The following is a 144,179-nucleotide window of genomic DNA, read 5'->3' as shown; positions in this document are numbered from 1 at the left end:
CAAACACTATAAGTAAGCAGGTTTGAAACTTGCGTCACTGCAAACAAGTGCTTTTGATTATTAGTGAAGCTTCCCTTATCCCGCAAAGCCATGGTTCACCAAATACACACTGTCATGCATTGTCAGTTTTGTTTCATTATGTTCTGGCTGGATAAAATGGCTTATAATCAATATCACAATGTAGTGCAGCATGCTATAATTCTATTTTTAAAAACGTAATACAAAAAATTGACAGCCCTGACTTCGGTATTTAAAATTACTTAACGCCAGGATGTTCATAGCACAATCCCACTGGTTCAATCAATCTGACTAGCTCTTTGAAATACAAAACAGGGCTTGTGTGCTTTCAACACTGAATGATGTTGGCCTACATACACTACACACAGTCTATACAACTTCAACCCATAACTCAAAATAACCAACAAACAAAATACATTCAACCACAACAGCCCATACTTTTTGTGACAGCAGGTGAAAGCCACCCAGTAAGGGTAGACTAAAAAGAGCAAAGAGTGCAGCATTGAGGCAGAGGTCCAGAGAGTCTCCTGTGTTTATTGGTTAACCCTAACCCTGTGTAGTTATGTAGTGGGTGGCATCTCCTATGGTGTAAGTAAAAAAGTATTGATACCTTTTGTTTGTGCTAGTATTCCTGCACATTTTAGATAGTCTTTGTTGTTTAACATTTTCCTTGCAATATTGCTGTGGCAAAACAGTGGCTATAATTTGGAACAAACGAGTCACTAGTTACTTTTACTTTATGTCCTATGAGAAACTTTGAGTTTGTAATTATTTGATCCAATATTTAAAGTAAATGCATTTGGTTCAAAATTGGCATGGCACAGTATCAGATTTTGATGTATGATAACTGTGAGCAAAAATATTGCAATTTCATGGTAAGGCGTTATTGAAATTATAGCTCTAAAATGTATTAATTTGAAATATCTGGATAAATAACTTTTGTAATTCTATGCATGTATTGAAATGTATGCAGTTTAAAGTGACTAGTAGTCCAGTACGATAATCTGGGACAATGTTGATTGTGCAAATATTGCAGATACAGATACAGTACCAAACGTACTTTGCAAGATTACTTTATTAACTGCAAGTCTTGCAGAGAATGGCTGTCACCCCAATTCCACCCCCACACTCAAACCTCTGTGTGCCTTTTGACCCCAGCCCCCCCAGCCCACCTTCTTCCAGCCCCAAAACCCCTGGGACATCCACTGTGCCCATTTTCATATCCAAGCAAGCCTCTTCCATCCCAAGCGTGACGTTCCCCTCCTTCCACATACGCTCCAAAACCCTACTCGAGCACCCACCCCCCTCACTACCACTATAACACCAGATAAGCTCAACCCCTCCTATACCCCTTATGCGCTCCCCTTATCATTGGTGCCTCCCCCTTTGCTAGACCTGCCTGTCCTGTCCAAGACCCTGGCCTGAAATTTGAGGGGACACGACAAGAGGCTTTTAGAGATCATGGGTGCACCACTCAAACACGCATGCACGCACGCACACACACATGTACTATTGCCCATTAGTATGAAAGTTTGATGGGCCTGTCTACCAATGTTAGGGGGAGCGAAGTCTTGCCAGACAATGACTGAGTGTGTGTGTGTGTTCATGTGTGCGTCCTCCATCAATATGGCTTTATATGCCCTTATGTTGGACCAGAACGCTCTTTTTGATTCTGAACACACACATGCCTGGTCCAAACAAGTTCCCACTAAACCCAAAATGCCAGGGTACACTCAGGAAGAAAATACAACAACTCTGCTGACAGAAGATGAATACACGCAGTGCCTTCCAGCACAGCTTAGAAACACTGTGAACTGCACTGGGGGTGATAATAGAGCACATTCTGCAGTGTGAGGACCACAAACACGCTCCCTTGTTGCTTTTTGCTCTGTCCACATTCAGTTGAGAGCAAACAGGCAGGAAAGATATCCTGAAGCATGAGAACAGAAACACTGTGACATGTTCTGCTTGGCTACTGTATGTCCACACTTGCATACATGGACTAACTGCGGCAGGCAGCTGCCGAGACCTTGCTGTCAATGCTATGATCCAAATTAGAGTGAAGGCTGAGACACACCTTAGAAAAAGAACAAGGACCAAGTTTATCAGTCTAAAATTGTGGCTGTGTAGCACGCAGAGCAAATATGGTCATTTGCTTGGACAGAATCATTAATATTTGCAGGCATTCTTCCACAAATACCTATCCCGCCCCCACTTATTCTTTCTATTAACAAGATTTGAAAGCTCAATTTGTTTCATCTGCAACTGTTCCTCTCTTCCTTCCTATCTCTCACTCCAAGCAAGCCCCACAGCTGGAAGTGGAATCATTAGCAAAACCCCCTCCCTGCTTTTGGCCTTGTGCGACCAACCTCCCCTGCCCTCCCCTGCAAGCTCTTTCCTACATCTTCCTCAGCATCCTACCTCCCCCTTCTTTTCTCCACTACTTTGCAACTAATCTGCTTGCTTTTAATACACGTTTGACTATATATATGTAGATGTAGATTTATTAATGCTACGGATATCCCTTGAAATGTAAAATAAGTTGACCTTTTGCTTACAGAGCAACACGAGTACAAGGGAGAAACAGGCATCCAAGGTGTGACTTATGAAGCATAGAATGAGGGTAGATTTACAACAACCTAGTAAAATGTGAATGCTTTTTTTCTTTGCCTTTGTAAAGGTTTCACGTATAAGTGTCTATGCTGTCAAAATGATCCGTGGCGATTCCAGACAGAGAATACTGTAATATGCCTCCCAGGCCAGTAGTGTGTGTCGGCTCTTTGTATAAAAACAGTAAAGGACTTCTTTTCCTCCGAATACCCTTTAGTGGGGTGTATGTCCAATGTGAATGAAGACTGCAGATACAGTAGCGACACAGTAAATATACACTTTACTGAGGAAACATTAGAAGCAGAAACACTATAACTGTGACAGACGAGCGGACTGAACATTTAAATTGTCTGTTTTTAGATATTGCAGTACCATTGTCAGCATTTACATGACAATGGGAATTCTATGCTTTTCAAAAAAACCTTTACTTTGATATACGTTGTCAAACCAAACAAAGTAGTAGCTGTCAATTAACATCCAAAACAGCATTGTTTGTTATCAATTTTCATTACCAAATATGAAAAATAAAAAAAGCATCTTACCTTGTCATTCTCCCCATATGCATGGTCTCGGTGGCAATGGTAAGACCCACCTGAGGCTCCTAAAACAAGTGAAAACAAGAAGTCAACCAAGTGGGAGATACAGCTATGTCTGTAACAACCTGGTGCTTACTAAATTAATTTCACACATTCATGCCGTAGGCGCATGGTGAGGCTATATGCCAAAAAGTATCAATAAACATGGGGCCAGTCGTTACTCAGAAGATGTAAAATGAAAAACATGATACGCTATTTCTGGAAATGGATAGTATAGTCACAACCAATCACTCAGAGAAGTCTCGTTTATCTCCATCTACAGTTGAACATTTAATCCTTTTGTTGTCTTTGTTTTCATGCAACGTGAGAATAACACGTCACAGTTAAAAAAAACTTGTTTGTGTAAATTGAACATTTGAGCCGCACAAAAGTGAACAAAACACATATGGTACAGTCCTGTCTCAGATCAGACACACTACAGATCCGCACACACACGCATGCAGAATCAACACAGTAATCCCAGATTAGAGGAGCTTTCTGATGATACCGCCAGTTGCATCATGGCTAAGACTTTTACTTGTTTGTTTTTGCACAATCTTTCATCTTTTTATTGTCTTGTCTATTTATTCAGTCTATCTTTTGTTTTTGCCTTTGTCATGAGCGCGTCTTTAGCTGGGATGTCCTCGCCACAGATGGTGGCATTAGTATACAGTCCAAGGATAAGCACTCCCAAGGGCAGTGCACACAAGGCTACCTTTACTATAGAGATTGAGACCATTGAACTAAAAGGGGAATACTTACAAAATGGCTTTTAAAAAGAGCATTTCCACCTAATAGCAGTTTGTTTGCAGAAGTCTTCCTGCTCTTGCGGTCCCCTCTGACGAAAATCCAGGATTGACAACATTGAGACAGGCAGACTGAGGTTTGAACCACTGAATTCCTCAGTCCTTTAAAGAGCCTTTCCGCTCATACTTCACTCCCCGGAGCCGACAAGGTAAATTAATGGAAAAGGTTGAGGTAAGTAAAGCTAACAGAGGAAACCAGTTAAACGGGTATTTTCATTTAGATGATCTGGGCCAGAGGACTGGTAAAGTATTCATGGGCTATTCAGTGGCTGCATGTGCAGAACATTCATTCTGCAAACACAATGGGCCAAACCCTGCTCTCTCCCTGAATAGGCTCTCACTTGCACATTGTCAGAGTCCAGTAAATCAAGTCAGAGGCCAGTCAGTCAGTCACAGTCACCCTTGGGAGCACAACACAGAAGTTAGAGAACAGGTTTCAAATGTTTAGATGACATCATGTCCCCTGTCGCATGAACACAGACTGCATACACCACACACTTTAGTTTCACTGGTAAGGGCCTTGGGCAGCACAGAATAGTGGTCATCTAATTAGAATAGGACACTGTGTGGATATTTCTCAAAAAATTTATCAAATTACATTTTACATAAACCTGACAAGAACAGTAACATGTCCACTGTCTGTGGTCTTGAGCTGCTTCAACATTGCAAACTTACGACTACATTACTCTCAAGCAGGAGCTCCATGAGAGAAACAAATAGCAATGTGTTCCAATTCAGAAAAACTGACTTAAACCTGCCAGCTCCCAGCACAAAATTCACTTTGGCATGTATTGAGCCTGTGTGTGAAACAAGCTCGTCACTGGAAAGACAATTTGGTGAGCTTTCTACCAAGTGAGTGGTATTTACACCTGAAGAACAAGGAATGTTATAAAAATGTCAATTCACAGAGGAACCACATCCCTGAAGGTTTATATGGACATCCTGCTGTATGCTCCAAGTGTGAAGGGCCACCTCTGAATTTTCAAATGTGAACTCTTACAGGGAGAGGTGGGGTGCCAATTGGGAATTTCGGGACAACTCCGAATGGCCGCCAATTGTGAATTTCGGGACAACTCCCGAACGGCCGGTCCATTCCAGGCCGAACCTTTTTTTTGGGGGCTGGGGGGGGAGTAGCACAATTCCTATAAAATTTCCAATACACACAGCCATCTTTTAACAAAACATAATTACAGACTACTATTCAACAAATACAAGACGACTTATAGGGTAGACTTATGTCAACAAAGCCGTGCACGAGTGTCCTGGCCGCCGGCCGGAGTACGGTTATACAGTAGATTATAGCCTGCGGGGTGCAGCATGAGTTTATGATTCGAGACTTCGTCGGACCCTTGCAGTTGTGCCGTTGCGCGGTTTGACCAACAATTGTTGTTAAGCAACAAACAAGCCCTAAGCGGGTCATCTCTGCCCCATCTTCCCCCACACCAGACGTGAACCAAAATGTGCAAAACTGACAGATCTTTTCAGTGAGGGAAGGATCCAGCAGCACAACTACAGATAGGCACAGTGGGAAAATGGCAAAATATTACACCTAGGAGACCATGCATTTGTTATGCAAATGATTTGGTACACAAAATTGTTAACTACTTTACGCCTGTATTGCAAGCATCATTGATTCTCGTCACAAACAGAAAATGATCAAGTGACCTGACTTTGTGATTTACACTTTAAACAATTAAGGGATACTTACATATTATTTGATATGTGAACAAATGGGCAGGATTACTCTGATATAAGAAAGCGTAAACCCTCCAACGCGGTATACATATGTGTGCGTGCGCGCACATTCATGTGTGCATGCGTGCATGTGTGCATGTGTGTGATTTATGGCATTTGCTTACATGGATTGTCTTTGTGTATTAAGAACATAATTTATTATGTTTATTATTAGTATTATTAATAGCAGCAGCATCAGGAGTCAAGGTCACTAGCAGAGGGATTATTGAGGGACTGGGTGACCCCATGGTGGCAATGAGGAGGTGGTGCTGGTCTTGGAAAAGGAGGAGGAGGAGGATGATGTGGTGGTCTTATTGGGGAGAGGGAAGAGAATGGAACAGAAAGCAGCGATAACCAGACCGGTAGGGATGCCGTGTGTAAGGCTGCCGTACTGGGTACGCAATTGTATTATGCATACAGTGTATAGAGCAAAAATGATGAGACCTAAAATCATGGTCACCGCTCATTGGTTAGTATTTGAGGCTTCGTTGCAAGGCAGGAGAAACAAAATAAAAAATTTGGTCTTCAGTTGTACGCACTGGGGGCCTCTCCATCTACATTTCCGGGCTGAATTAAGGGCCCAGTACATCCCTGCTTACAGGTTCTGGGAGTGGTAAATATGAGAGACAAGTAGAGTGCAAAGTGGAGGGAGAGAGGCAAAGGAAAAGGTGGAAAATGCACATAAAATAATGGGGAATAAAAGTAAGGAAGAGATACAGTTGAGGGAGTAAAAACCCAGAGAGGATGGTGAGATAAGAGAGCCGGGGCACTCGATGGGGGTTGCGGTTTCCCCTCTTGACTGCTATTGATTTTCTGTATGGCTCAGAGTGCATCAGCTATTTCTATCAATTTCCTTCACCTCTCCTCCCTTTATCATCCCTCTCTGCTCTTCCCTCACTTCATCACCCTCCCTCCCTGATACTAGCCCTTTTCTTTCCCTATCTGCCATCCTGTCTCCCTCTCCCATGCACCCCTGCTGCTTTACCAGCATACACATTTCCATGCTTTGCACTATCACATCATCTGTGTCCACCTTTCCTCATCTTACTGCCTCTTTCTGTAAGGTAAATGACAGGCGGCAGCTATTTGGTGGTCAAATACACTCACTATCCACATCATTCGGTACACATGCACAATCATATGAGATGTTAAAAATGTTTGCCTCTATAAAGATAAATAGGAAGGGCTCAAGTAGAGCGCAGACCTCGGCCAAGGTTGAACAATTCGAATGTAGATCAGCATCAAAATAACCTCAACCTGGATATGCGTTAATTTCGTCCTTATTGTATTCACTGAAATGAAAGGAAATGACAAAAAAATGCCCTCTCACAATGTTAACAGAAGTTTAAAAACTCTAAATTTAATTTCAGAGTAATCAAAGTTGAGCAGCACTCTATTTGTAAAGGACTATTTTACAAACATCACTTTCACTGGTTATCGTTAAATTCTGAAGGCATATCTGATCAAGCGTCTCATGAACATTAGTCACCATTTACTCATAAATGGGGCAAAGTCACCTGCCATATTTACACAGATTTTTGGAATGTAAAGACAATTTCAGGCAAGCATATGAAAAGCATGAGTGCATAAATACACACGCACGCACGCACGCACACACACACATTTCATCCTACCTCCTGAACACGTCAAGGCACACTTCACACCTTGGCGCAAAAGAGAATGGAGTAACAAGCTGGTGTACAAGCTCAAAATAGGTGGCTCAGTAACATCTGCCTAGCCGTTACTTGCCTAATCGTGAATCTCACCTTCTGCCGCTCTCATACTTCAATGCCCACCATTTGTTCATTCTTATCACCATTTTTTTGTTATTTTACCAACCCCAGTAAACAAAAAGCAACTGAAGGAGTAATTATGAAACCGGATATACATCCCAGACTATGAACTACACATAAAATGACTCTTTATTGCAATCGTTTATTCTTATGTAAAGAACCTTACTCTGTCAAATTTCTCCACCAAACCCACTTCCTGGATGAAGCAGCAGCAAAAGTCGGCTTGTGGCTTCTGCAAAAATGAAGCTTATGAAGAAATGCCATCTTATTGAAAAGCTTACATGGCCGACTGGTTAGAGCTTCTGCCTCACAGTTCTGAGGACCGGGGTTCAATCCCCGGCCCCGCCTGTGGAGTTTGCATGTTCTCCCCGTGCCAGCATGGGTTTTCTCCGGGCACTCCGGTTTCCTCCCACATCCCAAAAACATGCATTCATTGGAGACTCTAAATTGCCCGTAGGTGTGACTGTGAGTGTGAATGGTTGTTTGTTTGTATGTGCCCTGCCATTGGCTGGCAACCAGTTCAGGTGTACCCCGCCTCCTGCCCGAAGATAGCTGGGATAGGCTACAGCACGCCCGCGACCCTAGTGAAGAGAAGCAGCTCAGAAAATGGATGGATGGATTAGATTTGATTTTTTTTTTACTGGTGTGTCCATTTCGTAACTCATCACGTCGTTTTCTTCACCTTCCTTCAGGTTGTTGACTAAAGTGCAGAGACAGGACAGTTTATGCAGTTAAATAATTTCATATAGGCCTACAAGTATGTTTCTGTCAGTGCTGTTCAGACTTAGCTAACCAGGCAATAGGCAAACAGAAGATATTCACAAACAGACTAGCTAGTAAACGCATACCGACAAAACACACTCCTAAGCAACTACCATTTCTTCTTGCACTGAAAGTAACTCTTAATTGATTCAGTATAATGTCCATTTTTTCATTCCGATTGAATTCTTTCCCATTGAAGATCTTAGGTCCACTGTTTACATGTGACGTAATTTATCCCGATCTGGTGTTTACATGGGCTACGATATTTAATCACAACTCTTGAATTTTCACCCACTCAACATTTACTGATTTCATGCTTTTCCTTGCACTCACCAACTTTCTGTTTCTGGTCTCTATCCATCTATAGTATTCCCTGCTGTCCATTTGCTTCCAGCCAATTATTTTCAACTCTCTCCAGTCACAGTATCTGAAGGGATTCAAGGCTGCATAATCAACTGTTCTCAGAGACGCGTCTCTCTTCTTGGCAATGGTTATTGGCCACAAAATGCAATTTTGTTTTGCATCTTTAACCCACCTCCCTATCTCCCTTTGATTCTTATATTTGACACCCGTTTCACATCCCCCTTTCTTGAACCTATCCAGTGCACTTGATCTTGCTCCCCCGCCCCACATTCTTTGGCCTCCCTCTTTCATTCTCCTCCTTTACTTAAGGCTTTTTAGTGACCTTTGGCATTCCCTCTGTTTGTCCAAGTGTTATTTTCCCCAAACCAGATCAGAGTCCATACATTGGACTTTGAGGTCACTCATGTGACGTGTTCTCCCCCGTGATGCTCTCTTACTGACCACTGAGAGTGCTTTGTTGTTTATTTGGAGTGATGATGGGAAAACCAGCTACCTGGTCACCCAAACTAAAATAGATTTTATTTTCCAAAAATAAGGGGGTTTGTGTGGGGGGGGAAAGACAAAGGAAAGTACAAAACAAAGTACGGTTCCACTTCTGTAGCAGACAGAAGGATGGAGAGGACATACAGAGAGTAGTGGGATAAAGGTAGAGAGTGGCAGAAGGGTCTGTCCCTATGTTGCTGCAGGCAGTCCATTAAAACGATCTTTCCATTAGAGAAATGTGCACGAGGAGGCCAGCAAAAATAGATCAGAGGGGCACAGAGAGGGTTGTCTGATCCAAAGGCAACCAAGAGATGGATGGGCCAGTGAAAAAGACATGCTGGGCCAGAATCAGATCAGATGACCAGCTAGGAAAAATTATGGTCTTAAGCATTAGGACCAACCCAGCAGCCTCTGTTCCACTTTATGTCTCAGTTTTCCAGCAAAGCATCATAGTATACAAGTGTTATTTACCCAACTTGGGAGTTCAAGTTATGTGAACTGTTAATATGACAGAATATTAAAAAGGATAAGAAAACAGACTGTCACACTATCTGAAAATACATTTTAACCTGAGGAATTTAAGTCACTGAAGAAGAGCGGGACAAACTGAAAATACTTTATACGATCAACATTATGTTTCAGGCCTCGCGCATGACTAGCACTTGAAGGATGGACTTGGAATGTCTACTTGCTGCTCAACCTTCCACACAAACATGGCTCATTCTGGGAGTGGGGAGAGGCTGGAATAAAAAGAGACAGCCAGCCAGCTCCCACAAAACTACGAGAGAATATTCAATTTCCAAAATGTCCTCTGACTAAAAAGAAACTGATTAATCGTTTATAAGAATTTGTGCCGAGATAGAGTAATAATATTAATAAGAACTCGTTTTATTTATAGGCGCCTTTTAAGCCACTCAAGTTCCAACATAGTTAAAAGATATACAATAAAAATAAATAATAAAGCATCAATTAAAATACCAAATGATATTTGTATGCTTTTGAATATTGAGATTGTTTTGAAGATGAACAACTTGGAAGTCGACCAGCAACGTGGAATGGATTGTTTTTGGAATGGGAGGTTACACTATTGACTACATTTCTGGAAAAATGAACTCAGCAAAATGTGCCAAACACACACCAACAGTATTACAGTAGTTTCGTGTATAATCTGCATTCCCCCCCCCACAAATTTTTTTTTGTCAAAAGTCAATAGTGCACATTATACATAGGTATAGGGGAAAATGAAAAAAAACTTTCACATTTTATAAACGTATGCCGCCTTCTAGAGGTTATGAAAAAGCTCTGCACTCTTTCCAATATGCCAACGATACTTAGAGGTTATGAGAAGTGTACACTTTCATTCTAATATGCTACCGTCACCTAGAGGCTTTGAAAAAGGTGGACCCTACACTTTCATTCCAATATGACAGGGATGACTGCATAATGTACAGTTGTGCTCATAAGTTTACATACCCTGGCAGATTTTCTGAAATACTGTTTTTTTAAGTACAACTGATGACTGAACAAAAACCATCAATTTCTTTATGGTTATGTTTTGTTGAATGATAATGCGTTTCTGAAATGCGTGACAGTTTAATTTGAATCCCATTAAAATAAAATTAAATGTGTTTCGTCTGGCCCTTTGTGTTTTCTTTAAAGAATTGTACCCATCTTATAGATTCTGCCTGGGTAATCAAACATATGAGCACAACTGTGTTTTCTCATTTACTTAATAAAAGTAGGGCTGTGAATTTCAAAATAAAAGCTAGTAAATAAAAAGAAATTATTACATGTTCAAATAAATAATTCTTTGAAACAACTAACAAAATACAGATAATTGTGTTTTGATCATATGGGTAGAAGCAAAATCATACATTGTAAAAATGCATTATACATATAGGTAGAAGGGTTTTCCAGAATTTTGAGGTCAACTTTGGGGGTGTGTATTATACATAATGGTGCGCATTATAAACGATAAATTACGGTAGTAACAACATGACAACTGATATGATTTCACAAAAAGGACAGTCTGTCAAAATGCTGAGTCTGGTTGGAATGGTCACTTAAACCTGAGTACAACGCACAATGAATTTAGAATGTTGGATGATGGGTTCTGGAAAAACTTAGTTTGTGTGTGTGTGTGTGTGGGGGGGGGGGCAGGATAGCCTTTCTGGGCGATGTATTTGTGTGATATCGCCTGTAGTAAATATGGTCAAAAAACACAAATTAAAGGTTTTGGTTGTTCGCAGCACTTATTATTGTTTTTGTTTACGCTACAGATATGCAAAACAATATGTTTAGTGAGCTTTTTACAAAAGACAAGGGGGGGCTGTGCTACGCCCATTGTTATATAAAACCTATCTGTCATTTTTGGTGAGCCACCAAGTGGGCCAGCACGGGAAATTAATTGGGCATTCTCGCTAAAAAAACAAAACAATCAAATACAGAAAAATACAACAAGATGTTAGAGGAGCGGGATAGGCTTAATACGCAGTGTGTTATCTCCTCTAGTAGTTGCTTGGGTGAAAAAAAATAGTTATATACTGAAAGTTTAAGGAACTCTGTACCCAAAATACACTATATTGCCCTAAGTATTCGCTCACCTACCTTGACACACATGAATTTATATGGCATCCCATTCTTAATTTATAGGGTTTAATATGACATTGGTCCACCCTCTGTAGTTATAACAGCTTAAACTCTTCTGGAAAGGTTTTCCACAAGGTTTAGGAGTGCGTTCATGGGAATTTATGACCATTTTTCCAGAAGCACATTTGTTAGGTTACACACTGATGTTGGACAAGAAGGCCTGGCTCATAGTCTCCACTCTATCCATCCATCCATTCTCAATACCGCTTATCCTGTTCAGGGTCGCGGGGGTCTCCGCTCTAATTCATCCAAAAGTCAAGGCCAGTCAAGTTCATCCACAACAAACTCTCTCATCCGTGTCTTTATGAAACTTGATTTGTGCACTGATGTACAGTCATGTTGGAACAGGAAGGGGCCATTTCCAAACTGTTCCCACAAAGTTGGAAATAAATATTAGGCCCTGAGCTCCAGTGAAAGGAACTCTAAAAGCTTCAGCATACCAAAACATTTTGGAAAGTCAAACAGTTTGGGGATTACTTCATCCGGTTCCAACATGTCTGTGGACCAGGGCACAAAGCAATGTCCATAAAGACATGGATGAAAGTATCTGGTATGGATGAACTAGACTGGCCTGCACAGAGTTCTGCCCTAAACCCGATAGAACACCTTTGGGTTAATTTCGAGTGGACAACGAGCCAGGCCTTCTCATCCAACATCTGTGTGAAAATTCCCATACTCACTCCTCAACCTTGATGAAAGCCTTCCCAGAAGAGTTGAAGCCGTTACAGCTGCAACATCATATTAAACCAGATGGCTTTTTATAATGGGATATCAATTAAAATAATATGCGAGTCAAGGCAGGTGAGCAAATACTTGTGTCAATATAGTGTATACGATTTAAATTTACCCAATTCAAGTGTCTGCAAATTGAAGCAATACTGTATGATCTTAAAATTCTTCTTGTGAGCAAAACACTTCACTGTGAAAGTGAATTGTGAGCTCTATCCTCTGTAGTTGGGTTAGCAAAAAAAGAAATCAGTTGATGTTTCTTTCAGGGTATATTGAATTTCTGTAATATAGATGATTAAGACATACCTGTATTGTTAATCAATTTATTGCTCAGAAATGTGTGGTGAGGTAGAAGAATAGTTATTACAATGACACTGTTATTTTACATGCATACAGTAGTCTACATTGTAGTATCCACATGTAAAAGGTTATGGTTAACAGGCCTAGTATCTACTTAAACTTAAATACAACCACCAAACATACAGTACTTCCCACCACATGGGTTTAAAGGTAAGCATTCTCCAAATCTGAGAAAAACCTTTCCTCGTTGTCCCTGAATGTGAATCTCCTGTATTTGTTTCTTTCCATGTTGTGTAACTGTACTCTAAATTTCACAGCAAAGCGTGCATACTTGATAGGTTTTACATTACAGCAAAGTACAAATATCTACTGAAGTACAAATATCTATGACGTATGGCGTGACCATCCAGGAGAGCAGGGTATTGCTTATGAAAGAGCGCCATGACCAAACCTCTTGAATGAGACTGGTTAGCACATCTGCCTCACAGTTCTGAGGACCAGGGTTCAAATCCCGGCCTTGCCTGTGTGGAGTTTGCATGTTCTCCCCGTGCCTATGTGTGTTTTCTCCGGGTACTCCGGTTTCCTCCCACATTCCAAAAACACACGTGGTAGGTTGATTGAAGACTCTAAATTGCCCGTAGATGTGAATGTGAGTGTGAATGGTTGTTTGTTTATATGTGCCCTGCGATTGGCTGCCGACCAGTTCAGGGTGTACCCCGCCTCTCGCCCGAAGATAGCTGCAATAGGCTCCAGCACGCCCGTGACCCTAGTGAGGATAAGCAGTACAGAAAATGGATGGATGGGGGGAAAAAAAACAAAAAAAAAACTGCAACAATCAAACATTTACTGTCTGATTTGTAGTCCATTAAAAGAAGGGCAGAATTAAATTATACATAACATAAATTTTGGTACTCTGCATTGTCAGTACTGACAGACACTTTCACAAGTTGTCTCTGTAGGTTTAAAATGGTTAAATAAAACATCTTGAAAAGGCTTTCTACCTAATTTTTGTATAATTGACTCCAAACTACATTCCCCGAAGCAATGTAACGCACAGCACAGTGGTTCAATACGCTTCAGGCTACTAGAGTCCACATTATACAGACTGCTGCGGTTCACTTGCATTCTGTGTTGCTAACAGTGAGCCACATCCACACTGCAGCAATGTGGAAAAACACAAACCCACATAATTTAAATTTAAATACAATATGCACACATTGCCACCTACAGGTATGTTTTTTTTATGTGCCTAATAATGCCAGTAAAGCACATATGTAAAATTCAAGGCCTATGGGCCAGATCAGATCAGTTTCTTGCTAAATGGATTTGTTTTGTACATTTTGGCATAAAAGGCTTTCGAAAATTGCAACTTTTGACTTTGTACGGATAATATACGCTTTTTTCCCCACCATAAAATACAATTACATAAATTGAAGTATTCATCCATTTTCTATACCACTTATCTGCATTAAGCCCTTTTCACACCGCACTTGCTCAGAGTGAAAGGTCAGCGGGGCAGCGCACAACAATGAGTGCAACCTTGCCCATATTTGGAAGGGCTCATGTAGCAACCTACAAGGAAGTAGGGAGCCTTTCCCAGCTGGTAGACGAGTGGACCACACCTCGACAATATGTATTTCTCAAAGAAAGCTCTGACTTTGCTTATTTTAAGGAGGAGGGGGAGATGTGCAGCAGCAACAACAACAACCAAAAAAAAAAAAAAAAAAAAAAAAAAAAAAAAGAATGGGTCATTTCATACTAATTCCACGGCAGAGACTGACAGTTTTCTCGTTCGTGAGCTACAGTTCCAGGAAGAGCGCTTCAAAGGGTATTTCAGGCTGTAGAGGGAGCAGTTTGAAAGCCTCCTGCTGAGACGTCTCAACATCATTTTTCTACGGTCCAAAAGCGCGGGACACTGGGACACCACATTCATTATGACTTCCTCCATTTTCCCCATGCCATTTACAATACAAGTCCGCCAAAATAGCACTCAGAAATCACTCAGCCAGCCCCTCTTCTAATGCAGGTACTTTCTGACGTCACCGTGACACCGCTCTCAAATGCAGCATATTTTTTATTGCTTTATTTTTTTTAAATCGAGGGCATGTTGCAGGCGGCTAATGCCCTCTTGCCGTGTCGTGCCGTGACTCGTTATTAGGAATTCAATTCGTGTTCTAGACAGGACACGCCCCGCTCCAATATTACTGGCTGCAGAACACCCACTGCTCCAATATTACTGGCTCCCGTTAGAACATGCCCTACTGCTCCCAGACTGGAAAAAATTTATGTGACTTAAGTGTGGAGACGTTAATATGAATCCCACTAACCGTAACCCACGCTAATCGTAACCCATCTTAAACCACTTTAACCCCAATCCTAGCCCTGAACCCAACCATAACAAACTTATTTGTTTTTATTTTGTACAAATTCCTCCTCCAAACCACATACACAATGAATGGGCTTGTCGACGGCGCACTGCGCGTTGCTAAGTGCAGTGTGAAAAGATCTTTAGGATCATGGGTGAGCTGGAGCCCATCTGACTTTAGGCGAGAGGTGGGGGAACCCTGGACTAGTCGTCAACCAGTCACAGTAAATCGAGCGATTTGACCATCCCGGATGGTGTTGCGGTGCATTTGCCTGATATCTATGCAGGCAGTGTGGGTTCAGTGATGAAGTGTTGTTTGTCTATATGCGCCCTGTGATTGACTGGCAACCAATCCAGGGCGCAGTCTGCCGTTTGCCCGGAGTTGGCTGAGAGAGGCTCCAGCTCCACCCACAACCCTCAAAAGGATAAGTGGCATAGAAAATGGATGGATGGATGGATGAATGGATGGATGGGTGTGTGTGTGTGTGTGTGTGTGTGCATGCGTGTACACACACGCACGCACACACAGTTTTCCATGATTTCTTTACAACAAAATTCTTCGTAAAAAATATATAAGAATGAAATGCAGGGGCACGTGTATATGTACTAACATGATTGTGTTAGTGATTATACATTTATGTGGTTTTCACAGTCATAACTGCCCTCTGAGGGAAACCCCAACTATGATTTGGCCAGTGACCCGCACTGAAAATTTGTTTGACACCCCTGCACTAAAGTAAACCTGAACTTAAGTGAACAGAATAGGCTGTAAGGTAATGTATGTGTATATCGTCATCAATACATACACAACTACTTACCTTCGGTTGGGATGCGGAGGACGCCAGGAACGGGGGGAAGCCTCTGGATGCCCGGAGAAGCGTTACCTCCCGGGGTTCTCTGCTGGTTCTCTGCTTGGCTGCTGTGAGCCCCAAAGGGAGCGCATCCACCAGCACCATGCTGCTGCAGTTGCTGAAGATGCTGCTGTTGGGGATGCTGCTGGTTAGTTCCGATTACTCCGCTGCCAGTAATTCCACTCCCCCCATTATAATGCTGGTAATATCCAGACCGGGAACGCGATCGAGTCCTGGGGGGCTCCATTGCCATTTGGTGGCTGTGGAGGGGGTGGAGGAGAACAGAGGGGGATGCGGATGGGGACTGCGGCGGAGAGCTGTTGACGGATGCGGGCTGTAAGCTCCGAATGCCACTGTGGCTGTAACTATAGTACCCGACTCCTCTGCCCCCCTCTGCGCCCTCGTACTCTGTTCGCTCCGCCGACTCGACCGCCCCCGCCTCTTCGAATAGATCAGCCCCTTTAGGGACCGGCTCTGGGGTGGAGGGCAGCCGGGGGCACACTCTGGGCTCTTGAGTCGTCGGCTGGCCAGTGGCTGCGATTGGCATTTCCTTTTGGGGGATTTCCTCTTTTCTGCCTTTTCGACCGGTTGCGCTCAAAGAGGAAGCTTGTCAGAGTTTAGACACTGTTTCAAATGGAAAAAAAAAATAACACAGTTTACATCACCGCGCTGTTAAAAGACCAATTAATACTTTAACTACAGTGGTGGGGTTGTGTGAGCAACCGAACAACTTTGCTCACGATGGTATCTATCATTAAGCAAAGTCAACTGCGGGTTAGTGTCGACTCAAACAACAACCAATAGCCCCACCGACGTTAAAATACACACACTAAGCAACTTTAAGCACATGAAAATGAGATAGTGCTGTGGCTCGCTAGCTCCCACAAGGCTGTGATGTTGGGGGTATGCTAACGTTAAGTGCGCGCAACATACTGCGTGCTAAATATATTCCATACTACTATATACGCAGTCGCTTTTTCCCACTTTCTAGTTGATCCCCGAACTGACTTTATGACAACTTTGGCAACAAATTAAACTTGTTAAACGTGGCTGCGTAGTGCCGTTCGCTAGCTGTAAAGATATCGCAACCCCTCCTCCTACAGCGACCAACAGGGAGGAGAAAATCCAGTTGCTTGCCACCCACGCCTAGAATACCTTTAAACTGCGTGGTTGTGAGCAAAAATGAGAAATGAGGATAAAAACTTTTGAGTTTAGCGAACCAGCCACCATCAGCGCTCATGTTTTTTTTTTTTGCTAAACAGACGCAAAGCCATAAAGAGCACACTGATAGATAGAGGAATAAAAAGTGGCCAACCTGAAATTACAAAGAAAGAATTATGCTTCCACGAACACTATTTACGGTCCGGCCATTACACATGTTTTTCTCTCATATTTCCTATTTTTCCGACTACCAACCTGCAATGTGATCTCACGGACTTGTACTCCTGACTCCAATCTGTCGATATTACAGCGCGTGTGTATGTGTGTCGGAGCTCTCAGTGTTCGCTTGGTGTCAGCGTGAAATGTGACAGACCGTCAGCGCTCAAGTCGGATTGTACCAGACCAGAGCAATAGAATCTTGCTTCATACGGCACCTCCGCCGCATTTCCTGTTCACTACTCCCACATTGCAAATGAACACAGCCATAACGATTTCAGTGTGCAGAATAATGACTGACATACTATCTCGCGTTTGAAATAACGCGCGTACGAGACCAAATGAACAGGCTGTTAGATATACATTCGATTAATAGTGTCTGTTAAATCAGAAGCTGGATGGCAAAGAGGCAGGCTAAAAGGGGCTTTAAATTATTTATTTACAAATACCAAGGCTACCCATTGCACCTTGTTCATCCAGTGCTGAAAGTTCGCCGGAGATATTGGTTGTGTTCGCAAAAGTTTGATGTCGTTTTCCTTTGCTAGATAATCAGGCAAAGATACCGAAAAACTAATACCTATCATCAGGTCAGATATTTACTTTTAAACACTATTCGCACGAATGCTATGGTTTTACATACCCCAATATGGAATCTGAGCGTAAGAAACACACTTTATTTCAGTCAAATATTTGAGATTTATGTTACAATTATTGTGTGAGCCTCTGGCTTTAAATACTGTTTCGAAGTACTATAGTTAGTAGTTTGTTATGTAAAACACGTGTGCGTTCGTGTGTGTAATTTTATGTACGTACACTGAACCCCGGACCAGCCCATTATAACTCTTAACATTATTGACTTGGTTTTGCTCCGTAATTTCATACTCATCAGCGCCACTCCTAATACACACATCCACAGACATTCTCTCCTCATTACGCTGTCTTTTCAGACTTTGATGATATGCAAATAACCCCCCACCCCACCCTCCTTCCTCCTCCATCCTCCATCCCATTTCTCTGCCTCAAGCAACAACACACATGCAGTCATGCACACACATCACACACAGGCTAATGCGCTGTGGCAGTGGCCACAGACAGGCGGGGAGGATCAATTTCTTACCCAGTGTGCTACCGATATTCATAAGATAAAGCCATGGAGAGGGAGGTAGGGGATGGAGGGTGAAGCTGCGGAGATGGGAATAAGGAAAATGGCGAGTGGAAGTAATGAAACCAAAGGAGCCGGAGGAAAGGGTGTCCAGAAAAAAGGGCTGAGTGGGAGGAAAGTCGAGCTTTTCTGCGTTTACACGGGTGACAAAGTGGAGAATGTCTGGGAAATCTCGCGGGTGCGTGGAAGTGTGGATGCAGGATGAGTAAATGGGTTAGGGTATGCAGGAAAGGGGGATGGGGTGTAGAGAGGCCTCTGGGGGATGGGGTAGGGAATGGATGGGGTGGTAAGAGAAATGTGTGCATGTGCGTGTGTGTGTGTGTACGTGTGTGCGTGCGTATTGGAGGGGGTCATTTTGCTGACGTGATTTCTTATTGGCTTGTTCAAAAGCTTGGGGAGGGGCGGCCACAAAGCATACTCTCCCCAGCTGTATAGGAAGTGCTGAGAAACAAAGAGTGGTGGGGATGTTTTAATGTTGATATTCTGGTCTAATTAAATTCCGGAATGAATGGTGCTTATCAGATACAAGTCCTATGTAGACAAAGGAGCAGGCTTTTGTTTGAGTGGAAGAATTCTGCACACGCAGGAGTTCTTGATCTGTTATTCAGATTTCAGAGACAGAGAGGCGCAAATTGCCAACACTGTTTCACAATTTGTAATATTTTGCGGGGGGGGGGGGGGGGGGGGGGGGATATGCAGAATCTTACATATGACGACCAAATGCAACATTAGGTGCCCCTGGAGAGTGTCATGAGCTTCAATACAAGACCTGTACATATATTTAAAAAAAACTGCATGTAGAAAGATGAAAGATGTCTTAAAGGATTTATGGGGTCTGTTGGAAATTAATGAGTCAGTGTCTGTTTCCCCACCTGCACAGGTGTAGGTTTGGTGAAGCTAAAATATTTGCCTAATCCCTACAGGTCTTAATGGTCCATATTTTATTAAGTTAATTTTATGTATTTTTTGCTCAAGAACATGAAACTGACAGTCATTTCCAATAATATCAATCCATTTTGGAGCAACTGGTAAATAACTAAATGTCCATTTTTCATTGCCAAAGTCAACGCAGGGGGGTGCTGGCCCCCACGCCCTTTTGACGAATGGCCTACCCCACAGTTGGCGATCGGATTTACAGACGATGGTCAGCGATAATTAACCATCAGCCATCCCCTTCTCTCCCCTCCACATAGACGATAGACAAGGGGGTGCCATGTAGGGGCGTCACACGATAATTTGATATCAGCACCCCCTCGGCAATAGACTAGGGGGGCGCCATGAAGGTACGTCGCACAGGTCGCCATTCAAGCCAGCACCATTACTGAAAGCCGGTGTGGATGAGGGAGTGTACTATACTATAAATCGGCAGTATTAACTCATATTTTAGATATCGTAGCTGTGGGGCAGAATCCCCTAATCTCCAAAATGACACCTTTTCAGGAAATAATAATTTTTAAAAAAATGACAGCTTGTTTGAGTTTCCAGGGTGAGAAGCTCTGTCTCCGGGAGGAGCTCAGAGTAGAGCCGCTGCTCCTCCACATTGAGAGGAGCCAGATGAGGTGGCTGGGGCATGTGATTCGGATGCCTCCTGGACGTCCCCCTGGTGAGGTGTTCCGGGCACGTCCCACCGGAAGGAGACCCCGGGGACGACCCAGGACACGGTGGAGAGACTACGTCTCTCGACTGGCCTGGGAACGCCTCCATTACTGAGGCGGCCGACCGAAGTTGTGGCCGTAAGGTAGTCGGTACCTGTCGTGGCGGCAACCCCCGTACCCGTTGGTGGACACCAGCGTCAAGATGAAGAAAGAGTCCTATCGGACCTTTTTGGCCTATGGGACTCCTTAGGAAGCCGAGGGATACCCGCTGACCAAGCAGAATGCAGCTTTGGTGGTCGCTGAGGAAAAACTTGAGCGTGGGAGGAATACGGTGAAGCCATGGAGAAAGACTTCCTGACTGACGGCTTTGAGGAAATTCTGGTCTACCATCCGACATCTCAGGAGGGGGAAGCAGTGCACCATCAACACTGTGTATAGTGGGGATGGGGCGCTGCTGACCTCGACTCGGGACATTGTGCGTCGGTGGGGAGAATACTTCGAAGACCTCCTCAATTCCGTCGACTCGCCTTCCCATGAGCAAACAGAGTTTGGGGTGTTTGAGGCTGACTCTCCTATCTCTGGGGTTGAAGTCACCAAGGTGGTTAAAAAGCTCCTTGGTGGCAAGTCCCCAGTGGTGGTGAGATCCGCCCGGAGGTCCTAAAGGCTCTGGATGTTGTGGGGATGTCCTGGTTGACACGCCTATGCAAGATCGCATGGACATCAGGGACAGTGCCTCTAGATTGGCAGACTGGGGTGGTGGTCCCCCTTTTTAAGAAGGGGGATCTCCTCCCGGTGGAACGTGCCCGGAACACCTCACTAGGGAATCGTCCGGGAGGCATCCGAATCAGATGCCCCAGCCACCTCATCTGGCTCCTCTCTATGTGGAGGAGCAGCGGCTCTACTCTGAGATCCTCCCGGATGACCGAGCTTCTCACCCTATCTCTAAGGGAGAGCCCGGACACCCTGCGGAGGAAACTCATTTCGGCCGCTTGTATCCGGGATCTTGTTCTTTCGGTCTTACGACCCACAGCTCGTGACCATAGGTGAGGGTAGGAACATAGATCGAGCAGTAAATCGAGAGCTTCGCCTTTCTGCTTAGCTCCTTCTTTACCACAACGGATCGATACAAAGTCCGCATCACTGCAGACGCTGCACCGAACCGCCCGTCGATCTCCCGTTCCATTCTTCCCTCACTTGTAAACAAGACCCCAAGATACTTGAACTCCTCCACTTGGGGCAGGATCTCATCCCCGACCTGGAGAGGGCAGGCTACCCTTTTTCCGACTGAAGACCATGGTCTCAGATTTAGAGGTGCTGATTCTTATCCCAGCCGCTTCACACTCAGCTGCGAACTGCTTCAGTGAGAGTTGGAGGTCACGATTTGGATGACTGGTTAGTGCGTCTGCCTCACAGTTCTGAGGACCGGGGTTCAAATTCCTCCACCTGTGTGGAGTTTGTATGTTCTCCCCGTGCCTGCGTGGGTTTTCTCCGGGTACGCCGGTTTCCTCCCACATCCCAAAAACATGCATGGTAGGTTGATTGAAGACTCTACATTGCCTGTAGGTGTCAATGTGAGTGCGAAAGGTTGTTTGTTTAAATGTGCCCTGCAATTGGCTGTCGACCAGTTCAGGGTGTACCCCGCCTCTCGCCCGAAGGTAGCTGGGATAGGCTCCAGCGGGCCCGTGACCCTAGTGAGGATTAGCGTTGGATTGATGGATTAATCTTGGACAGATGTAATTAGTTTTTTTTGTTTGTACATTGAAGATGGTTTGTGAGAGATTTTCCTGATTTATTATTGTGATCAAAATTAGTGTATCTAAGCAGTTGTAGTAGGAACTGCGTTCTTTTTGATAATATGCAATCAAGTTGTTGTTTAGCATTATAAAGTTGGCTCCTAAGTAAGTCTGTTGGATTCATTGCGTATTCCTCTGTGAGTTGTTTGATTTTCATCTCTAATTCATTTTCTGTTTTTTTCCCCCTTATATATGTGTGTATGAATACATTTGAAGACTATCCCAAAATAGTTCACTGGGTGCTGAGTTAAGTTATCAAAGGAGAAATCCCACAGCTTTCAGAAATCTATTTTCACTTTAGTGAAAACATTTTTTATTTGTGTGAAACAAGTTAGTATTTTATGATGTGCATCCTACAAACAATATTAATACTCATTTTCATTAGGTTTCTTATTCAAATTAATTATTGGCGCCACGTGGCTGACTGGTTAGAGCGTCAGCCTCACAGTTGTGAGGACCCCGGTTCAATCCCTGGCCCCGCCTGTGTGGAGTTTGTATGTTCTCCCCGTGCCTACGTTTGTTTTCTCCGGGCACTCTGGTTTCCTCCCACATCCCAAAAACATGCATTAATTGGAGACTCTAAATTGCCCGTAGGCATGACTGTGAGTGCGAATGGTTGTTTGTTTGTATGTGCCCTGCGATTGGCTGGCAACCAGTTCAGGGTGTACCCCGCCTCCTGCCCGATGACAGCTGGGATAGGCTCCAGCACGCCCGTGACCCTAGTGAGGAGAAGTGGCTCAGAAAATGGATGGATGGATATAAAAGATGTGGCGGAGGAGATGGTGACATGCATTAATTTGTTGCATGGACAGTATTATAATGCCTTAATATTTGTTTTTGTGTTTACTCTAACTGAAATGAGCAAATGACAAAAAAAATATTTTACGAGCGCTGCATAAATAATTCAAGTATCTGATAATTTTTCAACATTCCATAAAGAACAGTTGCAGTATCCTGTTTTGGCAAACAGGATATTTCATAATACAAACAATCTAATTGACCCAGCCACTCACATATAAAAATGAGGTTTCAGAATCTAGGGATTTATCGGCTTTGCCAGATTAAAGGGGAAAAAACAAGGATTTATTTTCCTAACTTTTCCATCCGCTGACAGCCAAAGTAGAGGATTATAGTCTTTAGATTGTCACAAAGGGGGATATAGTGAAAAACACCCCAGTTTGTTGTGGATGCCATACTAAAATAAAATGGTATGGTTGAGTAGCAATGCTTTTCCAACAGTAAATTGTTTTTCATTTATTTTTGCTCAAATGATATACAATACTGTAAACTAAACAAAAGTGATTTACAGTGTGGTTCTTCATCGTTTTGATTAGTTATTTTTTTTCTCCAAATGTGTTTTTAGCTTGTTTGAGTTTTTTTTTTTTTTTTTTTAAACCACACATGTAAAACTGGTTGTGTGCATGCAACAGAGATGCGAAGCCATGCCATATACTGGGGTCAGACCAGTGAGGAGCGTTCTAAGTCCCAAAACCTGCTGATGAGTGGTTGTAAGCGACTCAGTAGAGAAAGAGGAGGCTATTCAAGGCTTCAGTATGTGTGACTTTACCTCGATGGTGTACATACATTAAAAGTGCATTTGTGTCGGCAGAAGGAACCTTTCAAGCCGTTTAAACCCCCCCCCCCCCCCCCATCCACACCACCACAAATGCTCAAAGCCAGCACCGGATGATTCAGGCTTGGCAAGTTGCAAGTCACCAGAGAAGATGAGAAGAGCCAGTTCCTCCCTTTCCCTGCAAGTCTTGCCTGGTGGTTTACAGCACTCATTCAATATTATTCCAAATCCTGCTCACACACCAATATTCCCACATCTCTCCATCCAGTGTCTCAGTGTATCTCATATGACTTGGCTGAAGTGAACCTTGCATTTTTGTGTGCCAGAGCAGGAATGTGTTTGTCAAGAGTTCTGGCAGTTTTTTCAAGGCAGCCTTACCAAAATATCCACTGGGAAATGTGGTTTTAACGCCCCCTCTCATACCTCCTCTTGTTTCCTTTCATTTGCTCCTTTCACAATTGGTACATTGCTTCGTCTCTTTGCCTTGCTCTCTTTCTTTTGAATTTCTCACTCTTTACTTGCTTTAATTTTCGCTGTTTCAGCCAGCGGGAATCCTCAATGATTCATGCCTTTTGGTCAAATAACACCAGTCCCCTCCTTTGTTTTTACTGCATATTCACTCTCTGCCCCTATATTAGAATCCTGACAATTTCATTTACATCAAACCACTGGGCACACACAATGAATACTGACTGAGAAACATGATGAGTATCCTAGAGATGCGAAGCCATGCCATATACTGGGGTCAGACCAGTAAGGAGGGTTCTAAGTCCCAAAACCTGCTGATGAGTGGTTGTAAGCGACCTGTGAGGTCAGATGAGATACAGAAGCTACTTAGTATTCCAACATCTCCAGATCATGGCACACGGGAGAGGGCTCTAGGAAAATATGCAAATGATTACATACCTCATATTTCATGACCTTCTGAAAATCATCAGCTACTTACATGAACAGATTGTGATGTCTCAGACCAGGGACAACATACACTGTACTTTAAATGCACATTCTTGTCCATGTGAATGAATATGCAATCTGCATTTGTCACCCATAAGCAAGAAACACACGTGCCCACATAAAGTAGTTTTCCAAGATGAGGCAAATTCTACATCAGTAAAGTTAATCAGAGTCCATCCTTTTCTCACTCATTCCCCCTCACAAATTTCCCTCCTGAGGTCCACTTCCAACATCTATCTTGAGGGAATAAACGCCTCCACACTGACTCAAGAATCTGCTGCTCTCTGTGTGACTCCTTTTCTCTCTCCCAACTTGGTCTCACGCTGCCTCTCCTCCTGCTTTTTTGGCTGCAACCTCTTAATGTGACGTCACTGAGAATGTTCTGGCCATGAGTGTGGTTGTGAGTGCTCACTGGGTGCACGAGCGTAAGTACAGAGTGAGTGAGATCGAGGGAAAGAATGGCACAAGTATCTGATTTCCCTTCTCACTTCAGTGGCTTTCCTCCTTGTTCTAGAGAAAATGTGAACAGGAAAGCAGACTGCTGTGTTTTAGTTGCTCATAGTCTTTTTATTGTCCCAAGGTACATTTCAATAAGTTAGAATAGTGTCAAAAACTTAGTTAGGTTAGGGAGTTGAATTCAAAAAGTGATACTCATAGAGATGCACTACATACACACAGAGTGAAATATTTCATGATGTTTATATATATATATATATTTGGGCGACTAGTTAGATCGTCAGCCTCACAGTTCTGAGGACCGGGGTTCAATCCCCGGCCCCGCCTGTGTGGAGTTTGCATGTTCTCCCCGTGCCTGCGTGGGTTTTCTCCAGGCACTCCGGTTTCCTCCCACATCCCAAAAACATGCATTAATTGGAGACTCTAAATTGCCCGTAGGTGTGACTGTGAGTGCGAATGGTTGTTTGTTTGTATGTGCCCTGCGATTGGCTGGCAACCAGTTCAGGGTGTACCCCGCCTCCTGCCCGATGATAGCTGGGATAGGCTCCAGCATGCCCGCGACCCTAGTGAGGAGAAGCGGCTCAGAAAATGGATGGATATATATATATATATATATATATATATATATATATATATATATATATATATATATATATATATATATATATATATGTGTGTGTGTGTGTGTGTGTGTAATATTATTTCACATCAAACGAAATCCCCAAAGTCACCATATCTAGAAACTACACTGTTATGTAACAAACAATAACAATTATTTTTAATATAGAAATTAGGCAAGAATTTTCCCTCTGAAAACTAGTTTCCAAAGTGTTTAATGAAGCTATATAATGTATGAATACTGAAAAAAAATTGACTTTTCTGCCTTTCTGTACTTTTTATTGAGATTTACTTGTACATTATTTACATTTGTCATTATCCATGGACAATTAGATAAGGTATATCTAGATATAATGTATGATGAGTTTCTACCTCTATGCATCACTACTCTGGTCTTGAAATAATAATCAACCAAGATGTGATTCAACTGTAGAATTTCTGATTTAATTTAAGAGGTTTCACAAAAATGTGGCATATACCATTCAGGAATTATAGCCATTTTATGTTGGGCACTTTCATTTTTAGGGGCTTAAAAGTATGGACATTTGACCTCAGGCCCTATTTTCGTGAATGCCATAAATCCGGTGTGGTGGGCGGTGCAACTGCGCGCCAGGGGCTAGTTAGTCCAGTGTTGGTAATTTCATAGACCAGAGCAGCCTAGCGGATCTGAGAGTGGGCGGGCTGCGCCACAGTGGGTGTGTTTACAGCCGACTTCAAGCCCCCAATCATAGCTGCTTTTCTCATTCCGTTTAAATGTGGTGCAATGACAGTATGGACGGAGACACCTCTGCTCCGGCGGCCGCATTTCAAAGGACACACCCTCGCTGTGCCGAAACACCCGGCTTGAGACAGACCACCAGACCGGTCTGCCAAAGTGGCAAACACGTGCAGCGAAACTTGTGCTTGCAAGAAAATCATAATCCGCTGGCATTTGTGCCCCACTGGAGATGGACTATGTACGAAAATAGAGCCTTTAGTCTCCAAAAGGGACTTCCATCCCTCCATTTTTTTAACACTTATGCTGTTCAGGGTTGCTGGTGAGCTAGAGCCTATCCCAGCTGACTTTGGGAGAGAGGCGGGTACACTCCGGACTGGTCATCAAACAATTACAGGCCAAGAGACTAGCTTTTTCATAATTTGAAGAAAAAATTAACGTCATTGTCCAAATACTTCTGCCCTGTATATGAAAAACACATTAAGAATGTTGACTGTCTGTTCTCTCTTTTCTTTACTTTTCCCCCCATAAATCTCACAGTTCTCTTTTCCTGTTACGTTTCATGAACCACATCCTGGCTGTGGTTTCCGACGGTATACTGGCAACTGCTGTTTTCTCAAGTGAACACGCACATATGTCGCCCTTTGGCAGAGCATATTCTTTCATTCTCATTACACCAACCACATACACTAGACAATTAATGATTACACACAGTCATGGTAAGTTACTGTCCAATCTGTGGGAAGCCTGTCTATTTTGGTGAGTATATGACCTCTTACATTTCTATACTAGACATGTCTTTCTGACATTTTCTTTCTGACCAACTCTCTTTAGTCTTGTGATTCAACAGAAGCAAAACATGTGGAAAAGTTATACAGTTGTGTTTGTTTTTAAAACTGTATATTTTAATCTGCCAGACGAGATGAACAATATTATTATCACGGATGTTTTTACATGCAAAGGTTAAACTTTAAAGTCATAATACAAACCAGCTACATTCTACATGTATTCTGCTGCAGCTCATTGATCTTTTGGGCCCACACCATGAGGAACAAAGTCATTATTTTTGTTCTTTTAAAAAATTGCTCAAAGCTCATGCCTTAAAAGAAAGCATGAGTATACATTAGTGTTGTGATCAAGACCATGCTATCCGAGACCAAGATTTGGCCGAGACCAGAGCTCACTGAGACCAAGACAAGACCAAGATCGAGACAAGCCGAGAGCGAGACAAGATTTAAACCGAAAGAAGCCAAACCCATGAAGAGAACAAGATCATAAAAATGTATTTTATAAACCATAACCAGGACCAAACCATGGCCTATTTCCAGAAATATTAATCTCAGAAAGACCAAATTAAATTCGGTGGTGTGACAGTCATTAGTTAACATTCGCTTAAGTGTGTTAATGTTTTCTTTCGAGATCCCGGCTAAAGTTCAAATTTGTCCCTGCACTTTCAATGAGTTGAAGACTGCAGAAATTGTGGTTTGAGGAAGGCAAATTTATTTACTGTTGAGTTAGTCGACATGTCTTGCTCTGTGTTCTCGTCGCTCAGTTTTGTACTTACCTTTCACTTCTGCTTACGGAGGGTACGGGGGGCAGTGTCCCTCAGTCACAACACTGTGAAGGTTGCAGTCATTATGGGGGTGGTGGGGTGTTAGTAAAAAAAATTGAAGGTATTTGCTGTATTAAGTGCTTCTCCTTCGTTGAAGAATAAAGATCAGTGCTGGTCTTGACCGGTCTCGACAGAAAATCCCAAGTCCAGCCAGTCTGAGACCAAGACAAGATCAAGACTTTTGGAAGTCGAGTCCGAGACAAGACCAAGACCTTCAAAATGTGGTCTTAAGACCAAGACCTGTCACGAGTGTTACAATACTCATATGCATTTTAAATGCAATGAAAAGGTTTGCCGATTCTAATTTGCGCCTTACACATCCCCATGTTCCTTACCATTTTACTTTCTTCTCTTATAAGCATGCACTTTCTCATATCCATAATGACAACAGGATGTGGATGTAGTCAAACAAGTCTGCATAATGCAGTTAGCGTTTTCTTTTTATTGTCTATTTCTTATTGCTCGAAATAACATTATATTAAATAATCAGGAATTATTTCTACTAATATTTTTGTCTATTTTTCATGCAGAAATTAAGTTAAAATTGTCTGACACGATCATCCTATTTTCCGCGTTAGCAATAATGAAAGTAGAATCACATTGTTTATTGCAAAGTAAAATAAAAATATATGAAACACAATTAAAAAGAAAGCCTGTTTATCTTGATTGTATGAAATACAGTATTATGTTCTTATTACATTGAACAACACATTCTCCTTGGCATAACCTTCATCATTCATTGTTGGTTTAGGTGAGAAGAAGAGGTCTTTAGGAAGAGATTATCATCCACTCTGTCTGAAATGTCAAAAATGTAGAAGACAGCTCACAGCTGGACAACATGCTGAGGTAACTAAATTAGGAATTTGTGACCTCCCAAAAAAAGAGCAAAAGGGAGGACAATTAAGTAAATAACTCTTGATGATTGTGTTTCAGTATGATGAGAAGCCATATTGTTCATACTGCTACATGAAGATGTTTGGTCCAAGAGGTAGTTTCTAACAACTCACACTCAAACATAAACACAGGGTTTGGCATCCAATTATTGTATTGAATTTTATTTTCCTCCATTTGGTTCTCTTTTAACAGGTAACAGGTGAGGAGCAGAAATAGTCTGAACTCAACTGGACTGAGTGAACTGATTTACCATTATTGACTGACAAGGAGAGGAGAGAAAATAAGAATGATGTACTAAACTGTATCAATGTATTCAATTTAAAGGCTGAAAAACACATGTGTGAATTATTCATTCAGACACTTTTAATAAATGCATTTTTAGATATTCCAAACAACAAAACTGTGTTTAAGACTCCATCAAAAACAAACCCAGAGACTTAAATTATTATCATTTACAAAGCAACAACTACCTCTAAGCACAATGGGACCATTGGAAAAGAGTTGAACTGTGTATTAATAGAGTAGGCCCTTCAACTGGCAACCATAGGTATGGAAAAGGGGAGGAAAGGATGGATGAGACTGGTTACTGCTTGCAGACCTTGTACCAAAAGAGTCAGAAGTGCACCATAGCATTGAGCGATATTATGATGAGCTTCTCTGCAGTATCATGTTCTAAACAATTAATACTTACTTGGTTTGCCCTTATGAACAAATACAAAAACAGCATACAGTATCGAAGCGAGTCATGAGAAATCCCTAATGGACAAAGCAAGAGCTGGAGTTGATTGAATGATGCTTTTGTGTCTGGAATGCCTTTGGACGTGACTGTCTCCCTCTCATCCCCCAAGATCCCTCACTCATCCTCCCTTTTGCTCAATCCCAAACACTCCTTCCCTGCTCTTCTCCATCTTCTCCCTGAGTCTCCTTCACCCCCTAACCCCCTACCTTAATAGATCACATGACTGCTGTGAAACCAGCTGGTTGAGTGCTCATTTGCATGTGTTTCAAATACACTGCTGTATTAGAGAAAGGATTGGTGATGAAGGGGCAGAGAGTTATATTTGGAGAGGAGCCGGGGTTAGTAAGGAGCTGAGGTGAGTGTAGGATCACGATTGAGGCCTCAGCTCAGATTTCAAAGCCAGGTAGAGACCCTGCGAATGTTAAGTGATATCAACCGGAGCAAGGAGAAAGTAAAATAGAGCAATAGAAAGTGGAAAGCATGGTTGACTTGTGAAAGAGCTACTTGTATTTATGGTTTCATAACCAAGGACACAAGAGTGAAGTGAGTGGAAAGCATTTGAAAACGTTTCTGGTTTTGCCAAGAATCACCACTTAACATTGTCCTCATGTATGTATTACTATCGACATCTAGTGGTGACATAGAGTTACCAAAAAAAAAAAAAAAAAAAAGAGATTCTGGTGACTGCATTGACACTGAACTTACTACTGCAGACTGCTGCCAGGCACAAGGTAAATCAAGGATAATGGTAATGATGAATTGCTGTCATTGTTTGTCTATTTTTAATAGCTTTACTGTGTCTGTCTGGCCTACAACAATTTCCTTGCTTATACTTGAAATACCGTGACTGAGTGAAAATTATCTGATCTATTTGGCTCTTCGTTGAATGACTGGCTGTACTATAATATGTCCGTCTTTTGTTTACAGATAAGTGCTGAACTGTTGTTGCGTTTACGTGAGCGTACGAGGGTTTTTTTGACTGATTGTGCATGAACGGTAACTGTACGGAAAGCATCTCGATTAACAAACAGCACGTGAAGGCAACTGTGGTAAACACTTTGTTGCGCATGCGTACTGTGTGAACCAGGAAGTAGGTGAGCGAAATAATCTGTTATGGAAAAGGGTATTTGGCGTTCATGTGCTCTTAAATTGACAATATTCTATTGAGAATGGATTCTTGACAATTTATACGGAGTGTAATATTCTATGAGTGGATTGTAAGAGGTAAGTAGTGCGCGACAATGATGTCCGAATGCGACGCGACAGAGACCGGCGAAGCCGCGTTGGACACCGAGACAACTTCGGTTTCTCCACCGGAGTCCAAGTTCTCCACCGTACGTCGTCCCATAGTGTTATTTGACAAGAGCACAGTGGGCTCGGGGCTTCAGGCTAACCCCGGTGTTGCCGTTCGAATTTCGGACTCGTGTGAAAGCGTCTTGACCGAGCTTGAGGCGGAAGGCTCCGGTGAAGACGCATTGCTGTTGCCGTGCTTTACTGGAAGCTCGTCCCCGCTGAGAAGTGCTCGAGACAAGGACTGGCGGAAGAGAGAGAGCTCGTCGTCGGATAAAGATACTTTAGCCTCGCCAGGTAACCACAGTGTCACAAGTGATGTTGGATATGAACGTAAATAGGTCCGGTATGTGTATTTATAGTTGCTTATGTATCCAGCAGAGTTTCGAGAGCTAATTGTGTGCCCTATACTTATCACCCTTTAAATAATAGCCACATAATTGGTAACCAGCTATCACTGCACTGATCTGAGCTTAGTGACATGGTGCATTATCCTGTAAGAGGTAGTCATAAGAAAATGGTACTCAGTTGACCCAGAGGGGTGTACGGCAAGCCGTTTGAACATTTATTCAATAACTTTGATACTTCGGTTATGTATCTCTACGCTCTTTGTCCTTCTCACTCGTAAGACAATTAAGTGCACAAGCAGTAGAACGACTGTCTTAATAGTTACGTTTCCACTACTGTAACTATGACATTTCTGCACACAAATAGAATGACAAGGGCGTGCTAGTACATCAACTACATGTTACCAGTGAGGCTAAACTGTGCACTAGTTGACATCTGTGCGCTACTAGCCCTACTACTAACATCCAGTGAAGCACCCGATGTGAATTAGCAGACTTATATATTGTGACAGGTAGTGCTAGTTTTCAACTAATACACTGTTTTGCCTTACTAATAACATGTAGTTGTTCTACGATCCATCCATCTTTGAAACTGCTTGATCTCATTAGGGTCATGGCGTGAGTACCTGGAGTTTATCCTACCTGACCGAACAAGAGGCGGCGTACACCCTGGACTTTTCGCCAGTCCATCGCAGGGTACCATCAATGTTCAAAGTCACTTAAATCACATTTCTTTCTCAATCTGCTGTTTTTTTCAAACATGTGAAGTGAAGATCATCTTGACCATGCTTGACAGCTAATCTGTAAGGAGTAGAGCTTTCAAACTGGAAGGTCACAGTTCAAGTCCTGCTGTGAACTAAACTGAAAATGAAAACTAATTGTTGGAGGGATGCTAGTCTACTTCTTGACTACTGTCAACGTGCTCTTGAGCAAAGGCACCCCTCCAGCCCCTCCAACCTGAGCTCAAGAGGTGCATCACTGTTTGTGTCTCCCCTTTCTCTCTGATCTCTCTTTTTGCATGCCTGCATGTGTGTGATCTGGTTCTCTGTGGTGTGCAACACAAAATGTATACAGCCGATATATACAGCTGATTGTAAATTTATTTTCCTCTGGATAGATTCTAATTTGTTAAAGAAATTAAAATGAAGATGTGAAAATTGGTATTTTCCTAAACTAGCAGGAGAACACGTGTGCCAAATGTGAATATTGATTTACAGATAATGATATCTATTAGCTTTATGTTAGGGCTGGATGATAATATGATCGAGATCGAAGATCGTGATGGATTTCCCTTCAATCTCAATTATCAACTGTTTGCGTATTTCCACGATCTAACACAGCGGGAATGTGCGTGACAAAACCCAATCAGAGTCGTCCTTTTCCTGCTCCGCTTCCGGTTGCCAGTTGTGGGAGTAAACAGAAAGCCACCTCGGCTGGCGAAATCAAAACTCCAGGTCTAACTGAGCCGCCGTCATACTGAACATTCCGCGTCCTCGGCAGTCACTCTTCCCTCATGCTCAGACCGGCGATGGAGGCGGGCGGCCAGTCTGTGAGTTTTCATGGCCACTTGTGTGGTGGCGTCTCCAAAGCAACGTGGAGCAATGCAATGCTATTAACTAGCCAATCTGCAAAGAATGTTGGCGCACTCAAAAACGGGCAACACAGTGTTTATTCATTTGAAGAAGTACCACAATCACCCAAGTGTTTATGTGGAAAGAACAGCCTGTCACTCACTGCACAACACATGTAGCATTAGCATTTAGCCACTGCTCGCGGTGAGGCCACCAGACGAAGCAACAGTCTATCATGTCATCATTATTCAGGTTGGGTAAAATGGCAAAAATAGTTGATCTGTATTACTATTAAAGTTTATGCATATTTGAAAGTAGCAATAATAGAATCAACAAGAACAATACCATCATAACTAGAGAATGATAATGTTTACAATCCAAGGTGTCTTCCTTATCCCAGAGGGGGCAGTTTGTTTATTTGGTATCTTGTACCTCCAAAAATACTCAGGACTTCAAACTAGTGCACTTGTTATATTTTTCTACATTCGTTGTGCCGTTGAGTAAAAAATTTTTTTCCTTATTTGCTTAGTATGCCAATATCATGTTGTGATTGTTTTAAATATTGGTCGCCCAGCCCTACTTTATGTCATCTTAAATCCAATGTTAAAAATTGACCAATCTGTGAGTACCAATGCACACTGCTGACATGTTTGCGTAGTACAATGTGTACTCAGTCGTGTCACTCACATGCTCTGATGCAATGTTCATGTTATCTCCAGTGTCCACTGATGATATGATATGATCAACTTTCAGCTGCTTACTTGAATACTTCATGGTCCTTCAGCTTGGTAGAAGATGTTTTCTAGTATTCTTTTTTTCTCTATTGATTCCATTTCAGATTTTTCGTGTAACACCAGTTCTGGTGATGCCACTTACTACATTCTTCATGTAATATATACCCTTCCATTTTGTCTTTTATTGTTCTGTCTCTCTCTGTGTTGGGATGTTATTCAAGCACAGTCTATTTGGGCTACAGACCTAGGCCACAGGTAAATGTGCTTATCTAGTAGGTCTTAACATCCTCTTGTCTTTGGACAGCTGTGTTCACAATATAAGATTACAGTCGATAACATCTGTTCTTTCATATGGTTCATTTTTATTCACAGCTTTCACAGTCTGTGGCAACGTGGTGCACATTTATCAAATTTGACTTTACCTACATAAAATGCATTTATTCTTATTTGGGACAAGTGCACTATTAGATCATTTTAGTTCAGACCAGCAGCACGTTGTGGCCGACTGGTTAGCACATCTGGCTCAACAGTTCTGAGGACTGGGTTTCAAATCCCGGCCCAGCCTGTGTGGAGTTTGCATGTTCTCCCCGTGCCTGCGTGGGTTTTCGCCGAGTGCTCCGGTTTCCTCCCACATCCCCAAAACATGCATTGTAGGTTGATTGAAGACTCTCAATTGCCCATAAGTGTGAATGTGAGTGCGAATGTGGTTGGTTGTTAATATGTGCCCTGTGATTGGCTGGCGACCAGTTCAGGGTGTACCCCGCCTCTCGCCCGAAGCTAGCCGGATAGGCTCCAGCACGCCCGTGACCCTAGTGAGGATTAGCCGTACAGAAAATGGATGGATAGTTCAGACCATGAGATGAACAGAAAACACCACAATATATAAATACGTCCATGCTTCCATGAATGTTGCCTTTTACATTTTTCTCCATACTTGTTTGAGTTTTGAGTTTATTTATTGCTGGTCCACGAGTTTCCATCGCCGGTTATGTGGTGGCGTCTCCAAAGCGACATGGAGCAATGCAATTAGCTGATGTGCAAGGTTCTTCGGCGCCCTCAAAAACAGGCAGCACTGTGTTTATTCATTTGAAGAAGTACCACCACCACCCAAGTGATTATGTGGAAAGCAAAAAATGTGAGCGCAGTCACTACAGCCTCTCACTCACTGCACAGCCCACGTAGCATTAGCAGTTTACCACTGCTAGCGGTGAGGCCACCAGGCGAAAGTCAATCGTGTCATCATTATTCAGGTGGGTAAAATGGCAAAACTAGTTAATCTGAATGACTATTAAAGATGATGCACATTTGAAAGTAGCAATAATAGAATCAACAATAACAATCGCTTCATAACTGGAGAATGATAATGTCTGCTCTCCAAGGTGTCTTCATTTTCACAGAGGGGACAGTTTGTTTATTTTGTATCTTGTACCTCCCAAAATACTCAGGACTTTAAACTAGTGCACTGTTGTTATATTTTTCTACATTCGTTGCACTGTTGAGTGAAAATAGTTTTTCCTTATTTGCTTAGTATGCCAATATCATGTTGGGGTTACTGTTTTAAATATTGACTGAAGAGTGTTATTAACATAAGGCGTTAATAAAATGTTGAACTACTCTTTACTCTTTATTTTTTTTGCCAGCTCACCCAGCCCTACTTAAATCATTCAAGCAGTTTATCAGCTTTACCATATGATTCAAGTGTATGCAAGAGTTAAATAAATAATTGATTATTCTCAAGGAAAGTTTCAAGCGCATCAGCATCAATAGAGTCCAAAACTTTACTTGCTGCAAAAAGTAAACTCACAGGACGGTAATTTAAAATTTTTGATTGCAGACCTTTTTTTGTGAACATGTAAATTTAAAATTTTTGATTGTAGACCTTTTTTGTGAAGAGGTACTACTTTGACAATTTTCCATAAACTAGGAATCATACCTGAATCCAGACTGAAGTGAAATATCATAAAAAGGGGTTTACATATAGAAGAAGGTAATTGAGACAGGAAAGCTTGTGGAAAATTGTCTGGACCTGAACTTTATGTGTGGTTTAATTTTGATATATTTTCTGCTATTGTATTTTTAGTGAAATAAATATAAGAAAGAAATGTGGATGGAACTGGCAGGTTCGTTAACATAACACTGTTATCCTACACAGAAACTGAAGAAAAATAGTCATTATCTTAACTTTTTCACAGTCATCAAACATGACTCACAAATGATATCCAGAATGTCAGACTTAGGAGAAAGTTGTGATTTCATAAAGTTCCAAAAAGTACGGAAATTCCTTGAGGTCAAGATTCGTTCCTCAACCAAACGAATGTCATCACGCTTCAGTTTGCGAGCCTCACGCAACGCTAATTGCCACTCATTCTTGTTTGCCTCTGTTGGGGATTTATGGTACTTTTTATAAAGTCTGAACTGTTTGCCATGAATCAATTTTGTAGCAGATCAACTGTACTTGGCGGCACGGAGGTCGACTGGTTAGAGCGTCAGCCTCACAGTTCTGAGGACCGGGGTTCAATCCCTGGCCCCGCCTGTGTGGAGTCTGCATGTTCTCCCCGTGCCTGTGTGGGTTATCTCCGGGCACTCCGGTTTCCTCCCACATCCCAAAAACATGCATGAGTTGGGGACTCTAAATTGCCCATAGGTGTGAATGTGAGTGCGAATGGTTGTTTGTTTGTATGTGCCCTGCGATTGGCTGGCAACCAGTTCAGGGTGTACCCCGCCTCCTGCCCGATGATAGCTGGGATAGGCTCCAGCACGCCCGTGACCCTAGTGAGGAGAAGTGGCTCAGAAAATGGATGGATTGATGGGTCAACTATACTTGCTATACAGGTATGTGCCAAGAAATTAGAATATGGAGGGAAAGTCCATTTATTTCAATCATTTGTTTCAACAAGTGAAACATGTATGTTATATTAGTCCACCACACACAAAGTGACATATTACAAATAGGATCAGAAATTAAGTTTTGTGTAATAATGTGAAATGACACAGGGAAAAAGTATTGAACACATGAAGAAAATAGGTGCAAAAAGGCATGGAAAGGAGGATGAGAAATGGCACAGCACATCACCCTAAAAACACCATACCAACAATGAAGTTCAGAGGTGGGAACATTATGGTGTGGGGCTGCTTTTCAGAAAAGCGTACTGGTAAACTTCACATTATTGAAGGAAAGATGAATGCGCAAATGTACCTATAGGGTACATTGCGCATAGGGTGCTGCCATCTACGTGGATGATGAAAATGAAACGTGGGTGGCCATTTCATCAACATAATGATCCAAAAGATACTGCCATGGAAACTCAATTGGTTTAAAAAATAAAATAAAATAAAGCTGCTATAATTGCCCAGCCAATCACCTGACTTGAATCCAATCGAAAATCTATGGAAAGAACTGAAACATGAAAGAAGCCCATGGAGCCTTCAAGATTTGTAGACTGCTTGTGTGGAGGAATGGGCCAAATCACACCAGAGCAATGCATGTGACTAGTTTCTCCATACAGGAGGCATTTTGAACCTGTCATTGCAAACAAAGGCTTTTCTACAAAGTATTAAATAAGTACCAGTTGGCGTGTTCAATATTTCCCCCCTGTGTCATTTCACATTATTACACACAACTTAATTTCTGAGCTTTGTTCTACTCTGCAATTGGCTGGTGACCAGTTCAGGATGTACCCCGCCTCTCGCCTGGAGATAGCTGGGATAGGCTCCAGCACGCCCGGGACCCTAGTGAGGATAAGCAGAGTGGAAGATGAATCAATGAATGACTGAATTTGTTCTACTTGCTTTGTATGTATGGGTTGCTTGGGTTGTTCTTAACATCTGGTGAAATTTTCATGTCAATAGCACCTTTGGAAATATATGTAGTGAGAAAAATGGGGACGTGTTAAATACTTATTTCAGTCTCTGTAGGTTTACTGCTTCCTGCAGTCACACCATGCATAGATTAAGATGTCCATGCACATGTGGCCTATCATGAGAAGAGTCGGCATAATTTTACCTTTTAGGTTAGTGGTTTATTATTGGAAGCACAAATATTGTAGTAGGGAAACAAAAATGGTGCATCCTTTTTAAAGTACTTTCCTTTTTGAATTTCACCCCCTTGAAGTGAATTTGCAACAAAGCTGTTGTTCTGTGAATAATGGCATCGATGTGTCCTTGCCTTTGAATTGTCCACCTCTTTCTCTCCGTGTGTTGGTACCCTCATCATTGACAGCCTTTCTGTCAGCTGACTGTTTAAGCCCCCATGTGGCAGAGTGCAGGGTAGGGGGAATGCAGTGTCCTATGTTTGGGCTCTCCTGAAATTAATAATTAACACTAAAAATCCATCCTGATATTAACAGACATGGATTTAGGTGCTTCAAATGTTTACATCTGCTGATCTGGCTAAGTTTCCCAAAGAGAACTATATTTTTTAATGTTGTTTTCTGTGTATGTATAAACAAATATGACAGTCTGGAGCCATGGTTGATCACCTTATGCTGTCAATTCTGATCCTTGCATGTTTTAATGACATTTGTGACTGTTCAGTCATTGATAATTGTGATTCGAAAATGTTAACATTTGATGAGATGCACAATGGTGTTAAAAATAGTTGTTTACATACACTTATTTCCATATTTCTGGCTTTGTAGAATGTTGCAGTGTCATCATGCTACCTTTGTTAAAAAAACAAAAACGACAAGATTATTATTTTCTGATATGAAAGTAAATACACATTTCTATTGATTCATAGGTGTCAACAGTGGGGACTTCAACCTTTTCCCAGATGATCCTGAGTTTGCAGATATTATGCAAAGGGCAGAACAAGCAATTGAGGGTGGGGTCTGTCCAGAGAGGATTTCTCAGGGCTCCAGTGGTAGTTACTTTGTCAAAGACCCAAAAGGGGTGAGTAAAGCATTTATTTGTGACATTAACAACATCAAAACAATATTGATATTTTTTGAAAGTGTTTTTTGGTAAATAAAGAACACGTCTCCACCCTCAATGAAAAGAGTATTAAATATGTTTTTGGCTCATTAATGGAGCAAAAGATTGTTGGATCAATAAGAGAGAGAGCCATCTTGCAGTATTTGTGCCGCATTTCCAAGTTAACGTCCTTGACAGGGAGAATGTATGGATCCAACTCTTGTTTGCATTATCTGTGGGACTCAATAATTGCTAATGTAACTTCACTTGACATTTAAGACTTTTGTCACCTTTTTAAATGGTGCACTGAGATGTACGCGCATGTGGTATTTGTTTGTTTTTTGTCCTGTGACAACTGGAAATCAACTTGAATCATTCTGTCTTCAACAGAAAGTCATCGGTGTTTTCAAACCAAAGTCAGAGGAACCCTATGGTCACCTGAATCCCAAATGGACCAAATATTTTCACAAAGTATTCATGTTGCATGTTTAGTCTTCTTATATAACCTCTGCAGTCATATTGTATGCAAGCAAATGCAGTGCATCATTACTGTGTGTATGTCTTTCTTTAGCTCTGCTGTCCATGTTGTTTTGGGCGAGGCTGCTTGTTGCCTAACCAGGGTTACCTCTCAGAGGCTGCTGCTTCGCTAGTTGATAGCAAACTTGGCCTGGGTGTGGTGCCAAAAACCAAGGTTAGTCTCTCAAAAGTGTATCTAGGTCCAGTATATAGTATTATTATTATTTTTTTTTTACCGGCTATGTCTGCTGCAAATGAACCGAGCGCTCGTCCTCTTCTATCAGGTGGTGTATTTGGCCAGTGAGACCTTTCATTACAGTGCCATCGACAGAGCCAAATCCAGAGGGAAGAAGTACGCTTTAGAGAAAGTGCCCAAAGTGGGACGACGCTTCCACAGAGTGGGCCTGCCACCGAAGGTAACACCATCACCTCAATTTACTGCAGTGGTTGTCAAACTTCTTTTGAAACCTGCCCTTTTTTGGATCTGAAACTTTGATTTTCAGATCCGATAGTATCTGTTATCAGGATTACGTACTGTGCTGTACATCTATGCTCCCTAGCGAGTGCTTGAGTGCAGTCCTGCCCCAAGGCCAAAAATATTAACCAATGTTAAAAGATCTGCTCTTCTTTGCATGCCTATATATTGTTATTGCGTTGAGTCTGTGTCATCATTAAATATATATTTTCTTAGGGATACACGATAACTCTCCGACCGATAACTATCAGCGAGAGAAAAAAAGAAAAAAAATACACCCCTCTCATTCCCACAACATTCTCAGACAATTAGCTTTGTCCAGTTGCACTCAAACTTATCTTGGGAATGGCACAGCACTTTTGGGGCACTTTTGCCGCTCTGAGGGCACTTATGGCTGCTCCGAGGGCACTTTTTGTCGCACATATTGGGGCACATTGCGTAAAAAGGGGAGCACGTGTACTCTAGCCCCCACAGTTCTGCCGCCTCTGATTACAAATAAATCAAAATAAAGAAATATACAAATACAAACCCTTTCAACATTATTCTCTTGGTTTAGGTTACCTTTTGGGCTCAACTGTTGCATTGGATTACATTTGCTTGTGCAAACAATGCTGTCAGGAAGTAAGATGAGGAAGTTAGCTGACATTTCTTTCATTTGATGGCATAATTGCACACAGTTAAAATGCAAATGCTGAGGGACGGTGATGTAATCCTTGGTGCTTTTGTATCTTTTTTCAGGTGGGCTCATTTCAACTGTTCGTGGAGGGTTATCGTGAGGCTGACCATTGGCTGAGACACTTTGAGGCAGAGCCTCTGCCAGAGAACATCAGAAAGCAGCTACAATCACAATTTGAGCGGCTGGTGGTGCTGGATTATGTAATCCGAAACACAGGTGAGTATGGTTAGTTCCTGCTGAGGTGTGTTGGTTAACTAGGGCGCAACATTACACCGCAATGGTGGACTGTAAAATATTTTTTCCGAATCTCTCTCTCTCTCTCTCTCTCTCTCTATCTCTATCTCTCTGTGTATCTCTGTCAAGGGAGAGAGTAGATATCTGCTATTCTATGCTTTTGATATACTGTTTATATTATTACATTTGGTCTTAAATTGGTACTGCAGATAATGTTATGGTCCTCCGTATGGATCTCCCGATCTGATCACGGATTAGCTGATTGGGATCGGGTGAAAAAGATCGGTTTTATTCATTTTCTGACATTTTAAATTTCACAAAGTGACAAAATAATCCAAAAGTACTAAGAGCTTGCCAAATGGAACAGTAATAACTTTTTATATTAAACAATGTAACTTGTCAGGGTATTGTCGCGGTATAAGTGACTGAAAGAGACACAGACTGTGACACTCCCTAAGCGTGCTTTAATGACACACCATTTAATGGTGGAGTTTACTGTTGAACTAAACACGCAACAAAAATAATTACACACATTGTATATTCAAATACAAGACTCACATTATTGTTTTAGTAATTGCCATTTTAATGCTAACAGCCAATAGAAACGCCCCATTGATGGGCTAACTAGAATTAGGATTAGATCCCTGGTGGGATTTGCCTTCAAATAACAAATATTTACACACAAACTATATAGTAACACATACAGACAGGTAATATAGCAATCCTCATAGCCATATATTCTTCCAAATATGTGAGAAATGTTTTAAATTGTTTTTGGCACGCACAGAAGGAATATACAGTCATTTCACCCCTGACTGTCTGACATGAAATCAGACTGAAATTTTCCTGTTTTAGGTCAATTAGGAGGACCAGAATTAATCTCTCTCTCTCTCTTGACATATGTGTGTATTATATATATATATATATATATATATATATATATATATATATATAATAAAATAAACACGCAACAATTTCCCTCAAATATTGTTAAAAAATCTGTCTAAATCTGTGTGAGTGAGCGTTTCTACTTTGTTGAGATAATCCATCCCACCTCACAGGTGTGGCATATCAAGATGCTGATCAGACAGCATGATTATTGCACAGGTTTGCCTTAGGCTGGCCACAATATTAAGGCCACAAAAGAAAAATGCTCACTAACACAGATTCAGACAGATTTGTGAACAATATTTGAGGGAAATTGCCTTTTGTGTATGTAGAAAAGGTTTTAGTTCATGGAGTCCAGCTCACGAAAAATGGGAGCAAAAACAAAAGTGTTTATATTTTTGTTCAGTGTATATCAAAAGATGAGACAAATGTTCAGAATTCCAGCTTTTATTTCATGGTATTTACATTTAGTTGTATTGAACAGCTCAGGACAGAGCACATTTCGTTTGAACCCACCCACTTTTCAGGTGAGCAAAATTATTGGAACATGTGACTGATGGGTGTTTCTAGTTGCTCAGGTGTTGCCTTTTAGATTGATTGCTTAAACATTAGATAGTGCTTGTTTTTGGCTTTGGGGCTCACCTGTGAAAACTGCATTTGCTGTTAAGCAAACATGAAGACCAGAGAGATGCCTATGGCAGAAAAGCAAAGCATTTTGAAGCTGAGAGAAGAGGGAAAATCAATGAGAGCTATTACACAAACATTGGGCATCGCCAATACAACAATTTGGAATGTCCTGAAAAAGAAAGAAACTATCAGTGTACTGAACAACGGACATCAAACAGGTCGGCCAAGGGTATCAACAGCAGTTGATGATAGAAACATTGTGAGAGCTGTGAAGAAACACCCGAAGACAACAGTCAGTGTCATCACTGTCTACCTCCATAGGACAGGGGTGAAGGTATCACAATCCACTGTTCAAAGAACTCTTTGAGAGAAGAAATATACAGCCAATACCACAGGATGCAAACCACTCATCAACAAAAAGAATTGGAAAGCCAAATTGGCTTATGCAAAGAAGTGCAAAAATGAGCCACAAAAGTTTTGGAGCAAAGTTTGATGGACCGATGAGACCAATATTAACCTCTACCAAAGTGATGGAAAGGCCAAAGTATGGAGAAAGAAAGGATCTGCTTGTGATCCAAAACACACAAGCTCATCTGTGAAGCATGGTGGAGGTAATGCATGGCTGCTTCTGCAACGGGCTCATTAGTCTTTATTGATGATGTAACTCATGATGGTAGTAACAGAATGAATTCTGATGTTTACAAAACCAAAACCACCTGGCAATTTACAGAAAACTGCATCCAAACTAATCGGGAGACGCTTCATCATGCAACAACGCAATGACCCAAAACATACTTGCAACACAACAAAGGACTTGATCAGTGGGAAAAAGTGGAATGTGTTAGACTGGCCAGGTCAATCACCAGACCTTAACCCAATAGAGCATGCATTTTACCTCCTGAAGAGGAAACTGAATAGAAAACCCCTCTGAAATAGGCTGCAGTAAAGGCCTGGAAAATAATTTCAAATGAATAATGCAACAGTCTGGTGAAGTCAATGGGTCGCAGGCTTGATGCAGTTATGCCACCAAATATAAAATGTTATTCATTTTAAGTTAATTAAATAATGTCTGTTCCAATACTTTTGCTCACTTAAAAAGTGAGTGGCTTTAAACAAAAGATTCTCTGTCCTGAATTGTTTAACACATCTAGATGTAAATACCATGAAATAAAAGCTAGAATTCTGAACTTTTGTCTCACATTCATCTTTTGATCTGAAACCCAAATGTCTTCAGTATACAACAAAAACAAAGGAATTGACCTTGTGGTTCCAATAATTTTGGAGGGGACTGCGTGCGTGTGCTTGTGTGTGCGTGTCGAATCGAGAGACTATCGGCAGATACTCGCCCTCGGGTGCAAAAAAATGTGATCGAGACATCCCTACTCCTCTGCATTTTTCATGACCTACAGTCTTTATTCTCTGTTCACTAAACACGCCTCACTGAAATTCACTCCTTGTCAGATAGAGGAAACGACAACTGGTTGATCAAATATGAGAAGCCAGGCGAGAGTGAGGCATCAAAGGTGAGTCTAATCATATAGCTAATGGCCTTTGAACTTGTCCATGCTAGTAATATAATAGTGTTGGAATTAAATGTCTCTAGAACTCTTTACAGAAGGTGCATTTTTACTTCTTGTTATTGTTCTACCGATTTAGACAAACAAATTGGGTTTGATGTAGTTGCTCTCTTTGCTGGCTACTGACAACTATTTAAATTCCATGTGCCTCCCACTACAAAAATAACCTCTTTGATGGAATAAATTTGACATCCATCCAGTTTCTTTAGCGTTTGTCCTCATTAGCTTTGTGGGTGAGCTGACTTTGGGCAAGAGGCAGGGTACAGCCTGCACTGGTCACCAGCCAATTGCAGGACACATATAGACAAACAACCATTCATGCTCTCATTTACATCTTCTATCAACCTAACATGCATGTTTTAAGAATGTGGGAGAAATTTTACATGGTCGGCAACATTTCTTAATTATCGTTATTCAATAAAGTGAACTGTATGTCCATCCTTATTGTAAATGACAAACGACAAAAACAGACAAATTCTTGGAAAACACCAGAGTCCTGTGAATGCCAGTTGCCATGTGAACCATCAGTCATTACTATCCACGTATCTATTAACAAGTACACAGCTGTCATCTGTCTGGGCAGTTAATCCGGGCTTTTGGACAGCGATCAATAAGTGATGGTGGCACCAGTCATTATTTATTGAGTGTCTCCCCTTACTGCAGGATACAGAATGGACAAAGAACAGTTCAGAGCCTTGCATCAAGATTGCAGCCATTGACAACGGCCTGGCCTTTCCCTTCAAACACCCTGATGAATGGAGAGCCTGTAAGTTGGAGCTTTTTAATACAACCCCAATTCCAATGAAGTTGGGACGTTGTGTTAAAACAGAATACAATGATTTGCAAATAATGTTCAACCTATATTTAATTGAATACACTACAAAGACAATATATGTAATGTTCAAACTGATAAACTTTATTGTTTTTAGCACAAATCATTAACTTAGAATTTTATGGCTGCAACACGTTCCAAAAAAGCTGGGACTATATATATATATATATATATATATATATATATATATATATATATATATATATATATATATATATATATATGTGTGTGTGTGTATATATATATATGTGTGTGTGTATATATATATATATATATATATATATATATATATATATATATATATATATATGTGTGTGTGTGTGTGTATATATGAATATATATCTATGTATATATGTATATATATATGAATATATATATATATATATATGTGTATATATATATATGTATATATGAATATATATATATATATGTATATATATATATATATATATATATATATATATATATATGTATATATGAATATATATATATATATATGTATATATATATATATATATATATATATATATATATATATGTGTATATATATATATATATATATATATATATATATATATGTATATGTATGTATGTGTGTATGTCTATATATGTGTGTGTATGTGTATGTGTATGTATATATATATATATATATATATATGTGTATATATATTTTATTGTGGCCAGCCTAATCAGCATCTCTATATGCCACACCTGTGAGGAGAAATGCCCACTAACACAGATTTAGACAGATTTGTGAGCAATATTTGAAGGAAATGGCCTTTTGTGTATGTAGAAAAAGTTTTAGGTCTTGGAGTTCAGCTCACGAAAAATGGGAGCAAAAACAAAAGTGTTGCGTTTATATTTTTGTTAAGTGTGTGTGTGTGTGTCTGTATATGTGTGTGTGTGTGTGTGTGTCATCATATATATATATATATATATATATATATATATATATATATATATATATGATGATGATGATGGAATCGCTAAATTCTCATCAATTCCCATCCCTAATTATGCTCATCGTTTAAATGTTTTAATTAATCTGATCATCCCTACTGCGTCAGTTTCGTTTGGTGGTCTATTAGATGTGTTATCACTGTCTCAAAATGTACACACTTGAAATATATCTATGCTATTTATTTGGACCAATTGTCATGTGTTTATGACTGCTGTTCTCTATTCAGACCCCTTTCACTGGGCGTGGCTCCCCCAGGCCAAGGTGGCTTTCTCCCAGGAGACCAGAGAACTGGTGTTGTCCCGCCTCTCTGATATGAACTTTGTGCAGGACCTCAGTGAGGACCTTTATGAGATGTTCATGGTATGCAGCAAATCCACACCTTTCACAATTTCTCTTTTTTTATTTTCAAGTTTAACAAAAATAGAACAGCAGAGAGGTGCTAGAGTATGTGAATGCCAATGTAGGGCAGCAGCTAACATGAGTGGATTTCTCCCTCATCAGGCAGACAAAGGCTTTGACAAGACCATGTTTGAGAAACAGATGTCGGTCATGAGGGGCCAGGTAAGTTTCCTGTTTTCTCTCTTTTGCCTTTAGTCTGCCTCACTCCTCTATTTTATTGCCATCTGTCCGTCTGCTTTATTTTGGGCAATGTCTCATCATGACCCATTTATTTCAACTTAATATCTCTACTCTACCAGGCTCAATTAACAATCTCAATCTTTCCAGTTAATATATTCTTGAATTAATTGTATTTACTTGTAATTTTGATTTACTTGATTGTTTAAATCAGACAGTCAAACAAATTTTCATAGAGGGCCACATCATATTTATAGTTACCCTGAGAGTTTCATCCTGATTGTCATATACTGTAAATGCAAAATCACTTCATCTTATTATTATGTACATACAAATGGCCCTGCATTTAATTGTTAGTATATACAAAACCCCATTCCATTGAAGTTGCGATGTTTTTAAAGCCTAAATAAAAACAACACAATGATTTGCAAATCCTTTTCAACCTATATTCAATTGAATACACTACAAAGACAAGCTATTTAATGTTCACACTGAAGAACATTGTTTTTTTTTTGTGTGTGCAAATATTCTTTCATTTGGAATTTGGTGCCTGCAACACATTCTTAAAAAGCTGGGACAGGGGCAACAAAAGACTGGGAAAGTTGAGGAATGCTAAAAAAAACACCAGTTTGAAACATTCCCTTAGGTGAAAGGGTTAATGGGAAACAGTTGATTGTTGTGATTGGGTGTAAAAGGAGCATCCCCGAAAGGCTAATTTGTTCACAAGCAAGGATGGGGTGAGTTCAACACTTTGCGAACAAATCCATGAGCAAACTTACCAAACTCATCTTACCGTCGTTGTTGGTGACATAATGTCACAACCGAAGACGGTACCTGACGACAACGGGATAGTAGGAGGAAGCCCAGGTAGTTAGTCGACACTGCCCCATTCACTCGTATCAAGTTACCCACAAAACCATGTTGTCTCTGGTGAAAGTACAAAACTGTCCGTCCAAAATGCGCACTGCACAGTCGGCTGGTGGTGTTGATTTTCAGCTCGCCATCTGCGTGTCTTTAAATAATCCACTTAATTTGATTCACTACTGGGACACAAAGAAATGACATGACAGGCCGAGTCTGGCCTTGAGTTTGGCACATGAAGTTTAAATAATCACTTTGCATCGCTGACGCATTGCAGCACATTCAGGATCAGTTTTCGGCATGGTTTCAGTTCGGGGTGGGGAAAAATATCGATTCAGCTATGCATTGTAATTCTTCAGACTGCAATTCAATATCGATTCAGCAAATCTGCTGAATTGATTCACCCCCCACCCACTGCGAGGTGCTGTGCGTGTGGTCCACGTTGTATAGACTGAAGTCAATCACAATGGCTACTCCAGCAAACAGCGGCTGCAGCAGCACCAGTGTGAAGCGAGCGACTTCTACTTTTAAATCTGACTTCTGGGGTCATTTTGAATTCCCCTCTAAATCCGAAACACTGAAATGGACAAAAGACACTCCAACCACGATACGCAATTCCAACTGACCCCTATGTACGTAACAATGACTTCTCATTTCATTTCTAACGAGTGGGAATTTGTATCAAATGTTCTACAGACGAGAGGCCCCTACACAGAAGCCACACAGGGAGGAACCAATATAGCCAACCTGTTGACAGACGCAAAATATGGGGAAGAAAGTACCAGTACTGGCTTGTCTCACAGTGCCGCAAACATGCTACTTAATTCGGTATTACTTAAATACCCTGCAAATAACAATAGTAATCCTCATAAGTAAATCACGTTTTAACTTCTATACGCAATATGAACAAAGAAGTTATTGCATTTTTAATTACAATTTCTAAGAGGACATCATTTACGTTTACATGCACTTTACCTTTTCAGTGTTTATGCACAACTGTAATATTTTTTACTTTTGTACTATAGAAATGCCTGATGTGCAAGCTTTTATTTTCAGATGTTTTTCTACTTAAAAAATGTGATGTGACATACTACATATTTTTACATGGCATAAAAAAATAAATATTTCAAAATTGTCAAAATTTACTCTTATTTTTGTATTTTTACTTCTTACTGAATCAATATCAGAACATTTAAATCAATATCGAATCGTATCAAATTGCTACGCGAAAGAATCAAATCAAATCGCAACCTAATAATCAAAATCAAGTTTCTTAACAATGACTCGCCCTATTTTCAGCTAGTTGGCAAATTTAGCTGTGTCCCGTGCATACAGAATTTCAGCAGTATTGTTACTAATTAGAATAACAGTGGTCTGGGGCCTCATGTACAAAAGGTGCGTACGCACAAAAACGTGGCGTCCGTTCTTTTTCACGGCGAAATTCAGATGTATCAAGAGTGACATGACCGTGGAAATATGCGGTGCCTCACGCCAACTTCATGGCTGGCGTACGCACGTTTCTACAGCTTTTGGTGTTTTGGCGACACTTAGAGGTGATGCTGGGAAACTGTTCTCATAAATCTGCACACCAGAGACACATTAATAATTAGCACTGATGAACAATTCATGCCCGGCAACATTTGATTTCAACAATGCAATGGAGGCAATGACTGAGAATTCATTTGTTAACCAGTGTATTTAATGAACCACTGATGTTTGTGAGGACACCTATTAATTGATCAAGGTGATCATTTATGCCGCCTATTGCCCTCACAATCGCTTCGTGACTCCAGCACATGCACTGAAAAAAGAGTCCTTTGAATTTACTTCATTTGAACATGTACATCGGTTGCACATGATTAAAATGTGTTTAAATTGAAATAATTTACCCCTCTTCTCCTAAAAAAAAAAAACGTTTTTTTTTTGTCAGTGTGCATGTCCTCTCCGGTGTATTAAAATAATAAATTGAGTAATCAAAAAGGAGTCAAAGTTTTTGATAACCTCTTTGATATGCTGATGTGCTTCTATTTGAATTCATTAGATTTAGTTTGTATGTCCCCTGCGATCGGCTGGCAACCAGTTCAGGGTGTACCCCGCCTCCTGCCCGATGATAGCTGGGATAGGCTCCAGCACTCCCGCGACCCTTGTGAGGATAAGCGGCTCAGAAAATGGATGGAGGGATGGATTGATATTACAAATACCACACATACAACATTTACACATGAACCTTTATCTTACAGGGCTGAGTGTAGGTTACTGTATGAACACATTTGTTATGAGTTCTAAAAATACATGGTATTAACCTTGTGGGGTTATCATAGCCACGTCCCCCCATCACCCCTGAAAGAGCAGCGTCACCCACGATCACAGCGATTCTCTCCTCGAACGGGGTGAGGCCCTGCGCGGCGGTTCTTCCGCCTTTTTTTGGCCACACTTTGACGGTGGGCAGCTGTCCTCCGCTTCACATCCACCTTAATGTCTGACCACTTCTTTTTTTAGTTCAGCGTGTGCGCGCTATTCTGTCTCCACAGCATTGACAGCCGCACACGCGCTGTCCCATTCACTCCTCTTTCACGTGTTGTTAACGCCGTAGGACAGCGTGCCAAAGAGGATTTTCTTGTGTGCCTCCACTTCATTTAGCAACTTCACATTCAGAAATATTATTTATCTTCATTACCTTGCTCATTTTCCTTTTTTTCTATTCATGTAGAGATCGCCTTCTTAGGTGCAGGGTTCATTTAAATATGATTTGCATATTCAAATGTAGGCGTGGACAGGGAGGAGTTGGCTACTCCAACATGTGCGCTCATTTCCACCTTGATCGTACGAAGGAAATGTGCTTGGATTCATGAGTGCGCAGTTTCATACATCTGAATATTTTTGTGCGTACGGCGTTTTCTGGATTTGAGCGTACGCCATGTTTTAGGAGGAAATTAACGCAAGTCTTTGTACATGAGGCCCCTGGTGATTTTATTTAAAATGCAATGCAGTTTTTTTTGGCAAAAACTGAAATTCAGCCACCATAAAGTGTTGTCTGATAATGATTTCAAAATCATAATCAAGATGAATCCTACTTGCACCAGGTGTTGAATCTCACCCAGGCACTTAAGGATGGGAAGAGCCCTCTACAGTTGGTGCAGATGCCCCGCGTGGTGGTGGAGCGCAGCCGGTCTGGTGGCCAGGGCCGTGTGGTCACCCTGGGCAACGCCTTCACTCAGACTTTCCACTGCAAGAGACCATTTTTCTCCTCTTGGTAGAGAGGGAACATCAGCTGCTTTTGTTTTTTTGTTTTGAAGGCAGAAAGTGGGAAAGCAGGGATTCTTCCTGTAAGTTGTTGATATTTAACCGAGTGAGGGAATGTTTTGAAAGAGAAGTAGGGTTTAGAATGTTTTTTTTCCCTAAAGCTTGTTCCTATCTTAAGTGATGGCAGTGTATGATCAAAATATGACAGCTGGAGAGGATGGCATTCAGTCAGTATCTCTCAAGACAGATTGGGGTTATATTGGGTTGTCATGGTTACTTGATTGGATAATTCACGTAAATGGGGTTTATTGTTAATACACGTTTTTTTTTTTCTTTTTGTACAATTTTTGCATTCATTCACAATTATACACTATTCACGGGTTCTATACCAGTGGTTCAGATGACTACAAATAACAGGTACAACACATCTGTGGTCCACTGTTGTTTGACATTCGAATGAAATATTGCTCCATAAAGTGTATTTCGAGAAGAAAATCCAAAGTCACTTGGCATTGTAGGGTACTCACTGAAATATGAGAGTTGTATGATTATTTCCACTAAAGTTGATAAACCCAGTGTTCCTTTCCAAAATTTGTTGAACAAACACCAACCCAGTGTCTTCAACCATTAGCGCTACTGCCAAACCCTTGTCTGCAGGAGGACTTTTGTTTAAGCTTGAATTTAAGACTCGTCGGAAGAGGAGGAGGACCTACAATAACTATATTGCTTGAATGTAATGTTTACTGTTTATGCTCTTGTTCCAAAACATTTCACAGGGTGTGAATGTGGTCAAAAACAATCTCATAACACTGAATGTATTTGTTCTTTGATGTATATTTACATCACGGCATGGAGAATGGCACCCCTGTCACCCCTCTTTGTGACTTAATATTTAAAGAAGAAAGTCTGTGCCATGGATTTTTTTCTTATGTATGCATCTTGACATTTGTATTCCAGTATAATGAATGTATAAGCAGAGTTGTATATTTAACATCATAAGATTTGGAACATTTAATTTTGGAATTTTGTGGCTGTTTTTTTAATCTTTGCCTCATCCTTGTCAAAAAGAAAAACATGAAGACTCCTTTACTGTTCTACAAGGGGAATTAAATGTACACTCAAGTGAGACTGCTCTATGCCCTCACAAAGGGGGTCATTAGAAGCAGGACAAGAAATGGATTGTCTTTACAATGTGACCTCAATAAGCAGCAGTCGCCATCTTTTGGGTACCCGCTTTTGATGAGCGAAATATACTTTTGCCATTAACTCCTACAGTGCCTTCAACTCAGTATATTGTTTATCTATTTTCATTTTGTAACTCTGTTTTTCATATATGTTTAAGTTAATATAAATTTGCTAACCCTTATAACCTCAATTTAAATCCGCATAACCGTCTAGATGTTTTTAGACTGGCATATTCGGTTTAACATTTTTTCCAGTTTGATTAATAATTCACTTTATAACAAATTAATAAAACAGAAATAATACTGAAAGTATATGATTATTATATAATACTGACATATTTAAACTTTGAGTTCAATGTGTTCTTAGGCATTTATAAAGGTGAATATAAATTATTATTATTAGGCCTAGTAGGATATTTTATCTCGGCAATATCATAATTGAAGTTGATGGTTTTATGATTACTGAACACTAGGTGGTGCCTCGGATCAAACATGAGATGGATCAATTATTTTCAAATTGAGTCTTCATATAGCCACAGCAAGTGTATGTGAACATGGGATTTTGAAAATTCATGTTTGATCTGCCTGGTAAAATCTATAGCAGCCTTGTAAAATTTATTTTTATGTGGGGACACGGATTTAAAAATGCTAAATAATTTGTCCATCCATGTCCATGTTTCTAAACTTTTATGTATTCAAACACAATTTATTTTTATCCATTAATGTAATTAATAAATTAAAATTCACAAATAAAATCAAGAGCAGAGTGCAAACTGAAATGTTAGATGCGTATTCTGACTGACTCTTAGGCCTGTCGCCGCCCTCCTGTCAACCACGCCAGTGGTTACTGATTCTGCGTGGGTGGTGATAGCGAGCCTGCAGACCTTTATGCTTTTGAACTCACTTTAATTATTGTCAGTGCGTCCCAGCATCTTCAACATGAATCTGCAGCTACTTTTACTTCCAGCATTCTTTCTCTGTGCCGTCGACCTCACCAGAGCAGTAGACCGTGACAGCTGCCTCCCCCCCTGTCCGAGGCCCAGTTGTGCCGCCTGATGCGTCCTGGTCAGATGCAACTGCTGCATAGTTTGCACACCTGGAGAGGGCGAGGGAGACCCCTGCAGCTGCGACCCACCGGTGCCCTGCAGGGACGGCATGGTGTGCACGCAACGAGGCTCCAAGGGGGTCTGCCGATGTAAGGCGGTACATTGAGTGTGTGGAAGCGACTGGAAAACGTATGGGAATGTTTGCAAGATGAGAGCAGCCAACCGCAAAAAAAAACCTGGGAAACCTGCAGTTCGACAAGTGCACAAACAACCGTGTGCCCCTTCAAGTACAGGTGCTATAGCAGCAAGCCGTTTGAGTTTTATTAGTTATCCCACGAGTGCACTGAATTGTTCATGCACTAGTACACTCTTGAAGACATTCAGCCCGCAGTAGAACGAACGGGGCGCACTAGTACTGAAGTCTCCCCCTCCACTACTGTGTAACATTTTTGTGCACTATAGAGCACGTGAGAGAAAATTGCATAGTTGACATTTGTGTGCTAGTACTCCTAGTGAATCATTGTTATCGAGGAGAATTGTATAATGCCAGTAGTAGTACTAATAGCACACAGTTGTCAGAGTCACAGTTTTATCTCACTATAGCCTAACATGTAGTTGCTCTATATTGTGCTTAGTAGTTCTACTAGTGTGCACAAATGGTGGAAGCAGCAGTGAAAAAACAACAACAAAAAACGTCACTATAGACAATGGGAGGAAAACAAGTATGTGAACCCCTTAGAATTTCTTAAATTTCTGCATAAAATGTGGTCATCACAAAAATAAAAATAAATCAGTTTAAGGTAATACCACACAATTACATGTTTTCATATTTTTATTGAAAATAGCATAAGCATTCACAGGATAGGAAGAAAAAAGTTAGGGAACCTCAAGGCTATATGGATTCTCCAAGTGTTAATCAGAGTCAGGTGTGAGCCAACTTGGAGTCCAATCAATGGGACAAAATTGGAGGTGTGGCTTAAAGCTGTTCTGTCTACTAAAGAACACACACCAGATTAAAATTGTCTCCTGTCAAAAAGCATTGCCAGATCTGTACCATGCCTCTTTCAAAAGAGCTCTCAGGAGACCTACTATTAAGAGTTCTTGTATTAAACTGGAAAAGGTTTCAAAAGTATCTCTAAAAGTCTTGATGTTAATCAGACCACAGTTAGACAAATTGTCTATACACTGGGAAAGTTCAGCAGTGTTGCTTTTCTTCCAAAGGGTGGCCATCCTCTAAAGATGATTGCAAGAGCACAGTGTAGAATACTGAATGAGGTGAAAAAGAAGCCTAAAATCCAGCTCAACTGGATTTACAGATATCACTAGCACATGCCAACATCTCTGTTGGCAAAACTACCATATGTAAAACATTAAGCAAGAATGGGGTTCATTGAGAACACCTAGGGCTCTATATTCGTAGCCTGCACAACGTGCACCGAAGCACAAACGGTGGCACATCCCTATTCAGAATCAGAATCATCTTTATTTGTCAAGTATGTCCAAAAAACACACAATGAAGTTGTCTCCGGTAGTTGGAGACGCTCTAGTACGACAACAGGCAATCAATTGACAGAGAACACCTTTGAGACATAAAGACGTTGACAAAAACAGTCACTGAGCAATGAAAGGTCGCTAGTTATCTGGTAATGCCGGTACACTTTTTTTTTTGACAATTGTGCAAAGGGCGCAGAGACTTCAAGGAATGTATGCAGTTTAAAGTGACTAGTAGTGCGATAATCTGGGACAATGTTGATTGTGCAAATGTTGCAGATACTCCTCAGTCAGTGTACAAATGGGGCGGATGCTACTCTGGGATGAGTGGCCAGTATTGGTCAACATCAGACATGCAAATAGTGCAGCGTGGCGAGACTACTACAGTGAGTGCACAAGTAATATATAATTGGCCCAACAGAAATGTGACAACAAACTCAAGTCAAAAAATTGCCAGCATGTTGTAATGGAATTGTAGGTTAGGTGTTTAAGAAGTTGATTGCAAGAGGGAAGAAGCTGTTGGAATATCTGCTAGTTCTAGTTTGCATTGATCGGTAGCGCCTACCTGAGGGAAGGAGCAGGAAGAGCCGTTGACCGGGATGTGGAGGGTCAGAGAGGATTTTGCACGCTCTTGTCTTAGTTCTGGCAGCGTGCAAGTCCTCAAGGATGGGTAGGGGGGAACCGACAATCTTTTCAGCAGTTTTGATTGTCCGTTGCAGTCGGAGCTTGTCCTTTTTTGTAGCAGCACCAAACCAGACTATGATGGAAGAACACAGGACAGATTCGATGACCGCTGTGTAGGACTGCCTCAGCAGCTCCTGTGGCAGGCCGTGCCTGTCGATATGCAGACTCGTCACCAGGCCGATGACAGTGGTGTCATCTGCAAACTTCAGTAGTTTGACAGCCGGGTGCGTTGATGTGCAGTCGTTCGTGTAGAGAGAGAAGAGCAGCGGAGAGAGGACACAACCTTGGGGCGCCCCAGTGCTGATGCTGCGTGTGGATGAGGTGGTCTCTCCCAGCCTCACCTGCTGTGTCCTGCCCGTCAGGAAGCTGTAAATCCACTGACATATGGCAGGCGAGACGCTGAGCTGGAGAAGCTTGGGAGGAAAGGAGTTCAGGGATGATGGTGCTGAACGCTGAGATGAAGTCCACGAACAGGATCCTCGCGTGGGTCCCTGCACAGTCGAGGTGTTCTAGGATGAAGGCAAACTGCAGGGGGTCCAGCAGGGGACCTGTGACGCTCTTGAGGTGGTCCAGCACGAGATATTCAAAGGACTTCATGACCACAGATGTCAAGGTGACAGGCCTGTTGTCATTTAGACCCGAGATTGTAGGTTTCTTGGGGACTGGAATGATGGTGGAGCGTTTGAAACCGGATTGTACTTCGCACAGTTCCAGAGATCTAGTGAAGATCTGTGTGAAGACTGGAGCGAACAAACATACAGCAAAAACAACTCACACAGTTGTACTTCGCTGAGCTTCTCTTTCATACATTTGTAAATCAAACCCCATTATTTTCACTAAACGTGGACTATGCTCTGACTACCATTGTCTTCTCCCAGCCCAGGAAGATCGCCCTGTTTGACTTTGTCATCATCTGATTTAATCAAACAAGAACTATCCCTCAATCACAAACATACTCAACAGTCTAATCAGTCATTAGTCAATATTAAGCAAGTCAAGTGTGAGACATACAGTTATGTAAGAATATGCAGAAATACATCTCCGATTGGATACATTTTCCATTATTACCCCTTTCCTTTCATCATTCTTTCTCCAAACATCCTCTCTTTGGACATCACATGCATCTTTCCAGTGGCTCCGGTTTCATTGTGACACCATCCGGCTTGATCATAACCAACGCTCACGTGATAACCACCAGTGCTGTGGTGATGGGGCGGCTCCAGTTGCATGTTCAGCTCCATGACGGTAGCGTGTATGATGCTGTGGTCAGAGAAGTGTGGTACTTTTAGTCCATTTTACTCTGTAATTTTAAAGACAAAAATTGTAAGTTTTCATTGCCTCATTTATGCCACATATTATGTAGAGGCTTGGTGCGTGAGAATCATCTGTATTTTAAGTGTAGGATTGCTGCTATTTTCTCTTAAATGCAGCTTTCTTTTTCTTAGAAGTCAAAGGCTCTGTCTCATTATTATTATTATTTTTATTTGTTAGTTTTTCTGAAGTTTGTTTTGTACTCCTGTTTACTAGTTTGTGGGCTTACCTTTTCTACCATATAACGTGACCGAGAAGAGCGACAATGATGACAATGTATACAGGGTACAGTACAGACTATCCACAGGTGGATGCATCTGATTTTCAGAATCAATCTTCTTTCAGACTCTGATAAATAATCATACTTTTTGTTCAGTCTCTCTGTCTGGCCCGATACTATACGGCTCACGGACCAGTACTGGTCCATGGCCCAGTGGTTTGTGACTGTTGGTATAACAAGCTTCATACTGCCAGGTTCTGAAAGTGGTTTGCCAGACCTTCAGAAAGGTAACAGTAATATGTCCATAAACAGACGCACTGTGACACTGATGTGTGTATTCTCACACCCATACCTCACATACTTCATCTTTGGAAGCTTCCCTCCCACCAATTCTTTTTGCCATTTATCATGTGTCATTCTTCCTCTTTGCCTTTCAGTGTTTGCTCAAAGTGTCTTTATATGTGAGCGGAAGAAGCTGCCTGTCCTGGCTCTGGGCCGTTCAGATGATCTCAGACCAGGAGAGTTTGTGGTGGCTATTGGTAGCCCCTTCGCCCTGCAGAACACAGTCACCACTGGCATCGTCAGCACAGCACAGAGAGACGGCAAGGAGCTGGGCATCCATGACTCTAACTTCGACTACATCCAGACTGATGGGATAATTAATGTTAGTGCACGCACATACACAATCATCATTGTGATTGCTTGCACCCATGCCTGAATAATTACTGTGGCTGTTTCTCCCTTTTGTCAACTTATGTGACAAGTATGGAAATTCTGGAGGGCCCCTTGTTAACTTGGTGAGTATTGTATGGGCCATTTGAGAAACCATGATATACAGTACTGTAAATACAAATGATTATTATTACATATTTAACTTTATGTAAAAAAAAACACTATCAGCAGTTAAGATTTATACAGTATATAGTTGTATGGTGCAGTATTTTTACAGATTTTTTTGTAAGGGCCAGGGTGCTCTAGTTCTGCTGCAGTATTACTTCAATCAATGAAACAATGAATCAGTCAATCAATCAATCATGGTTCAAAGATGTAATAAAACCCCTCAGACTAAAACTGAGATCTGGATAAAAATCAGCAGCACTGTGAAGTACTGGTTTCTACGTATGCTTCACGGTTCTCCGCAACTTTAATGAGGACAAGTGGTATTGAAAGTGGTTGGAGGGATGGAACCATATTTACAGTGTATAAACTGTAGTTTATGAGTTTGTGTTCAAATTTGTATAGAAAATAGAGGGATAATTAATGATATTAATACCAAGTCAAAAAGCTAACATAGTCTTGAATTTTCCTCCCTCAAGTGTGGAAGGTTGCAACATGACAAAGTTAAGAACATCAGTCATGCAGGCTCAACATACTGTAAATAGCTTACAAAGTAATGTGTGGCTAAAGCATTCTGCAGCAGTTGCAGTTGTTAAAGAGTTGGTAACTTACTGGTGTGTGCAGAAGGAGATACCCGGTTGTCAGCATAAATACAACAATTGGTATTTCAGACTCTCAGACCAAGGGGTGACCAGATCCAACAGATGGTGCTGTTTTCCCTTCTTTCCGACAAGTAGTATACAGTACAGCACCTACTGTAGATTTACTGTACCCTATACATTTCTGGGGGAAGACAACTCATTACTCATTACACAGCAATACCTCTACAGACAAATTAACAGTATGCATATTTTTTCTGGACTAAACTACCCCATACAGTAGCACCTGGGTTTTAATATTAACACATGCACGTGACACAACAGCGAGCTTCTCTCTTCTCGATTCAAACAGAGGACAGTGGTGCTGTCTCTGACCAGCTGTGTTTCCTAGCTACACTGAAAAAAAGTATAACAAAGCTGTCAGGTTTAATTATTATTATTATTATTTTTTAAATCGTTGAAAAACTTTAGTTTTTGATTTCAATATATTTTGTTTTTCTTCACTGTAATTTAAATTTACAGTTTGTCACCGAACTGAAATATTTCATTTTGACCAAAGGATTTAATTTAATTGTATGTGATTTGCACACTGTGGACTTGGACAGAAGGAGCGACGTTGACATTGGTAAGAGAAATTAATAAACTTTGCATTTTGGTAATGTTACAGTTAGTTTGAAGTCATTTATGTTTTTAAATATGTGTATATCCTTAACTGGACTTAATATTCAGCCCTGGAATCCGAAGCACGATTGTCCGGCGAGTGCAGGCAGAGTAAGTAGACAGTATTGCCTACTACTAAATGTTAATATTTCTCTCAAATAAACTAGAAAGATGCCATAACACGTAAAATAACAAAGGTAAGCGCTTTTGCCTTGTGTGACGCTTCTATGAGTGTGTGTGAATGTGTATGATCACTGAACCTCCCTGCTGTGCGCGCTTTTAAACTAAACTAAGCTGAGTTTGCAAGAGCTAACATTTAGGTTAACATTGCTAATGTTTGTTCCAACAATCAAACATGGTTTAAATAAAATAAAAACTTTCAGGTTAAACTTTCATGATATACTAAATTAATCCATCCATCCATTTTCTGTACCGCTTATCCTCACTAGGGTCACTAAATTAACCCATTTCATTAAATCAAAGTTGTTGTTTTTTTCCAAGTTATGCAGTCTTTATCTTTTTCAGAAAGTAAGAAAAGTAAGTAAGAAAAAACAGAAAAAAATAACTCCAACCAATGACATAAACAGTGAGCTAAGGTTAAATGCAGCACAAATCAGGAATGGTCGTGATTATATTGTGTTAGTAGTTAGTTCGAGCGGTAGTAGGAGTTAAGAAAAATTGCACATATCCTGTTTTAAGCCCTGACTTACACCACGACTCAATACCACTGGAAGGCAATGTATTGCTCTGTGCAAATAGCATGAGGGATTGGGTGGAACAAACCATTTGTGAGGCGTGGAGTGCTTTTGACACAAAATAACAGATGATATCTTTATCGATTGTGCATATGTTTCTTGAGATACTTGTTAAATGCCTTGATGGAACTACTGTTTCTAATTCTACCAGGTAATATATTCCAGTGGGTAAAGCACTAGGAACTAAGACTATCTGTGTCGCTATATCATACATATTTGTATTTGTTTCAGGATGGTGAGGTGATAGGTATAAATACTTTGAAAGTGACAGCAGGCATCTCCTTTGCTATACCCTCGGACTCGCAGAGTCAGTCTAAATATTCCTATGTATTGGAGTCAAATCCGGACCAGAGCAAAGGTAAGAAATGTATTACCTAAGAAGAGTTGAATTAGTTCCTAATAAAGGAGTCAATACATTGTATCAGTATCATCATCTCCTTTGTAACAGATACCACCATTCCTCCAAATGGGTTGACAGGTGGCACATGCAGAAGCGGGTGAGCGCCACAAGACTTAAACTTCTATGTCTATTTAGTCCTCAGACATTTACTAATTATTGTATTGTGTTCTCAGGGGTTCTTGGAGGGAAGAGATGTTTATTGGGCATTAGAATGCTCACAATTACCTAAATGTGAAGATACCCACATAATGCCATATTGGACTACACTGTATATGTAGTTTTTTTAACTTTGACATTTCATGGCAACACTTAACAAGAACAGGATATTATATGTATTTTCTAGTAGTGGACTTTGCAGGGTGTACTGTATGTTTGTTTTCCTTAGTCTAGCAGCAGCAGGGAAATGTCACAAGCCAGATTTGCCTGACGTCAGCAGATGTGTTTTGGTCATACATACGCAATCAGAAAAGTATGTTCACACACACATGCAGAGACCAAAGCAAAGACACACGCACATGATGGAATGAACCTTTCTGTGCAAGGATTATTGCAACAAATGTAGATTCAACTACGTCCGGCCCGTCACATTTTTTGGTGCCAAAATGGCGGTATAATAAACAGCACATCTACCTCACAGTCGAGGGTAATAGGTTAAAATCTTCTGTGTGGGTTTTCTACAGGTACTCCTTCCCACATTTTGAAAAACATGCATGCTATGTTAATTGAAGACTCTTGAATTGTTCAGAGGTGTGAATGTGAATGGTTATTTTTCTATATGTGCCCTACGACTGGCGACCAGTCCAGGGTGTACCCCGCCTTTTGCCCCAAATCATCGCGGATACGCTCCAGATAACCCCCAACCCTAATGAGAGCAAGTGCTATGGAAAATGCATGGGTAGATATTGAAAAGGGATGAACTCAGATGTATTTGTAGAAGTGTCTTGTACATAATCCAGTTTCAGTCTTTTGGGATATGAGGAATACAGGAAGGGGTTGTTATTGTGAAGTTGAATAGTCGAGCAGTACAAAACACAGAGGACACCCATGAGCGCTTGTTAAGTGGAGTGCATGCAGCCCCTACTGTATGATTGAAATGTACTGTATGTCATTTTTGCTCCGTACCCTTTGTTTTTGAATAAATACATGTTCCAATGGATAATGTATACGCTACATCACTGGTGTCAAACTGGTGGCCCGGCCCGGGGGCCAGATCCGGCCCGCCACATCATTTTATGTGGCCTGCGAAAGCAAATCAAAATTGCTAATTGTGTTCAGGTGTAATAACATTGAGATATTTGGAAACATTTTTCTGTTACCAACCAACCTAATAGTGGAAAAACATTTTTATAGGCTTCTGATTTCAAAACTGGTTATTCATGAATGTGTTGTGTATATTGTATGTAATTATAGGTGGTAATCATTTGTTTATTTGGGTTCACAGTCGTAGCGGCCCTCCGAGGGCAGTCATAACTATGATGTGGCCCGAAACAAAAATGAGTTTGACACCCCTGCACATGGAAATGACACCTTTGTAAAAACCACAGCCACACTCCACCTGTAAAAATTATGAAGTTGTCTCTTTTGTTTAGCTCATCCCATCTCTAAAATACTTTGTCAGTGAAACAATGTCAATCTGGCATAGAGACAAATAGCAAATAAAATTTACCCATACGCAGTCTCTGGAAAATGGCATAACTTGATTATCGTACGTGAAGTTGATCTGAACAACAATTTGACCTTTTTTTCGCGTCAATGTTGTCACCACCAGAAACGGTTTGTGGCAGTTGTGGCTTTTCAATAATGGGCGCTAGGGCGCTGCCCCACCACTGACACTGGTCATCTTATTACTTTCCTTGAAGACAAAACGTCAGTTACATTTTTTTTTTATAATAAAATACAAATATTTCAAATGTTATCTATATCTATTTTTAAATGAGTAGGATAAATAGTACATAGTTCATGAAGTTTCTGTTATGTTCATCTCTGTTGTCCGATTTCGTGACACATTTCCAGTCTGGGGCGCATAAGTGTGTTAAAGAATGGGGATGGAGAAGGGTGTGAAAACATCTCTTGAGTCTCAGGCTGGACAAATTGCTACCACATTGCCCAGTTGGAGCCTCCATGTTATACGTCTCCCCGAAGGCTGTGCTGCAATGTGTGTGTGCTTCGAAGTCCTTTGTGTGAGCGTTTGGTTGTGGATTGGTATGGCAAAAGCCACACAATAATAGTGGCGCAGCAGATCACACAAAGGTGACAGACACGTGTTTATCCTTCAAGAGACAAAACTCCTCTTGAGATCCACAATTAAAATGTTTTACCTACATAACTTGACAGTGGACATGTAAATCCTTCAACTGGCCACATCATTAGGTACAGCTGCACAATCTAATGTTATGCATTCAAGAGTATGCATTACGATATGCATAAGAGATATGCATTTAAGAGTATTTTTAAAAGTTGTCTTTACATAGAGGATTTGTTTACCACTGTCAGAGAAGTTTATTGTTGTGGTTGTAGTTTTCAGTGATGCAGGACTGAACTGTCAAACTAAGAGGTGTTTTCTAATACTGTGACTGTCATATAGCTAAATTAGGGTTTTTAAAAAAAGGTGTAGAATAAACTTTCTGTGTCTTTAATCTAAGGGAAGTTGGCTCTGATCTATGAATGCACCGCCATCTAGAGATCAAATTAAGTACTGTAAAGGCTTAGGTCCAAAAAAAGGCAATGACGGCTGCGCGTGCAGTGTGGAGTCACCTCCATACTTCTCAGCTCACGCGGCGAGATTGGAGTTTTCAGATAATATGGACTAGTCACGGGGACGCCGTATGCAAGTGTATCAGTAAATGTAGACATTAGCTAATGTTAGGTGGCTAAGTTAGCTGAATAAATAACAACAGCAAGTCACAGGAAAGAGTTTTAGCTAATGTTAGCCATCCACGTCAGCGGAATTAATAAGAATATGGACTCGAAATTGCACTCGTACACTCTTGGATAAAAGTGTTGTACAGTGCAATTCCCAAAGTAGCCAATAGGTGGCGTATTGAACGTGCAAATCTCTTTCTGATGTAGGAGGTCAAAGGTTAGCGTTTTTTGTTTTTTTTGGGGTGGGGGGGGGGTTGTACCATAAATCTGACTCCAGGAAAGAATCACATTCACAAGCAGTGTGTCTGCACACAACTGTCAAATTCCTGCGGAGAATTATGTTATAATGCATTGTAATAAGTCCCTATTTCACTTTCACTCATTGTCTCATTATGTGCTGTAGACTCTCAGACAAACACGTAACTCCTTTAGGGGTACAATGCCTTGTCACTCGGGTGGTACTTTAATTAAACAAGTTTTTCACAAATTGAGAAGAATATATGCCCGTGAGTATTGTTGTATTACCTGTGTATTACCTTTAACTCATATAGGAAGGCTTTCAAGAAGGTTTAGGATTGAGTTCATGGGAATTTATGACCATTTTTCCAAGAGCATATTTGTGAGGTTACACACTGATGCTGGATGAGAAGGCCTGGCTCTCAATCTCCGCTGTAATTAATCCAAACGTTTTCTATAGGGTTGTGGTCAGTGTTGTGCAGGCCTTTCAAATTCATCCACATCAAACTCTCTCATCCATGTCTTTATGAACCTTGATTTGTACACTCATGCACAGTCATGTTGGAACAGGAATGGGTCATCTCCCAACTGTTCCCAGAAAGTTGCAAATGTCCAAAGTATTAGCCCCTGAGCTCTAGTGAAAGGAACTCAGAATGCTTCACCATACCAAGAATAGGTAGATAGACAGACAGACAGACAACTCAAAGGTGAGTGCCAGTCAAATAAGTGTGCATTGTTTGTTTATTATTCTCACAGTTGAGACATTCTAGGTTTTTAAAAATGATTTATTTCTCATTTTTAATTCATTAAATATTAGAAAAAAATAAACAAACATTTTTTTACATAGAACACAACATTGAAATGAAAAGGAGCAGAGGGAAGAATAAATGTTTTCTGCCCCTTTTTACAGAAATAAAAATAAACATTTTAATTTCACAATCTAATTTCCCTTTAGCATCTCAAATAAATCACCATTTTCAGAATGATTTCTGACCTTTTTTCTTAATCACTATTTTAATGATTAATAATTTTAATAATAATAATTTAAGAGGCGGCACGGTGGACGACTGGTTAGAGCGTCAGCCTCACAGTTCTGAGGACCCGGGTTCAATCCCCGGCCCCGCCTGTGTGGAGTTTGCATGTTCTCCCCGTGCCTGCGTGGGTTTTCTCTCATACTCCAGCTTCCTCCCACATTCCTGAAACATGCGTACTAGGTTAATTGAAGACTGTAAATTGTCCATTGTGTGAGGGTTATTGGCGACCAATCCAGGATGTTTCCCGCCAGTGGGTCCATGACCCTAATGAGGACTAGCTGTATAGCAAATGGACGATTTTGTTTGTTGTCATGGACAGTGTCAGAATGACATCCATTTATAGCACAGTGTTTTCATAATTCCCCCTTTTGACCACGACCAGTAGCTTAATTGATGCTAGTAAACATTATCTTTATGCCCCTTTAGAAGACACATGGCATTTTCAGCAAAACATGTTAGTCAGGGAGACAATTATGGGATGAAACATCTTGAAGTTTACATCCTGAGCCATCTGACATGAGGGAATGACAGAATTCAGGCAAAGCTGCAGCAGTACAGTAAGTAGTACAAGCCCTAAGTATTTCCATCTGCCTTAGTGAGTGAGTCATGCATACACACATGCACACACGCGCACACACGCACGCACACACACGCACACACTATTGCCTCTCGCTCACGGTGTAATGCAGACAAAGGCACCAGCTCTTTAAAATGTGGTTCCATGACTGCTCAATTAGTCTTGGAAAAGTCTAAGTGAGCCCATATGTCTAGTGCTCTCTAATCTACACTTTCTCTCCACGTTTGGAAGCATGATAGATGTGCTTAATGCACACTCAGTGACAAGCTGTACACTGAAAACAGTAACAATGCTGTCACTCAATGTATTTATTTTTTAATTGTTGAACAATGTTAGTTTGAGATTTAAATGTATTTTTGGTGTTTTACCTTACTGTAATTTAAATTAACATTTTAGCACTGAACTTAAATATTTCATTTTGACCAAAGGATTTTCTTTAATTGATTGTGACTTGCACATTCATTGCGGACTTGGACGGAAGGAGTGACGTTGACATTGGTAAGATAAATTAATAAACTTTGCATTTTGGTAACGTTACAGTTAGTTTAAAGTCATTTATTTCAATGTGTATCCGCCCTTGACTGGACGTAATCTTCAGCCTTCGAATCTGACACATTACTGTTCTGAGAGTACAGGCCAGGTAGGCGGCAGTCTGCTGGGGACGGGCTGAGCTGCTGCTTAAATGTATATACTCTATTTCTCTCAGATAAACCAAAAAGACGCCATAAAACATTGTTAAATAACAAAAGTATTGATATTGTACTGGTCGCCAGCCAGTCACAGGTGATATACAGTATAGGAAAATAGTCATTCATACGTACACCTAAACCCTGAAAACTGTAAGGCAGACATGACAAAAATTAGTGTTACCTACTTCAAATTCTCAGGTTACACCGACAAATACTGTAGTATGTTTTGTTTCATTTTTCTTTGAGCTAAACCATTTTTTTTCCACATCGTGATAAGCCAGTTCTATACTTTGGTTTAAAACTAATTCCTCAAAGCGGGGTGGCCTCAAAATGACAAAGACACACACGCGCGCGCACATGCACGCAGGTATGAAGAGACAACCCCCCCCCCCATACACACACGCATGCACACACAGAGTAAAGTGAGGCCAGAAATTCTTTTGTCAGAGCTCCAGCAATGACTAAATCCTGCGAGGTTTCTCAACTCCTTTCTGGCAGACCGCTGACTCATTTTTTCTATTCCTCTTATCTCTCTCTTTCTCGTTCTCCATACTGCTATTTCTCTCTTTCAAAACCCAATCAGCTCTTTCCTAAACTCCTCCTCTTTCAAGCAATTTGTAGGATTTTAAATAATTCAGTGACATTTTAATCATGTGACCTCTGCGTGGGCTTTGTGCATGCATTTGCATAATATTGTTGTAAGTGTTGATTAAGTTCATTATATGGTGTGTGGGTGTTGCAATGTGTTGGTAACCATGTTTCATCTCTGCTGCCTGGTGCCTGTGTGGTGATATAAATGTTTGAAAAAAGACAATAATAGCTTCATACTGCATGCTGGTCTCTAACTAGTGTTTCTGCATTTTTGTGTCTTTTTATCCACAGACTAGAAGTATATTATATTCTTTGTCTGACTGTATTTTTTCATTATAGTAGCACTACTACTTGTTAGACCTCTAAGACACATTTTCCAGAAAGCTCAGACAAGAAACAGATGCACAGATGACTTGAGAAAATATTTGGCAGACAGACCCAAAAACAAATTGTTATCTTAACCCAAAAAAGTGGGGTGAGGGGTGATTGCTGGGGAAACAAAACACACCTAACTAAACTAGCTTGCTAGGAGGAAACAGCCTTTAAACTTGAATTCTTTATCAGTGGTCTGCCTCACTGTTTCAGCAAGTTTGGTGTGTGTCATTCCACTTGTTTTTCACTTGTCTTTGTATGAAAGAAAACTGAAGCACTATGGGTAAAATAACATATTACCATTACCTTTACTTCCTAACTAGTCGTGTAAGTGCTGACAGACTTAAATAATCATTGTAGTATTGTCGTATTCTTGGCTGTGTGGGCCTCAGTTTAGCATCTAGAAACTCCTGGGAGTGGATAGGTCATTGTAACTTGTACTTAAATACTTATGGAATGTTCGGATAAAACCCGGAAAAAACCCACGCAGGCACGGGGAGAACATGCAAACTCAACACGGGCGGCCGGAGTTGAACCCAGATGTGCTAACCAGTCATCCACTGTGCCGCCAAATATTTATATATATTGTAGCAGACATGCTCCCCGCAAACTGAGGTGTCACAGTGACTCCCCCACAGCTTGATAAACTGCATACTTCCAAGCGGCCCTGCTGTGAAACAGCTACTAGAAGATGCCTACTGGACCCTACATTAATTAGCAGATCCCCTCGAAATCTTGGTTTACAGTCATCAAAGAGTCCTTTCTTCGTTAGAGCTGACAGCACCCGAAAGGTTGGATCCTCTCTCCGGGAGACCAAGCTGGGACAAGGCGACACCCGCTGGCGTTGAGAGGAACTGCAAAGCCGAACTTGTATTTGATGTTCAACCAAAGAAAAATGTCTGTTTTGATATTTTACAAACTCTGCCGAATTATTCCAAATGTATGCCTTGATGTCTGTGTCAGTGTGTCAACTTAACAAGCGCAGCTGTGAGATTTTGAGAACTGTTTGTCTTGATTTTACTCCAAGAAGCATGAAAGGTGATTTGAACCATAAGCAGTTGATTTGCCAAGACTAAAGTTTAAACAGTCACTCTATATGCTTGTCCTGTGAGTAAAGAGTACAACATTGGGGGTATTTTATATTAATATATGATTTTAAACCCATTTTATGGGTCAAAATTGTAGACTAGTTTCAAGCTGATGGGTGTGGTCTTGTCTGGTCCTCGGTCCTCTTCGACACGCCCCTGGGGTATTTAACCCCTGACTCACCCTGCCAGGCGCTCCCTTTTGTTTTCTCTCTCTTTGTGTCTTGGCTGGTTAATCTTGCCAGCCACAGGGTGGCCTCGGCCACACCTCCCTTCTTTGTTCGGGCACATGGCTCGGTAACCATGGGCCTTGGGGATGGACATCCGGCTCCCTAGCCTCCGTGGATCGCCCCTGCTAAGCCTCCAGAACAGTTGCTGCTGAGGTACCAGATACGCTCCCAGCCAAACGTGAGTTCTCTGAACTTGCTTGCGGAAAGCAGGTCATATTCTCCCAATTAGACGTGATGAACAAAATGTTTTCTTCTTCCGTCTCTTGTTTTTGTTTCATTTATCTGCATCCTTTTTCTCATTCAACCAAACCTGTCTCCGTGTTTCCCAAGACGACTGAGACAGAACACCCCATCTACCAGCTGATCTACGTTCGTGAGTAACACACCAGTGTTTGCCAGACTGTATAATATTAGTGCCTAATAATTTTGAGGAAATTACTAGCTTCACACAAAATCCCAACTTTGTCTTCTCTCTCTCTGTCTCTCTTTTCTGGACTGGACACAGTAAACGCTTGCGTTTTCAACTTTAGTCCAACACACGATGTTCTATTTCCCTTTTCGTACGCCTATTTTTCTTATTTTTACCATTATTAGTGTTATTTTCTTTCTTTAGTTAGACCCCTTTTCGTGTTTCCCTCTAGATCCCTTGTAGATGTCATTAAAGATTCTATAAACTTCCACTCCTTTGTAGTGTTTTGTGTGGGTTGAGTTTAACAATGAACCTCTGTTTTCTAGGACTCAAAATTTCATAAAATGTAACAACCTTCAGATTATGAGACTGATAAAAAGCTTTCTCGTCACTTTCCCTAAATTTTAGACATAAAAAGTGACGTAGTGCCTCTTTGAGACAAATTAGTTTGATTTTAACTATCCCGGAAGTGAACGCAGGCGTTTACCTTCCTTCGTATCTTTTTCCAAATTAATAAAATTTTTATTTAACCCCATATACGCTACATATTTATATACATACACACACAGTGGGTACGGAAAGTATTCCGATCTCCTTAAATTTTTCACTCTTTGTTATATTGCAGCCATTTGCTCAAATCATTGAAGTTCATTTCTGTCCTCATTAATGTACACACAGCACCCCATATTGACAGAAAAAAAAAACGGTTTTGTTGAATGTTTTGTAGATTTATTAAAAAAGAAAAACTGAAATATAACACAGCCATAAGTATTCAGACCCTTTGCTGTGACACTCATATATTTAACTCGGGTGCTGTCCATTTCTTCTGATCACCCTTGAGATGGTTCTACACCTTCATTAGAGTCCAGCTGTGTTTGATTATACTTATTGGACTTGATTAGAAAAACCACACACCTGTCTATATAAGACCTTTCAGCTCACAGTGCATGTCAGAGAAAATGAGAATCATGGGGTCAAAGGAACTGCCTGAAGAGCTCAGAGACAGAATTATGGCAAGGCACAGATCTGGCCAAAGTTTCAAAAGATTTTTGCTGCACTTAAGGTTCCTAAGAACACTCCATAATTCTGAAATGGAAGACATTTGGGATGACCAGAACCCTTCCTAGAGCTGGCCGTCCGGCCAAACTGAGCAATCAGGGAAGAAGAGCCTTGGTGAGAGAGGTAAAGCAGAACCCAAAGATCGCTGTGGCTAAGCTCCAGAGATGCAGTCGGGAGATGGGAGAAAAGTTCTAGAAAGTCAACCATCTATACAGCCCTCCACCAGGCGGGGCTTTATGGCAGAGTGGCCCGACGGAAGCCTCTCCTCAGTGCAAGACACATGAAAAAGCCCACATGGAGTTTGCTGAAAAAGACCTGAAAGACTCCAAGATGGTGATAAATAAGATTCTCTGGTCCGGTGAGTTCAAGATAGAACTTTTTGGCCTTAATTCTAAGCGGTATGTGTGGAGAAAACCAGGCACTGCTCATCACCTGTCCAATACAGTCCCAACAGTGAAGCATGGTGGTGGTAGCATCATGCTGTGGGGGTGTTTTTCAGCTGTAGAGACAGGACAACTGGTTGCAATCGAAGGAAAGATGGATGCGGCCAAGTACAGGGATATCCTGGACGAAAACCTTCTCCAGAGCGTTCAGGACCTCAGACTGGGCCGAAGGTTTGCCTTCCAACAAGAGAATAACCCTAAGCACACAGCTAAAATAATGAAGGAGTGGCTTCAGAACAACTCTGTGACTGTTCTTTAATGGCGCAGCCAGAGCCCTGACTTAAACCCAATTGAGCATCTCTGGAGAGACCTGAAAATGGCTGTCCACCAACATTCACCATGCAACCTGACAGAACTGGAGAGGATCTGCATGGAGGAATGGCAGAGGATTCCCAAATCCAGGTGTGAAAAACTTTTTGCATCATTCCCAAAAAGACTCATGACTGTATTAGCTCAAAAGGGTGCTTCGACTAAATACTGAGCAAAGGGTCTGAATACTGATGGCTGTGTGATAGTTCAGTTTTCAAAATTCCGACAATTCAAATTTTTTTCTGTCAATATGGGGTGCTGTGTGTACATTAATGAGGAAAAAAAAGGAACTTAAATGATTTATTGCAATATAACAAAGAGTGAAAAATTTCAGGTGTCTGAATACTTTCCGTACCCACTGTAAATATATATTTATTGCTCTGCCATGAAGAAGGAATAGGCCCTAATCTTCCACGCTGGCCCAATGCGTGTTGGCAGATTGCCCAAATTTAGTCCCGTAGTTTTACCTACAGTTAAGCCACAAAGCGACGACAACGCGTTGGGCATTTATGGGTTTAGGGGTTATTTACGGATTGCACCACCTTAAACAAATTTTACATTGGAAGTGACCACAGATTGGTTCGGGTCAAAGTGCAAATCAACTGCCAACTTGAACGAAAGAAACTTCTAAAGAGCAAGTTTATCAAATTAAATGTAATTCAAGAAAGAAGCGACGAGTTTCAAATACGTTTGGCTAATCGCTTTAAAGCTCATCTAATGCTGGAAGACACAGATCTGTCAACACACAACGACAAAATTGTAAGCATTTCGTGGACTTGGAGAAGGCATTCGACCGTGTCCCTCGAGGAGTTCTGTGGGGGATGCTTCGGGAGTATGGGGTGCTGGACCCCCTGATACGGGCTGTTCGGTCCCTGTACGACCAGTGTCAAAGTTTGCCGGCAGTAAGTTGGACTCCTTTCTGGTGAGGGTTGGACTCCGCTAAGGCTGCCCTTTGTCACCGATTCTGTTCTGTTCATAACTTTTATGGACAAAATTTCTAGGCGTAGACAGGGTCCGGTTTGGTGGCCTCAGTATTGCATCTCTGCTTTTTGCAGACAATGTGGTTCTGTTGGCTTCATCAAGCCGTGATCTCCAACTCACACTGGAGCGGTTCGTAGCTGAATCTGAAGCGGCTGGGATGAAAATCAGCACTTCCAAATCTGAGACCATGGTCCTCGGTCGGAAAAGGGTGGAGTGCCCTCTCCGGGTCGGGGATGAGATCCTGCCCCAAGTGGAGGAGTTCAAATATCTTGTGGTCTTGTTCGCGAGTGAGGGAAGAATGGAACGGGAGATCGACAGGCGGATCGGTGCAACGTCTGCAGTGATGCGGACTTTGTATCGGTCCGTTGTGGTGAAGAAGGAGCTAAGCCTAAAGGCGAAGCTCTCGATTTACCGGTCGATCTACATTCCTACCCTCACCTATGGTCACGAGCTGTGCGTCGTGACTGAAAGAACAAGATCCCTTCTGAAATTAGTTTCCTCCACAGGGTGTCGGGGCTCTCCCTTAGAGATAGGGTGAGAAGCTTGGTCATCTGGGAGGGGCTCAGAGTAGCTCCGCTGCTCCTCCACATTGAGAGGAGCCAGATGAGGTGGCTCGGGCATCTGATTAGGATGCCTCCTGGACACCTCCTTGGTGAGGTGTTCCGGGCACATCCCGCTGAGAGGAGACCCCGGGGACGACCCAGGACACGCTGGAGAGACTACGTCTCTCGGCTTGCCTGGGAGCGCCTCAGGATGCCTTCGGAGGAGCTGGAGGGGGTGGCTGGGGAGAGGGAAGTCCGGGCTGCCCTGCTAAAGCTACTGCCCCCACGAACTGACCTCGGATAGGCGGAAGAAAATGGATGGATGAATGAAATATGTTCACAAATCGGACTTTGACACAGAGTAGAAAGCGGGGCAAACCATATTAGCTTCTGGAACTCAACCATCTTTGCAAATAAAGTACTCTATATACAATTAAATTATTATTTGTTGTAGTAGTAGTTGTCAGGGGCGTTGCACCCACGCGGCTGTGGGTGCCCCATCCTTACTGTATTTCCGTACCCACACTTTCCAAGTCCCTTCCCCATTAAAAAAAATAAATAAAAACAACAACATTGCAGGCCCTGTCAAATAGTATTTCTAGTATATGCGGGCCTCTAAAAAAATGACCTGTAACTGGCTCGTGGGCCAAACTTTGAACACCCCTGCTTTAGATGGATAATATATATATATATATATATATATATATATATATTAGTCCATTTGTCAACACCAGAAGCAAACATAGAGCATTATACAGTACATGTTATTGTTATTTTCATCTTAAATTAGCATCACACAGCCATCCACAGGCAGAGTCCTCCACTGTCAGCACGTGACTGGGAGGGATGTAGCGAGGGAGAGTGAGGCACGACGGGCGAGCTCGAGTGAAAGTAAACGTGGCTGAAAACGGGTGCGTCTATGTGTATCTGCGCATGTGAGTGTCTGTGTGAGTTGTGGTTCATGTGCACAGCATTTGCTCAGCTGAGATCTGCTTACACACCCAGCACATCTAAGGCTATTAGTGTTTGATCAATTTCCCCCGCCCCCCCACATGAAAATCACAGCTTCACACCACTTTATTCTTGGCTCTCATTCTACATTGAACAGACACATCAGGGTGACTCAAGTGCCAAGCACGCACCTATGGGTGAAGGACACGTCACCTGCGGCGGGCTGAGACTAGCTTGCGTGCAGGGCAGGTGGACACCATGAAATCCTTCTCAGGCAATGAACAAATGTGATGCACGAGTTCCATATTGTGGTGGCGACTGTGGGAATTGCGGTGTTATGTAATGGCCCAGCGTACTCAGCATATGCCTAGTCATACAGTCATGGGAAGTTTGTTGGGAGGACTCCTCGCTGTCCTAATAGCGCTTCTTAAGTGCTTGTGCCATCAGCTTTGTGTGGCTTGCATAACTGCATCCTGGTCTCTGAGAACCCAGAGGAAGCATGTGACCACAGAGATGGTTCCTTCCCACGGAGGGGGCGTTGGGGAGGGGGTGCGGGTATTTCTTGCCATTCCCTCATTTACCCCTTGTAGTTTTCTTTTTAGCAACAAAGGGAGTTTTTCCTACAATCATGAAGTTGACATGCACAAGGACAATAGCTAGTAGCACTTACTTGACGATAGTGGCTGACAAAAATAAAAGGGCAAGACTCAAACTCTTAGCAGCCTGTTAATGATTGAATATAAATGGCACCTATAGTGACCAAGGGTTCCCCCTTCACTACAACATCTGGGAATGTGCTTGGTAAGGCTTTTTATGCCCACCAACAAACATGTACCATGTGTACTATACTGTACCACAAGGAATAACCTGCCCAAGCAGTCACGTGCACAAGCACGCTCACACTTGCATGCTTGAAGTGATGCACAATAAGCTCAGCCATACACAGCACACTTCTTGGCTAAATCAAACATTCTCTGGAATGCCAAAAGAACGAGCTCAGATTGACGTGTGAGGTAGATATTCAGTCGTTTGGAACACACACTGACATGCGGTTAGTTCAGCACAAATCAGAGATGAAGGGGATGAAGTTCAAAGAGTTGTGAGCCCACTAGAGATTCTGTGTTGCCATGGAGACGAGCGAGTCTCCACATTTCACCGACTGTTTCCTGAACTCGATCTGTCATGGTGGTCACACTTAAATTGTGGTCGCGTTTTCATGTTTGGTTTAATTGAAGGTTGTTAATAATTATCTGCCATTAACACACACATACAGTCATCGGCCACAACATTAGGTACCCCTGCATGGGCTAATAAGATCCAAGACAAAAGCTTTATCAAAAATATGATAGCTCACTTCTTTGAGACTGTCAGAGAGGTATTAATGTGACAATCCGTTTAATATTGTGTTTGTAATTTTCATTGCACTGCATCGCTTCTTATATTTTGATTGCCTTATTTTGGTAATTGACAGGGATAAAGTAGAAACAACGCTCAGTCTGATGAAGGGCATGTCGAGTCGTTGTTAATAATAAACATCTTAGCAAATTCATATCCCACAGACTATGTTAGTCATACCTGAAAATCATTATCTTTGTAAAAGCAGATCAGATGTTTTTATACAGCTCTATATGCATAACTTGTGGGTCTTTACATTGTAAAGCTTCTTGTTGGATTCCTCGGAGTGTCAACTAATTTCTGGGTAGAAAACAGCCCAAATGAGTGTGCAAACTCCCTGACAAGCCCATATTAAGTCCTGCTTGCATGAATATTGTTCAAGCGTCACATGAGCCAGGAAGCGGCTGCACGTGCAGGGCGCACGGCATCTCCAGCGTGAGAGGAGGTGCCAGCTAGTGCGCATGTTTGAGAGCCACGAGATAGAAAGAGAGAGAGAGCAAGCCACCGTCCAAACACTTCTCCTCTGGTATTTCCTGCAGTTAGTCCACAATTGGTGAAAACACTCTTTGGATGTACAGTAGCTGAGGCAGCTCAAGCCAGAAGGGATCAGTTTTGGTGTTTCAGCACTGGACAGCTCTCTACATGTGCACTTTGTGTGGCAATCTGTCTCAGCTGACGGGAAGCTGGAACATGTAGGACTTTGTTCTACAGCATCTGTAGCCACAAGAGCTGCCGAAGTGGAGTCTCGAACGATGACCATCCCCGAGTTCCTCCTGGAAGTGTCAATAGTGGTGATGGCTGTTGTCTCCTTGGTGACCAACATGTCAGTGCTACTGTGTTTCACTCAGAGCTCAGAGTTGAGGTCCCATGTCCCGGGAATCTTTGTCCTGAACCTGTCTTTCTCCAACATCCTCCTCGCTTTCATCAACATGCCTACCACCTTTTTCGGGGTGGCCAAAAGCGGAGAACCCTTTGGGAACTTGTTCTGCCAAATGGTCAGCTTTGCGGAGACCTTCCTCACCACCAACAGCATGCTGAGCATGGCGGCTCTAAGCCTGGACAGGTGGATCGCTGTCATGTTTCCTCTGAGCTATTCCAGCAAGATGCGCCTCCGGGATGCTATCCTGATGGTGGTCTACTCCTGCCTTCAGTCCCTCACCTTCTCTCTGACTCAGCTGCTCATGGACTGGGGAGGCTACAGCCACACGTACGCCTCATGCACCGTTCACCTGGCCACGGAGGGAAGGTCGCAGCTTGCCGCCTACGTCACCTTCACCGTGCTGCTCCATTGCAGCAGCTTTGCTTTCAGCCTGGCCGTGCTCTGCTTCTCCTACCTCAAAGTTTTGAGAGTGGCCAAGTCCCACTGCAAGAGGATAGACGTCATCACAGTGCAGACTCTGCTGCTGTTGGTCGACATTCACCCCAGGTACAGTCCGAGCGTACATTTGGGCACATGGTGAAGTCTAATTGCTTGTCTGTTCTTGTGTCAGGCAAATTCAGACTAAATCATCACTGTGACAACAAATGTGTATAAATCTCTCTTTCTTTGCCTTTGTCAGTGTGAAAGAAAGGTGTTTGTCAGAACAGAAGAAGAGGAGACAGCGGGCCACGAAGAAAATTTGCATCTTCATTGGCTCGTTCATCTTCTGCTTTTCACCGTATGTCATAACAAGGTAATTAGCAGCTTTGTATTAGTTTGCCCGCACTTACCCAAATCCCTAATGAGGACAAGCTGTATAGAAAATTGATGGATTATAAACAACACTATGCAAGGGTCTTTGGCCACACTATTTTTTTTTTATTTTTTTTTTTAGTAATCATTTTTTGCAACAGTCAGTTTGACATATTAAAAAAAAAAAAAAAAAAAAAATACAGGTATTAGCAATGAAATGAAATCAGGTTCCATTCCGGTTCGGTTTTATATTTATTTTTATTCTTTTTTCCCCTTAGATTTGCGTTTCTTCAATTGTGTGCAAGAGTTAACATTATAATATCTAGACTCTGGAATGATTCTGAGGTACATTTGACTCCATACTAAGTACCGTAAGTGTATCGATCTATGAATACTTACCCTGAGCATAACGTATCCTTTTATGACTTGAAAAGGGATCCTTTAACTGGATATGGCACAAGAAACTGGAAAAGAAAAAAAGAAAAAAAACATATATACATTACATATGGCCACACAGCTCTTTCAATGCTGTTAATGTACAGTTGATTAGAATGGTAGAAATTATACCAGGATACTTTAGATTGGTGCAGAAAACTGTGTTGTCTTACAATTCTAAGGGAAGCGCAATGAAAATGGCAGCTTTCTATTTTATATTATTTATTTCTCCATTTTTGTTCAGCCAACCTTCCTAATGCCTGTTTTGTGTCCTTTCCACCTCCAATACAAGGTTACTTTCACTTAAAATTTGGCTAGGCTTGTATGGGGATTGATGGTATTTTACATTGTTAAAACAATAAATCTAATGACAACCCTAAACCTTTGTACAGTCTGGTACCATACTGTATGATATTTACATTAAAATAAACATACCATAGCTTTGCAGTACCACACAATATACCATCGGGAGAGAGAATACTGTTTCTTTTCTTTCAAATCATGTCATTGGTTACAACACTATGCTTTCATGTTTTACAGCAATATAGTTCACTTTGGGCTAATGTAACTTAGGCTACATTCACGTTATGTAAATTGAAACTGCATTTTTTTAAATACTGTATATACATTCCCCGACCCCAAGATTAGGTACAGACGCACACTCTAGCTACAGCTATTGCTGTATCAGAAATAATCAAAAGATTCAACAGTGCTACTTTTTGATTGCCACCGTCATGTGTGACCATGTTTATCTATTTTCCCTAACGACTGCATAATACTGAAGAGCCTCTGTAATATTTTGGTTATCTTATTTTACTCTAGCTACATGAGATAAGTAAAATATTAGAAATAGATGCAGGAACATTGTATGCAATGCAAATTACAAAACAATACAAATCCCTTGTCCTGTTGCAGGTTAGTGGAGTTGTTGCCCTCTGTGCACATCCCGCAGTACTGGGGCATCACAACCAAATGTCTGTGCTACGCTAAGGCTTCTAGCGATCCATTTGTCTACTGTCTATTGCGGCACCAGTACAGAAAGGTCCTGGTTCGTGTCATCAGCCGCTTCGTGAGAAAGGATCATTACTTGCTTTCTGCCAGCAGCTGGAGCAGTACATTTGACACCACAGAAGACACTTGTGCTAGAAAAACATGAACGCAGTATGCAGCTCGTTCTAATGAGGCGGCAACTGCACCCCTTCTGCTCAATGTTTAGATAGAGGTGACAAATGGAATGGGACCTGGGCCCTGCTCAAGGACTCTTTCACTGAGGGCTGGGTCACGTACTTGGTGGAGACACAGCGTGACCAATTTATTTGTCAAGGACAACAATGTAACAATGTATGCTGAACGCAGGCACGCATTGTTGTGATGTGTGCCAAAAATCCTTTTAAACGCTACAGACTGTTGATTTCCATAGGGCTGATCAGTTTGCCTTCCGAGGCGCTGCCAAGGATTTCTTCACATGAACAAGTATACAACACATATACAGTAATTCCAATATCAATCTTATTGGATTGTACACTTGGAGTAATGTTGAGTTTGTAAAGAAATGTTATTCATGTGCATACATTCATATTACAGCAACTGAAATTGACATAAAATATTGTGTCCAGTGCCATGCATTTGAAATTGTGTGATTGTACAAATACATATTTGAAGAATAAACTTGTCACATCTAATTCAGTAAAAACACGACAGTCATGGAATTTCTGTGTGTAAATGTGTCGAGAGACTGTCTTCGAAAAATGATTTTTACTTGGTATTCTTCCATTATGTTTTGTAATAAGAGCGCCATTGCAAAACAGACCTCAGCCATGCTTGGACTAGTTAAAAAAACTATAACAAAAATATATTGTGGACCACTATATTTGTGTGTGTGTGTCCAAGCACATTGTGTTGAGTTTCTGCAATCAGCAGTGTACACTTTGACAAAAATGAGCCAGTGGATGATAGCAACCAATTATCTTAGCATTCAAACACTACATAAGCATTATAAACAACAAGCCTGACTCAATTACGTGTGATACATGGAAAATGATGTAAGTCACAGGAGTGCCATATTTGTGCTTGTCTGTATTGAGCAGGCTACCTTCTGGTTCACAAAGAATCTTATGAGATGTTGAATTGCACGGACGGGATGCTGCCATTTGCATTTTCGGGCGAGGGGGTGGATTTCATTTCACAAAGGGCAAAAAAATAAAGGGAACAATTTTCTCTATCTGCATCGTCATTCGGTTTTGAACTGCAATTGGAAGGGTTATTGCTGGGCACCCATTTCCTCTCTCCACAAAGTTTCATACAAATGGTTTTCTGTAGTTTTTTTTTTTTTTGCATAACTTACTAATACACTAGCAAACAGCTGTCAAAATACTGGATACCTCCTCGCTCCACTTTTTCCTCAGCCTTGTTACTTTAGAAAATGACTTTAGTAAAATTAATAAGTAGTCCTCCAAATAATTACTTGAGTAAGAATAAGTATTCATTCCAAAAAGTACACAAATACTGAGTAACTGGTGAGTAAATTTTGATATATTTATTTTTAAATAGCGCATGAACGTCAAATAGACAAAAATATAAAAAAAATATAAGAATATTGATTTTGTTAAATGAAATTAAATCAACATAAGAAAAAACAACAACAAATTCAACCGCAATAAATTAAATTACCTTTATTTTTTTACACACGTGAAACAGCACAAGGGTCACCAGGCAGAAATGATTAATTATATAATTATAAACAATTTGATTTTACTGAAGCAAGGCCGGTGGATTTACCCAACAACAATTTGAGTTTTTCCAACTTCCATCTTTACTTTCGGTGGTGTGCATCCCTTGTGGAATGCTTCTTTTGAATGTGCGCAACACTTTCTAATCGGGTCGGACGAACTGCAATTCATATGCAGTGGTTGACTCGTTGGTTTTATTCCACAGGGCATGTTTTTCAAATCTGAAGTGGACTTGTTGTAGTTTGAAATGCTGCCATTTTTAGGCAGACAGACGATAGCGCGTTATTATGCAATTATTACGCAGCCATATATTCAACGATACAGATATTGTTCAATTTATAGAGAGATGGAATTTGATGGGGAAAAACTCTGTCGAAAGCTTACATTTTGGCACAGATTGTCTGCAAAATGAAAAGAACACATCCATTATAGCAAGACATATGAAGTAAAAACACTCGATTTGCTATAATCGGCCACATTAATGATGTCACGGGCATGTTGTGCCCCCCACGGGCCTCGAGTTTGACACCTGTGCTTTAGCCTCATTTTGGGCCTTTATGAGTCACATGCCCTGGTTTGCGGTCCATTTTGTGATGATGTCTCTGTGGTTGGTTTTGAACTGCACTTCCATCCGTGAGCCACTGTCTGTCTTTCTCCACCCCCAGCACACACACGCAGTGAGCGAGCGGTGCAGTGAAATATGATCAGCGCAGCAGTCGAGCCTCAACTCTTTTCGGGTCAGGGATGCTTTGCGCAAACAAAGGAAGGAGATTTCCGTGCAGCGCCTTGTAATTACCATCCCGCTTGCGAGTAGTTGTGACGCGCGACTCACGGCTGCCACATCACACAGTGTTGTCAAGCAGTCTACTACGTGAAGAAACATGCTTTTTGGACTTTTGGGGCTGTTTCTAGCTTTAACGGAAAGTTGTCGGTGCGCGCCACAGCAGACCTGTCATCCAGGAGACGAACTTTTGGGTAAGTTTAAGTGTTCCAATGATTTCCACACGTTTTAGCAACAAAGCGTCCATCATTAGAAGGTGAGCTGTAATTTTTTTTTTTTTAAAGCATGGATTGCCTCTCTCGAATGCGGCATGATTACGCTGCGTTATTTGCTCATAAATACATCATTCTCTTGTTTATCAACATTAAATTGTACTGTAGATTTAAGTTGATTAGGCTACAATTCCCGTGCACAGCGTTGAAAGTGCTACCTAAAAATTTCACTTCAAAACACAAAGCAAGTTCTGCATTTTTTTGTTTGACAAATAGCGCCCCCTCGCGTGTAGATATGTTACGTCCATTGATCACATCCACCACTTTCATGTGGACATTGTTGGAAATGTCATGTGTGGCGTTTTTCCCTCCCACACAGGAAGATGCAGTAACAGTGTGACCGAAGCAAAACGTAAGTCATTTAGCATCATTCATCTAAGACGAGGCTTCATTTTCATTTCTAATCATTTGAAACAAATATTTTAATATCTCGAACTCACGTGTCAAACGGCAGATCTGGCTCACCACATAATTGTGTATTTGTTTTTATGGCCAAGAAAACCAAATGAATTGAGTCTACTTCTTGCTCAATGGATTTGTTCGTTTTATTTTGGTAGATAAACTGCACCAAAATTGCATTCCACTCCCATTACAAGCATTTCCTTCCCAGCAAATCCCTTCTTAACATAAATTGAAGACAAACTTGTATCCTTAAATATTTCTATGCCACAATTTTCCATGACTTTTCATTTCAAATTCACTTTGCTGTTAACAGTGTTGCCACGCTTACTGTGAAAAAGTAACTTAGTTACTTTACTGATTACTTGATTTCAAAAGTAACTAAGTTAGATTACAAGTATTTTTTAGTTACTTTCAGCAGCTGCTGAGTGGCAGAAATATCACTTATCCACAGTACAAAAAGAGCATGAGCTTAACCGTACCCATTATTTGGTAATATACGCCACACAAGTTACGGAATGATGTCATCAATATGAACCAATAACTTAAATATTAGTGGAGTTGAAACCACATTAAATGAGCTACTTAGTGCAGACTTGACATGCCAAATACAGTAAGTGCCTAAACATGTAAACACCATTCTAAAGACTCCTAACTGATAGAACGATAGATAGGTCGATGGATAGATGGAGGGATGGATGGATGGATCAGAATCAGAATCAGTATCATCTTTATTCGCCAAGTATGTCAAAAACACACAAGGAATTTGTCTCCGGTAGTTGGAGCTGCTCTAGTACGACAACAGTCAATTGACAGAGAACACTTTTGAGACATAAATGAGGACAGTTTGAAGTGACGAAGAGAACAATAGTCCAGTGCAATGACCATTGTGCAAAGGGCGCAGAGACTATTGGTCAACAACAGATATGCAGATAGTGCAGTGTGGCGAGACTACTACAGTGCACGAGTAATGTATAATTGGCCCAACAGAGATGTGACAACAAACTCAAGACAAAATTGTCAGCATGTTGCAATATGTACTTTAGACCTATGTTAAAAAAAGTCATAAAATATTTGACTCTGACTGTGTGTAGTCTGGAGCGCATATATCTATGACACGAGTTCCACTATGAAAATTAAATTCCTTCATTCCCTTTGGACACCTCATTAGGTACACCGGCGCAGGGGAGCTTAAACGCGACTCTCCGGCCATCCTGCCTGCAACGAACCGGATACATTTCAGATTGTAACGCAGTGGTGTTGAAACTGTCTTGAGTCCAGGAGTAAACACACGTCTCCTGCGCTTTATCCCGAAAGGCACATTTATTCGGCAGCATGCGCGTCCAAATAATGGCGTCTCGCTCTTGAGAGACGAGCCAGCCTAGCCCTACGTCATACACGACACGGCTTCCGATTGGCCGACCATTACGTCATATCCTACAGCACTTACACATTAAAAGCAGACATTTTAAATCAATGAGGAAAAACGTTATTGTATCACAATAATCAACAAGTATAGGACTTATATACATTAAAAATATATATGTATGTACCATACTGTATAATGCTATGTAACACTACTGCTTGAGTTAGGCTTACTATTGTACTTTATGGCTGTTGGTCAATGCCATATTTTATTTTGAAACCACTTCCTTTTCAACTCATATAAATACTCGCTCACATAAACATGTCAAATGTTTGCACACATACACTTCAAACACACTTGCATGAACATGTCAAATCTATTCACATACCATCCTCGTACATATACCATCCAATACATATTTTAAATATGAAATACTTCACTCTGAGTGTGTGCAGTGTGCAGTTCATCTCTATAATTTCACTTTTTGAATTGAACTACTACCTAATAAAACATTTACACTATTCATGTGTGAGCATGATTGACATGAACTCGTGAATGCCAGTGATGTGTGCGAGAATGTGTTTGACGCGCTCACGTGAACGCATTTGAGTAGTGTTGATGAGAGCTAGACGCGTGTGTATGAGAGCATTTGAGTGGTGTTAATGAGAGCATTTGAGTGGTGTTAATGAGGGCATTTGAGCAGTGTAAACGAGAGCAAGACTCTTGCGTATGAGAGTGTTTGAGTAGTCCTTATGAGAGCCTTTCAGTCGTTTGTTTGCGTGTGAAAGCATTTGAACAGTAAGTGTGAGAGCTAATCCTGAATAATGTCCCTCAGGGCCCCTCATATTGGGGGAACCAGACAGGACTACACTTAATGTTGTTTTAAAAGCGTGATTGTGGTCAACAGTACTCATTTTGTTTGCATTATAGGGTTGTTGGTCGCTTTTCCTGATTCCGTACCCCAACAACACACAGGAGGGCACGTGGACAAACACACACACACACACACACACCTGGATATAGTAACACGTCACATTGCTCGTTACTCAAAATGGCAGCCAATTTGGAGTAATGTGTTACTTTGTAACGCGTTACTGACATCACTGGTTATTAACAATATGTACTATATAACAATCAATTGCAGGGACAACTGTTTATATGTAATAATACTGTATGATGAGGTGAGTATACTTTTATAAGGGATTCGATGTTATCACGTCCCTCTGAGGGAAACCATAACTACGATTTGGCCTGCGACAAAAAAGGAGTTTAACACCCCTGAATTCTAAATTACAATGCCTCTGTGCTACTTTATCTGAGTCTTATTCGACACAGAAATAAACAAACAAATATTTGTATTGGTAACCTGCTACAGGTTTTGTACTGTATTTTTAGATCTATTCAATGTTTTTTTCATGCAGCGCTGTGACTTAGTGGTTGGCACATCTGCCTCAGAGTCCGATGTTTAGGATTGGAATATTGGCTGTGGCTGTGTGGCGTTTGCATGTCCTTCCCGTGATTGCCTGGGATTTTTACGGGTACTGCATTCCAAAAACATGGATGTTAGGTTAACTGAAAAATTGCCAATAGGTGCAATGTGAGTATAAATATGTTGTTCATTATGTGTCCTGTGACTGGCTGGCAACCAATCCAGGGTGTATCCTTTCTCTCACCGAAAATCAGCTCAACCCAAATGAGGACAAGTGCTACAGTAAATCGATGAATGGCTATTTTTTCATCTGGTTTCTTTGTGAAAAGATGACATTATGGTTTAGCATTGACTCTTAATGAATGAACCTGCCCTAGTTTGAAGTTACGTAACTAACACTTAACTCACAGTTTCCTGAATCACAGCGGGGCTTCAGGTTCAAAGGGTGAGGTTAGTGTTCAGGTCCAGACCTGATCTTCAGAGCCAGAGATGGTAAAATACCACGTTTCTCACCACTGCAAGATTCAATAGGACTCTCCTGCGGAAGGAATGGCACATTTATCACGTTCTGTTTTCTGCTTTTGTGCTCAAGCTTATCATTTGGAAACACCAACTTCTGTACACAACAAACACACAGAACAAGGTTTATATGTCCCTATGATGATGGTGGTATGCATATATGCAGAGAGTAATACTTCGTAAACCTAAAATTACATGTTCACCCTGACTAAACATACTGTCCATACATTTTGTGTGATAATACTGTATGTTTCTGTTCTCTTCAGCTACCTGCACAGAGATGCATCTGAGCTACTGTAATGATGTAGGATACACTAGGTGGGTTCTAGCGGTTGGTATAACAAAGAAATCAATCTCAGTGTGGTTTGTACAATATCAACCTTGTTGGATTAGGGGGAGGTTCTACTCAGAGGGCTATATAGCACCTGTAGAGTGCTCCTCCGTTAACGAAGGGGTTTCGTTCCCATGGTCTGAATGCGCCTTATTCTGTCACTAACCTACTCCGTGTGCTGTTTGCAAGTACACCAAGGACCCCTTGTGTACGCTGCTTAAAAAAAGGAACATTTTAATCACACATACATTGAAGAATACCACTTAAAAATCACTGATTGCTTTGTCATTTGTTGAGACCGTAATAAGAACAAGCACTGGAAACCCAGATCAGCCCCGTTCAGAATCCCACTCAAATCAAAGTGCACAGGATATTCAGACATCTATGAATTTGCTCAAGACAATTCATAATATGGCTCAGTGTGTGGCCTCCATTTGTCTGTATGCACTACCCTAAATCTTGACGTGCCGCAGAAAACCAGGGCCCACTGCTCCACAATTTCGGAAAAAGGACCTTATTTAGCAAACGCATACCCGACAGCAGTCAGGTTACCTCTGACGAGCATGGTCTCGCTGGCCCTCCTAAGGGTATGTTTGTGATTGACTTGGAGTTACACTATGTATGATTCAGTGTCTCACTGATGCATATGCATAGTGGTAACACAGTGCCTGTTTACATAAAAGTGACTACACATGGAGTAGCTTTAAAAAAGGATCTGAATTGTGTCATACAATGACTTATGTAAATGATTAAAAATCCTGTGAGCAAGAAGAATACTGGGCATGTGTGGTTGGAACAAAAACTCGAGTACAGACCTTTGCCAAGGCTGAACATTTAACCAAAGTGAAAAAAAATACTGTTCTCGGAAAATTATGGGTAAGAGAAAATAAGCGTTTCTGTATTTGTATCCAAATATGCTCCAAAATGTCATGGTTTTCTCTTCAGTACATGTCCCCTCCCCCTCCACAAAGTTTCATGGAAATTGTTCATGTGATTTTTGCACGAGACCACTAACTAACTAACAAACCGAACAAACTGCAATCAAAACAGCTTTGACATTCTACACCTGGTGGAGGTAATAACAAGCAGGTCAAGTAAAAATGTATGGTTTCTGTTGAAGCACTATTCATGTGGAGCGACATTTCGGTTTTGAAGTTTAAATCTTCCTTTGCTGCTCCAGAACTATATTTCCCAACATCCTTGGCCACCAGACTCGTACGGATGCCGAATCGGGGGCAGAGTACCTTCTCCTGAGTGTCATCCATGGCCTCCTTAACGGAGAGTGCTCCCCTGACATCCGTCTCGTGGGCTGCTCAGTACTCGCGTCGCCCTGCCGGGATAACAAGATGATCAAGCCCTGTCGCAGCACATGTGAGGCCCTGAGGAAAGACTGTTCCCACACCTTTGAGGCCATAGACATGGCCTGGCCATACTTCCTGGACTGTGACCGCTTCTTTGCAAGCGACAGAGAGGGGTGCTTTGACCCACTGGCGGCGCTAAAAGGTAAAAGAACAGTTTGACCTCTTGGACAATTCCTAAAGAATTCTAAACTTAATCCTCTGATACCCATCCCACCCCATTCAGCCAGACAGGAGCTAACATGGTCCAGCCTCTCACCAGAAGAACCCAGCACCATCATCCAGTTCACGTATACGACCAACAGTCAGCTGTACAGCTTACTGAAGAGAACGGCAGCCAAGTGTTCCCACATTTCTCATGTTTACAGCATCGGCCGTAGCACTGAGGGTCGAGATTTACTGGTCATTGAATTCAGCAACAATCCTGGACAGCATGAACTATGTAAGTAAAAGATGTGTTTGAGTTTTTTTTTTGTGTCTAAATTGGGTGTAGGCCTTTGACTACATTTCCTTTTCCTTTTTTAAAATTTAAAGGGATGGGAGAATATTTTGAGCTCTTGTTTCAAAGCCAGTGTTGTATTGAGCAGAATAATGCCACCTGACGGAGTTGTGCCTTATTGTGGATTGTAGCTCAACTTTTGATAGTTAATGTAATTTTGTTATTCTCGAGACCAATGTCTAGGTGGCACTGAACTGCAGCATCTCTGCTGGCTGCAATTAAGTAATGCAATCCATTTAGCCTCAATGGCTTCAAGATGAATTTGTTCAACAATCACTTACACTCAAACGATCACTTAGTCAATTATCATGCCCATCTCTAGTCTAGATGTCATCTGATTTATTGGTTGTAGAATTACCGTGGAGAACATGAGAACAGAAAGAAAATACAGACAAACTGACAAGAAAACGAGGCACATCTAGACAAGACACGAGTGGGTGGAGGGAGCTGATCGGTGGACATAAGGCGCAGCACTGACGGGAACTGGTGGAGACAAAGACATAATGACCAGACAGGGAAGGCAACAAACAAGACTCCAGCTACCAAATCAGACCAAAACAAGGCAAAGGAAATCCAATGGGACAACACAACACAGACCATGACACATTTTAGTGAAAGAAAAACTACAATGCAATAAATATCATGCATACTGTATACAGCATTTTGCTATGACAAAAATGCTCTTGCCACAGTACATAAAATGGCATATAGGTGAGTTTTTGTGCAAATAGCATAGGATAGGATCCCCTCCAAAAAGTTGCAAATAGGTGAAATAGCGAATGCTGAACTGTGCATATGTGGGGGTCCAGCGTGTATCCATTTCGAGTGTGGAGGGGCATTTTTGAACAAGTAGAAGCTAAATAAAACGCCACTGTCATGCCATTGAGAAAACACCTACATGTTTTCTACAAGTTCTCAAGGTGATACTATGCTAATGTTTACAGAACATGCTTATATTTATTTATTTACAATATTTGCCTCGTCTAAATACTTTAGTGGAGCCAGAGGTCAAGCTGATAGGCAACATGCACGGCAATGAGGTGCTTGGTCGCCAGCTGCTCATCTACCTGGCTCAGTACTTGTGCTCAGAGTATACCTTGGGAAACCCGCGGGTACAAGCCCTCATCAACAGCACCCGCATCCACATCCTGGCCTCCATGAACCCCGACGGCTACGAGCTTGCCGCCGCAGAGGTAGAGGATAGAAATGACCCGGAGCTCATCAATCAGGAAGTAAATATTGTTAACAGTACCAAAAAATAGACAAATTGCCATTATCCGTTGTCAGTCCACTCTGCTTTGTCTTTCTGGAGGAGGGGTGAAGGCAATAAGTACTGATTCAATGATCTGATTTATTGTTGGCAAATTGAAATGGGACGATCTGGTGGTTAGGTATGTAGTCAAGACTTCATCTTAATGTAGTCTCAGTAATATGACAGGACCATATGGGATTTGTTTCACTGCGAATTGATTCGGATAAAGAACTCCTAACACATGCAACTCTTAACGGTCGGGGGCGCCGGAGCCTATCCCAGCTGACTTTGGGCAAATGGCGGACTACACCCTGAACTGGTCACCGGTCAGTCGCAATGGCACATAGAGACACGGACAACCACTCGCACTCACATTCACACCGTCGCTGAGTGGGAACTGAACCCACGCTGCCCGCACCGAAGTCAGGCGAGTGCACCGCTACACCATCAGTTAGCCATGCAACTCTTAACTACATGTGAATGGTTTATTGTTCGCCAAACAAGATTTCAAAGGATAACTGACCGAAGGGCAAGTTGTCAGAGGTCCGAGGTCAGATCCTCTCAACCAATTTGCATTACTATATTTAAATAGTGGTTGCTGCTGTTTGTACATTTCCGGAATAACCTTTTTCTGTGTGGTCGGGTCGGTATTTAGTACAGTGGCTCCAGTGTTTGAAGCATTTCACGGTATCTCGGATTTTCAAACACAATGTACGTCTTTGCAGATAAACTTGGCAATTGTTGCTGTGATGTTTTTCGCCTGAGCAGTTTTGGCCGAGTCTCGAAACATGCTGGTCAGGCCTCGTGGCTTGATCATTTCTCACTTGCCAGCTTCTTCCCTGCCACCCACCGTGCTACGTTTTGTTATCTACTAGCGTGCGGTGATGATGTCACACAGGCAGACTGAATCAAATAATGTTTAACATCTTTATTATTAAAACTGCTAAAAAAAAAAAGAAAAACACATCCACATCAAGTCTGCCGTGGTTAAATCCAATGCGTTATTTTCTAGTATTAATGCAATCGATCGATTACCTTTTAAAACAACGTTAGTGCAATACAGAAGGACAACTTGCTGAGCACAAATCGAGGAAATTGGATCAAATGGATAGAAATCGATACATGGATGTAGTAGATGTAAATACATCACATTAGTAGTTTCCATTTGTGTGTTCTTTTATTTTTGGCTGTTTTCAAAAATGCAGTGCAGTCAGAAAGGTACAGAATTGTTATCACTCCATAGATTACTTTTTTTTCCCCCGGATATGCTGGATTCCTTCCCACATTCTGAAAACATGCATTTGAGGCTAATTGAAGACTGCAAATTGCCAATGTGAGTGTGAATGGTTGTTTGTAACTATGCGCCCTGCGATTGGCCGGCGTTCAGTCCAGCGTGTAGCCTGCCTCTTGCCCAAAGTCAGCTGGGATAGGCACCAGGTCACCCGCAACCCTAATGAGGACAAGTGGTTTACAAAATGGATGGACAGATTATTATTATTAGTTTTTAATTACAAAGTGACTATAACTCAGGCTTGCCCTTGGTGCGCGGTTGTAAGACCATGGCTTTCATTTGTTGGCTTTACGTGCTTAAAGCGCATGCTGCAGAATGGGCGTTAAACAAAAATGCTTAGAAAAAATGATGTGCATTACTACGTACAGAGGATTTAAAGGTGTTTCCATAACACATTATGCAGCTCATACAGCTAACATCCATAGTTGACCAAATCAAGTTGTAGTGTACCAGACGGTGCTCTCGTGAACTGTACCACCTTGTTGAAGTGTGACTACAGTAAACATACGCCACACCATCTGACAAGTAGAAATCAGTGACTCAGGGCAGTACTCATGCCTTTCACCTTCCCATCTTTTCCTTTTTTTTCCTTTTTTTTTTTTTTTTTTTTAAATAACATAGGTCCTCCTACCAGTCATCAGTTATAATATTAGATTGAAGAGCTTTAACACAAGCAGAATCGACATATTAGATCAAATACTACCTGGGAGAACTCTAACCATTTTATTTTTTACTAACCAGTAAGCAACTCACCAATTAATCTATGTAAGTATTAATAATCATCAGCATGCTTTTCTATATTGTGTTATGCATTTTTAAACCTCCAACCACCACACACATTTTTTTGTCAGAAATCTTAGCGTTAATACTCCACAAAACACCGCTGGCACATGGTCTAAAGGTCACTAATGGATAAGAGCCAGTGGTTAAGGGGCTTCCAATTCTGTGTTTCTGCTCTGCATGTACTATATACACTGTATGCAATGGACTGATCACATGCTCAAAAGTATTGAAATGCTCTTTGACATAAGACTTCTCTACTCGGATATATGGTCTTGTCTACATGTTAACAATGGAAATAACAGAGATAGTGTCACATTTTCTTGACTAACATCCAAAGTTTTCTCACCACATGCTTCCCATGATGCCTGCTCCCTCTAACATATCCACATCATCATCATCATCATCATCACCATCATCGATATATACATTGATTTAACCCTTTCTCGCATGGTTTAACTTTCCTAGTTGTCTGAAAACAAATGTTTCAGGGTCACTTACTGAACGGTTGGACTAATGGCCGTACAAACGCCCAGAACATTGACCTGAACCGCAACTTTCCTGACCTCACATCTGTCTTCTACCGGAACCGTCGCAGCAGGCACTACCGCACTGACCACATCCCAATTCCTGATGGCTATTGGTTTGGGAAGGTAAAATGAATATACATCACGTTTATTGATGCTTACAAACAATCCAACAGCTTTGCTAGTTTGTGTGTCCATGTGCGTATGTAATCTGGGGATGTGGCAAATATACCAATGGCTCAGTGTAATTTATAAAGGTTTACACCCTCATATCAAACAACTGCTAAGTAAAAGCATTACGGCACGGTGGACGACTGGTTAGCACATCTGCCTCACAGTTCTGGGGACCGGGGTTCAAATCCCGGCCCCGCCTGTGTGGAGCTTGCATGTTCTCCCCGTGCCTGGGTGGGTTTTCTCCGGGCACTCCGGTTTCCTCCCACATCCCTAAAACATGCATGGTAGGTTGATTCTTCTTCTTTTCCTTTCGGCTTGTCCCGTTAGGGGTCGCCACAGCGCGTCATCCTTTTCCATGTAAGCCTATCTCCTGCATCCTCCTCTCGAACACCAACTGCCATCATGTCTTCCCTCACGACATCCATCAACTTTCTCTTTGGTCTTCCTCGAGCTCTCTTGCCTGGCAGCTCCATCCTCATCATCCTTCTTCCAATATACTCACTATTTCTCCTCTGGACGTGTCCAAACCATTGAAGTCTGCGCTCTCTAACTTTGTCTCCAAAACATCGAACCTTGGCTGTCCCTCTGATGAGCTCATTTCTAATTTTATCCAACCTGGTCACTCCAAGAGCGAACCTCAACATCTTCATTTCCGCCACCTCCAGCTCTGCTTCCTGTTGTCTCTTCAGTGCCACTGTCTCTAATCCGTACATCATGGCTGGCCTCACTACTGTTTTATAAACTTTGCCCTTCATCCTAGCAGAGACTCTTCTGTCACATAACACACCTGACACCTTCCTCCACCCGTTCCAACCTGCTTTGACCCGTTTCTTCACTTCCTGACCACACTCACCATTGCTCTGGACGGTTGACCCCAAGTATTTAAAGTCCTCCACCCTTGCTATCGCTTCTCCCTGTAGCCTCATTCTTCCCCCACCAGCCCTCTCATTCATGCACATATATTCTGTTTTACTTCGGCTAATCTTCATTCCTCTTCTTTCCAGTGCATGCCTCCATCTCTCTAACTGTTCCTCCAGCTGCTCCCTGCTTTCACTGCAGATCACAATGTCATCTGCAAACATCATGGTCCACGGGGATTCCAGTCTAACCTCATCTGTCAGCCTATCCATCACCACTGCAAAAAGGAAGGGGCTCAGGGCTGATCCCTGATGCAGTCCCACGTCCACCTTAAATTCTTCTGTCACACCTACAGCACACCTCACCGCTGTTCTGCTGCCCTCGTACATGTCCTGTATTATTCTAACATACTTCTCTGCCACTCCAGACTTCCGCATGCAGTACCACAGTTCTTCTCTGGGTACTCTGTCATAGGCTTTCTCTAGATCTACAAAGACACAATGTAGCTCCTTCTGACCTTCTCTGTACTTTTCCATCAACATCCTCAAGGCAAATAATGCATCTGTGGTACTCTTTCTAGGCATGAAACCATACTGTTGCTCGCAAATACTCACTTCTGTCCTGAGTCTATCCTCCACTACTCTTTCCCATAACTTCATTGTGTGGCTCATCAACTTTATTCCTCTATAGTTGCCACAGCTCTGCACATCACCTTTGTTCTTAAAAATGGGCACCAGTACACTTTTCCTCCATTCCTCAGGCATCTTCTCACGCACTAGAATTCTATTGAACAAGCTGGTCAAAAACTTCACAGCCACCTCTCCTAGATGCTTCCATACCTCCACAGGAATGTCATCAGGACCAACTGCCTTTCCATTTTTCATCCTCTTTAATGCCTTTCTAACTTCCCCCTTACTAATCATTGCCACTTCCTGGTCCACCACACTTACCTCTTCTACTCTCCCTTCTCTATCATTTTCCTCATTCATCAACTCCTCGAAGTATTCTTTCCATCTAGCAAGCACACTGCTGGCACCAGTCAACATATTTCCATCTCTATCCTTAATCACCCTAACCTGCTGCACATCCTTCCCATCTCTGTCCCTCTGTCTGGCCAGCCTGTATAGATCCTTTTCTCCTTCTTTAGTGTCCAACCTGCCATACATGTCATCATATGCCTCTTGTTTTGCCTTTGCCACCTCTACCTTTGCCCTGTGTCGCATCTCAATGTATTCCTTTCGCCTCTCCTCGGTCCTCTCAGTGTCCCACTTCTTCTTAGCTAACCTCTTTCCTTGTATGATTTCCTGTACTGTGAGGTTCCACCACCAAGTCTCCTTCTCTCCTTTCCTGCCAGAAGATACACCAAGTACTCTCCTGCCTGCTTCTCTGATCACCTTGGCTGCAGTGGTCCAGTCTTCTGGAAGCTCCTGCCGTCCACCGAGAGCCTGTATCACCTCTTCCCGAAAAGCTGCACAACACTTGTCCTGTCTCAGCTTCCACCACATGGTTCTCTTCTCTGCCTTTGTCTTCCTAATTTTCCTCCCCACCACCAGAGTCATCTTACACACCACCATCCTATGCTGTCTAGCCACACTCTCCCCTACCACTACCTTACAGTTGGTAACCTCTTTCAGATTACATCGTCTGCACAAGATGTAATCCACCTGTGTGCTTCTACCTCCGCTCTTATAGGTCACCCTATGTTCGTGCCTCTTCTGGAAAAAAGTGTTCACTACAGCCATTTGCATCCTTGTTGCAAAGTCTACCACCATCTGTCCCTCCAAGTTCCTTTCCTGGATGCCGTATTTACCCATCACTTCTTCATCACCCCTATTACCTTCACCAACATGTCCATTACAATCTGCACCAATTACGACTCTCTCTCTGACTGGGATGCTAAGAACTACATCATCTAGCTCCTTCCAGAATTTCTCTTTCACCTCTAGGTCACATCCTACCTGTGGGGCATAGCCACTAATCACATTACACATAACACCCTCAATTACAAATTTCAGCCTCATCACTCGATCTGATACTCTTTTCACCTCCAAGACATTCTTAGCCAACTCTTCTTTTAAAATAACCCCGACTCCATTTCTCTTCCCATCGACACCATGGTAAAATAATTTAAACCCTGCCCCTAAACTTCTAGCCTTACTGCCTTTCCACCTGGTCTCCTGGACACACAATATATCAACCTTTCTCCTCATCATCATGTCAACCAACTCCCGAGATTTTCCTGTCATAGTCCCAACATTCAAAGTCCCCACATTCAGTTCTAGGCTCTGTGTTTTCCTCTTCTCTTTCTGCCGAAGAACCCGCTTTCCACCTCCTCTTCTTCTTTGACTTCGACCCACAGTAGCTGAATTTCCAACGGCGCCCCGCAGGTTGACGGCGCCGGTGGCGGACGTTGTTAACCCGGGCCACGACCGATCCGGTATGGAATTCTTTGGATGAACGCTCATATTTGTTTGGCAAGGTTTTAAGCCGGATGCCCTTCCTGACGCAACCCTCTGCATTTATCCGGGCTTGGGACCGGCCTACAGTTTGCACTGACTTGTGCCACCCATAGGGCTGCATTGCATGGTAGGTTGATTGAAGACTCTAAATTGCCCGTATGTGTGAATGTGTGCGCGAATGGTTGTTTGTTTCTATGTGCCCTGGGATTGGCTGGCACCCAGTTCAGGGTGTACCCCGCCTCCGGCCCGAAGATGCCTGGGATAGGCTCCAGCAGCCCGCGACCCTAGTGAGGATAAGCGGTACAGAAAATGGATGGATGGATAAAACCATTAATACGCCTCTGATGCTCAGTACAGTACATGTTATGCACTGTAGGTGGCACCAGAGACCTTTGCAGTGATGAAGTGGATCAGGTCAATCCCCTTTGTCCAGTCGGCCAGCCTCCATGGTGGTGAGCTGGTTGTCTCCTATCCCTTTGACTTCTCCAGACACCCAGACGAGGAGAAGATGTTCTCACCCACTCCGGATGAACGGGTAATGGATGAATGAAATGGAAGGATGATGAGGCTCATTGTTGATGTAGCTCTCTCATTAACCATGCCACCTGCAGGTGTTTAAGCAACTGGCTCGTACCTATGCAGACACCCATACCACCATGTCAAACAACGACACAGACAGGTGTGGAGCAAACTTTTACCGAACTAAGGGCATCGTCAATGGGGCACTGTGGTACAGTTTTCCTGGAGGTGAGAAAATGAAGACGTTCACTGGTTTGAGCATTTTTCCAAGGCTGCATTGTCTCATTGGCTTGTGTACAAGCACTGTGCAAAAGTCTTAGACCACCACTAACTACCTTTGCTATTAAAACGACCATTTTCTATTGCCGTACAGCAACTCGTGATGCCATTCCTTTTGGTTTTTCGAGAGTCATATTACTGCAACTTTACATTGATGTTCCGTTTTTTTGTCTTCATCTTAGTTTAGAAAATATATTTTTAGACAATAGCGCACGGAAAGATTGGAGGAACAATTTGCCTATTGTGGAGGAGTAGTTGTCAGTTAAACTAAAAGTTGCAGATTCTGTCTTCCTAAGTATCCTCGGAGGTTTTGTTGAGCAAAATGCAGTACTGTTGTTGGTAGTATGCTGCAATAGTGGTTAGCATGCCTGTCTCACAGTTCTGAAGTTTGGAGTTCATGGAGTTTGCAAGTTCTCCCTGTGCTGGCGTGGATTTCCTCTGTGTATTCCAGCTTCCTCCTACATTCCCAAAACCTCCATATTAGTTTAACTAAAGCCTCTAAATTGTCAATAGATGCGATGGCTGTTTGTCTATATGTGCCCTGCGATTGGCCGGCAATAAGTCCAGGGTGTACCCTGCCTCTCACCCAAACTTATAGGCTCCAGTTCACTCACATACCTAATAAAGAAAAGCGATTTATGTTTCAAAGAAAATGGATTGATCGAAAACACAGATGTCTATGGCGTTAGATTCCACCACCATTGATTATCATGGGAATGGGTAAATGAGGTGACATTATAAAGTGCTTTGAGTGCCAGATGGTAGAAGTGTTTAAGTTTCCATTTACCATTAACGTAAGTACTGTGTAACAAACGATGTACATTCTAAATAAAAGTGTCTTACGGCTGTGAATACTTTGCTTTTCTCTGTGTCAGTAATAGTGTATTGTACTCTAACAAGATTGCTATAACTAATTATTGCTAAAAAAATAAATAAAACTCAACGGTGGCTTTTGCGCAGTACGTCAGAATGTATTTCTCCATTGCAGGCATGTCAGACTTTAACTACCTGCACACAAATTGTTTGGAGATCACAGTGGAGCTGGGCTGTGACAAATTCCCCTCTGAGGGAGAGCTTTACCCAGAATGGAAGAGGAACAAGGAAGCTTTGCTCAGTTTTGTCGAGTCGGTAAGTGTATCTCTATATTTGGTTAACTTGGCAAAAATGATTCCATAATACATGGGAATTGCTCTCAGAATTGACAATATAAAATATGGATTAACAGCTATCTGAAGAAGGGCCATTAGTAGTGGTTCACATCGCTAACTTTCATGAAGAGGCCAACTGGGATCGAAACTGTTGCCCATGTATGTGATGGGAAATGGAAATAGAGTTTTCCACATTTTCATGTCACATAAAGGTCCATCGGGGGATTAAAGGTGTTGTAAAGGATGTTGATGGCAATGGGATCAAAGATGCCACCATCTCTGTCAGGGGGATTCGAAAAGATGTCACCACGGGTAAACTATCGCTGGAATATCACCTTGTTACTCCTTGTTTCTGTTTTCATTTGCTTGACTGTCTGTCTGACATTCCCAACCTTCCTCTTTCAGCTGAAGGTGGAGACTACTGGCGTCTGCTGAGCTCTGGTACTCACATCCTGACAGCCACTGCCAAAGGTTACTCCAGGGTCAGCAAGCGGGTTCATCTGCCTCACAACCTGAACAAAGCTGGACGTGTGGACTTTGTCTTGAAGAAGGTCTGTCAACTGTTCTGTTACGTATGATTGATCAAACGGGATCTCTGCTTTCTATTGTCACTCTCCTCTCCATCTTGTATGCAGGTTCCCCTAGAGCCTGACATTGACGACCACTTCTTCCCCACAACAGACACATGGGATCGTTTTGACCCTTACAATCAGTTTGAACGCTACAGCGAGCCCGATGTAGTTGAGAGGGGTATCGAGCGGCAGGAAAAACCCTGGTGGTGGTCCTACTTCTCCCAGTCTGGCATCTCGCCTCCAAACTGGCTGCTGCGAAATTTCTAAATTCACTTGAGGACAATACAGGTCTCATTGCACCACTGTAAAATGCTCTTTGGATGCGTTTGTGGTACAGCTGAGATGTATTAACATTGACTTCAACACCACACACACAAGTTTAATGCTTTTGATAGGACTTGACAAAACTATTTTCTGCCAGGCATCACATGTAATTTTAGTGAGCATTGGAAGGTGAAAAATTATGGCATGCACTTATATGATGACAGACTGCTTCTAATTCACTAGTAAAGTCAGCTGCATAAAATGTGCTCATTTGTTTTTACAGTCTAATGTTTATCTCTTATGTTTTACACGTTCTACGTCATTCAAGTCACAAAAGCCTGGAAGTGTCACAGCTTTTTTTTAATACTGAGCACAACTCTAACACTTGAATTAGTCGTGCTATAATATGCCGCTCAAATAGATGCTTTGCTTTGTTTTATATATACAACCCCAATTCCAATGAAGTTGGGACGTTGTGTTAAACATAAATAAAAACAGAATACAATGATTTGCAAATCATGTTCAACCTATATTTAATTGAATACACTGCAAAGACAAGATAGTTCATGTTCAAACTGATAAACTTTATTGTGTTGAGCAAATAATCATTAACTTAGAATTTTATGGCTGCAACACGTTCCAAAAAAGCTGGGACAGGGTCATCTTTACCACTGTGTTACATCAGCTTTTCTTTTAACAACATTCAATAAACGTTTGGGAACTGAGGACACTAATTGTTGAAGCTTTGTCGGTGGAATTCTTTCCCATTCTTGCTTGATGTACAGCTTCAGCTGTTCAACAGTCCGGGGTCTCCGTTGTCGTATTTTACGCTTCATAATGCGCCACACGTTTTCAATGGGAGACAGGTCTGGACTGCAGGCAGGCCAGTCTAGTACCCGAACTCTTTTACTACGAAGCCACGCTGTTGTAACACGTGCAGAATGTGGTTTGGCATTGTCTTGCTGAAATAAGCAGGGGCGTCCATGAAAAAGACGTTCACAAAAGTATTTACAGCTGTTGCATGGATGGCAGCATATGTTTCTCCAAAACCTGTATGAATCTTTCAGCATTAATGGTGCCTTCACAGATGTGTAAGTTACCCATGCCATTGGCACTAACACAGCCCCATACCATCACAGATGCTGGCTTTTGAACTTTGCGTCCATAACAGTCCGGATGGTTCTTTTCCTCTTTGGCCCGGAGGACACGACGTCCACAATTTTCCCCCCAAAAAATTTGAAATGTGGACAGAACACTTTTCCACTTTGCATCAGACCATCTTAGATGAGCTCGGGCCCAGAGAAGCCGGCGGCGTTTCTGGGTGTTGTTGATAAATGGCTTTTGCTTTGCATAGTAGAGTTTTAAATTGCACTTATGGATGTTGCGCCGAACTGTATTTACTCCCATTGGTTTTCTGAAGTGTTCCTGAGCCCATGTGGTGATATCATTAACACATTGATGTCGGTTTTTGATGCAGTGCCGCCTGAGGGATCAAAGGTCACGGGCATTCAATGTTGGTTTTCGGCCTTGCCGCTTACATGTAGTGATTTCTCCAGATTCTCTCAACCTTTTGATGATATTATGGACCGTAGATGATGAAATCCCTTAATTCCTTGCAATTGTACGTTGAGGATCATTGTCCTTAAACTGTTCGACTATTTTCTCACGCACTTGTTCACAAAGAGGTGAACCTCGCCACATCGTTGCTTGTGAATGACTGAGCAAGTCAGGGAATCCTTTTATACTCAATCATGGCACCCACCTTTTCCCAATTAGCCTGTTCACCTGTGGGATATTCCAAACAGGTGTTTGATGAGCATTCCTCAACTTTCTCAATCTTTTTTGCCACCTGTCCCATCTTTTTTGGAATGTGTTGCAGCTATAAAATTCTAAGTTAATGATTATTTGCTAAAAACAATAAAGTTTATCAGTTTGAACATTAAATATATTGTCTTTGTAGTGGAATCAATTAAATATAGGTTGAACATGATTTGCAAATTATTGTATTCTCTTCTTATTTATGTTTAACACAATGTCCCAACTTCATTGGAATTGGGGTTGTGTATATATATATAAAAAAACACAACATACCTGATGTTCGTTAATAATATTGTAAACAAATATAGAATCCAATAAAAAAAAAAGCAGGATTAAATAAAACATTACATTCATCCTAAAAGAGGTTCGGTACACCTGCATAATTTACCGTAATGAGATCCAATTTACAGCAATCTTTTTGTCTTGTTAGTACAATCTTTGACCGACAGAGGACGCCAGTCTACATGTAAGAGAAGACTCAACCTCTATCAAACCAATGCTTTCTCCGAATATACAGTACGGTACTTGACATGAAGCCCACATACTTTTTCATTAGGGATGTCAATCGATTAATTCTTTAAAATCAGATTTATCACTCTTTTCAATTTTGACTGATCGTGATTAATCAGAGGTGCCAAATATACCAAACATAGTTCCACATTTTGCTTTGAGATGGTATTTTAAACTTATGCTTTGATGAAAAGAGAGTTCAGCGCTACACTATATGTAAATGACCTTTGTTTTTTAGGGTCACTTTTGAAGCAAAATGTGCCGCTATGCAGACCAGTCAGAGTTTCCTCACTCATCTTTACATTGGCGTAAGCGTTGAGCTAATCACTGACCTCGGTGCAAGCTGCTCCCCATTTCAGATATCCATCAACAGTTAACGTAAAGTCATAAATGGTCAAAATAAATTGTGTGATTAATCTGAGTTAATACATGATTAATGCAAGAATATTCTTTTGTGATTCATCATGAATTAAGACTAATTTTGACAGGCCTAATACACACACACACACACACACACACACACACACACACACATACACAAATAATAATCCCAAAAAATCAAGTAAAATATCAAAAGCATTTGACTTCAGCCCTAAAATAAGGTTATTTGGCGTTATTTTTATTTGGACGCATCTCGGGTGTTTCAAGGAAAAACACGTCTGTGTATTTAATGGGGAAGTGTCATCACACTTACATTTTCAAGGGATAGACGTGTGTTGCTAATCAGTAGGGGTTATATGCAACCAACTTCCGCATTCTTCAAAACAGCTCCATTCATGTTTACATATATCATATTGTATATGTATGAATAAGTTATATACATATGTTTCAAGCTATAATACGTAAGTTCTGTCATCCCCGAGACTGGAAATCAATATTACAAAAACAGAAACAGTCGCTTCGATATGACGTAGTGGGGCCCTTGTATGTGATTATTCTATAACATTCTACAACATTTTCATTCTGTTTTGAAGGACAGCCAGTGGGGAAAAAATGATGAATTATATGTAAGAGGAAATTGTTGTAAATTCACTACTGTTGCTGCGTTTTGTGCGTTACATTGCTTGGCCTTTGCTGAACTTCATTTATTTTACTTTAGGCACCTTGTTGGGCAGCCCAGGGGTCCTCGGGACGATGTATGGGAAGATGGCTGTTATTGCTTTCTTTTATCATTGAAGCCTGCATTTGTGAAGAAGATATCAGACAGAAATATCCCAAGTAGTGCAATGCAGAGAGAGTGAGTCATTCCCTATAATTACTGCGATTCTACACTCATTTTTCGGGCGTTTTTTTAATTTTTATTTCAGGCACAGGCATTTTGTTGGGCAGCTAATGGTCCTCAGAAAGAGGTTTCGTTCCTTCACGGCAATTATTTTTATTTAGTTTTCTGCTATTGTAGGTAAATTGAAGAATGTGAGTATGAATGGTTGTTTGTGTATGTGGGCCCTGCGATTGGCTGGCGACCAGTTCAGGGTGGACCCTGCCTCTCTCCCAGAGTCAGCCTGCGACCCTTGTGCAAATAAGTGGTACGGAAAATGGATAGATGTTTTCTGCTACAGAAATACAAAATATGTTTAGTGAGCGGGCGGCACGGTGACCGACTGGTTAGCACATCTGCCTCACAGTTCTGAGGACCCGGGTTCAAATCCGGCCTCCCTTGTGTGGAGTTTGCATGTTCTCCCCGTGCCTGGGTGGGTTTTCTCTGGGTTCTTTGGTTTCTTCCCATATTCCAAAAACATGCATGGTAGACTCTAAATTGCCCGTAAATGTGTGTAAAGGTGTGAGTGAGAATGGTTGTTTGTCTATGTGTGGCCTCCTATTGGCTGGCGACCAGTTCAGTGTACCCCGCCTCTCGCCCAGAGTCAGCTGGGATAGGCTCCAGCACGCCCGCGACCCTAGGGAGGATAAGTGGAACTGAAAATCAATGGATGGATGTATAGTGAGCTTTTTATAAAAGACGGCTGCCGTGCTTCACCCATTGCTTGTTAAAATGCATCATTTCCATGCCGTCATTTCTGCTATGTCATTGTCTCTTTCCCCCGCCAAGTGGACCAGCACAGGAAATGAATTGGGCACGTGTGTGTGTGTGTGTGTGTGTATATATATATATATATATATATATATATATATAGTGGGTGTGGAAAGTTTTTAGACCCCCTTAAATTTTTCTCTCTTTTTTATATTGCAGCCATTTGCTAAAATCATTTAAATTCATTTCCCCCACATTAATGTACACACAGCACTCCATATTGACAGAAAAAAACAAAACCGAATTGTTGACATTTTTGCAGATTTATTACAAAAGAAAAACTGAAATATCACACAGCCATAAGTATTTAGACACTTTGCTCAGTATTTAGTAGAAGCAGCCTTTTGAGCTAGTTTTTCACACCTGGATTTGGGGATCATCTGCTTGTTCTGAAGCCACTCCTTCGGTATTTTAGCTGTGTGCTTAGGGTCATTGTCTTTTTCGAAGGTGAACCTTCGGCCCAGTCTGAGGTTCTGAGCACTCTGGAGAAGGTCCTCGTCCAGGATATCCCTGTACTTGGCCGCATTCATCTTTTCTTCGATTGCAACTAGTCTCCCTGTCCCTCCAGCTGAAAATCACACCCACAGCATGATGCCGCCACCACTATGCTTCACTGTTGGGACTGTATTGGACAGCTGATGAGCAGTGCCTGGTTTTCTCCACACATGCCACTCAGAATTAAGGCCAACAATTTCTATCTTGGTCTCATCATACCAGAAAATCTTATTTCTCACCATCTTGGAGTCCTTCAGGTGTTTTTTTTTTTTTTTTTTTAAGCAAACTCCATGCGGGCTTTCATGTGTCTTACACTGAGGAGAGGCTTCCGTCGGGCCACTTATGTCAAGCTGTTACTTCAAATATTGTATGTATCATTAATAAAGGGTGTATGATTGTGACTCTTTGAACTCTGCAGCAAATTATTACAAATATAGTATTATGAATTCCAATGGTAGATTTAGTTTTGAAGATGTATTGTTGGTTTATTATACAACACCTACAACTGATTTCATTTATGAAATGTTTAATTCTAACATTCGGAGCCACCTAGAAGGGGCCCTTCGCCCACTAGGATGGAAGTATTTCTGAATGGGTTATATAGTCCCTTAGCAAACCTAAATTGATTAAAAATTAAAACAAACAAACAAGCGTAACAGATATATAATGTAATTTTGAGAACATTTATTATGCAGCTCTCTCTCAAAACTCAAAAATGTATACTCAGCACTACTTGCAGATATTTGAGCTGGAACCCTAAGTAAAAATGTTTAAATCTCGACTGAGGCCTGGCATTGGGTTAAACTACATGTAAGCCTTTTTTAATGGCATTTCTATCCCTCACACCTCCAAGCCCCCCTCCTCTTTGTCAACTGTGGGTCTGTGAAACCCTTTGAGACTCTTTTGTGATTATGGGCTATACAAATAAACTTGTCTTTTGACACAACACGATGGTGCAAAATAGTGCAAACAAACACTACATCAGCAAACACAATACTGCTATACCATCAATATATAATATAGGCTACTGATATACTCTTAACCCTTTGGGCTTCTTGTCCTGGCTGACTTTATACAGTAATGTATTGATAACTGTCGGTGTTTTATTCATTTCTCTCTTGACGTATTACTTTACCTGCCAATTTGCGGAACATAGGTAGTTACGCTCTGCTGTAACTCTGTTCCGGCCATACTTTTGTTGAAGTGTATACTGTACAACCTAAGCACTTATTCTATTTGGTCGGATGTGCTTTGAAAACCATTTTCCCGTTGAAGGAGCTACGATTACATCATCAACAAGCGTTATTGGTTGTTGGAGTCCAAATCTATAACGTATGCCAAATTTATACCATCTACTGCACTGTACTATATCGCAAATACCTGGTATGCTGCATGCAGTGTACCGCGCACCCCTCGTGGGAGGGGGGTCCCAAATCTAATTTTACTTTGGGCCCTATAGAGGCTTGGGCTCACCATTCTTCAGTTACCAGAAAGTAGAAAGCTAAATAGCATCCAGACGAACAAACAAACAACAATTTGTTCCACAATTTATTAATTTTTTTGTCAGAGATTTTTCTTTTTTTTTTTGGAAATCTTTGCACCCTTTGAGATAGTATAACAAGTTGCCCCTGCCTCACAGCTACAATGGAACGTTCCTTCTGCAACACAACACGACCTCACTTTGTGGAGGGGCGGTGGCGCAGAAATGGTGCACAGTATTGAAAGCCCCTTGCGACCCCGTACTGGGCCCAGCAGTACAGGAATCTAATAAGGTACTCATAACAATGTTTAACGCTAGATTTTCTCATAAAACTAAAACAAATATTCAGAGCAACAATTATAACTGGACACATGCACAGTTGTGCAGTAGTTGAATTTGGAAGTGTTGCATACCGCCATGTAACCTTTTATTTTTAATACAGTTCTGTGAATATTGTTGCAAGCAGATGTTAAGTGATGTTTTCACAATGGGTTGTGGTAGAATGAATAGTACTTATAGTCCTTGCAGTGGCAAGATGATGCATATATATACTTGTGGCTAACCTCAATGACACATCGCAAGTGAACTAATCCTGTTTATTTTTATTATTTAAAAAAAAAAAAAAAAAAAAAAAAATTCTGTTCTTCTCTATTGCCTCTATTATTAGAGTGAGAACCAGAAGTGATGCGGCATTCATGTGTTTGCTTTTTGAAAAGCCCACTTTTGCATTGTGCTATAATTATCTTCTTTCCAAGGCAGTGTGTTCCCAGATGTCTCCTCCTTATGCTCTTGGAGTGACTTTCCGTCCGGCAGACTCCTACTGGCGTTCTCCCTCTTTCCTTGGCCTTCCCAATGCACCATGTAGTCACTTTCAATCTGACTGCATCACTTTCTGTAACTTAACACTTTTTAACACTCAGCATATATAATGCAAATGCCAAACCACTTTGCTCTGAACTCCATTCATCGCTCTCTTTTTCTCTCCCTGCTCTGTCTTTCATTCCTGTAGCTATCTAGCTGTTATGCCCCAGGAGTAGAGGCCTGCTCAATGTGGCAGAGATGATTTGTTTGCTTTGCAATTATTTTCCGTCAGTGGAGACAAATGGATTCATACTGCATAGAAAAACCCACACAGACGGGGCTGGAGCGATGAATGCAGTGGGACAGACTAATGTGCACTGCCAACAGATAAAGACAAAGATGAGGAGCATAGTGCAACTCGGGTGAGGAACAGAAAGCTTGAAAACTGGAAAGACAAAAATATATTGGCGGATTATGTAGCGTTCCGTCATATTCATTTCAATAGTGTGGTATGCTTTGGGTGAAAGAATTGACTGATCACTCTAGAAAAATCTCTGCTGTCGCAAAAACAAAGAAACAAAGAAACAAACCAACATCAATGTCGAGATCCTTATTTGCCCACCTCCAATTCATCATTAACAACCTGTGTTAAATGTCACCATTATCGACTTCTATTGAATTAAATCATTTATATAAAATTCAAGGGCTAATAAGCTTTACCAGCATTTGAGATATTAAATTCTTAAAAAAAAATGTTTTCTTTTCTGAAGAATGCCCACCTAGCTATGGTATGCTATGCTATGTTGTACAAAACCACACAGTCAATTCCAATATGAGAGAGAAAAACAGGACTGAAGTTATGTTTTAGCGTAGCCGATTCCTTATCCTCTTGATAGTATGCACCTTTGAATGGGAATCATAGCATTGGCCCAGTGACCGAATGGTTAGAATGCAGTGGCGAGTCGTGCATTGGATACCTTAGCCTTCAGTTGGGATTTACCCAACTTAATCCACCTCTTAATACCACCACTATCATGTCTCAATTATAGAATCCAGCAGTACTATACAAAAATGCAATACAATAGCACACAAATGGAGTAGTTCAGAATTAATATATGTCTGATAATATGACAAAAACAAAACATTTCAATAAAATGCATCATACTTACTATAGAGGCCAATTATTACATGTATTAATGGGTGCAGATTGCTACAGATATATATTTTTTGCTAGTTGAAATTGGCTGGAACAAGAAAAATGCTAATGTCAGCTCGGGCCAGCGTTCTGGCCCTGTGAGGATACATTTTAAATTCGATTGGTTAAAGAATAGTTAGATTGGCCAGGACTACTGATTCTGACGGCCCTGGGCAGATTAGATAATATGACGGTCTCTGAATTCTGATTGGATAAAAAAAATCGAACGTCCACATAAAGACTGGGGAAGCGGTGCAGTCAAGACAAATGCTATGAAACGAAGAAGACAGACGCTTGGATATAAATACGTGAATTCAATTTCATGGAGCAAATATTAGAATTTGGATTGTCAATGTGGGTCAGTGCTTCAGATGGTGTTTAGGCCAGCAGAGAAGGCCTTGCTGGCCCTGACTTTCCACCATTTTTGTAATGTAAAGTGACACGAGTGCTGGATTAGGTGACTCGTGGTTAAAATCCGTCTTGCTCCAATAGTTATACTGAATGCTGGTGTAGCAAAGGTAATACAGGATGCAGACCTTCTTTGGGACTTTGGTTGTCCTATGCTTGATACTCATAGCATCCAATCTAGACATCTCCATTGTGCACAAGAACGTTGACCTTCCTAGATTAGGAAAAATAATAATCAGAACTTCATTCAATTTATTTTGTAATTACACTGTTCAAAATGTATGTCATATGTAATAATGTACACACATGGAGGTTAGAGTTGAGGATTGTATGATCTGTCGTGTAATCCCTTGTCGATATGTTGTATTCAATTTTCTGGTGAGTGAGTCTCTGCACTTTAAGAGTATGGAGAGTGAGGACAAACATGAGGTGAAGGTCTCCACCGATTACCCCCAAAGTGTGACGGACACAACTGGAAGCACAGACTTTCTCTGTCTCCATTAAACTTTCAGACTATCCACACTAGAAGAGATTAACCTTTTCCTTCCAGCTTGTGTCTCCTCAATTTCTCTCTTTCTCCAGTCTACTGTCTCCCCCTTTCCTCTTTTCCAACCCCGTTTCCCCTTTGCAGTGTCTCTGTTGACTATTCCTTGTCCTGTGCTCCCCTCCTCCCCTGAGTCACCCTTCCTTTCTCCCTTTTATACGAAGGGCAGGTTCAGGGGTCACCAATTACCCGAAGAGGGCTGAAAAAGTTGTATGGGCTCTGGCCTCGAAGCTGCCACGTTGCATTACTGTCATGGAGATTTCAGGTAGGCAACAGCCACTGGCTGCCGGCACAACAGCACCAACCTCACTCCCAGTACCACACTGTAGAGACGAGGTTTCAACTCCTCATGCCTCAGTGGAAGCCCACCTCTCTTGCTGACGTATTGGGCAGAACTAATATGTATGTCTAGACTTCATGGGAACTCATCTAACTGGGTGCACTGTACAGTACAGTGTCGAATAAATGTATTAGACCACCACCCAAAGTAAGGTTTTTTTGCACAGTTGCCCTAAATTGACAGCATTGGTAATCACACCGTAAATCTTTTTTGTTTCCGATACGGTGACACAAAACCATGATTTAATGCTAAACTACTGTATAATTGTAATTATCCATTCATTTTCACATGCATACTTTGATAGGTTGTCAAATTACAGTTATTTCCAGAAACAAAAATTGTGATTGAATGCTATGCTTGATTAATTGCTGACCAGTGGGCTCGCTCAAACCTGGGCATAAAAAGGTGAATTCAGTTTGAAATTCCTTATTCTTGTTCAAAATGGCAAAACACCTAGAGCTCACTGAGCTTTAAAATTGTCAGCAGTAAAGCGCTTCATTATGCTAGATAGTCTTTTGATGACAGGTCATCAGATAAATGAATGAATCACTGTAAACACGTGTTTGCATCGTATTTAAGTTTGAGGATTGGGGCTCCTTTTATTTGTCGAGTCATGTTTGTCGTTGTGTATGAGGTCAAGAATTTCTCTTTCGACCACCACATCATGCACAAGCTCCAATGTCCAATTCCTTTTCGAGACCTACAGGCAGAGTTTTGTTTTCCCGCTTTATCTTAGAATTGACTTTTTGAAAAGTAAAAGCCCTCACTTACTCTTTCCTAACACCATCAGGCAGATTTTTTCAGGCTCAAGGCACAGCCCAGCACTGTTCAGGCCGGGGCCAACAGAAGCTGTGCAGCCAGATGGAGTTGAAACGGCTCCTGAATAGAGAATCTCAGAATCTGATTCACTGTGCTCAGCCAAACCCACGGTAATTACAAAAACAGCGCTTGGTTCACTAATAATGGGTGCGTGTCATCTCCAATCCCCAGACCGCCTGTCTGTCCACGCCACAGAGGCAGCAATTACAGGCTTGGACCTTCCACTGGACGTGCACACAGTAAGTGTGCAGGGGAACAGTGGACTGTGTGTGGGGGCGGCAAGTTAAGGAGCGAACAAGTATCTGAAAGAGATGTGTGTGAGAACGCTGGGAAAGGAAAACGTGGATATGCGGACTATGTTCTTTTTAGTGTTAGTTAACAGTGAATGTTAGTTATCCAGTTAAGTTAAGCAACAGTTAGTTAAGTTAGTTAACAGTTAAGACCATAATCTGCTGGAAGCCTCTCAGGTCACAACGACCAGCGTCACAGTAACCTTTTGCTAAGTCAAGACATCATTAAAGGCACTACAACCTCTTGATACTTGCCTGTATCTTTTAGGTGATTTCTAGGTAATTCCTCGTTGCCTTGTACTGGTCCAAGAAAACAAGCTGTATGATACGCAACTACAATATCTTAAAAAATAGCAATGTATTGCTTTAACCTCCTTTACCCATGGGGATGAGAGCGGTGCGCACACACTTTGTGACTCACTTCCTTTACTAAACACTCCCATGGTTACCCACCCATGAGCCTAACAATGACCATCACGAGGATTTACTAAAGCATTCCTGTTATGCTGCTATTGTTTTTATTTGATTTTCTCTACAGAAGCATGACAGACTGGTGTCATGGCAGACAATAGAACTTGCCTGGGTTCAGACCCCACAACTAATTTGCCAGCTTAAGGTCTTTAAACAAGTGAGTTTCACCAGTATTGAGTTTGTTTTCACCTTGTTCCTTCCCTTCATTTAAAATGATTGTTCTTTTTTTTAACGGCTAATGAAAGGACAACGTTTAAAACATTTGCAGGTCTTCCTCCCTTGCTTTGACAGAATCCGTTCCTAGCATTCAGATCTCTTCTGCATGCATGTTTGACTTTGGACATGTTTTTAACTGACTTTTACGTTGTCAAAGCCTCACATTTTTTATATAGAGTAGTTTTGACTATCACTTTGCCTGTATAATGGCTTCAGTTCTTTATTTTTTTTGTAAATATTGTATATCCTATATGGGCTTATGAATATTAATTTCAGTGCTCAATCATTCTTAAAAGACAGTGACTGTTTTTGATTTGGTTTGAATTTTGCTGCCATTGATGTACCGCAACATCTAGTGTCTGGTTGCTGAAGGGTCAGAGGTTAGGGCAGTGTTGCCGTAAGCAGGAGAAGTACGTGTGAAATTGGACACAGCCATGCACCATTTGTGTGTGATTAAACTGATTTCCGAGGGCAAACTCTGTCTAAGGCGGGCACAGAAAGACAGTGAAATGAAAAACTCTATTAGGCAGAACGCTGAGAAGTTTACATTTTGCACATTACACACACATTTCCCCCCCCCCCCTCACTCATTTGTATTTGAGATGGACCATGCAAAAATTGGATACCAAATCTATTGTATTGCTACAGTAGATTCTGACCACTTTACTGCAGTTTTGGAGTCATGCTCAGTATTGGAGTATGGTATTACAAAGTCATTATGAAAACCTTTAGCTGTAATGGACTTTTTTTTACAACCTATAAAACACTCTCTGCTGGGATTTTAAAATCACCATCCACTTGTATTCGTCAGTTCTGTTGTTCCACTCCACTGAATTCTCTTCAAGTCCTGCCTTCCTTCAGGCTCGAACTGTAAAGTCATTGGCTTTGTATTAATTGACTGTTGATGCATCATTGGACTTAATAGACATCAATGATTGTAGAAAAACGATTGGTAATGTCACTCAGTGTGGGTATGAGTTTAGCATGCAAGACTTTGCAAAACATTTTTCTTCGTCCATGTCCCCTCAGGTGCTCCGTAGAATTATGATTATGTGGCCCAAATACATTTTATGGAAGAAGGCCATTGGAAAGCAGAACGACTAAATGTGTAACTTATAAAAGTCAAATATACCAATCAGATATGGTTCATCAGAAATATATCTTTAATGTCAATCCGCTCAAAACATTCTGTTAATAATCTGAAGCTTTTGAAAATTTGAAATTTGAAAATTTAATTTCATGATTTTCAGGACCACAATTATCACGATTACTGCTTTCATCATGATATTACTAAAATAAATGTAAACAAAAAGCAGATACAATACACACACCAAAAGCATTGTACATGTTTGATTTTGAAATGCAAAACAAACAAAAAAAGATATAAAATCAATTACCATGTGCTCTTTTTGTCAGATAACGTGAACTACTGCCCCCGCGACCCGACCTCAGATCAGCGGAAGAAAATGGATGGATGGAAATACAAATGACAGACTAAACAATGTGTTTCAATTCAAATAGGTTTTGGTCAATAGATACACAGATTCTTGAACATAATAGGTAACATTCAATATTTAAAAATTATTATTCTTTTTTTTTATATTTCATCAAGCTACTACATATACGTACAAAGAGATTAGTGTCATTTGTTTTTTAAACGAAATGTAATTACTGTATAGGAATATGATTTCAAGCTGCATTCAGACAATATTTGACATGACTATAACTCCTAAAATTAAATTGGCGATATAAAAGCTTAAGAACGTTTTGTGAACTCAAGCTCTCTGATCCAGTCATTACTGGTTCCTGCTTGAGGATCCAGACCGAGTTGTGTCTGGTACTCGACGGCTGAAGTCAGGGATCGCTGCACTTCAGGGATAATTCCCAATTTCCCCTCCGCTGCAGGAAAGAGTGTATGAGTGTCAATTTTTTCATGGAGCGACCTTTTTATTGTTTCCGTGCAGTTTGCATCCACCAGCTACACCAAGAGTGTCAAACTAATTTTTGTCACAGACCACATTGTTGGTACGGTTTCCCTCAGAGGGCCGTTATGACCGTGAAGCCATATAAATGTTTCATTGCCTGATCATAGTATTATTTACACAACAAAATGATGGATAACTAGTTTTCAAATCAGAAGTCAAGGATAATAGTCTATACAACTTTTGTTCAGGTTACTTATAAAAAGGGGTTTGGTTATAAAAAGCAAACAAAAAAATATCCAATGGGGAGAACATACAAACTCCACACAGGCGGGGCCAGGGATTGAATCCCGGTCCTCAGAAATGTGAGGCAGACGCTCTAACCAGTCGTCCACCGTGCCGCCCACCTTCATTCCATCAGTGGCTATTTGGCGCAGTTACTTAGTTTTCTTTGCAAAGCTCATTTCTAGCACTACAGCATGCAGTTGGCTTGCAGGCTACAGTATACCTACAGTCGTGCTCACCATTCGTGGCATTGTTTTTGTGTTTTTGTCCTCAGTGTATGGTCCATAATTCTCTTTACATATACAATAGGTGGCGGCACGGTGGACGACTGGTTAGTGCGTCAGCCTCACAGTTCTGAGGACCTGGGTTCAATCCCCGCCCCCGCCTGTGTGGAGTTTGCATGTTCTCCCCGTGCCTGCGTGGGTTTCCCCCAGGCACTCCGGTTTCCCCCCACATCCCAAAAACATGCATGGTAGGTCAATTGAAAACTCAAAATTGCCCGTAGGTGTGAATGTGAGTGTGAATGATTGTTTGTTTGTATGTGCCCTGCGATTGGCTGGCAATCAGTTCAGGGTGTACCCCGGCTCCTGCCCGATGATAGCTGGGATAGGCTTCAGCACGCCTGCGACCCTAGTGAGGAGAAGCGGCTCAGAAAATGGATGGATGGATGGATGGATGGATATATAATAGGTAAAATCATTTATTTCTCCTATCTTAATCTTTGCAACCCATTGTACTTTTATGCAATGTGAGCATTCAAATGTAATTCGGTTTGGTTGTTGTTACCCCGAGGCCAGTTCTGCCTCCTGTTCCTCATGCAATCGTGACAAGTAGACCATGCAAAATTACATGTAGCAGCCAAACATTTGCCACAATTGCGCTTGTAGCAGATCAGATGCAGTACATATTATGATTAAAGATTTTAAGTATATTTAACCCACAAAAGACCAAGCCCAGTCAAATTCTGTTTGAGTAAACTTTTACTTGTGACTGTTCCGAATGTTAAAAAGAGAAATGTGTATCCATTATATGAAGTTTTCATACAGTATGAAGTGACTACCATCTTCCAAGCAGTAATCTCCTTCTGCACTTCCCAATAATCCCTTTATTACTCGTCGTCAATTGAAAAAAAATGAGACATCACGCCCTCCTTGAGCCGTCACCTTATCATGGTGGAGGGTTTGTGTGTCCCAATGATCCTAGGAGCTAAGTTGTCTGGGGCTTTATGCTCCTGGCAGGGTCACCCATGGCAAAAAGGTCTTAGGTGCGGGACTAGACAAAGCACGGCTCAAAGACCCCTATGATGTATACAAATATTGGAGGACGTGTTCCCTTGCCTGGAGGTGGGGCTTCAAGGTGAGCGCCTGGTGGCCGGGCTTGCACCCACGGGGCCTGACCAGGCACAGCCCGAAAGGGTAATGTGGGTCCCCCTTCCTATGGGCTCACCACCTGTGGGAGGGGCCATAGGGGTTGGGTGCTGTGTGAGCTGGGCGGTGGCTGGAGGCAGGGACCTTGGTGATCTGATCCCCGGCTACAGAAGCTGGCTCGAGGGACGTGGAATGTCACCACTCTGGCAGGGATGGAGCCTGAGTTGGTGTGTGAGGTCGAGAAGTTCCGACTAGATATCGTCGGGCTCGCCTCCATACACAGCTTGGGCTCATGGTGGTCCGTAGGAGCAGGGAATGTGCGGGAGACTGGAGCGTGAGCAGGTCAGTGAACTTGGCAATGTAGCTGGAGCGAGCGTTGTGACGGGAGATACAGGAGGACACTGGACGAGGAGGAACAACAAGGAGTCATTTCGAGTACGGGTATCAGAGAATCTATTCTTACGATCAAGAGCAATGTGCAGGCCGGTGTACTGCGCAGGATTGGCAATACTCTGGCGCTGGAACACAGGAACAGGCAGGCTTAAGTGCAGGCTGTGATGAGTGCTGATTGGAATCAGGTGTGCAGGCGAGGAAGTGATTAGTGCTGGAGAGAGAGGGAAAAAAGAGGCACAAGGCGCCCCCCAGGCCTTGCAGAGGAACTGCAGGGCACAGATCATGACTCGTGTATCTTTCGCCCAGCTGGGCCACCAGAAGTGTTGTAGGAATTGGAAGGTTCGAGTGATTCCGGAATGACAGGTCCGTTTAGAGCTGTGACCACACTGGAGCACCTGAGAGAGGATAGACTCGGGCACCAAGAGACGGTCTGGAGGTCGCCTTGGAGTCTGGTTGGTCTCTCTGGGCCACCTTAACCACTCGTTTGATCTCCCAGGTAGCATCCCCGACAAAACAGGAGGAGGAAAAGATGGGTTCAGGCTCCACAGAGTTGGAGGGAGGTGAATGGATGTGAGAGAGGGCGTCTGACTTGGTGTTGCGAGACCCTAGACGAATGGAGAGACTGAAATTAAAGCGGCTGAGGAATTGTGCCCAGCGAGCTTGACGGGGGTTTAGCCACTTTGCAGTGCGGAAGTAGGCGAGGTTCTTGTGATCTGAATAATAAAAGGAGTTCTGGAACCCTCCAACCAGTGCATCCATTCATCCAAGGCCCATATAATTGCCAGCAGCTCATGACTACCCACGACGTAATTCCGTTCAGCGGGTGACAGACGATGGGGAAAGTAGGCACTGGGGTGGAGATTCTGGGTCTTGGGGTCCCGCTGGGAGAGTACTGCTCCAGCTCCTGTATCTGAGGCGTCAACTTCTACCACGAACTGGAGGGAGGGGTCAGGATGTTTCAGGATAGGGGCACTGGTGAACAGTTCTTTAAGGCGGTTGAAGGCTTGGGCAGCAGCAGGTGTCCAATGAAACGGGGATCAATCAACTTTACTGTCATCTCTGATGAATCTGTGGTAGAAGTTTGTGAAACCCAGGGAGCGTTGCAGCTCCTTACGTATCCTTGAAACTCTGTGGCTACAAGTGTATCAATGATATTAACATTAAATGGATTCAACACATTACAATCTTATCCAATCATAATAACGGTACAGACATACAATTGTTCTGACACTTTGACAAATTCATATAGTTAGAAATAACATACTATTTTGCTGTATGCTATTAATGCGAAGTATAAATGCAAAATGGTTGCTTCGTCCTGGCACTTCAGCTCACAGATCCCGCTGGCGTATTGCAACAACATAATGAGGCTCCCTCCAGTGGCATCAAGGGTAAAGACAGCTTGAGTCCCAAAGACGGACCATCTGTGAATGACCCCAAAAAAATTAACTCTGAAGACGCACAGATGCATTTGTGTGAGTCTTAATGGAAAAGGCACATTAAACAATATGAGAGAAATCCATACATGAAAGAATGTACCGCGTTCGCTATATCACAGTTCACCTTCTGCGGATTCAGTTAACCTATTGCGGATTCAGTGAATTGCGGATTTTCCCCCCCATAATTATATCACGCATAATTTGCCATATCGTGGGATATTGAGTGTATGCTGGAATTATTTTGGGTGGTAAAATAAACACTTTGTAACCTAAGAAAAAAACGAAAGAAAAATTTATTAAAACACATATTAGAAACGATAAAATGTACATACAGTAGTGTACAGTACTACTGTGCATTACTGTATGCTTATGAGTTTAAAAGGTGTTTGAGAGTACAGAAAGTGTTTGTAAGCGTATGTTAGCAGTTAATAGGAGGGTGGGCGGGATTATTAACAGCCTGGGCATGTCCATACAGTTTTAAAATACAACCCCAATTCCAATGAAGTTGGGACGTTGTGTTGAACATAAATAAAAACAGAATACAAGGATTTGCAAATCATGTTCAACCTATATTTTATTGAATACACTACAGAGACAAGATATTTAATGTTCAAACTGATCAATTTTATTGTTTTTAGCAAATAATCATTAACTTAGAATTTTTTGGCTGCAACATGTTCCAAAAAAGCTGGGACAGGGTCATGTTTACCACTGTTACATCATCTTTTCTTTTAACAACTTTCAATAAACGTTTGGAAACTGAGGACAATAATTATTGAAGCTTTGTAGGTGGAATTCTTTCCCATTCTTGCTTGATGTACAGTTTCAGATTCATATAGTTAGAAATAACATACTCTCTGTTGTCGTATTTTATGCTTCACTATGCGCCACACATTTTCAATGGGAGACAGGTCTGGACTTCAGGCAGGCCAGTCAACTCTTTTACTACGAAGCCACGCTGTTGTAACATGTGCAGAATGTGGTTTGACATTGTCTTGCTGAAATAAGCAGGGGTGTGCATGAAAAAGACGTTGCTTGGATGGCAGCATATGTTTCTCCAAAACCTGTATGTACCTTTCAGCATTAATGGTGCCTTCACAGATGTGTAAGTTCCCCATGCCATTGGCACTAACACAGCCCCATACCATCACAGTTGCTGGCTTTTGAACTTTGCGTCCATAACAGTCCGGATGGTTGTTTTCCTCTTAGGCACGGAGGACACAACGTCCACAATTTCCAAAAACAATTTGAAAGGTGGACTCGTCGGACCACAGAAAACGTTTCCACTTTGCATCAGTAAATCTTAGATGAGCTCAGGCCCAGAGAAGCTGGCGGCGTTTCTGGGTGTTGTTGATAAATGGCTTTTGCTTTGCATAGTAGATTTTAAATTTTCACTTACAGTTGTAGCGCCGAACTGTATTTACTGACATTGGTTTTCTGAAGTGTTCCTGAACGCGTGTGGTGATATCCTTTACACGTTGATGTCGGTTTTTGATGCAGTGCCGCCTGAGGGATCGAAGGTCACGGGCATTCAATGTTGGTTTTACATGCAGTGATTTCTCCAGATTTTCTGAACCTTTTGATGATATTATGGACCGTGGATAATAAAAACCCGAAATTCCTTGCAATTGTATGTTGAGCAGCATTGTCCTTAAACTATTTGAGTATTTTCTCACGCACTTGTTCACAATGAGGTGAACCTCGCCCCATCTTTGCTTGTGAATAACTGAGCAATTCAGGGAAGCTCCTTTTATACCCAATCATGGCACCCATCGGTTCCCAATTAGCCTGTTCACCTGTGGGAGGTTCCAAACAGGTGTTTGATGAGCATTCCTCAACTTTCTCAGTCTTTTTTTGCCACCTGTCCCAGCTGTTTTTGTAACGTCTTCCAGCCATAAAATTCTAAGTTAATGATTATTTGCTAAAAACAATAAAGTTTATCAGTTTGAACATTAAATATCTTTGTAGAGTATTCAATTAAATATAGGTTGAACATGATTTGCAACAATATTCTGTTTTTATTTATGTTTAACACAACGTCCCAACTTCATTGGAATTGGGGTTGTATGATTAGGATTTTGATTGGGATATGGGATTACTGTAATTAGCATCTTCAGAAAGATGTTGCAAATCATGAAATTTCATTTGGGACACATAACGACATTTTGGCATTAAAATTAACTGACAATAATTGAAATATTCATATCAGTGAAATTAAGTGATTTTAAAAATGACATTTTTAACAGCTAGTTGTTAACTCAGATCAGATGTTAACTTCCTTCCCTGAGGAAGTGACCTTTCCCTGCTTCATCTTGAGAAGTGTCCCGCTTTCTCCGGTGTCGACAAGCCTTCAAGGAGCCTCACCTGCTTTTCGGAGCTCAACTGGATTCTTTCCTCAGGGTTTCACTGTTCGCTGTCAAGACAGCCTGCTTTGCCTGCAACTCCTATGCTTACATGGCACTTTTACCATGGGACATGGTGAACTGGTCGCCAGTCAATTGCAGGGCACATATTGACAAATAACCATTCACACCTACGGACAAATTACACTCTTAATTGACCTAAAAAAACCTGAGAACTTGGAGCAAACCTACGCAAGCATGGGGAGAACATGCAAGGTCCGCACAGGAAGGCCAGTGTCCCAATCTGTACCCACGACCTCAGAACTGTGAGGCGGCTGTGCTAACCACTCGGCCGTCGTAGCTGTACTATTGATTTTTAAACAGGTTAGGAGGACAAATACTAAATACATTTTAGGAGGTATTTGTATCAGGGCAGAATCACAAGGTTTGCTGTTCAGAGAGAGAGAGAGAGAGAGAGAGAGAGAGAGAGTTTACATGTTTTTAATTATCTCAGAAATTGTAATTAATCCATAGTTGGAACTAAAGTGGCAGGAAAGTGGATTTGTAGCATGTTGGAAGACTCTCAACACAGACGCTGAGAGATCAGTGGCCTTGTTCATGCTTTGTTCATTGTATTTCCACAGGGAGGGGTGAGCAGAAAAACACTTTAAAAGTCAGCCAGGAAGAGAAAGCATGAGGAAAAGCCCTGAAGGCAAATGGCAGGCAACATCAGTGCCGTTAGACGGAGCCACTTAAGCTGTCATGCAAGAGTACGTGAACGCACCAGTGAACGCACGCAGTCAGCATCACTGAACACATTAGACAGAGACAACCATAGTGATGATGATGAAACCTAGGACAACTGTCTTGTGAAAATAATGTAATGGCATTGGAAAAATAATAACGCAGTTGTATGAATTTTGTATGAATCTATTCCTAAATCTAGAGTTTATAATATAATATTACGGTATTATTCATTTATTGATTGTAATAGAATTGTTTATACCATAGCAAACACACTGACAGATTTTGTCGATATGGCCGGTTTGTGATATTTGTACAGCTCAGGTTCTATAACTTTTGTCACAGAATTTAGTGTAACAACTCATTTGGTTCGTAGCAGAAAATAAATAAATAAACAAATACATAAATAAATAAAACAATAATAAGCACTTAATAAAATAATGTGCACTTTATCTTGGAGCACACAAGCCCTGCGACCTGAGTGGTGCTCTAAAACCTGTTTATGTATTGTTTTTCAGCTAACCTAAACATGGAGAAATTCACTGTGCACATTGAGCAAGACATTGACGTATGCATGATTCAGAATTGAAATCAATTATTGCAATTGCAAATTTTAGCCCCATCACCTGGTCGATTTCAGTGCAATTTCACTTTTTTGTATTTCTTTGTTTGAAGTTTTCTGTTATTGTTTACGCTCAATTTCAGACTAAAATAAAATAATACATATTCTTAAAACAAATATTTCCACCACTAAGTTGCTGCTGCATATGGTTTTCATTGGAAGACAGCTCAGTGGAACTGAAAATATTTTAAACTCTTACGTGCTTATTGTTGTAATGTGTTTAAACAATCAGCTTTGCGCATTTAGATTTCTTTACTGTGCTCATGCACCTTTTAAGATTCACTCCAAGACATGACAGTTGGTGAATCGACTGACCTCAAAGACATAGAGTTCGCTGTCTTGTTGGAAGTCAAATGACAAATCAGTGGTGGTGTAGACTCTCCAGAGATATTTGGTTTGTCAGAGTCGATTAAATCCAGAGAGGCATAGGCAGACGCTGAGGGATAACGCATAGTGGCGTTGAGTTGAAGCGTTTGCCTCAGCCTTTTTTGCTGGTCGATGTGTTAGGACGGGGAGAATGAAGCGGAGAACTTGTATGGCTGGAGATGATGATGGTTGATTTCTCTCAGACAACTCTGTCCCTCTCTTTGGACATAATGACAATTTCTATTTGATTTCTCAGCCAAATCGTATTATCTGGCAATTGTGTTTGTTTATGCAGGCATGAATGAAATGTTCTGCTTTGAATCAGCATGCAAACAAGCACATTTATTTTGAAGCATGAGTGACTGTCATTCATGCTAATACACTCGTTACATACAATACAGGATGTAAATAAAATACAGTCCTTACTATGACTAAATGTGAATGAGGAAGAATTTTATCATTTGCGTGTGACTTTTTCAAGATTAAATGCACACCACAGAGGTTCATCATGTGGATTTTTATGACAATATGAACACAATTTATTCTGGGAGGCTGGATGATCAACTTTTTTTTCTCTCAATTAAAAAAGAATGGAAATTAATTAATTCATTCTGGTTCAAAGTATTGCCATCATAAAATCTTCATCGTATTATCAACTGTACAGGGGATTTAAAAAAAAAAATTAACATCTCAACTCAGGCAGGTGTAAATAGGAGAAGAGAATGAAATTAATTTGTTTTTAATTAAATTATTCTTTCTTTTATGCCTGATGGATGCATAGTGGAGAGGGAGGTTTGCTGAAGGTGAGTTGACTTCACGCTTTGTGTTTCCGAACATTATTAACTGTTCTGTCCAGTTAAAAATAAATGTGAGCTAAAAGTTGCTAATTTTAAAACGGTTAAAGCTCTGAAAGTGCCTTTATTCATTGTTCGTGTGTGTTTGCATGGACATCTTTCTGTCACATACTTTATTCACAAAAACAAGACACGACTCACTGTCATCCATGTTCAATATCTAGCTGTGCACACTTCTTAATAATAATAATAAAAATAACAATAAAAATCTACAAAACGCCTTTTCTTTGTGTATTGTGGTTGATTCCTCAACAGGTACTACTGAAGATGAAACTAAGCATTGTTGGTTGTTAAACAGAATACTGCTACTGTTTTCCATCCACCCATCCATTTTCTGAACCGCTTATCCTCACTAGGGTCACGGGCTTGCTGGAGCCTATCCCAACTATCTTCGGGCGAGAGACGGGGTACACCCTGAACTTGTCGCCAGCCAATCGCAGGGCTACTATGTTTTCAGAGTTGGAAAATATTTGTCTCCTTTGGTCATATTCATGCTGACTTTTTGCTATTATGCGTTTGATTGTGCGCTCTTTTGGTTAGCAACTGTCGGTACTAGTAATTTTGTTTTTGAGGGCTTTGTAAACAGGATTAATTAAAAAGCTGTCCATAATTTTGAGCTGAATTAATGGCCCAGAAATGTTTGTGCTGAGATGAGTCAAAGGTGGAGTATATGGTTACAATAATAAATGATGATGAATAGTGATCTCCAACTCTCATTGGAGCGGTTCGCAGCCGAGTGTGAAGCGGGTGGGATGAAAATCAGCAACTCCAAATCTGAAACCACGGTCCTCGTTCGGAAAAGGGTGGCGTGCCCTCTCCAGGTCGGGGGATGAGATCCTGCCCCAAGTGGAGGAGTTCAAGTATCTTAGGGTCTTGTTCACGAGTGAGGGAAGAATGGAAAGCGAGATCGACAGGCGGATCCGCGCAGCATCTGCAGTGATGCGGACTTTGTATCGGCCCGTTGCGGTGAAGAAGGAGCTAAGCCGAAAGGCGAAGCTCTCGATTTACCGGTCGATCAACGTTTCCACCCTGACCTATGTTCACGAGCTGTGGCCGAAAGAAATGAGTTTCCTCCGCAGCAATAGGGTGAGAAGAGTAGAGTAGAGCCGTTGCTCCTCCGCATTGAGAGGAGCCAGATGAGGTGGCTGGGGCATCTGATTAGGATGCCTCCCGGATGCCTCCCTGGTGAGGTGTTCCGGGCGCGTCCCACCGGGAGGAGACCCCGGGGACGTCCAAGGACACGCTGGAGAGACTACGTCTCTCAGCTGGGATCCCACCGGAAGAGCTGGATGAAGTGGCTGGGGAGAGGGAAGTCGGGGGGTCCCTGCTAAAGCAACTGCCCCCGCGACCCAACCTCGGATAAGCGGAAGAAAATAGATGGATGGATGGATGGAATGGCGAAGACAAACAGAACTATTCAGCATACTGTAGCCAATGGTCAACCCGACAGTTCAATTTCAATGGAAAATAAATTTTTTTGTTCGTTTTTTACACTCTTCTGCTAAAAATGTAAACTTCGTGGTAGTCCTTTTACCTTACTACTAAATGTAAGCTGAGAGAAACTTCAATAAGAAACTGAGTATCCATTGTTCAGCTAGTTAATACGGACTATCATTTCTTCACAGGTTTGGATGAAAATGCTTTTGTTCAACATTACTTTGTGATAGACAGCACATATATTAAGGAAGAAATTTGTTGGAATTTTGTAATGTTATTTTTCTTGATCCGCCCCAAAATATACATTGATATGAAAATGATCATGGTTTACATTGAACAGGAATAATATGTTACATTTTCATGCATATTTGAGAGCTCATCTTGGTTACATGTCGTCACTGTCGGATGGAAGCCTCCTGTATCCAAATTTGCTGAATTTCATAGTTTATCATACGTCAATACTATTGGTCAGTCCCCACGCGGGTCTGTTATTTTGTTTTTACAAATTATTTACCAATCTAAAGGGTTAGAAATGGCTTGGCCTCTTTCACGATGCAATACTAATTGCTCAACAAAAATCAAGTGTTTTTGTTTTGTTTTCCTGAAAAGTGATGGTTTTGGAGATGTGAGGATTCTGCCCAACGCCAGCAATATGTTCCATATAATCAGCCAGTATTACAAGAAAATAAAAGTAATAACTAACCAAAATTACCACAAAGAATAATCACCGCATCTTTTTTGCCCTCAGATTCATTTATTACTCCTGTCTTACTTTCAACCCTTTCTACTTGGCTTATCGCCAATTAAATATGTTTGGATCTATGGACTTCAATACAAATTGGATGACAAATGTATATACATGTAAAGTCTGCAGTTGCAGACAAAGGTTACGTTGGCATTTCTATTTAGGATTCAGGCTATAAAAGGTATTTTTATGCTTAGAATACTGCATTAAAGTCATTCCATTATTTGAGCAAATGTTATTCCAAAAGCAAGCAGTAACACCTTTCAGTCTTGTTTCCTTGATCCCCCAAACTAGTTAAACCCAAATCCGATGCGTATGACCCAACTTAATCTAGTATTAGAAGTTGGCCTCTGTTAGTTTAGTGTATTTAATTTAATACACAATGATAAATACCCCCCTTTGACTTCAGTCATTTGGATTGGAAATACAGAGATGTGCTGGGAGAAAATAGCATAGGTACAGTATATTTTATTCAACCAAAAATGCTAAACTATGGTCTGGCAACAAAGCTAATATTAGCTTAGCATTAGCAAACAGGGGACTTAATCGGGCTGCTGAGCTGTCAGAACATATAACCACATGCTTCCAAGGGTTCCTTTGGAGTTATAATCCTGGGTCTCGGCAGGCGATGACCTCATGGACTGGACTGGTGCCTCTGGGGGGGGGGGGGGGGGGGGTTGGCCAAACTGTGTGAGTCTAGTCAGCCACTCACTGAGATTTGTGTGTGAGTGTTATAGCTGATTGTTTTTATTGAGATGTACAACACAGTGAGTCCACTGACTGTTGAGTTGAACTTTTCAAGCATACTCCGTAATAGAATTCCAGCTGCTTTGTTTGGGCATTTTCGTGCTGTATATCATGCTAAAACTGTGTGTGCAGGCCCCAGGATATGAGAGCAATGATATTTCAATTGTAGAGATGCCACATCTAATTAATAGTGGAAATCATTTTCCCTCCAGGCTGTGAAAAAATTTAAAAGGTTAACCTGTCACTTTTCTCCTGCGTTGCATATTAGTGACTGGCAATGTGGCACAATCTCTTCCATCATTGCAACAGACCAGGCTGCACACATCCAAAGCATTGGCTATTTTAGGCAGCTTTCAAGAGAGCTTATTTAGAGCTTTTATATATATATATATTTAAAAAAAATAAAATAAATAAAAATAAATATATATATATATATATATATATACATTTTAAATATTTTGTTTTATTTGAGTCCCAGGAGGCGGCACGGAAGACGACTGGTGAGCACATCTGTCTCACAGTTCTGAGGACTGGGTTTCGAATCCCGGCCCTGCCTGTGTGGAGTTTGCATGTTCTCTGCGTGTGTTTTCTCCGCGTACTCCGGTTTCCTCCCACATCCCAAAAATGTGGATGGTAGGTTAATTGAAGACTGGCTGGGGACCAGTTCAGGGTGTACCCCGCCTCTCGCCTGAAGATAGCTGGGATAGGCTCCAGCATGCCTGTGACCCTAGTGAGCATAAGTGGTACAGAAAATGGATGGATGGATGGAGTTCCGGGATGCTCATGTCATCGAAACAACGCTTATCCTCACAAGGGTCGCGGGAGTGCTGAAGCCTATCCCAGCTGTCATCGGGCAGGAGGAGGGGTACACCCTGAACTGGTTGCCAGCCAATTGCACGGCACATATAAACAAACAACCATTCGCACTCACATTCACACCTACGGGCAATTTAGAGTCTTCAATTAACCTACCATGCATGTTTTTGGGATGTGGGAGGAAACCGCAGTGCCCGGAGAAAACCCACGCAGGCACAGGGAGAACATGCAAACTCCACACAGGCAGGCCCGGGGATTGAACCCCGGTCCTCAGAACTGTGAGGCAGACGCTCTAACCAGTCGTCCACCGTGCCGCAATTTGCAAATCATGTTCAACCTATATTTAATTAAATACACTACAAAGACATCATCATCTACGGTCCATAATATCATCAAAAGGTTCAGAGAATCTGGCAAAATCACTGCATGTAAGCGGCAAGGCCGAAAACCGACATTGAATGCCCGTAACCTTCGATCCCTCAGGCGGCACTGCATCAAAACCTGACATCAATGTGTAAAGGATATCACCACATGGGCTCAGACATTTTTTACGATATACTTTCCCAAAAACTTTCATGATAAACGATCATATCATTGATGTTTTTTTGTGCCACTGATATAATGATAGTAGAGTATAATAAATCATTGTACACATCTTATACATTCTGCTCTGTTAAACAACATATGTAATATTCTCTGATTTACTAAATAAATGCGGGGCTGCATTTCACAATCAGACCAAGTAAATAAAAAGAGAAAGTTATGCGTCTTCAAATAAAGTGCTTAACTTCATCCATCCATCCATTTTCTGAGCCGCTTCTCCTCACTAGGGTCGCGGGCGTGCTGGAGCCTATCCCAGCTGTCATCGGGCAGGAGGCGGGGTACACCCTGAACTGGTTGCCAGCCAATCGCAGGGCACATAGAAACAAACAACCATTCTCACTCACAGTCATGCCTACGGGCAATTTTTAGAGTCTCCAATTAATGCATGTTTTTGGGATGTGGGAGGAAACCGGAGTGCCCGGAGAAAACCCACGCAGGCACGAGGAGAACATGCAAACTCCACATAGGCGGGGCCGGGGATTCAACCCAGGTCCTCAGAACTGCGAGGCTGACGCTCTAACCAGTCGGCCAGTTATCTTCGGGCGAGAGGCGGGGTACACCCTGAACTGGTCGCCAGCCAATCGCAGGGGACCGGAATCAGTCAAATTCAAATGTTACCCAACCCTAATTGTGACACAGCGCTAGTAAACAACAGCGGCCAATTCTGGAACTAACAGACTTTTTGAAGTGACAAATGGAAACTATTTTTGGACACATTGTTCAGTCCTGACGGTCCCATTTATCCGATATCCGTTGTATCGGTGTCCGTTTTATATATATATTTAAAATGTATTCAGCTCTGCTCAGCTGTCTAGTCCGATCTGTTGTTGGTCTTTACATGGACCACTGCATTCAATTAGAACAGCCGTTTTACATATGTTGTGACATGCGCAGATCGATGTAAACATCACATAATTTATACAATTATTTATTATGCCCGCAACCCATTTGAGGATAAGCGGTACGGAACATGGTTGGATGGATAGACATGAGTTATAGGTCGCATTAAAGGTATAAAAGGTTTAAAAATAACTGTTCTTGGTCTCATTTTTTTTTTTTTCATATCACAAAAACCTTGCATTTGATTAGGCCTGTGCAGACCTTTCATATTCACTCTTATTGGCCAAATTTACTTGACTCATCATCAGTATTTGACCAGGGCGGACCACCCCCTCACCAGAGTCAATGTCCAAGTGACGGGGGCTTGAGGGTTAAAATAACTCCACATGTTCACACAAAACACTTTGGAAATTGTCAGTTGACTGAGTCAAATGAACACACAAGTGCACACAATAAGTGGATTCTGTCGATGAAGGGGATTGTCAATAGCTGTAGCCAGCCATGGGTATCATCAACTACTAGACCCAGGATTTGTGACTCCACTGAGCTTATGAACGAAGGCAACCTGTCAGCCTGATGCAAAAGGTGTTGGAGTTCAGACTATGAATTTCAAGGATCTGGTACAAGGTACATTCGAGCTGCTATTTTGAATGAGGAAGCTTGACAAAACAATGAGAATACAGAAATGAGACATTTCAGTAAATTAGCTCTTACACCTTTGATATGACTACTTAAAAAAAATCCACTCAAATTATTTTAACAAAACAAGCAACAAAAAAAAAAAGATTAGTAACTCTTCTCCAATGAATGTTCCCGCACTCTCATCCTCTGGAACTACTTCATCTTAATTTGACAAAACAATGAGAATTAATGATCTTTTAAAAACATACCGATAGTCTTGTCATGCATCATCTTTCATCTCTTCACGCTCTCCGAAACAATCAATAAAGTTTCTGAAATAGGCTTCATTTTTGATGATCACTGGACAGGTTGTGAACCTCAAGTAGGAATGCAACTGGTATTTCATGCAGTATATAAGCTGCTTCGCAACATGAAACAAATGGAGTGTTAAAAAAAATCAATCAATCAATCTTCTCACTGATTTTGTCCATCAATTTTATGCAATGCTACACCGTTTCTACTACTTTCACTCAGGATCTAGGCAACTCGACAACTTTGTTGCAGCGCTTGAAAAGTTATAGGACTCCAGTCAAAAAGCGTTTGGCATCCTGAATAATTTGAAGAATCCTATCCAATTTTAATGACATTAGGTAGGTAGGGTAGCTGAAGTCAAACTTCAAATTGGTCTGTTACTTTTCAGTGCTCTACCAACTGCGTTTTTCAAAGAAAATCAATACAAACTTCCATTTATTATTGTGACACATCATAAAAGATGACGAGATAGAGACTCATTACGTTTTTATATTGTTTTGTGGTCATCTTTTCCACTGATTAACAGTATCTTTCAAGATTATTTCATACTGGCAGAGTAAGAGTTTATCTGGTGAGAGCTAATCCAACTGCTATAGTAGAACATGCAAACTCCACACAGGCGGGGCCGGGGATTGGACCCCGGTCCTCAGAACTGTGAGGCAGATGTGCTAACCAGTCATTCATCGTGCCGCCGGATTATTATTATTAGTATTATTATTATTATTATTAGATCTTAGATTTATAATAGCAAATTTCAATGGACTCAATGACCTTATGTTGGCTTCTCATTTCGTCGTGTTGACATGCATGCTCTGTGCTTGTGTGTGTGTATGTGTGTGTGTGTGTGTGTGTGTGTGTGTGTTTCCATTTTCTCTCCATGAGAACCAACCCTCTGGCCTTCCAGCTGAGTTCACAGATCCAAAGTCGAGTTAATCTGGTTTTACCTTTAGCCCCAAAAACAACACAGGATTACTGCAGAAACAACTGAAATCAACCATGAAACCACACTTGAGGTCAGGCAGAACAATAGTAAGAGACCTTGAGAGAACACAAGGACATTGAACTAATGCTCAAATGTATGATGGGTGTCATTCATATTGTATCATCACATTTTTTTTTTCAATGCTTGATTGTTTGAATATAAACCTTCACTGAAGATTGTTTGTTGCAATTGTTGGATACATTTATATACATTACATCACACAATAAATGTAAATAATTAGATTTTGTAAGAAATGATTACACCGTTTTGTTATTCAGCGTATTTATAATGCTTCCAGTGACATTTTCTAACTTAGAAGTGAACGATGAATGTGTTGCAAGTCGAACAACAATGATTTTTTAAATTAAAATTATTATTATTTTTTTTTTTTACACCAAATGGTGTCCGGTAATCGTTGTGTGCTGTTCATACAAAGTCTGTGCATTATATAAGGAAGCTCATAACGCTGAGATGGAGAGAGCTAGATGAGGGTACACATGGATAAATAAATGAGTTAAGTGGAGGGGAGGGAGTTTGTGCTGTTATCTCACCTCCCTTTGGACAGTCAAGTGTATGCAATAAGTGCTCTCTCCTTTCACCTTTTGCTTCAGTGCTTCTCCGCTCAGCTCCCAATAGAAATTGCTCCGTGGCATTAAATATGTAAAATTAGCATTTTATGTAGAACACATTTCTGTGTCGTGTGCTGCTTCAGCCTCCCCCTCTGCTTGCCGCCCAGCCCTGAGCGCAAACGCTACACAAACTCATGCATGCATATGATATGCATTTGGTCATCTCCATGGTAACATTAGTGGGGCAGGGAAGAAGGCTCAAAGATAGAAAGATGAAAAGGTGTAGTCATTGAAAGAGACCTGAGGTCCAGGACTTACCCATTCTCATGCGCGTGCACACACGCACACGCACAAGCACACTGTTCATGGTCTGCCTACTGACTCCCATATGAGCAGAGCTGGCTAGAGTAGCCAAATATTGCACTCAAGTAAGAATACCGTTACTTTAGAATAGGACTCAAGTAAAAGTAATAGTAGTCCTTCAAATAATTATTTGAGTAAGAGTAAGAAAGTACTCAGTGAAAAAAACTATTCAAATACTAACTAGTGAGTAACTTCTGATTTATTTTTTAGATCGTAGTATAGACGTCAAATAAAATAAAAATGACTAAATAAAATATGAATGCTCAAATTCAGATATTGCTGAAAAATATCTCTTAATCTAAAACCTAATAACATCTCCTGTATATAAAATACAATCTTTGTAAAATAACAAATTCAGGCAAATTCAGCTCCAATAAATGGTCTTACACTATATTGTTTACTTGTTAAACTGCACAATACTGTTGACTCACCAGGCAGATTTCAAAAACAGGAACAAGGCTGCTGAGCATATAAAATGTATACACACCCCTTTTCAAATGCCAAGTCTTTGAGTTGTAAAAGAATCCTGACCAAGATAAATCATTTAAAAACTTTTTCCACCATTAATGTGACCTAGAATTTGTACAACTCAACTGATTTATTTTTGTATCATTTTGAGAGGGGAGGAAAAATAAACTCATAAACTTGAATGTGATTAACTTGGACTTGAAGTTTAACTTGCTGGCTTTTTTGCCTGGTCACCATTGCAAAATTAACTGGCCTTTTACTTGGTCAAATAAAATTTAAATAAATTAATCTGTTTGCGCAAGGATATACTCCCTCTTATGACTGGCATGTGGCAGTGTTGAGAAGTAACCGATCACATTCAAACTCACGTTCAATGAGAGTCCATGCACACCTGCCACCATTTTTAAGTGGAACAAAACAGCAACACATCCATAGGGCCTTACAGGAACATCCATCCATCCATTCTTCATACCGCTTATCCTCACTAGGGTTGTGGGTGTGCTGGAGCCTATCCCAGCAATCTTCATGCGAGAGGCGGGGTACACCCTGAACTCGTCACCAACCAATCGCAGGGCACAGAAAAAAACAACCATTCAAACTCACATTCACACCAATTTAGAATCTTCACTAAAACTACCATGCATGTTTTTGGAATGTGTGAGGAAAACCCACGCAGGCACAGGGAGAACAGGCAAACTCCACACAGGGTAGGCCAGATTTGAACCCAGGTCCTCAGAACTGTGAGGCAGATGTGCTAGCCAGTTAGCCACCATGCTGCCCTTACAGAAACATTGTTTGCTTTACCCACTTAAATGACTGAATGAAGAAGCTGACCAGACATTGATAAAGTGTGTGTGTGTGTGTATGAGAGAGAGAGAGAGAGCGAAAGCAAGTGAGAGAGAGCAAGAGAGAGAGAGAGAGAGAGAGAGAGAGAGAGAGAGAGAGAGAGAGAGAGAGAGAACAGGATATATGTTTTACAGTAACTTGTGACCATAAAATAGTGCTAATGTTGACATATGCACAACCAAAACATCAGCAAAAACATCTGCAACTTACCGTAAAGGTTTTTTCTCAAGTTAGAAGTGGGCTGAGATGTCCAAGTTGAGCAGTGACAAAACTAACCTTCATGTTAAAGCTGTTGTTTTTCGTAGTCTGTAAACACGAGTCTCATGCGGCTATCACGACTCACTTTGATTGGCCCGCAAAGCCCAAGAGAAGACTTTGTGTGCGGACATGTGACTTTCTTATGTCGTTTGATTGGTGAACTTAAGTAAAGCATCACTGTGGTAATCGCGGTGAATTGGAGCAACAGCGCCTAATGCAGAAGTTGAAAATTAAAGTCAAAAAATAGGTCGCACATGCAATTATTGAAAAATGAAATTAGCGAATGACATGGAGATTATTGTAATGGAGTTCTTCTTCACATAAATACTTGAGTAAAAGTAAAAAGTATGCTTCGTCAAAACTACTCTGACAAGTACAATTTATCCAAAATGTTACTTGAGTAAATGTAATGGAGTAAATGTAACACATTCCTACCCGCCTCTGCATTTGAGTGGATTTCATTTGAATCTTCCTGGAGAGAGATGTTTTTGACACATCCAATACATTTATAGGATTTTGGTCGATTCCAGTGTATAAGTACAAACTGTATAGTAAAGTCAAAAAGCGGTAGCATATAGACACATACGGGACAAGCCATTAACTTTTGCCTTCACAATTCAGAGTCAAAAAGGCTATAAAGGGAAATGGTGTCCATGGAGACAACTGACCTTTGGTACCCTGACACTCCAAAATCGACCTCTGGTACCACAGCACCTTGTTCAACATTGACTTTCTACTTACTGTATGTCCTCAAGAGTGCCTCTGGGTCACATACTGTATGCTGAACCATTATTCGACCATTACTCATTCTATTTTGACAACCAAATGGTTTCATATTTGAAAGCCATCAAATGTTGTTTTATCAGCGATAGATAGATAGATAGATGGGTTGTACATCTCCAATCGAACTTGATGATGTGATATTCAACAGTTTGAATGAGAGTGTTAAATAATTTTACCTGAGACAATCTATACTCACCCCTTGAGCAAATGGTAATGAATTATAGTGGAGCAAATAATAATTTGATCCCTCACTGATTTTGTAAGTTTCCCACTGACAAAGATGAGCCATCTGTAATTTCAATGTCAGGGTTATGTTAACAGTCAGTGAGAGACATAATATCTAAAAGAAAATCCAGAAAATCATATAAAAAAAAAAGTAGAAGTGAAGACACAATATCTAAAAGAAAATCCAGAAAATCACATTAAAAAAAAAGATTTGTTCGATCTGAGATCGAAATGTATTTGCATTTCATTGAGTGAAATAAATATTTGGATCCCCGACCAACAATAAAGAATTCTACCTCCCACAGACGAGTCCTCTCACTTTAAGAACGTACTGCTAATCTAAACTCTTTAGCTGTATGAAAGACACCTATCTTTAATTGTTACCTGTAAAAAGACAGCTATCCACCGAATCAATCAGTCAGGCACCAACCTCTCCATCATGGGCAAGACCAAAGAACTTTCTAAGGACATTAGGGACAAGATTGTAGACCCGCACAAGACTGGAATGGGCGAGCAAGACCATTGGAAAGAAGCTGGGTGAGAAGGAGACAACTGTTGGTGCAATAATTACAAAATGGAAGAAACATAAAATGACCATCAATCTCCCTTGGTCTGAGGCTCCTCGCAAGATTTCACCTCGTGGGGTTTCAGTGATCAGGAGAAATGTGAGGCATCAGCCCAGAACTACACGGCAGGAGCTTGTTAGTGATCTCAAGGCAGCTGGGACCACAGTCAGCAAGAAAAACATTGGTAACACACTACGCTGTCATGGATTAAAATCCTGCAGCGCCTGTAAGGTCCCCCTGCTCAGGAAGGCACATGTACAAGCACGTCTGGTCTGAAGTTTCCCAATGATCACCTGAATGATTCAGAGAATGATTGGAAAAGGGTGAAGTGGTCAGATGAGACAAAAATCAAGCTGTTTGGAATCAAGTTGACTCGCCGTATTTGGAAGAAGAGGGATTCAGACTGTGATCCCAAGAACACCATCCCCACCATCAAGCATGATGGTGGAAGCATGATGCTTTGGGGGTGCTTCTCTGCAAAGTGGACAGGTCAACTTCATCGCATTGAGGGAAAGATGGATGGAGCCTTGTACCGTGAAATCCTAGGTGACAACCTCCTTCTCTCACCCAGTAAACTTAAAATGGGTCATGGATGGGGCTTCGAGTGCAACGATGACCCAAAGCACACAGCCAAGCACACAGTCGGCCCCTCGGCTCTCAGCTACTGTTAGCGTCCCGTGAGTTGCGTTGTTTGCGGCAAAGTTTCTCTTGCAGCACATGCTTGTAGCTGAGCTCAACTGAGCTGAGAAAGGAACGAATCAGTTCATGAAGTGATTTCATTAAGTACATCAACTCAAGATTCGATCATTCGAATGAATTGTTTGCAAACGACACAACATTACTTGAGCCCCGTCTCACGCTCTGCTCAGAATTTTTATTTTAAATTTTTTGTCAGACTGACTGACTTTGTCCGGCCAGATGGTTTGCCCCCCCCCCACCCCCCAACCCCCCGCTCTATGGTGTGGGAGGTCCACAGAATATGCGCAAGAGAATCCCTGATATCCACCGTCCGACGTATTTTAAAAGTCTAGATTGACAGCTGCCCTATCACTGCACCAAATCTGTTAAACCACTATCATAAAACAATTCCATCTACCATATCCTGCTCTTTTCAATTTGCCCCCAGGTTTATTAATCCAAGAAAATCCTAGCTGGCTCATATTCTGTCCTGCAAAATGTTTAATACGCAAATGCACAGGAACACACTTTGAATCTGGTGCACTTTTAATATTTTCAGTGCGCATGTGCACCTGCACACCACTCATGTGCACCCCTGATTATAAGAACACTCTGTGCATAGTGCGCCTCCCACATAAACCTTTTTATTTATACCAAAAGATAGCTGTCAGATTCATATTTTTATCTTGGTTTGATAGTAGTCAGGCAAACTCAAGTCAAACTTTAAAAAAAGTTACTAAGGAAATATTTACTTTACATGCAATACACACCTATACAGGTTCTTATGAGGCAACTCGTTTGACTATGATGTAGGAAATCTGTCTCAGAATACACCTTGAGTCTAGAATGGATTAGTTCATTTTCAATGATTTCGAGTGGGAAAAACTAATCAGAGTTGACCAGGATCCTGGAACATACTATGTTTTGACTTTGAATGTGCCATTGTATATTATGGAAATTTCACTTTTGCAACAAATAAGGCAAACGTATAATATATATAATATAATATAATGCGCCTGACTATAGACCAGCAATTTTGAAGGTTGGATTATTTTAAGGTGGTTTCAGTTTTTCCTAGATTTATGATGTCTCCTGATCAGTTGACCTTTTAAAAAGACACTGACTTGGCTGGGCTGCACCCCCAATGTTGAAACACCATTGTATGCTAATTCCCAAAGTATAAGAGAAAAAAATAAAAGCAGTATCTTTTGTTTTTTCCAGAGTTAGTCAAAAGTCTATCTTTTAAAATACATCATAAATATGTTTTTGTGTGTGTTTGAAACAGTAGTTTCACCCTTGATGAAGCACTTAAACTGCCTCCAGAGATTTGAGACACACAGGAAACACACCAGCCCAACACTTGGCATGTCCTTTATGAATGAATGGTTTGTTTACATCTTTCATTGCCGTGAGTAGCCTGTTGTTCACAATCTTAAATTACTGTCAAATAAATGTCATAAATGGAAGACAATAAATAGCTTCGTGTGAAGTACGCAACAACCATGGACCAAATACCAAAATGTTGAGTCGTTGTCTTAACATCGATGATGAGGCCTGTGATCATACGCTGTAATCTATCAGTTATGTTTTGATCCTAAAGCATCCTCATTCCAGAAGTTAATATGATAAGTTATGAAAAGACACTGCAAGACCCCATTGATAGGAGACAACATACTGTGGTTTGTTGTGTTAAGTCCTGAGAGGGAAAAAAAAGACTAGCTGGGACTGGTGGGTGTGAAGTCATTTTGTGTGCATGCTCTTTTGTGTGTCCCACCATGTACACACTCGCCATATGTTTCTGTTTTATGCCGTTTGTGTGTGTGTATGATGGCCTCCAGCTCGCCTCTCTTCTCCTGGCCTGTATGGGAATGAGATTATTACTGGCCCGATTCATTAGATGTCTGTCTTGTTCACTTAAGTTCATCAGTTGAATAGAGCATGGACATGCATCCAGAGAATACCAAATATGACAAGCCCCTTGGTTTCTTTTCGCTTTTGTTTCCCTTTATTTCTCGATTTTTTTCTCTCTCTCAATAAAATTCTTTCCAAATCCTCCAATATTAAAAGAAACCGACTCTCGCTCTAGTGGCAAACAGCCCTTTCGGTCTTGAGCACCCACATAATCAATCATAACCGGGGAATACAAATTCATCAGCCTGGATCCATTTTGCCGTGGTTAGAGATCAAAAGGTTGTGAGTTGACTATAGGAAGTCCAGGTACTAAGCCAGACTAATTTATCTAACATGGGAGAGATTTAGCCCCCTAAGGAGACGGGGACATGGTTTTTCTCCATCAGGTCGAATATCCTCGATGGGCCTTGAGGGCTCTTAGTATTGCCGCGGCATATCCTGTACGCCGTTTAACATTCCATTGATCAGATTAATTGCCCTTGCTTATGTCCTGTTTGAGGAAGCCTGCAAAGGTACATGTTTAAATTAAGTAATGTTTAAAATGCAGTACATTAAGCATAATTAGGAAATTCTACCTCCACCAAGAAGAGATTGTTTTCATCAGCAATGGCTTTTCTGTTTACTCGTTGGTGTATTTATTGTTTTTGTGCAGCTTCTTATCAATTATCACACGCTGAATTTTTTCACGGCATAAATTAATCATCAATTAAAATACAAAAAATAAACCCCTATTGTTTTTCTTAAAAATGTATACAAACTATAATCCATTTGTTCAAAATTGTGCATTAGGCTACACTTAAAATATATTTTTTTTTGCAGAAATAGTGTCTTCTTTTGCACGGTGAATGACTGGTTAGCACAACTGCCCCACAGTTCTGAGGACCCGGCTTTAAATCCGGCCTCACCTGTGTGGAGTTTGCATGTTCTCCCCGTGCCTGCGTGGGTTTTCTCCGGGCACTCCGGTTTCCTCCGACATCCCAAAAACATGCATGTTAGGTTGATTGAAGACTCTAAATTGCCTCTAGGTGTGAATGTGAGTGAGAATGGTTGTTTGTTTTTCTGTGCCCTGCGATTGGCTGGCGACCAGTTCAGGGTGTACCCCGCCTCTCGCCCGAAGATAGCCGGGATAGGCTCCAGCACGCCCGCTACCCTAGTGAGGAGAAGTGCTGTAGAAAATGGGTGTCTTATTTTGTTTGTATTTATTTTCTAACCTGAAAATGCTTAACTTGTTTTTCTTTTGTGCAATTGCATTACATTATATATCAAATAACCTTTTAGCTATCAAAATCTGAGATATGAGGCATTCACTGATTTAGCATGTCAAATGTTTACGTGCAACTATGCGCTGAGGGCTCCTGTTGTTTTTGTGCTTTTGTATGTCTCTTAAGTTTTCTGTTTTATTATGTCCTTGTTACAGTTTCTGTCACACTGATAAATGGTGTGTTTACTTTTTTCCTCATTAAATGTAGCTTATTTTGTAAAAGTTTCAGTGGGAACTAGTTGGAACCGAGGTTTGTGTCTTAACTGTTATTGTGCCAAACCTCGCAGTGTCACCATCTTGCTTTCAGTATTTTCCCGCATTTTTGCCCAGTTGTTCAAAGCCCTTTATTGAATTTGTCAGTTTGTGGGTTTCTCTTCATGCACACATGTATACATACACATATTCACACACAGAAACTCAGTTCCTCTGCAATTATGAATAATTGTGACCATTGAAATGTGTGTGTGTGTGTGTGTGTGTGTGTGTGAATTCCCCTGTTTCTCTTCACTGCTAGAGGGGCCAGTCACCTTTCTGCGCTGGTTTCAAGTATGTTGAAGTTCTCACACACTCGCACTTCACGCTACGTGTTTAATGAAAGGGCAACATTCAGGAAGTGGCACTGCTTTGAAGACAGCAATTCATGTTTCCAAGTGTGGAGCACTTATTGGAGGTCACACTTGGGGTCTATTAGTCTTTGCGTATTCATTACGGAGGGCAGAAGGCAATAGAGCTTGAGAATAACAATACTCGCTTAGTTACTGTGACCTCCGGACACAGGATGTTTTTCTATTGGTTTTTGGTGCTTCACTTTCCAGACTCCGAAAGACAATTCAATCATTCCGTACAGTTTTGTCCTCACAGCGATGGCAAACCAGGATTGGAAAGAGTGATTATTTAAAATGTCTGCCCCTGTATGACAGCAATTACTATCTAAAAGTAGCCTGCAGCAACAGCCAAGAACATTTGAGAGACGTTGGTAAAAATCATGGGAACGATCCAGCCATAATTCATTTTCTCGTGTATTGTGTGATTGTAAGCATCCTTTTGGCTGCCCAAATGTACTCTTAGCATGCAATATAGCGTATACAAATGTGCATACTGCACAGTTACTATATACTCCTCTGCCTCTGTTACATGCTGGGAACATGCCAAAATACATATTGGTCAATTTCACATAGTCAGAGAATCTATATAGAGCAGATCAAACAAACACATTGTGAGTCCCCTCAGGGATGATATTCTATACCAGAGGCCAAAGCACATATCTTTACTAATGTTGTAGTGCCTCCAAATCTCTGTGCTGCACGCTACCTGGGGTGTGTATGGGTGTGTGTTAAGCAGACATGTCAGTTTAGACTAAGGTGATCGGTCCGCTCAGACTTGGTTGTGGCCCCTCGGGGGTATCCCAGTGTCCTGCTCTCCCGGTGTGGGAAAGTAGAGTGTTGGATGGGGTATCCCATAGCGCCTGCCTGGCTCCTGGGCAGCAGACAGCTAAATCAGTCACAGATTGGATTATGAACACTAAGTAATGAATACATCTTTCTTCGATTGCACACACAACCAGGCGTGAATGTGTCAGGGCTCTTTATATAATTAAATATGACTCCTATTACATGCAAACATACCACGCGGACCCATTTTGATCCGCCCAATAGTCTATGTTTCTCTCGACTGTTTCTCCCTTTTGTGCTATTTGTGCATTCTTTTTTTGTCCCTCTCTATTCAGCCTCCTTGTTTCATCCATGTTTCTGCCCTCAGGTCATATCCTTGTAATTTGAAAGTGGTAATCCTCATCTGAAATCTATTGCAATCAGTACAGCACTGGCCATGAAGTACACACAGATGAGGTGCCTGTGTGTGTGTGTGTGTGTGTGTGTGTGTCCGTGTGTGTGCGTGTGTGTGTGTGTGTGTGTGTGTATGTGTGTTACGTACATTAAAATGTTTTAAGCGTTGAAGATGAGATATAATAACAGTGCTATGAAAACGTATTTGCCCGCTTCTTAAATGATTGTTTTGCATATTTTCCCTACTTTAATGTTTAAGATCATCAAACAAATGTAAATATCAGACAAAGATAACCAATTTTAACTTAAAATGGAGTTTTTAAGGAAAAACAATGATTCAAAGCTACCTGGCCCTGTGTGAAAAAGTAATTGAATGAATTAACTGTGGCTCATCACATTTTTCGGAAAGCTGACTTCCTTTTCACTGACCACACCCAAGCCTTCCTCCAGTTAAGGTCTGAGTTCATGGTTCAACAATAAGGACAAGCCTAGGCAAAAATGGCATTCGTGGCAAAGTTCCAAGGCAAAAACCACTGCTGACTAAAAATAATTTAAAGACTCATCTTACTTTTGGCCCTGCGATTGGCTGCCAACCAGTTCAGGGTGTTCCCCGTCTCCTGCCCAAAGCTGGGATAGGCTCCAGGACTACCGCGACCCGCATGAGGATAAGCGGTTTAGAAAATGGATGGATGGATCTTTTGCAAAAGAAAACAAAAACACCTGAATGATTCCCAAGGCTTTTTGGAGAGCATTCTATGGTCCGATGAGACCAAAGTTGAGGGTTTTGGAAGATGTGTGTCTCGTTACGTCTGGCGTATATGTAACACAGCGTTTCATGAAAAGAGCATCATTTCTTTTTCTGGTGGTGCTAGTGTGATGGTCTTTGCCTGCTTTGCTCCTTCAGGACCAGGACAACTTGTTGTGATTGATGGAACCATGAAATCCACTCTTCACTAGAAAATCCTGAAGGAGAATGTTTGGCGATCAGTCTGTGACCTCAAGCTGAAGCACACTTGGGTTCTGCAGCAGGACAACAATCCAAAACACAACAGCAACTTTAAATGGCTTCAAACAAATGAATGTTTTGGACTGGGCTAGTCAATGTCCGGACTTGAATCCAATTGAAAGGCTGTGGTATGACCTTAAAGAGACCCTTCATGCTTGAAAACCCTCCATTTGGTGCTGGATTAAAACAATTCTGAAAGGAAGAGTCGGCCAAAATATCGCCACAGAGATGTGAAAGGCTCATTCCCAGTTGGAGAATGAGCCTTGATTTCAGTTGTTGCTGCTGAGAATGGCCCAACCACTAGGGTTTAGGGGACCATTACTTTTCACACAGCACTAGGTAGCTTTGAGTTTTTTCCCCCCTTAATAAATAAAATCATCATTTAAAAACAGTACTTTATGTTTATTTCTTTGTCTGTCTTCTACTTTACTTCTTTGTTTGGTATCTAAATTTGTCTGACGATCTAAAACAAAGCAAGGAAACCATGGAAAAAAGTACGAATTTGAGAATTGAACAAATACTTTTTCGCGGCACTGTAAAGCCATAATTAATGTGGAATATTATGTTTTATTTGTGATGCACATCTTTTTTTTGTTTTATTTTATTTGTATAAATTGAACATATACCTCAAAACAGTTTCAAGTACAACGAGGGATATCTACATACATAAAGGTACAGCTTGAACAGGAGAGTCAAACGTTGCATGTTAACTTGTAAATGTTTCCTTTTTCTGTGGTGCTGAAAAATATTGATGGATCTTAATGAATAAAATTAAATCAATTTGGTTATTCTATGCCTTTATTCTGTGGCTACAGACTACATGAATTTAGGACCCACAACCTTGACATGAAAAACAACCTTTCGGTCACAATACCGTATTGACAATTTGCTCTTGTCTTCAAAGTTGTTAACTGCAATGTAAATCAAAAGCCTTCACTCAACTGGAGACATTTTTTTTAATCAACACATCCATTATGTGGTAGATGAGCTCTCCTCAGGCTTATTTTGTCTGTCGTCGACTTATTTTGAAGTAATTTGTGTGTCTGTGTGTGTGTGTGTGTGTGTGTGTTTGTGTGCCCGTGTGCGCAAGTGCCTGCGTGTATTCAGTGTGCCTCAATGGGGCATCTGCAGCGGTATGGCATTATAATGTCCTGTTTGATCCGTCAAGTTTCATTCAAATCATCAAGAGCTGATAAGACCAGAGTAGTTGAATTCTCTCATCACCTTGGATGAAACATTCTTTCCTAATACTTTGGATCAACCTCAGAGACTCCTCAGAAGACCAAATAGCAGTGTTTGAGACTAGAAATAGCTCAAATTCATGACATTTTTGTCATTCAATTGAGATTTAGAAGTAAATATTTTATCTGACTTAGTATATAAATAGTATTTTATTCTTTATTCTTTATTTTATTATTTTATATTTACATCATGATTTACATTCAGTGTAGGCTATACAACATTAAAGTGCACTACGAATGCATTATGTGCAACATAGTTAAACTAAAGACAAGGTTATAATGTAAAAAAACATGCAGAATGAGCTGATAAGAATGTTATTATTAATTAAATACCGTAGAGGATAATCTAATTTATACTGTATGACAAAGTTATAAAATCATGTGGAATATAATGTAATTTTAAGAGAATAAATGCGGTAAAAAGGGAGAAAAATGATGTCACTCATTGGTCTCAACCCTACCGTGAACCTATTGAGTGAGTGTCCTTAAAGGGAACCTAATTGTTTTTGTTTTTTTTAATAATGCATAATACACTTTATTTTGAGCAATTTTTGAGTGAAAAAAACCCCTGTAGCTGTTGTGGTTGCTTTCTTCAAAAAAATATCAAATTTTTCCAGAAACTAATCTTACTGTTGATGATCAAAAATGTTTATTCACTGTAAATCGCATTAATTCTTTTTGATTTTTTTTTTTTTTTTTAAATAGCACATGCACCATAATTGGGAGCACAATGTTGACACAAAGGTGGATTTCTGAGTAATCTTTGTCCATCTCTTCTTGACCCATGTGGCTACCAACTTAAGAAAGGGCCAAACCTGTTCTCTGCATTGCTAACAGCATTTAATCAAAGATCAATCCAAAAAAAGATACTCCTCTATCTCTGTCCATCCAAAGACGAAATGTCTGTTGGAGGGATTCTTGTCTCTATGTGATGACAGACAACCAAAGAGAAGACTTTGTTTCTTCTTATCTTCATCTGCCCTCCTGTCAATTCAAGCTGCACACGATGGAGAGACAAGCAACTTCTCCTACAATGAACTGTGCACGACTATGGAGTTCAATTGAATAGCACCATTAGAAAAAAGTCAATAATCCCAGTTTCAACTTTAACATAAAAAAAATTGGTTTTGCTTTTTATTTTATTTTTTATTTTTTTCCCTAATTTCCTTGAGCATGAAACAATAAATGCATTTGCTCTCGTGCAGATAGTGTTACCCAATGGGAATAGTCAGACACGCAGCTCGAGTTCCAAACCCATATGCTGACCACTCCAAGTATCAATCACTGTATCTAAATGACTAAAAAGAACATATTGATTACCGATGCAGCTGCATAAATCAAGACACACACACGCACACACACACACACACACACATGCACACACACGCACACACACGCAAACACTATTTACCTATCTTTTAGGCACATACGGGCTGTCTTAGGCACACATGCTTGACCGCCAGCCCCCCTGCACGCACGCCTGCGCTTGTGTGTGGGTAGAATATAGATAGTTAACGTGAAGTTTGAGTCGTATTCAATGCGCTGACAAGTAACCACATGCCTTTTAACACACTGAAGTATCTATAAAACAACATGTGTTGTACTATACAATGACCTAATGGGAGGATTATTTATATTTTATGAAATAACATGTCGAAACCACAAAAATATTAAAGATGCGTGGAAAAAAATCTGACTTAGATGGCCATTGAGGCTTATACCAGTTCACAGGGTGAGAGACATGGTACTCTCCCAATTACAATGCTTGCTCAAGGGTACATTGTTAGTGCTCAGGAAAGACTAACATTGGTTGAACAACCAGTCCCAACCCTTTGACTTTAACCCACCAGAATTCAACCCTAGTCTTTACTGACTGAAATAATAATAATAATAATAACAACAATGATAATAATAATAATAATAAATGCATTTATAGGCTGCTTTCTGAGCACCCAAGGTCATTTTACAATGCAAATAAAAACAATGAAGCAACAGAACAAATGCAGAGAATAGCTACATACAGATAAAAATTCAATATTCACTCTGAGTTTAAAAAGTGTGCCAAAACAAATGAACAGGAGATTAGCTCATGTAAGCCTGTTACTACTGTCTTCGTAGTACGCAGTAGCTTCTTAATTACAAACAAATTGAAAATGATCCTTTCTTTCAGGTGGAACGTATTCCCTGGTTTTCCGTGTCTTCGAATCAAAACAAAGAAGTGAATTGTTGACCTTTACAAGACTGTCCCAGCTCGGCATTGTCAATGGTAGTACACATTTTCACCAGGAACCATCGTGGAAGGCGAACAGGGGCGAGCCTAGGTCGAGTAATTTGGTGGAGTTGAGCCCATGATTCTGAAATGTTTTGATCAATCTTTTTAGACCTTGAAAAAGATCATTTGATGGACATCCAAAAATAGGGCTAGCCTTGCCACTAATAATAATAATAATAATAATAATAATAATAATGCCGGCACGGTGAAAGACTGGTTAGCACTTCTGCCTCACAGTTCTGGGGACCCGGCTTCAAATCCGTCCTCGCCTGTGTGGAGTTTGCATGTTCTCCCCGTGCCTGAGTGGCTTTTCTCCGGGTACGCCGGTTTCCTCCCACATCCCAAAAACATGCGTGGTAGGTTGATTGAAGACTCTAAATTGCCCGTAGGTGTGAATGTGAGTGCAAATGGTTGATTGTTTATATGTGCCCTGCAATTGGCTGGTGACCAGTTCAGGGTGTACCCCTTTTTGTCAGAAAAGCATAGAACTTTTGTAACAATACTAATACAGCATGAGTATTTCATCTCAGAGGAAAGGAATATTCAAAACATTTTGTCTAGAAATAAGTTTTTCATGAGGTCACCTTTTCATTTAAGTAATAAACAACACTGTTGGAAATGTAGTGTATACGGTATAAAAACTACACAAAAAAGAAACGAAGACAAACTCATTATCATGGACATTGAAATTAAGTCATAACTCATTTCTCAACCGATTTTGCCAAGAGTTTTTTTTTTTTTTTTGTCAATGCATGTGCTATCACCACAGAACATTCAATTAATTTCAGGACGAATTAATAGGGTGGGCTAAGCCCAGTTTTGGATGGGCTTGAGCCAACCCAAGGTAGGGCTGGCCTCGCCACTGGAGGCGAAAGTGTATCCATCGCAGTGGTTACTCGGGTCAGGTGCAGCCTCGCTGAATTGACCGTTGACGTACCTGGTTATGGTGTTCAGTAAATCGGTGAATCTCCTTGCCAGCGGCTTCACTTAACCTCACCCTGACTCCGCTCGTGTGAAACACTGTGGGACTGGAGGTTTGGACACTTTGGATGGATAGCCAGTCCAGACCACCTGTGATTGGCGTGAACCTAGAGCTCAAACAAACTAAATGTGTAATGTCCTAATATAACTACTGTTGGTACTGGCACCTATTAAAAGTTTTCTATTTCATTTAGTCAGTGCACAAAAGATGGGTTTCTCCACTCAGTGCATTGGCATTGGCACATGCTCTTCTACTATTTCGCCAGAGGGCATACATGCAAACGCTCCGGCATTTCAGACTTAAAATGTGTTTTATTTACTTATTTATGTATCCCCACAACACACTTTAAATATTGATTGTAGCAGAAGATTCCACAGCATAGGCTTTTTGGAGCTACAAAATGGAAAAAAAAAACACTTCGGTTGCTTCAGGTGAAATCCAGAAAGCATTTTGTTTTCTTCTCCTGTATCCATGTTGTGGCATGTTACTCTAACTGTTTTTCTATTTGTCTGTTTTGTATCTTCACTATGTTCTCCTTTTTCCTTTGTCCCGTGGTTTGTTGTGTAAGCAACAACAAACACGTCAAGCTTCTTGAAATAAAAGTAAGCCATCTAATATTTATCAGCTAAACTCTACCTGGAGTATGTGAATTGAGTGGAGTTGGGGTCAACATCTCAATTTAGTGTGAGGATGCAGCGGACGGAGACTATGGTGAGCCTGTGATATTTTTAGGTATTTTCCCAGCTTCTACAGATATTACAACTTTGTTTTTAAACAAGGGATACTTGCAAATATTTTTAACCCGGCAACATGTTAACGGTTTGCTTTATTCAATAACAGGTGTTGTTATCCAATTAATTTAATTCAATCTGAGATTAACAAATCCCAATGTGTCTATCTTCAGGAGCAATTGCTTTGTTGTGGGATTTCTTCTTGTTTGACAGTTGTCAAGCTTCTCAGGTGGTTTGTACAACTGTAGCTCACATTTTCATGTTACGCCACTTCAAAACATGTTGTTTAGGAGGAAAAATGCGGTGGGTTACATCAGGCTGACGTTGAACAATTTTGTTGCTTTGTGTGTACATGTGGATATTAATTGACAATTTTCAAGTCTGGGAACATGTCCTTTTCCGTCTTTACTGAAACCGAAATGTACTTACGGAATTTTTCATCACCCGAAACTGTTCTAGTTAGCCACTAACATTGCCATTGTTTGAGAGAAAACAAACAAACAAACAAACAAACAAATCAGCATCTGATGTTTCTTTTGAAATCGTTTTCTTTTTTTCCCCCAATAGTTTGTTGATCATTGTGAAAAGTCACAACTTGTTTATTTTTTCACTTTGCCCATGCTGGGCGATGTCTGCACGAATCCCATGGTTGACTGACGGCAAGTCGGTCCTGCAAATCCAGCAATAGACATGCCTTCCTATCAGACTGCTGATTAATTTGATCTTAATTTTTATCTTCTGAGCTCCTGTGTCTTTTACTCATATTCTTTGACATATGTAGTCACAGTGCAACTGTCTTGTAGAGTTGAAGATTACGGAAACTAAAAAACAACAACAACTAATAAATCAAATGGCAACTGCACCAAGAAGAATCTCAGGAGAATTGCCAAATTTATTACGTTGGCTATCAAGGGCTGTACTATAAATGTTGCTAAATGGCTATATTGTAGTATAGTTTTCATCTTCACTTTCAATATACATACAATGGCAAAAATATTGTTCACATAATAACCTACTACCCACCAGACCTCAATGATGACCATACTGTATATGAGCTCTCTGACATTGTTGACAAATACGGCATGAGCTTTGCAAGTATATAATTATATATAATATATCATTGAGGCACACACAAAGATTGCAAAGCAAGATATGAAGAGTTGCAGTCCACTCTGTGTTCCCATTTTAGCATCTGATCTGAGCAAAGCAGACAGGCGAGAGTAGCTTGCCCTAAAGTCATGTAAAATGCAAAAGAATATTCTACTCTATTAAAACCTCCTGATGGCAGAGAGAGCGGGACTACGTATCCATGCGCTCAAACACACAAACGCATACAAACACACACGCTCGTGTTCAGACACAAATAAGGGGAATGCACTTGAGCACGTTGTTAAGTCTGCTACATTGTCACAATCAGACACTCGCTCTCCCCTCAGTGAGTCTGTAACCTTATGAATGTAATACATTCACATTAAGTGCCTCTAGGTTTTTTATGTAGCAGTACAAAAGCCTTGCGCTTAATTGTGTCTTAGCAGTTGTAGGTTTTTTTTTTTAATTTCAACTACGCCAAGAGCAAATCTGTTCCTTTGACCAAGAAACGACCCAGATTCGGAGGTTTGTTAACCATCATCCTGGCACCTCCTCATTCTGTCTTGTCATCTGTTATCTCTTCCACAACACTTTTGAGTGCACTCCTAAGTGTACTTAACTCCAGCAACTCCACATGTTCTCGTTTCATTATTAAACCCTCCCAACAGACTATCAACTTTTTATTCCACTTGCCACCAGAAGTTGGCACTTTGAAATATTCTCTGGCACTCATCTAAGCCCCTAACCCCAAACGGCACTTTAAAACACTTAGACTTGAAACTGGCCCCAAATGCAGAACAAAATATTTACTTCAAGACAGGCATTTTTTTCTTTGTGACGACAAGCTAGCTATATGCCCCTTAAGTAGAGAAAGTGCCGGAAGTTGTACAGCTCTGAAAAAGAGAGATCTCATATGATGTGCTCTTTTGTCATTACCACAAGAGCAAGCAGCTTTTATGAGTGATCCGCATTATTGTTGAAACACAATCTCAGTGCTTCAGGGCAGAATGCAGTTAACGTCAACGTAAATCTCATGTTCATCCTTAGTCTGTTCACCTAATAGGCGCTTTACTTTGTGATGAAAATTGCACTTGAGTTTGCTTTGCAAGTCAACGGTTATGACGTGTCCATGCTTTGTACAGTCGCCTACTATAGCAGCTGAACAGATGTCTGGATTAATTTGTCAGTTTAACAGTAGCAGTTTAAATGTCCTTGGTGAGTAACAGCAAAATCTCACCTGCCACCATTTATGGTGCTTTTGAATGACACGAAAAGCCTTCTAGTTATTCAAGAAGGCTTTTCGTGTCATTAAAAATAATAATAATAATTCTCCCTAGCAGAAGACTGAAATTTTGTGCTGACACTGACTGCTATTCATAATCCCTTCCACCTTGACTACTGCCCCAGTTGTTTGGAAGATTTCAAGCGTGTTGTTGCAAAATGTAGCCAGGCTTGCCACCCTTCCCCGTAGCCTGGGCATATGAAGAACATGCAAGATTGTTGATTAATTTCAACCCTTTTCTTCATTGATACCTTAAACAATGAAATCCTTCTGATGTTGTGGAAGCTCTCTACGGATCATTGCATGTGCTGTAGGATGTGAGCACAAAATGTCCGGGAAAGCATACTAGAACATCTAAACTTTACTTGACGTTAACCAAAGGCACATTAAATGGTGGTAGGTGTGTGTTGACTCCCATTTAACATAAATTTGAATGTGATTGCGTAATTCTGAACACAGCCAGGTCGCTAGTTTTAAGTGGGTGTGCACCGCATTATCTCAGTTGCTTTACCTTTACCTTCCCGAGTGAAAAGATTTCATTTTCTTTGCAACTGAATTGTAGCGGTTATAGGTTACATTAATAGTGGAAAAATTATCAATGTATTTGGCAGCATAGCTCAAGTCGTAGAGGAGTAGTCTCTCAACCTAAAGGTTCTGGGTTCGATACTAAGCCTCTGTGACCATGCCGAAGTGTCCTTGAGCAAGACACAGAATCCCTGGTTGCTCCTGATGTTGTGTCATAGGTACAGTAATGAGGAGACATTGCCTAAAGCGCTTTGAGCACCTTGAAGGTGGAAAAGCAAATACCAACGAGCCAACATTACGACCACTGTACAATATTGTATATCCATCCATCCATTTTCATTACCGCTTATATCCTCACTCGGGTCGCGGGCTGCTGGAGCCTATTCCAGCTATCTTCGGGCGGGAGGCGGGGTACACCCTGAACCGATCGCCAGCCAATCGCAGGATTAAACAAACAACCATTCGCACTCACATTCACACCTACGGGCAATTTAGAGTCTTCAATCAACCTACCACGCATGTTTTTAGGATGTGGGAGGAAACTGGAGTAACCGGAGAAAACCCACCCAGGCATGGGGAGAACATGCAAACTCCACACAGGCGGGGCCGTGATTTGAACCCCGGTTCCCAGAACTGTGATTCCTATGTGCTAACCAGTTGCCCACCATGCCGGCCAATATTGTATAATGATATCCAATACAAGAGCTGCATCAATGATTCTGGCTTTACAAATAATAATGTTCACTTTTGATTGACCCTCTGTGAGCTATTGATTAAACAATACTGTATGCTCCTCATTGTGGCTGTAGTTTGCAGTGGTGTAGAACTAAAATGCATCACACATATTGCTGTTTCCAATATTTTAACTCTCTGCAGCTAAATGAAGGAGCCAAAACACCACGAAACAATAATGGAGTACAGTTCTCCAACACTGCAAACTACAACCAGTGTCATATTGTTGTGGGTTGTTGGTGTACATAAGTAAAGTAAAGTAAATGTAAATGTCATGCATTTTATAGTCCAAGGAAGAAGTATATCCAATTAACATTTTTTTAGGAGGTAGGAGATACTGATTCACTACGATGGTATTTATTGCATATTATATTATTGTACCGAGTGATAGCGATGCAAAATTTATATTTAGCTCCACTGCCATTATTCAATCACTTTATCCACAAAAGGAACGCTTTACAATTTCTTTGTCTTTTTTCTGTTACTACGTCTGTCAAACCTGACTCTTGTGCCTATTTTTATCTAGAACGTTTTCAATGTACTTTAGTCCAAACCTCTTGACGCTGACCCCAACAACAGTGTTAAAATTGGTGAATCCTGCCAGTCTCCTGCAATCTCTGTGGGCCTTTTTTTAGGCATTAGTGCTCATTGCAAGTCCACCTTCGACACTTTTTTGGGGGGCTTGGTAATTCTGCGCCAATTTACATTATTAAACTCATGTTTGTTCTTGTCAGGGACAACGGCTTGTCTCTGTGCAGAAGTCTCCTGCAGAGTTATTCTTCAACTGGGCCCCAGGCTGTTCATGACCAACCTGTGTCCCCAGACACTTCTCAACTGACCAGGGGACAACTTGAACTATATATGGCGTTGTTGGAGGAAAATGAAAAACTTCAAAGGAAACCAGAAAGAAAGTCTTCATCGAGGCTTTAATAATGGTCGGAAAACTGAATTCAAAGGTATTTGAAAGGTGTGCCCACAACGTGTTCCAATTGACGCTTACAAATAAATTTTTCCTTATTCATTCCTGTCCACTTAGGATGTCA

At 41.2% G+C, this 144,179-nt stretch overlaps 6 protein-coding genes across 8 annotated transcripts in view; 5 read left to right on the top strand and 1 right to left on the bottom strand.

Moving 5' to 3' along the window:
* The window catches only part of rnf38 (ring finger protein 38), a 25,110-nt gene extending 7,565 nt beyond the window's left edge, over positions 1–17,545 (bottom strand). Inside the window, exons 1-3 of the mRNA XM_061679799.1 lie at positions 17,455–17,545; positions 16,006–16,662; positions 3,171–3,229 (exon numbers count right to left, since the gene is read on the bottom strand). Of these exons, the coding sequence (XP_061535783.1) occupies positions 3,171–3,229; positions 16,006–16,585 (639 nt within the window). The 5' untranslated portion in view covers positions 16,586–16,662; positions 17,455–17,545. The remainder of the gene's footprint in view (positions 1–3,170; positions 3,230–16,005; positions 16,663–17,454) is intronic.
* A 9,325-nt stretch (positions 17,546–26,870) lies between these two features.
* zgc:195282 (uncharacterized protein LOC100192223 homolog) lies at positions 26,871–29,174 on the top strand. The gene is made up of 4 exons (XM_061679837.1): positions 26,871–27,040; positions 28,645–28,739; positions 28,827–28,881; positions 28,980–29,174. The coding sequence occupies exons 1-4, from the start codon at positions 26,998–27,000 to the stop codon at positions 28,988–28,990; spliced, it is 204 nt and encodes a 67-aa protein (XP_061535821.1). The 5' UTR covers positions 26,871–26,997; the 3' UTR covers positions 28,991–29,174.
* A 1,219-nt stretch (positions 29,175–30,393) lies between these two features.
* On the top strand, positions 30,394–52,557 carry pi4k2b (phosphatidylinositol 4-kinase type 2 beta). Of its 2 annotated transcripts, none has more exons than XM_061679245.1 (11): positions 30,394–31,113; positions 38,207–38,358; positions 38,770–38,850; positions 38,951–39,070; positions 39,180–39,311; positions 40,109–40,262; positions 43,257–43,318; positions 44,036–44,138; positions 45,392–45,525; positions 45,667–45,726; positions 47,299–47,705. In XM_061679245.1, the coding sequence occupies exons 1-11, from the start codon at positions 30,768–30,770 to the stop codon at positions 47,476–47,478; spliced, it is 1,524 nt and encodes a 507-aa protein (XP_061535229.1). In that variant the 5' UTR covers positions 30,394–30,767; the 3' UTR covers positions 47,479–47,705. The 2 variants fall into 2 exon arrangements, with proteins under 2 accessions (XP_061535229.1, XP_061535230.1); XM_061679246.1 differs by lacking the exon at positions 47,299–47,705 and adding an exon at positions 49,686–52,557 and having other exon boundaries at positions 30,398–31,113.
* A 2,978-nt stretch (positions 52,558–55,535) lies between these two features.
* Positions 55,536–60,119, top strand: LOC133403877 (serine protease HTRA3-like). 2 transcript variants are annotated; one of them, XM_061679247.1, is made up of 5 exons: positions 55,536–56,445; positions 56,546–56,578; positions 58,864–58,990; positions 59,081–59,129; positions 59,206–60,119. In XM_061679247.1, exons 1-5 carry the CDS (start codon positions 55,987–55,989, stop codon positions 59,240–59,242), a joined length of 705 nt encoding a protein of 234 aa, XP_061535231.1. In that variant the 5' UTR covers positions 55,536–55,986; the 3' UTR covers positions 59,243–60,119. The 2 variants fall into 2 exon arrangements, with proteins under 2 accessions (XP_061535231.1, XP_061535232.1); XM_061679248.1 differs by lacking the exon at positions 56,546–56,578.
* A 13,093-nt stretch (positions 60,120–73,212) lies between these two features.
* On the top strand, positions 73,213–76,568 carry gpr78a (G protein-coupled receptor 78a). Its single transcript, XM_061680034.1, has 3 exons — positions 73,213–74,224; positions 74,358–74,471; positions 75,821–76,568. Exons 1-3 carry the CDS (start codon positions 73,551–73,553, stop codon positions 76,059–76,061), a joined length of 1,029 nt encoding a protein of 342 aa, XP_061536018.1. The 5' UTR covers positions 73,213–73,550; the 3' UTR covers positions 76,062–76,568.
* A 1,808-nt stretch (positions 76,569–78,376) lies between these two features.
* Positions 78,377–94,973, top strand: cpz (carboxypeptidase Z). Its single transcript, XM_061679527.1, has 13 exons — positions 78,377–78,609; positions 79,007–79,039; positions 82,667–82,718; positions 83,912–84,234; positions 84,316–84,531; positions 85,585–85,781; positions 88,403–88,564; positions 92,306–92,464; positions 92,541–92,676; positions 93,716–93,855; positions 94,088–94,187; positions 94,281–94,426; positions 94,511–94,973. Exons 1-13 carry the CDS (start codon positions 78,516–78,518, stop codon positions 94,712–94,714), a joined length of 1,962 nt encoding a protein of 653 aa, XP_061535511.1. The 5' UTR covers positions 78,377–78,515; the 3' UTR covers positions 94,715–94,973.
* The last annotated feature ends 49,206 nt before the right edge of the window (positions 94,974–144,179 follow it).

This window comes from Phycodurus eques, chromosome 6 (assembly GCF_024500275.1).
Source record: "Phycodurus eques isolate BA_2022a chromosome 6, UOR_Pequ_1.1, whole genome shotgun sequence".
Taxonomy (NCBI): Eukaryota; Metazoa; Chordata; class Actinopteri; order Syngnathiformes; family Syngnathidae; genus Phycodurus; species Phycodurus eques.
Note: the sequence above shows the minus strand (reverse complement) of the source record. Positions and strands in the feature narration are given on the sequence as shown.

Excerpts from the sequence above, each read along its gene's own strand:
- zgc:195282 (XM_061679837.1), top strand. The coding sequence starts at position 26,998 with ATGGTAAGTTACTGTCCAATCTGTGGGAAGCCTGTCTATTTTG. Across the intron at positions 27,041-28,644 it reads TGGGAAGCCTGTCTATTTTG|GTGAGAAGAAGAGGTCTTTA; the intron begins GTGAGTATATGA and ends TTGTTGGTTTAG. Across the intron at positions 28,740-28,826 it reads CAGCTGGACAACATGCTGAG|TATGATGAGAAGCCATATTG; the intron begins GTAACTAAATTA and ends ATTGTGTTTCAG.
- pi4k2b (XM_061679245.1), top strand. The coding sequence starts at position 30,768 with ATGATGTCCGAATGCGACGCGACAGAGACCGGCGAAGCCGCGTTGGAC. Across the intron at positions 39,312-40,108 it reads GAGTGGGCCTGCCACCGAAG|GTGGGCTCATTTCAACTGTT; the intron begins GTAACACCATCA and ends ATCTTTTTTCAG. Across the intron at positions 45,526-45,666 it reads ACCTTTATGAGATGTTCATG|GCAGACAAAGGCTTTGACAA; the intron begins GTATGCAGCAAA and ends CTCCCTCATCAG.
- LOC133403877 (XM_061679247.1), top strand. The coding sequence starts at position 55,987 with ATGGCCCAGTGGTTTGTGACTGTTGGTATAACAAGCTTCATACTGCCA. Across the intron at positions 56,579-58,863 it reads GAGGGCCCCTTGTTAACTTG|GATGGTGAGGTGATAGGTAT; the intron begins GTGAGTATTGTA and ends TATTTGTTTCAG. Across the intron at positions 59,130-59,205 it reads GGTGGCACATGCAGAAGCGG|GGGTTCTTGGAGGGAAGAGA; the intron begins GTGAGCGCCACA and ends TTGTGTTCTCAG.
- gpr78a (XM_061680034.1), top strand. The coding sequence starts at position 73,551 with ATGACCATCCCCGAGTTCCTCCTGGAAGTGTCAATAGTGGTGATGGCT. Across the intron at positions 74,225-74,357 it reads TTGGTCGACATTCACCCCAG|TGTGAAAGAAAGGTGTTTGT; the intron begins GTACAGTCCGAG and ends TGCCTTTGTCAG. Across the intron at positions 74,472-75,820 it reads TCACCGTATGTCATAACAAG|GTTAGTGGAGTTGTTGCCCT; the intron begins GTAATTAGCAGC and ends GTCCTGTTGCAG.
- cpz (XM_061679527.1), top strand. The coding sequence starts at position 78,516 with ATGCTTTTTGGACTTTTGGGGCTGTTTCTAGCTTTAACGGAAAGTTGT. Across the intron at positions 78,610-79,006 it reads TCCAGGAGACGAACTTTTGG|GAAGATGCAGTAACAGTGTG; the intron begins GTAAGTTTAAGT and ends CCTCCCACACAG. Across the intron at positions 93,856-94,087 it reads TGCTCAGTTTTGTCGAGTCG|GTCCATCGGGGGATTAAAGG; the intron begins GTAAGTGTATCT and ends TGTCACATAAAG.